Raw genomic sequence first — 123,818 nt, 5'->3', positions numbered from 1 at the left:
CCCTCCGCAGCAGACTGGCGTGTGAAGGTGGGGAGGGAAGGTCTCGCACTCGGTACAGGCAGGTGGCCTTACCTGTGAGCCATGCCGTGGGCGAGGGGCTGCTCGGCTCCCATGCCAGCTGCCTGCTGCTTCACCGCGCCCGGGGGAGCGAGGCTGCGGCGGGGGGGGGTCTGTGAGGGAGGGGTGAGGCTGCAAGCGCAGTGCTGTTTTGGGGGGATACCGCTGCTTCCTCCTCATGGCCCTTCCCAGCCAGAGCTCCGGGAGTCTCCCTGTGGAGACGGAGGCTCCCCCCGGTTTCCCCAAGCGCTAGGGGTGCCAGGTGGTCGGTTTGGAGCCGCACAGTCCGGGATTTGAGGGGTCTGTCCAGGAAACCAATAGACACCACCAGGCATAGAAATGTCTGGAATTTTCTAGTTACGTTTTTATATCCGCAGTATCCGCGCGAGGGTGCAAACTGCCCGGCCGGCCGACACGGTCATGCTGCGGGAGTCACACTGGGATCTGCATGCGCCCAGGCCAGCCCCACTCCCTGCCGGCCGGTCCCCCCCCCCCCTCCCCTCTGGCCGGCTCTGCTTCCTGCCGGCCGGTCCCCCCCCGCCCCACTCCCCTCTGGCCGGCTCTGCCTCCTGCCGGCCGGTCCCCCCCCCCCCCCCTCCCCTCTGGCCGGCTCTGCTTCCTGCCGGCCGGTCCCCCCCCGCCCCACTCCCCTCTGGCCGGCTCTGCTTCCTGCCGGCCGGTCCCCCCCCCCCCCGCTCCCCTCTGGCCGGCTCTGCTTCTTGCCGGCCGGTCCCCCCCCCCCCCCCCGCTCCCCTCTGGCCGGCTCTGCTTCTTGCCGGCCGGTCCCCCCCCCCGCTCCCCCGCTCTGCAGGACGAGGTCTGTTCTTCGGGATAGCGGGATTCCCGCCCCCGTCCCTGGCTAGCCCTGTGGGAAGCCTCCCTCGCGCCGGGGCTGGGCGTCCCCTGGTCTTTCACCCCTTCTGCCCCAGCGTGCGAGACCCAGCCTGGCACCAGCGGGCACCAGGCCCCGCCTGCCCCTACTGTGACTGGTTTTTACCCAGTTCTCTCCGAGCTGGGCCCAGCCGGAAGGGCCAAGGTCTGTACCGTGCCCCAGGCTGCTGAGCCCCCCCCCCCCCCAGGATGCTGGAGTCCACGTGCACCAGGGCGTTGTGGGCACGAGCCAGGCCCGCTAAGCGCCAGGAGGCCCGGGCTGCACAGCAAAGGGAGGGGGTAGCCTGGTCCCAGCCTGCAGCCCCCTCGGCCTCTGGTGGGGGGAGCCGCAGACACAGCAGCTGGACGCTGAGCAGGTGGCCTGGGAGCAGCTGCTGAGGGGTCCCTGCCCACCACTAGCGGGGCTCGGGGGCAAGGCGCGCAACGTTTATAAGTGCAGCGGGCTAGCAGTACGGTCGCCTGGGCAGCTGTGGGGGGGGGGGCCCGGAGGTCGATGCGTCGCGTCTAAGCAGTACGGTCGCCTGGGCAGCTGTGGGGGGGGGCCCGGAGGTCGATGCGTCGCGTCTAAGCAGTACGGTCGCCTGGGCAGCTGTGGGGGGGGGGGCCCGGAGGTCGATGCGTCGCGTCTAAGCAGTACGGTCGCCTGGGCAGCTGTGGGGGGGGGCCGGAGGTCGATGCGTCGCGTCTAAGCAGTACGGTCGCCTGGGCAGCTGTGGGGGGGGGGGCCGGAGGTCGATGCCTCGCGTCTAAGCAGTACGGTCGCCTGGGCAGCTGTGGGGGGGGGGCCCAGAGGTCGATGCGTCGCGTCTAAGCAGTACGGTCGCCTGGGCAGCTGGGGGGGGGGGGCCGGAGGTCGATGCGTCGCGTCTAAGCAGTACGGTCACCTGGGCAGCTGTGGGGGGGGGGGCCCGGAGGTCGATGCGTCGCGTCTAAGCAGTACGGTCGCCTGGGCAGCTGTGGGGGGGGGGGCCCGGAGGTCGATGCGTCGCGTCTAAGCAGTACGGTCGCCTGGGCAGCTGTGGGGGGGGGGGGGGCCCGGAGGTCGATGCGTCGCGTCTAAGCAGTACGGTCGCCTGGGCAGCTGTGGGGGGGGGCGGCCCGGAGGTCGATGCGTCGCGTCTAAGCAGTACGGTCGCCTGGGCAGCTGTGGGGGGGGGGCCCGGAGGTCGATGCGTCGCGTCTAAGCAGTACGGTCGCCTGGGCAGCTGTCGGGGGGGGGGGGGCCCGGAGGTCGATGCGTCGCGTCTAAGCAGTACGGTCGCCTGGGCAGCTGTGGGGGGGGGGCCCGGAGGTCGATGCGTCGCGTCTAAGCAGTACGGTCGCCTGGGCAGCTGTGGGGGGGGGGCCCGGAGGTCGATGCGTCGCGTCTAAGCAGTACGGTCGCCTGGGCAGCTGTGGGGGGGGGGGCCCGGAGGTCGATGCGTCGCGTCTAAGCAGTACGGTCGCCTGGGCAGCTGTGGGGGGGGGGGGCCCGGAGGTCGATGCGTCGCGTCTAAGCAGTACGGTCGCCTGGGCAGCTGTCGGGGGGGGGGGCCCGGAGGTCGATGCGTCGCGTCTAAGCAGTACGGTCGCCTGGGCAGCTGTGGGGGGGGGCCCGGAGGTCGATGCGTCGCGTCTAAGCAGTACGGTCGCCTGGGCAGCTGTGGGGGGGGGGGCCCGGAGGTCGATGCGTCGCGTCTAAGCAGTACGGTCGCCTGGGCAGCTGTGGGGGGGGGGGGCCCGGAGGTCGATGCGTCGCGTCTAAGCAGTACGGTCGCCTGGGCAGCTGTGGGGGGGGGCCCGGAGGTCGATGCGTCGCGTCTAAGCAGTACGGTCGCCTGGGCAGCTGTGGGGGGGGGGGGCCCGGAGGTCGATGCGTCGCGTCTAAGCAGTACGGTCGCCTGGGCAGCTGTGGGGGGGGGCCCGGAGGTCGATGCGTCGCGTCTAAGCAGCCTGAGCAAGCGACCGGCGCCGGCTCGAGCGCTTCGCGTGGCTCCGTGGGTGCGGACGAGCCCTTCCTGAAGCTGAGCCCAGCGCCTGGCAGCGCCCACGGGCACCGGCGCCTGGAACGAGGGTGTAGCCGGGCCGGGGCTGGCTGCGCCGGGTGATGAACTGAGCATGCCCCGGTGCTGGCACCTGCCGCCCAACGCCCCTCGGCCCCGGGCTCCGTTTCTGCTCTGGCTCCTCTGGGTGCAGGCCCTGGGTGTGTTCCCCGCAGCAGGGCCGGCGCGGCGAAGGGAAGGGCAGGTGGCTCTTGGTGGCCTCTGGAGCTGGATCAGAAACAGGGCCCGGGCTGGAGGCTGCTGCTCGCGGAGAGGAGGCGCCGGCTGCAGGAGCATCCTCCCCCGGCACAAGATGGAGCGTCCCGACCCAGCCGGGCCGGCAGAGAGAACGGGGCGAGGTGCAAGCAGGCCGGGAGAGGTCCGTGGCCGCAGGTCCCCCTGCCGTAGCAGCGTAGCCGAAAACCAGCCAGCCGCTGGGCTGCGGCCCCGGGAGGAAGCAGGTTCGCAAAGGGGCTGGCCGGTGGAGGTCCCCTGGCATCCCACGCAGCAGCAGGGCGGTGGGGCGATGACACGGGTCCCCGTGGGTTGCTGTGGAGCGTCCTCAGGGCCGGTGCCCGAGCCAGCCCTGCCTCTGGGTTCCCAGCGCGCGTCAAGGGAACGTGCAAACGCAGAAGCGGGCGAGGGGCAGGCGGTGGGGCTGGTACACGTACCGGCCGGCCTTGCACCGGCCCGAGTTCTGCAGCACCAGCACCTCCTGGAGGAAGGGCTCGCTGCGCACCGCCCGGTCCTCTCGCCGGCCCGTCAGGCAGCCCTCGCACAGGCAGTAGGCCTCCAGCAGCCTGCGGGGGAACCGCCGGGGGTCCTCGTTCACCCTGTGGGAACAAAGGGAGTAACGAGGTCACCCCGGCCAATGGAGCATGGGCCGTGCGCTCCGGCGGGGGACTGGCCGAGCTGCCCAAAAGGGTTATTAACACGGCTGCCCCCACTGGCCATCGGGTGGGGGCTGGGCAGTGTCTCACTGAGCTCTCAGGAGGGGAAACTGAGGCACTGTGTGGGGCAAGTGCCCTCTTCCCCCCCGGTCACTAACCAGCCAGAAGTACATTGGTGCCGGTGGTGTCCGGCAGCTCCCCGCTCAGAAGCCGCTGCCATACGAAGGTGCCCCCGGAGCCGCGGGAGCCGCTAAGCGGTGAGGGGGCGGTGCTGGCAGCGGGGCTGCTGCGGCTCCGGGGGGCGTCTGTCTGCGGCGCGGAGAGGCCCCGGCCTGTCTCGAAAGGGCTCCGGGAAGGGGCTCGCTCGGGAAGGGCCCGGGGCAGACCCAGCGTCTCCGGGCCCTTGCTGCGGCCTGGCGGCTTACCGGTAGGACCAGGGCGAGGCGCTCCTGTCCTGCAGGCGGGGCGAGGTCTGACTGGCATTCGCAGGGCACGGCTTCGGGGCCCGCTCAGGCCACTCCTCCTCCGGTGGAGCCAAGAAGCTGCCTGGCGCTTGGTGGCGGCTGAGCACGGCTTCCAGCGCTGCCTCGGAGGGCTCCCGGCAGGGAAGGTGGGCGCCGAGCGCCCGGCAGCAGGCGAAGCCCAGCACGATGTGGGCAGCCACTTCCACCTGCGGCACAGAGAGGGAGAAAGGGGGAGGCGCGAACCAGTCCCGGGGCCGCACACACCCCACAGGGCGGTCCCTGCTGTAGCGCCAATGGAGCCGTGGAGCAGCTGGTGCTGCGGGAGGGCTGCTCCTAAGTCCTGTGGGTGCTTGCTCCTAAGTCACTTAGGTACCTTGGAAGGTGTTTCCCTGCCGCGGAGCCCTGCTGGGCGGGAAGGAGCCGGCCGGCCAGGTCTCGGCTAAGATGGGACACGCTGGTTGCCCGGGCCGAGAGCCGGGGGCTTTCTTTGCCCCAGGCTCCGTGTGCACCTGTGGCCCCTTGGCAGTCCCGGCTGTGAATACACACAGGGACCAGTGCGGGGCCCATGCAGCCCCTGGAGGTGACCCCTGCCTGCTGGCCTGCGGCCCGGCGGGGGGCTAGGGCCCCGGGCGCACCCGCGTGGCACTTTGCTGGGTGGTTTCCAATTTCCGTCCCCTTTCCAGGCTGTTTCGTTTTCCTGCGGCCCGACGCGGGACGGAGCCGTCTGGTCCCACCGTGCCACGGCGCTGGCCGAACTGTGTCTGCGCAGCAGCAGGGGAGGGGCCCCGTTTTACTTAAATATCAAACAGCTGTTGGGGGGGAGCTCCTCGTGCGGGCCTCGCACGCCTGTGGTGACTGGCAGAGCTCGTGCGACACCCCCTTCCGGTGCGATTGCCCCGAACAGGAGCCCAGGGAGCTGCATGGCTGAGCTCTGCTAGGTGCAGGGTTTTCCTTAGCTAGACGTGGCTTTAAGGCTGCCTGGGGGGAGGGGGCAGAGGGTCCAGCGAGGCCCCTGTTCCTGAGCACACAAGGGAGGCTTCCTCCTTTCCTACGGCCCAGCGCGCCAGGCAGCCGCTGCAGGGCATTTCCTGCTGCCGGGCCGCTCCGGCACTGCCTGCAATTTGCATCTCCAGGCCAAGGTGCATTTCCTGGAGTGGAAGCTGGTCCCAGCTGGCTGGGCAGCTGCATCAGCGCCTCTAACCCTGCACTGTGGGCCCTTCCGGTCCAGCCCTCCCGTGGCGCAGCATGGGGCCCTGCGTTGTTCTGGGTGGGGCGGGGGCGCACGCGGCGGCTGGGCGTGGCGAGCGCCCGTGGGCTATGGAGGCCGTAGCGTGCAGCGGCTCAGTGGCTGCAGTAGGGGCTAGCCCTGGGCCGGAGATGGAAGGGGGGCGGGGTTGGTGCAGCCTCCTGCCCCGGGCTGGCTGCTAGTTGCCCCTGTAAGAAGCAGCGTGGTCCAGGGGCGAGGGGCCAGGGTCTCAGGAGATGTGGGTTCTAGTCCTGGCTTTGCCACTGGCCTATGGGGCAGGGCCGTCCTTGCCCATCTGCAAATATGGAGCTGCGTGCGGCACCTGAAAATTTGGGGCGCCACTGGGCCCTAATGTCCACCCCCTGCCTCTTCCTAGCCCTGGTCTGTGGCTCTGCTTCCCCCGCAGAGGATCGAGTGAACTTCACCGCGGCAAGCCGGCCCGGGCTGCGCGCAGGCCCTGACGCTGGGGAAGAGCCGTTCAGCCGTAAGGAAGTGGTTCCACGGCCATTGGCCGCCCTCAGGCTGCGCTGTCGGTGCTGGGTTCACTGGGCGTCGGCTGGACTGGACTTTCAAGTTTGCAAATCGCCTCCCCCCAGCTGCTGTCAGGCGCAGGGGCAGCAGTTAAATAGCTCTGCCTAAGGCCCCGTTCGGCCCCGTGCTGGGGGCCTGGGCAAGGCCCTTCCGTGCCCTTGCCTCCGGGGACGAGCAGTCCTGCCCCTCCCCGTGAGAGGCCGGTTGCCACGGCGCTGCAGAGCGAGCTACGCTGCAGGCGGGCGGAGGCAGCTGAGCGATGGGGAGCGGTATGCACGGGCGTGACGCTGTTGGGCTCTCGCTCACCCTGCTGCATGTGAGTTCTACTGTCCTGTGGTAACCCTGTGCGTGTGCCTCAGTTTCCCTGGGCACTGCACCGCTATCTAGATGGGGATGGGAACCCCGGGGTGACTCTCTGAGGGAGGCTGCCCAGGCTCACTGTAACCGTGACCAGGTGACCACTCTTGCCCGAGAAACGGGACAAAAGGCTGGAGGCGGGGCTAACTACGGAGCTGCTGGTCGTGTGAGTGAGTCTCGCTGGCTTGGGGGACAGAGTCGGGGGGCAGGGTCCCCCGATGGATGGGACTAGCCTGCTCCTGGTTCCTGCGCGGTGTCCCTGGAGGTGAATAAACCTGTTCTCCCTGCGGGCTGGGTGCCGCCTGGCTGCGGATGGGGTGCAGGGCCGCTGGCTGCCTGCCCCTTGGGGTCAAGGTGCAAAAGCCTCCGACAAAGCCACACGTCTGCTCGTCCTTCCTAGCACGAGAATGAGCCGAGCACCAGTGCACAGCCCAGGCCCCCGGGGACCAGCAACCTGCCCTCCCCAGCCGGGCGCGCGGGACTGGGCCGAAGCGACGCAGGGCGGCGCTAACCCCGCAATGCACGGGCGCTCTCTCCCATGGAGGGGCGAGCAGGCGCCGCAGCTCTGCGCAGGGCTCGTGGGCACCTCCCCTCGGGTGCAACGCAGCAGCATCGCTGGCAGGGGGTCGGGACCAATGACATCCCGGTCGAGGAAGGAGCGTGAAGCAAGAGAAGTCCCAGGGAAAGGCCGGGGGTGCCTGTAGCTACCCCGGTGCTAACTGACCTAACGAGGCCCAGTCACCCGGAGGAGCGCCTGATCTCCTGACGCCCGCTAGGCTGCTGCGCCTCACGGCGGCCGGGTCAAACCTGGGCTGTAGGAACTGCCTGGGGGGTTGCACCTACCCCTGAAACAGACACACTCCAGGGGCCCCGACCTCCGCTGCCAGGGATTCCCCGGGGCTGGAGGGAACGCGCTGGCCTGCACAGGCGGGAACTTACCCCGGCGCTCAGCTTCCCCGGGGTGGGTTCGCTGGCCAGTGCACACGGCTAAGGGGGGGTGAGTAACAGGCTGCCACGCGCAAGCCCCCAGCCTGGGGGAGAGAGGGGAGGACCCAGGAATGGGTGGAAGAGGAAATGGGGGGCACGAGGGGGGCTGGGGTAAGAGTAAATGGGGGGCACGAGGGGGGCTGGGGAAAGGAAATGGGGGCACGAGGGGGGCTGGGGTAAGAGGAAATGGGGGCACTAGGGGGGCTGGGGTAAGAGCTCCTGGCCCCGTGGGCCGGGGTGCACTAGGGGATCCTGGCCTGGGGGAAGGGGCAGTGGGCGCAGGTGAAATACGGGCAGGCGGAAGGGGGACCCCTAAGCCGGTCCCGTGGGGCCGGGGTTGGCGGGGTAAGTGACGGCGCAGCCCGGCGACTCACCCGTAGCTGCATGGCTGCCCCGGGGTGCACTGCGCGGGATGAGCAGGGGAGGGTGCCGGTCCCCCGGCAGACGGGAGGCAGCAAGCAGGCCTTGGGGAAGGTGACCCTGCCGGGCCGGGCGGGAGCAGGAGCTGCAGCAGGCCGGGAAGCAAAGCTCTTTGCGTCCTCCCCTTCGGGAACCTGCCCTCCAACAGGTTCGGGCTGCGCCGGCCCGTCAGGCCCGCCCCCGGCTCCGCAGGTACCTGGCACTGCAACCCGGAGCCAGCCGCTCGCAGTGACTCACTGCAGGGGAATGTGTGTGGCTGCCACAGGGCAAGGGTTGGCTCCGGCTCAGCCGGGGGGGGACCCAAGGGCTGGGTGCTGGGTGGGCCTCACCGCTTGCCTGGATCTGGGCCCTGAGGGCTCTCCCTCCCCCCAGCACTGGGGAGCCTACACTGGTGCCCCAGCCCCCCTGCTGTGCCCCATAGGGCTGGAGCACACGGAGTCTACGAGCCTGCCCCCGCCCCGCCCCGCCCCGCTGTGTGAGGGGAATGCAGGGAGCGTCTCTCTCCTCCGTGGGGGGGCCATGGCAGGGAGGCTTGGGGGGTTTTCCCTCTTCTCACTTGTGGGCAACCCCGACGGATTTTTCTTTGGGTTCGTGGCCCCCACCCAAAAGAGCCCCCCCCCCCGGGCTACGCAGGTGTGGTCCCGGTAGAACCGTGCAGGTCGGAGGCAGGTCTGTGGGTGTGGTGCCAAAGCAGCGTGAGCAGGGCAGCCCCAGTGGGACGCCTCCCAAGGGTACCGGTGTCAGACACGCCAGCCCAGCGTGGGCCCCTCCGCCACTGCGACCTGACAACACGCGGGAGGTCACTCTGGGCGCTCTCCAAAGGGCGGCCCCGTCGGCTGCCCAGGACGGGCCTGGGAACAAGCCAGCCACAAAGAGACTGCCCGGCCGGACCAGCCAAGTGGCTGTCTGGCGATTCCCCAGCCCGTCCGGCAGCACCCCCGGGAGGTACCGGGGAGAACCGAGGCCACGTCTACCCTGCAAACGAGTCTGCAGCAGCACGGCTCAAAGGCTGGGCCAAGGCTGCTGGGGCGCGTTGCCACGGGGCCCAGTTTTGACGGGAACAGCCGGTCTAAAAGGGACCCCACGCAGCTTCGGTCAGCACCACCGGTCAGGCCATTGAAAGGCCACTCGGTGGGGCTGGCAGGCTCCTTGCCCTGCTCCGCGTGACTGCCGGATGTGGCAACATCTCCCGCCGGCGCCTAAGGGGAGGGAGAGCCAATGGGCTCCTCGCACAGCCTGTCCCCTGTGCTGGCTGCACAGCTCCCATTGGCTGGGAACCAGGGCCAATGGGAGCTGCAGGGGCAGCGCATGCAGCAGGGACCGTGTGCCAAGACCCCCTCCCCCTGCTGCCCCTATGCCTCGGAGCTGAAGGACGTGTTGCAGCTTCCAGGGAGCACCCTGAGATAAGCACTGTCCGGAGCACCCCCCCCCACACACACACACACAGTCTAACCCGCGGCCCAGTGAAAATAAGTGAGTGAATGGGGGTGGGGAAGCGATGGAGTGAGCAGGGGCAGGGCCGAGGGGGAAGGGGCTTTGGTTTTGTGTGACTAGAAAGTTGGCGACTGCCCTCCTAGGGCTCAGGCTGAAATAGGGGTGCAGCCAGTTCTGCTCGGCCTGGTGCCGAGGGCCCGGGGGGCCCCTGGGCCTTCTGTCAAGGGCTGGTCCTTGGCCCAGTGAAGCTGATGGTAATTACCTGGATGCTAGGGGGCAGCAGACATGTGCATGTGAGAGAAAACCACGTCTTGTGCTAAGGGAAACCTTTCCCGTCAATCGGCCCCTATTTTGCTTTTGGTTTTCCCTTGTCATCCTTGGTCCACCCCCTCGCCAGGCCTCAGAGCCTGGGCTGCTGCCTGAGCAGCCCCATCTACACTAGGGATGCTAAAGTAAACACGTAACCACTGGAGGAGTTGGTGCTTCCGCCTCCCTTCCCCCACCCTCCACTGCTGCCTCTGTATCAGAGGGGGCAGCGTAGGGAGCAGGCACCGGCACACACAGGCAGAGGCACTGGGTTCCCTCCGGCCCCTCCGTGCTGCTGCCGCTGGCTTGAGTAGCGGATGCTATGAGGGCCCAGTGGATGGCAGGAAGAGGGGCTGGCGCGTTCGAACTGGGCCTTCGTTCCACATCAGAAGCAGTGAGCATCTCGAAGAGAAATCCAGGGAGAGAGAATTGCATCGGCTCACGCAAAATATTTCATTTTGATAAAATGTGAATGGTTTTGTGTCACCTTTATTTTTGTCTTGTTCAAAACGTCCTGTTGTCTCTCAGGGTATAATGATTGAGAAACATTTTTAACAAGGCAAAGTCAGTTCTAAACAAACCAGTGGAACCATTTTGTGCAGGCAGCATGAAGACGGGACAGTCTGATGGTGTTTGAACTTTGAAAAAACCCAAATTGCAATTCCAGAAAAATCAACCCAATTTCAAGAAGTGTTCCGATGAGCGAGGATCTGAGGGAGTTTTTCCAGCAGGTTTAGTTCTCTGGGAACCTTGGGGACATTTTCAAACAATGGGACTCAAGCTATGCCCTTAAATGATACTGCATGAGCAGACCCCCTAGAGCCCCAGTCCTACGGTGCCTTGTGCCCCCGCTGGAGGGGTTTGTGTGTGTTGGGACCTGGGGAGACACTGGCCTGCAGAACAGGTGGGAAGTACAGTGATAGAAATGTAGCCGTGTTAGTCTGGGGTAGCTGAAGCAAAAAACAGGACAATGTAGCACTTTAAATACTAACAAGATGGTTTATTAGGTGATGAGCTTTCGTGGGCCAGACCCACTTCCTCAGATCAAATAGTGGAAGAAAATAGTCACAACCATATATACCAAAGGATACAGTTAAAAAAATGAACACATATGAAAAGGACAAATCACATTTCAGATCAGAAGGGGGATGCAGGGGGGGGGGGAAGGTAAATGTTTGTGAGCTAATGGTATTAGAGGTGATAATTGGGGAAGCTCTCTTGGTAACGGGTAAGATAGTTAGTGTCTTTGTTGAGATCGATGCATAGAGTGTCAAATTTTAGCATGAATGACGGTTCAGAGGATTCCCTTTCAAGTGCAGGTTTAAAAGGCTGCTGAAGCAGGATGCAGGTAATTAAGTCGTTGAGACAGTGTCCTTCCTGGTTGAAATGGCAAGAAACTGTTTTTTCTTTGTGGTCCTGTCTAATATCTGTTTTGTGGGCATTGATCCTTTGGCAAAGTGTCTGAGATGCCGAAAGTGTCCGTCTGCTTTGTACATTGGACAAACGTCTCAGACACTTCGCCAAAGGATCAACGCCCACAAAACAGACATTAGACAGGATCACAAAGAAAAAACAGTTTCTTGCCATTTCAACCAGGAAGGACACTGTCTCAACGACTTAATTACCTGCATCCTGCTTCAGCAGCCTTTTAAACCTGCACTTGAAAGGGAATCCTCTGAACCGTCATTCATGCTAAAATTTGACACTCTGTGCGTCGATCTCACCAAAGTCACTAACTATCTTACCCGTTACAAAGAGAGCTTCCCAGTTATCACCTCTAATACCATAAGCTCACAGACATTTACCTTCTCCCTCCCCTCCCCCCCTGCATGTCCCTCCTGTTCTGAAATGTGATTTGTCCTTTTCATATGTGTTCACTTTTTTTTTTAACTGTATCCTTTGGTATCTATGGTTGTGACAATTTTCTTCCACTATTTGATCTGAGGAAGTGGGTCTGGCCCACGAAAGCTCATCATCTAATAAACCATCTTGTTAGTCTGTAAAGTGCTACATTGTCCTGTTTTTTGCTTCAGATGGGAAGTACTGGTGAGTTTGTGTGTTCATTGTGAATAAAAAGCGCAGCTCTGCCCTCTAGCGGATGGATCCAGAACTGCCCAGCCCTTCAGGCTTTCTAGGGCAGCGCCAGCCTCCTGTCCCCCTTTCCAGAGTCCGATTTGGCGTGCGTCCCAAGTCACACGCTCCCTTTCCAAGGGCTGGCTTACAGAATCAGACCTGAAAAGACAAAGGTGGCCCAGCCGCACTGGCCCTGCCACGTGGCTGCCTGCTCCATTGTTACCGTGCCATTCCAAAATAAACCAGCTGTCCGTGTGCACTGGGCAGGGCCTCACAACCGAGTCATTGGCTGCAGGAAACAGCCGTTTGCACTGACTGTACCAGAGCCCTGCGTGGAGCCTGCTGGACATTGAGATGCCCCTTGAAGAGCTGTGTACCCCCACCCCCAGCGTCATGCACCCCGGGTTGATCTAGGGCTCATGTCCTTGCAGGCTGCATTTAGCTCACACAATAGGCCCAGGGCTTGTCCAGCAGGGGCGGCATGTGAGTGGTAGCCAGGGGAGTTGGCTGCAGTGTATGTGCTACCGGCAGGGTGGGGCGAAGGGCCCTGCCGAAGCAGAGTGATCTGTCGTAGATTCACAACCGACAGCTGCTCCTTGGGAGGCAGACGGGTTTGCTGCAGCGATGACACACCCCCACCCCCCCCCCCCACCCCCCCCCCCCAGCCCCCCCCACACCCACACCCCCCACACCCCACCCCCCACACACCCCCCCACACCCACCCCCCCCCCCCCCCACACACTCTCTCTCGCTCTCTCTCGCAAAGTTCCCCTGGAGCTTTGGTTATGGCTGACCCCCTCCCCCCCCAGCCAGCTGCCCTATCTGCTGCTGAGGCAGTCTAGGGTGTCTGCGCTCCACCCTCCCCTCAGAGCTCCAGCAGCAGGCTTGGGCGGCGCTCCCCTGCTCCCTCCCAGAGCACCAGCGACACCACCAGGCCATGTGTCACCCCCTCCCGGCACCAGCAGCGCCCCAGACCCCCCTCTGCCCAGAGCACCCTAGAGCCCTGCTGAACAGAACACCCACGATTAGTCAGCGCATACAGCGCAAGGCAAGGGCTGAATGTTTGTTTATTGCCCTTGCCCTTTACTAAAGTACCCAGGATTAAGCCCTACCCTTACAGGCAGCAGGTGCTCCGGCCTTCGAGAACAGTTTCTTAAACTTTTTAAGATTGAGGACCACCAAACAATATCTTTTTTTAATGGGGAACACCAAGGATTTTTTTTTGTTCTGAAAAAAAGGAGGCTTGCCCCTTTAAGGGAAAAGTTGTTGACCAAAAAAAAAAAAAAAAAAAACCAAACCCCAGGGAAAAGTTGTTCTCACACACACACACAAAAGGGCAGCCATTTTGAATTCTGTTCTCTCTGCAGCACACCTTCGACTGCCTCGCGGCACACACTTTAGGAAACGCTGTTCTAGACAGCCCTCCCGCCCCCCCCCCGGGATGCTCTGGGTCAGTAGGAACAAGCTGTAGGATTTACCCGGCGTCTTAGCCAACTCCATGGCCTGCAGCTGCGACCATGTGACCACCCAAGGCACACGACTGGCTTTAACAGAGCCGTTGCGTCTTCTAGCTGCCCGATATTGTCGCCCAAGGGCTGGGGCCAAGCGGGGCTCATTACAAACACGGTGCTTAAGGAGTTGCACAACCAGCAATAAGCCACGGCAGGAGACACTTTGCCTGTGAGTCAGGGGAAGAATATTCACGTTAGCCACGGGACGCCTGTCTTGCCAGCCAGTACAGCCTGGCGTGCGCCCCCCCCACGCTAGTACCAGACCCACAGGCTGGGAACAACCCTGGGTTGGAAGGGGGGGGCGTAGGGGGTGGGCGGGTGTCTATGCCCTAACAAGGCTTAATCTGCACAATTGAAAAAATCCCCCCGTTCCTGCTGGGATGCTCAATGCTGCAGCTTGAATTGAACTTTCTCCGCCAGCCCCAGCACATCCCCTTGGGCAGCCGACCAGCTGTGCGGAGCTTGGCTTGTCTCGCGGGAAGGAGCTGGCACCCTGGGCCTGTGGCCTGGGTCTCACGTCATAACAGCCCCGGGCCTCATGCAGCCAACGCCCCGCGCAGCCCTAGGCCAGCTGCCACTGGGGTGTCTTTCTCCGCTAAAGGGGCTTGTGGGGCATTGCTAAGGGCACTGGATGGCAGCAAGCCCCAGCCCCACCCCTTCTGCCTGAGGCCCGCCCCTGGAGCCAAGCCCCGCCCACCTGAAGGCTCAGGGCTGCGGCCGGGTGTGCAGGCGGTTTTGTGCCTCCCCTTGCCTACGTTACCCACCGCCTGGGATGTGACCCTTTGTCACTGGCAACGGGGCCAAGTCAGCCCAGAGCAACAGGCCTTTCGCCATGCACGGCTCAGCGCTCGCTGGAACCGAACACGATGCCTCAGCTCATAGCCTGACAGCAACTCGAGCGTCACCCTGGAGCAGTCTGGGCCCAGCCACTGCAGCTCCGGGGGAAGACGGGTCTTTGGACTGCATGCGCGTGCTCACCAAGGGGGAATGTGAATTACATTTCCTGCCATGGTTGGGCACTAAGAGCTGCTGCTCTGGCCGGGGAGCGTCAGTGTGCGAGGACGGCAGGGTCACGGCGCTGCCTGGCTTTCTGCCTTTGGGTGCTGACGATGGTCCCAGTGCGGTGGCCTGGATGGCAGCCTCGCCCCGGGTGCCGGGAGCCGGGAGATGCTCTGTTTGCTGCAGGTGGTGTTTTCTCAAGAGCTGCTCGTTCACAGCCCTGCTGGGTGTTACGTCCTGGCTGGAGGACGGCTGTGTGAGGCGTCGCAGTGCGGCAGGGGCGGGGCGGGAGGGATGCTAGAAGACCCTGGCCTAGCTAGACTGAGCAGTGCTTGGAGAACTGGCTGTAGGACATGGAGGAGAAAATGAGCCACTCTCGGGATTTCTCTCCGCCCCTGCAGTTTGGGGATCCCTGGTCTCAGGTGCTTTGGCCAGGAGGCTGAGGGGCAGGGGCTGCCTCTGGCCAAGCATTGCCCATGCTCACGGTTTTGTCCTGAGTCTCATACAGATGCTAGTTTGCCTCACAGTGCCAGCTCGGAGCCGCGTGGCTCTGGGATGCGTCTCGCCTCTCTGTGTTTCGGGACCTTGCAGTTGTGACCCAGGGCACCCGCCGGGCCCCAAGAGTAGAAGGCAAATAAAACGCGAAGCAATTCTATTATGATTACACAATCTCGTGATTTGACAGCCAGCTCCTTCCCCCAGTGCCCAGCACGGTCCTACCCAGCCCACCCTGCTCCGTTAGTTTCCACCTAGTGTCCTAGCCACACACCCCAAATCCTCCACATCCCTCCCAGCCACAACATGTTCCTTAGCACGTGCTGCCCAGGGCCCCTGGACCACCCGAGAAGGCCTGCAGAGCACACGGAAAAGGGTCCTTCGAGGACACTCCTTTTGTGGCTGTTTGAACAAGGAACTTGGAAAACTTACTCCGAAGAGCCAGCCTCAGGTGGACCCACACCCAAGAAATCACCAGCACCAGGCGTCCGTGTGGAACGCTTTATTAACAGACAAGATAACGGGTGTACACAGCTACAGGGCCAGTCCGACTGATACAGGGAGAGGCTGGGATTTACAGTTCTCACCAAGCAGCCAGGTGCAGCTGCCGAGAAGGCTGCTAGTCTGGCTCAGGGCGGCAGCAGCACTTTTTGAAATAACACTGCGCGTCCTTGGTGTTGGACACCTGGCTTCGCACTACAGCACGGCAGCGACACTGGCGCCAGGGCAGCCCAGACTCAGCGAGGCCAGGCAGGGCCTGGCAGCCCATCCCTTGGGCCTGTAGAATGCAAGGCGACAGAGCAGCCCTGAGCACAACGCTGAGCCCCAGCCGCATCGTCTCCACGCGCTGGGGTCGGTTCCGGCAGACGAGGCGCCGAGTGCGCAGCACAGACGCTGTTGGCCGATGGCGCCAAATGTGGACGGAAGCACAGGGGTTGCTGGGATGTGGAGCGAGGGACCACGGGGCACTGGGACAGGACCCAGATGCCCCATGTCCCGTCCTCCCCACAAACCTCAGTGGCCGATGAGGGAGCAGTGCACTGTGGGATAGCTGCCCAGAATGCACCACACTGTGCGGTGCGGCAAGTCTGTGGACACCCAGGGGTGTTTTCCCCACGGTGCTGTGACTGCCAGTGCCGGCTTGCCACCTGCCAGCGGAGATATGGCCCAACACCAGGACGGGAGGGAGGCCACGAGGCACAAACGGGCCCACGGACAGCGGCCGTAGTTACCGAATGCTCGGTGGGGTACAGCTGGGTAAGTGGTGGAACACGGCAGGGAAATGACGTGTAGCTGCCGCTCGGCCAGCTGTGAACAAGCGATGTGAACACTTGGGGACACAAAAAGGAAGAACTCGGGGGACACGTTAACCCCTCTCAAGTCCCCCTGTGCCAAGGTGATCAAAGCAACGACCAGGGAGAGTCACCTCCGGTGCCATGTGCTTTATGGAAGAAAAGAGCCTGACCCTGCCTCCTCGATAGCAAGTTTTGTCAGCGTGACGCTGGCGTGGGCCGGATAAAATCAGGCAGAACTCCCCGTGAGGGCTGGAGGCCCAGAGTGCATTGTACACCCCGCCGGGTGCACCGCACTAGCCGCCGTCCAGCTGTGTCAGCGTTGTGGCTGCTGTTACGGGCTGGGTTGCTCACACGCCGACGGGGCGTGGGGCGGATGGGGTGTCTCAGGCAGGCTAGATACACCTAGCACACTAGGTACAGCTTCCAGCATAAACCAGAAACACTGGGGGGCGGGGGGCGTTCCTCTTAGTCGGGCCACCCGCCTCCACGGTGTCTCACCAGCTGGACATGTGTGCCCTGCCACACCTTGGCTGGAGGCCCCACTGCTACGCGATGGCCCCAGCGTGAAGCCCTGAACCTGGACCTGCAGGGCTGAGCGCCGTTGGCTGGAGCCCGAAGCCCAGGTGCTGCTAGCGGAGGCTGGCACAACTCAGCGTTGCTGGCCCGTGGCTCCCTGATCCCTGCTGCTGGGGGGAGGCACAGCGGGGAGCCCAGAGCCAGGGGAGGGAGGCGCGCACACTCTGGGCTGTCCCGTGCACTGTGGGTGCAGCGTGCCACCTCGGGCGGGAGTGCGCGGGGCAGGGCTGGGCTGGCAGCGTTTGGCAAGCGCTGTCTGTGCTGTGTCTGCACCGCGGTGGCCTGACCTCCCGTGGAGGGGACTGGGAGCGCAGGAAAGCCCTTCCTAGCTCGCAGACAGCGCGCCGGGGGGGCCGGTGTCCTCCATGCAGCCCTGCTGCGGTTTAACGTGGGCTGGGCTGTGCAAGCTGCCCCCCCCAGGCCCTCTTGCCCATGAGCGTGGAGTTCACCTCCGGCCCCACTGCTGGAAGCCAGAAGGGAGGTCAGCCTCTCGGGCCGGCCCGTGTTGGCTGCTGCCCGGGGCAGCCAATGGGGACTGGACCGGTGCCCACACGCTGGGTGGTTTGGAGCCATGGACACGTAGCGTGGGCGGCCTGGCAGGGAGGCCCCCAAGGCCAGGCCGCAGTGCTAAGGCGGGGCTGGCGGTCAGGGTAACGGCCGTCAGACCCAGAGGAGACCACAGCCGGCTACAGCCCTAAGGGTCCCTGCGGCGTCCCCCGATCCCGCTCAGCGCCTTTCCCCACACTGCCCCCCCGCAGGGCGGTGCCGGCGCAGCTCAGTCCATGAGCTCCCCACCAGCTGAGAACAATGCACGGCCCCTCCAGTCCCCATCCCCCATGCAGCTCAGGCCCCCCATCGCCGTCTCTGCAGCCCCCCCACGGCACCACGCGACCCCGGGCTGCAGGCCAGCCCAACAGCAAGTCTCTCAGCTGCCACTTACGGGCGTGGTCCTGCCCCCCATCGTTCTTCAAGAATGGTACGCCCCGGGGAGAGGCTGATTGGCTGGCAGCACCGTGGGAGGGGGTGGGACGTCGCATTGCGCGGGGAGAGGCGGAGCTGGCCGGGGGGATCAGCTGGGGGCGTACTAGCGCAAGGGGGGGAGACCGCTGACACGGGGGGGCAGAGCCGGGGGCGAGGAGGGAGGGTCTCTTGTCCGTCGAGAGGGCAGCAGAGCATCAGTTGTTGTTCATGATCCACCAGGAGGCTGGGAAAGCAAAGCGGGAAGGCGCATGAGCCACGCGGAGCCAGGGGGCACCTGGCTGCTGTCCAGGAAAGACGGGCAGAGCTGGGTTCCACCCCGAGACTCCCCCACGGCCCGGGGAGGCGCCCGACCCGTCTGGGCCTCAGTTCCCCTTCGGTGCAGGGCCTGAGGCACGAGGAGCGGGGCAAGGCAGCGGTGGGGGAGGTGGGAGCTTCGGCAGCATTTCCACCCCGGCATCTTTCCCCTCCCCCACTACCCAAGGCAGAAATCCCTGACCCCTCATGCCGCAGCCCAGCGCCGCCCTGCCCGGTTCAGTCCCGCTTGCCCAGCCGCGCCAGCAGGGCCCCTCGGCCCGGCGCCGGCCCCTCCCCGCCAGGAACAGGGGATGTGCAAAAGGCAACCGGTCCCGGCTGGGCCCCCAGGACAGGCCCCTGCTGCCCTCCGCTCCCGAGTGGCCTGGCGGCCGTTCGCGATCCAGCCGCAAGCCCGGGCGAGGACAGCGCCTCGTCACTGCTCCCGCCGGGCCTTCCCACAGGCTGGGGGGCGCACAGAGTCTGGGGCAGCTGTTACCTGGGGCAACGCCATCCCCCACCGAACCCCAGTCCTCTCTCAGGCACACGGCTGGGGCTGAGGCTGGGGGGGAACGTGCCAAACGGGTGGGGAAATAATCCAGATTAGCCAGACCCGGAGCTCAGGTTCGGGTGAGGCGCAGGGTGGACCTGGGCTGGGTTTTGTGGTACTGGCCACTGCTAAGGCTGGCGGCCCCTCTCCCTCAGGGCCACTGCTGTCGGGGAACACACGGCCCCACAGGCCGGGCTCCCTGCTAAGCCTTGCCCCTCGGCCTCGCGCCCCTCACGCAGACGGGGACAGGGATATGGGAGCCTGGCCCCAAGTGGCCAGGAGCTGCCCACGAGCGCCACGCCTCAGCCCAGCGCGCCGGGGAGCTCAGGCTGCAACAAAAGGCGGCTGCAGTGTAAGCCAAGAGCCAAGCTGCTGCCAGGAGGGGTTGGCGCCCACTGAGCTTTGTGAGCCAGGAGTGCAATGGGGCCAGGGAACGCGCCCCACATGCACCGGCCTGCCTGGGAGGTAAAGGCAACGCACGGCCGCAGCCTGTGGCAGCTCTCTACACATTCACGGCTCTGTGCACTCATTAACCCTGCTCCCTTCATGCCTTACTGAATCAATGGTGCCCGAGCCGAGGTGGTGGCCTCAGTGTTTGGCCAAGTTCAGATGTGAATCGCTCCCTTTGTCTCTCTAAACTGCCCCCGCGCTTGCTGTGTTAACGGCTGGGCAGTGTTGCTCTGTGCTGTTAAACAGCTACTGCGCTCTGCCCCAGAGCTGGCTGCATGCGTGGGGGTGACTGGACATTCTGCAGGACGCAGCAAGGGCAGCCGGAGGGAGGCCGTGGGTTGCAGGCCCTGCTAGCTGCTCAGCTCAGTGCATTTGGGCTGGAGAAGACCCCACCTGGCAAGATCATGGTGGTCACAAGCTCAGGGGACTCCAGCAAGTTGGCGAGGGCCCCCTGGAACGTCTTGCTGGTGCCGGACTGCAGGTGACTGCAAAGCAACGTGGAGAGTTAGGGCCAAGCCAGCAGGACTGTGCCCCACGCCCTGACCCAGGGGCCCTGTAAGCTGTGCGACGGCGCGGCCACGCGGCTGCTTAATGAGCCCCACCCAGGGCCACCGTGCATGGAGCTGCCTGGCGGGGGGAGGGGCCCTTCTCTGTCAGCTGCAACAGCCCCTGCTGGAGACCGAGCACCTCTCCCAGCCGGCAGGGAGGGGACAGACGGGGGGGCAGAGTTGGAGGGGAAGAGAGTTTGGGGGGGTCCTGTTTCCTGGCTGGGCAGCCGGGAGAGGAGAGGACTAATCTAATTACAGCAGCTGGGTTGGCTGCAGCTTCCTGTGAGAAAGCCAGCACCCTCCTTCAGTCCCCCGGGCTGGGGGGGGGGGGCGGGGGGAGGGCAGATGGCATGGGGTAGGTGTGGGAAATAGGGAGTGGGTGCTGGCCTTGGTGAGGCGGGGGTGGGGAATTCCTGTGGGGCATGTCCTGCCCTGACACCCAGCTGGGCTGCAGCTGAGAGGCAGGATTCTAGCCCGGCTGGCCTGGGGGCCGATGGAGCAGATTGCAGGGGGGGGGTGAGGTGGAGGAGGGGTTTGTTTGGGGGTGTCCTGACTCACTCCCGCATGGGCTGCAGTCACTGGTTCGGGGGGGGGTGCCAGGAGGGGGATGGTGGCATGCTGGGCCAAGGGGGGCATGTGGCTACACGGGAGATGGGGTGGTGCTGGCAAGCCCCTGGTCTCCTTAAGGCACAGAGGGAGCTAAGTCCCAGTGCATCTCCCCACCGCTGGCGGAGGCTGGCGGAGGCTGCGGGGGGCTCTGGTGCGTACCCTTAACGGCCATGCCCTTGATTTAGTTTAGTGCTAGTTTCCGTCTGCCCCGCTCTGGCGCGGCGAGCAGCCTGAGCTTCAGAGAGGAGGATGAAATACACGCAGCCCAAGGGCCGTGCTGCTTTTCTTTTTCCTTGCTACTAACTAAATCTCTCAGGCGCTGTTGCCTGTTCGCTAGCGCCCAGTGTGATACGTTTGCACCGTCCGTGCCTGGGAGCCCTTGGCGTTCTCTCTGGCGAGCTCGGTTCTGGTTTGTACGGTGGTGCACGGCCACACACGGCCTCCTGGGGTCGCGCAGAATTCAACCCTCCCAAGGATGGAAAATGCTAGAGGGAACCCACCCCTCATTCTGGCCCCACCGTCGCCTGCACTCCAACCCCCTACCCCAGCCTGGGGGAAATGAGTGAGGGTGGCGGGTGGGGGAGAGTGAGCCACAGCGGGAGGGGGGATGCTGTGGGGGGGGGGGCAGTGGCAGGGGCTCAGAGGAGGGGCAGGGCAGCACAGGGGGAGGGGCGAGGGTATTTATTTTTCTGAGACTCCTGCTGTCCCGTGCAGATGGGCGTAAAGCCAGGGAGGCAGGTGCAGGCAGGGGGGACGGGCGAGCATCCTGAACAGAAATCGCGCCTGGTGCCTTGCGCCTGGACACGGCCTTCCTCCGCCCCGGCCCCCGCAGCAACAATGGCAAACAGCCTCAGACCTTCGCCAGGAAGCCGTGTCCTGCCAGAACTCAGAGAGGACGAAGTGGGCCTTGCTCGTCGGCTGGTGGGCAGACACGCTGCAGAGAGAATAGCGGCCGCTCTCAGCACTCCGGCTGCTGGGACCAACGGGGCCTTGGGGATTCATGTGCCGCGACTCACCGACGGGTTTTCGTCTCATATGGAAAACTCGTGTTCGTGTGAGCCTGTCAGCACGCCCGGCTTTGCTGCAGCCCCGCGACAGGCCCTCGGCATGGACTGCGGCGCCTCGCGGCCCCCTGGGGCAGGGGGTTACCGGGCCGCTGGGCTCCTAGCCCCTGCCGCTGCCGCAGTGGGTGTACTTGGCTGTGCAAAGCAGCAGCTCCTTTCAGGCCTTCCCCACTGTGCCAGCCCGATGCACCGGGGCAGCCAGAGCAGGGCAGGAGCTGAATCCTCCCCCCCCCCAGGCACTCCCGCCATGGAGCACCCCAGGGTCACTGCTCGGAGGCGTCAGCCAGGGCAGAGCAGTGTGGAAAGGCTGAGCCCGCTGGCTGGCACCAAGCTCCCCCTCTGCCATGGCCACGGACGGTCCTGCCGGCTCTGGCGCCCAGGGCCAGACTGTCCATCACCGAGGGGCCTACTTGGCAATTTCACGGGCGCGTCAGCAGTTCTGTGCTCAGGCCCAGGCCTGCCAGGTCCCGAAGCTGCCTGACTGCTATTGGCGCCAATGGGCGCGCAGCGCCTGCCCCCCGCGGGCGGTTCGGTTAACCCCCCGGTGCTCACAGAGCCTGTGCAGGGCTGGCCCTCGTCCCCGTGGGAGTCGCTGCGCGGGCGCCTGGCCTCAGGGAAGAGTCGCCCCGTTTCGTCTCTGCGGGGAGCAGGGAATGGCAACACCGGCGGGGGGGGGGCTGGGCCAGGCTGCTCAGCGTCTCTGCTGCCCATTAGCAGGACCACCCCGCCGCGCAGCCACTGGACACGGGTACCTCGCATGGCAGCGTCCCCCCGCCTCTCAGGGGCTGCATGGCGCCCCCGCGGAGCTAGACTCCCCGTGTCCCAGCCCAGCGCCCCCTCCACTCACTGCAAGCAGCGGCTCCGGCTGGCGGTCAGCTCCGCGTAGGCCTGGAGCGCCTGCTGGAATCCCTCGAGGCCGCTCTCCGCCACGCACAGCTGTCTCTGGGCCACCAGGATGTGCTGCAGGGAGAGAGCAGGGTCAGGACGCCGGCCAGCCTGACGGCCTGGCTAGAGGCAAAGATGCTGGCTGACGGGACGGTCAGGAGCTCGCTGGGCTGCCCGCTGTACCCAGACTCGCCGTCCCTTCCCCCGCTTTGCTCTGCCCATCCCCCGGCTCAGGGCTGCTCAGGTGGGGTGAGGAACACGAGGCCCCGGCTCCTGTTCCCCAGCCGGTGATGAACTCCTGGCCAGGCTGCAGCTGCAGAACCGCGCGGGAGCCCGGCAGCGTCAGGCCTGCCCTGCTCTGCCTGCGGGGAGCCGCAGGGCGCGGGTCTCTGGGGAATTAGTGCTCTCTGTGGCCACCTGCTCACGGCCCCGCCGGTCAGCAAGGAGGTCCCTGGTGCAAGGCAGCACGTGGCTGCTGTCCACGGGGATCAGCGTGGACTGTTCTCCGCCGGGGTTACACTGGTGTGCTCCTGCCGTGTCAGGGGACCCTCGTGCGGAGTGGCACGCTCCCTGTGAGCCTGCAGGCTCCCTCTGCACTCATTCCAGTCAGGCCCTTTCCCCACCCGCAGCCCCTGGGCGGAAGCGCGCTCTCCTCCGAGGAAGCAGAGGGAAACTTCCGGCCCATCTGGGGGGTGAGACCCTGGGCCAGTGAGTCCAGCCTCAGAGCAGAGCCAGGGGCCTCACGGCGTGTGCATGCGGGTCTGCGCCCGGGCAGGCCTGCACACCCGTGTGTCAGTGCAGGGACAGGATGCCTGTGCCCGTCGGCCCACGCGTGGGGGTGTGAGAGCTGCTCTGTGTCTCCGCATAGCTAGCCATGGAGAGCAGCAGGACTAGAACTCACCGCGGTTCTCCCTTTGCAAACAGCGTCGTCTCGCAGCGGCTCTAGCCGTGGGCTCTGCGCTCGGAGAAAAGCAAAACCAGCACTAATGCGCGAATTTGGGGCTGGGGCTGGGGCTGGCCTGGGAGCCCGGCGGCTGGGGCGGCAGGCCCAAAGGGGGCAGGGCACAGGGTTTGCCTGGGTCCAGCCTCACCTGGCAAGAGCCAGCGGGGCAGAGGGGCAGGAGAGGCAGCGTCTGGAGAGGGCAGAGGACGAGAGCTGCAGGGGGCCGCTGGATGACCAGTCAGGGGCCTACACGAGAGTCCCCGCTGGCCATTAGCCCACTGGCCGAACCGACGTGGGACTCCAGCTCCGGAGAGGCTGGGACAGGACTAGCAAGGGGGGGAGGGGACGACACCGGTGCTCAGGGCTGCAGGTCAGGCCTGAGGCGAGTCAGCCAAGCCCCGCAGGGGCAGAGGAGGGTCCAGACCCCCGCTCGGGGGGGGCGGGGAGGCTGAGCTGCGTTGCCGTGGGTGGAACAGGCCTGGCCCCGCCCGCTCACCTGGCGCTCCAGCGTGTCCAGGAGCTGCTGGAGCCTGTTTATCGGCGCGGCCCACTGGCTGCCGGCTGCCACGCAAACGCCTAGAGAGACGCCGTTGTTAGCGGCATGCACGGGCCACGGAAGGCAGGCCCCACGGACCCCCCCACGGCAGGCCCCACGGACCCCCCCACGGCAGGCCCCACGGACCCCCCTACGGCAGGCGCCACGGACCCCCCCACGGCAGGCCCCACGGACCCCCCCACGGCAGGCGCCACGGACCCCCCCACGGCAGGCTCCACGGACCCCCCCACGGCAGGCCCCACGGACCCCCCCACGGCAGGCCCCACGGACCCCCCCACGGCAGGCCCCACGGACCCCCTACGGCAGGCCCCACGGACCCCCCCACGGCAGGCCCCACGGACCCCCCCACGGCAGGCCCCACGGACCCCCCCACGGCAGGCCCCACGGACCCCCCCACGGCAGGCGCCACGGACCCCCCCACGGCAGGCCCCACGGACCCCCCCACGGCAGGCCCCACGGACCCCCCTACGGCAGGCCCCACGGACCCCCCCACGGCAGGCCCCACGGACCCCCCCTACGGCAGGCGCCACGGACCCCCCTACGGCAGGCCCCACGGACCCCCCTACGGCAGGCCCCACGGACTCCCCCCACGGCACGGACCCCCCTACGGCAGGCCCCACGGACCCCCCCACGGCAGGCCCCACGGACCCCCACGGCACGGACCCCCCTACGGCAGGCCCCACGGACTCCCCCACGGCACGGACCCCCCTACGGCAGGCCCCACGGACCCCCCCACGGCAGGCCCCACGGACCCCCTACGGCAGGCCCCACGGACCCCCCCACGGCAGGCCCCACGGACTCCCCCACGGCAGGCCCCACGGACCCCCCTACGGCAGGCGCCACGGACCCCCCCACGGCAGGCCCCACGGACCCCCCCACGGCAGGCCCCACGGACCCCCCACGGCAGGCCCCACGGACCCCCCTACGGCAGGCGCCACGGACCCCCCCACGGCAGGCCCCACGGACCCCCCTACGGCAGGCGCCACGGACCCCCCCACGGCAGGCCCCACGGACCCCCCCACGGCAGGCCCCACGGACCCCCCCACGGCAGGCAGGTCTGGCCCTGGCCCCCCCGAGGCTGCTGCGGGTTCAGCTGAGTGCCCCTTTTGCGCAAGGGCCTGTGAACCTCTTTTTTTGAGGAATAAGGGCTCTTGCGCAAAACGGTTTTTTCCCGACAAATGGCCCCGTTTACACAGGGCTTTTTAACGACAAACCTCTTCGGCAAAAAGCATCAGAAGAGGTTATGCAAATGAGAGCACACGATATGCAAATTAATGCTTCATTTGCATATCTTCTGCCAGGAAAAAAAGCCTCCGGCAGGAACTCAAGGCAGCAAGGTTGGCTCATGGAAAGCAGCCCCGAGAGCCGGGCTGCCAGCGGCCTGGGCGTCTCCCGCTCTGCCCGGCCCTGCCCGTACCTGTCGTGAGCATCCCGGAAGAGGGGTCTGTTGGAGCCAAGCAGACGGGCCTCCGAGCTCTGCGGCCGCGTCTCCGTGCAGACCGGGGGCCGGGGCAGGCGGCGGGCGTCTTCAGGCCTTTCCTAAACACAACAAGGGTGCACTCGGCCCGGCCCCTGGCTGCACCTGCCCTGGGGCTTCCCCGCCGGGGCGGAGGGTGGAGGGGGGGAGCCAGCAGGATCATCCTCCTTCCCCCCAGAGAGAGATGCTGGAGGCCAGAAGAGCCCAGGCCCTACCCGTCGGCACCAGCTCTGCCCGACTCTCGGGCACGGGGGCTGGCACGCTCCGCCCCCGCTGGCTCTGCACACACTGCCGGCAGGCGACAGGAAACCAGCCACTGCTGCCCAGCCGAGGCACAGGGAGCATCCGCAACCGGATCCGGAGCGGTGCTGAGCCCCCAGCCCCAGTCACGCTCAAACAAACATCATGGCAGCCAGGGGAGCCGGCAGGCTGGGCACGCCCTAGCAGGGACCGGCTGGCCCAGAGGGTGCGGGCTGGGCAGCGCCCGTGCTGGGGACCCTTGGACTGAAGCAGTTGCAGAAGGCAGCCTGGCAGCGCCCTGCACAACCCTCAGGGGCAGGGAGAGGCTCTGGCGGCTCCCTGGGGCGGGGAGAGGCTCCGGGCGGCTCCCTGGGGCTCCGGGCGGCTCCCTGGGGCGGGGAGAGGCTCCGGGCGGCTCCCTGGGGCAGGGAGAGGCTCTGGGCAGCTCCCTGGGGCTCCGGGCGGCTCCCTGGGGTGGGGAGAGGCTCTGGGCAGCTCCCTGGGGCGGGGAGAGGCTCTGGGTGGCTCCCTGGGGCGGGGAGAGGCTCCAGGCGGCTCCCTGGGGCGAGGAGAGGCTCCGGGCGGCTCCCTGGGGCGGGGAGAGGCTCCGGGCGGCTCCCTGGAGCGGGGAGAGGCTCCGGGCGGCTCCCTGGAGCGGGGAGAGGCTCCGGGCGGCTCCCTGGAGCAGGGAGAGGCTCCGGGCGGCTCCCTGGGGTGGGGAGAGGCTCCGGGCGGCTCCCTAGGGCAGGGAGAGGCTCTGGGCGGCTCCCTGGGGCTCCGGGCGGCTCCCTGGGGTGGGGAGAGGCTCTGGGCGGCTCCCTGGGGCGGGGAGAGGCTCCGGGCGGCTCCCTGGGGCGGGGAGAGGCTCCGGGCGGCTCCCTGGGGTGGGGAGAGGCTCTGGGCGGCTCCCTGGGGCAGGGACAGGCTCCGGGCGGCTCCCTGGGGTGGGGAGGGGCTCTGGGTGGCTCCCTGGGGCTCCGGGCGGCTCCCTGGGGCAGGGAGAGGCTCCGGGCGGCTCCCTGGGGCAGGGAGAGGCTCTGGGCGGCTCCCTGGGGCTCTGGGCGGCTCCCTGGGGTGGGGAGAGGCTCTGGGCTGCTCCCTGGGGCTCCGGGCGGCTCCCTGGGGCTCTGGGTGGCTCCCTGGGGCGGGGAGAGGCTCCGGGCGGCTCCCTGGGGCTCCAGGTGGCTCCCTGGGGCTCCGGGCGGCTCCCTGGGGCGGGGAGAGGCTCTGGGCTGCTCCCTGGGGCTCCGGGCGGCTCCCTGGGGTGGGGAGAGGCTCTGGGCGGCTCCCTGGGGCTCCAGCGGCTCCCTGGGGAGGGGAGAGGCTCTGGCCCCAGGGAAGAGGCAATGGGGAAAGCAGCTCGCCCCTGCCTCCCCAGCCAGGGCCTTGGCTGGCCGTGTGCAGCTGTGTGGACTCAGCCGGGCCTGCGCGTACCCTGATGCCACCCAGGGGCGTGCAGTGCAGACACAGCCTGAGGCACAGGGCTCCGGCCCAGCAAGAGCATGGAGCCCGCCTTGCCCGTGTCCCAGCCCTGGGCCTGTGTGCGGGTACCGGAGGGGGAGAGCGGGTCACAGGGCGCAGGACCGACGGGCTGCGGAGCACTCACCCTGCGGCAGGGCGGGCTCTCAGGAGGCCACTAGCCAACACCCCACGGGGCACAAGCAGAGGGGCAGCTCCCAAGGCACAGCTCGCCCTGGGCCATGCCCTCTGCCAAGCATTCCCGAGGGTCCCCCAGCCCCTCAGCGTTACCTCTCCCGCCCGGCCTGCTGGTCCAGCGTGTCCGCGGCGCACTCCAGCGAGGCCTGCAGGCCCTGCAGCTGGCTCCTGGTCTCTCGCAGCAGGAAGCGGGTCACGAACTGCTCCACCTCGGAGGAGCTCTCATAGGCCTGCAGAGGAGAGGGGGCCCGTGAGGCGCCAGCAGAGCTCTCGCCTGGGTGCAGCCTGCTCCGGGCCCAGCACCTCGCCAGGCCTTGGCCGGAGCAGCTGCTGCGGAATCCGTCCCGGATTTGATACGCAACCCGGAGCAGCGTGGGGAGATCAGCTGGCTCCACACTGCCCCTGCCCAAAGCCCTCCCGGCCCTGGATGCGTATTCAGAGTGAAGCCCCAGGCAGGGAGGTTAATGTCTCGCTTACCAGGGAAACTGAGGCACGAGCGGAGACTGCTCCTGCTTGGGCAGGTGCATAAATACATAGGAACATTACTGACTTTAAAACAGGCTTGGCCTTTCTGCGGAGGCCTGGAGTTAAGTGCTAGGTACATCAGCACCTATAAATGCCTTGCCCAAGGTGACAGAGAAAGTCAGTAGCAGAGTTTGGGCGAGACGGTAGGAATCTCAGCGGCTGATCAGCTGCCCTGTCACTGCTCCTTCGGCACAGCAGGGCTGGGTGTGGGGAAGGCAGCTGGTAGCCCCCCCCCTGCAGCCAGCCGTGGTGTGTGAAAGGCTTGGCAGTCTCTAGAAACGCTCCCAGGGCTGGGGGCAGGGGGGTCGGTTCACACAGCAATCAGAGTAAAGGGAGCCCACAGCCGGCCTGCTCTTGCCGAAGCAGCCGCTCTCCTCCAGCTCCCCGCCGCCCGGGCCGGTCCAGGCGGTGCCCTGGGCAGCAGCAAGCGCGGGGCAAAGCGCTGGGACCGGCAGCCCAACGTGGCCCTGTGACACCGAGCGCATCCCAGCGAGCAGCCATGGGCCTCCGCATCCGCCGCTCCGGGGCGGCCCAGGCGTTGGGTGGGACGGGCCAGAGACCCGATGCCCCTCTCGCTGGGGGCAGGGAGGGCAGCCTGGCCGACAGGCCCCTTGCTAGCCCAGTGCACTTGTTGGGCGAGTCCTCAGGCCGGCCATCGGCACCGCTCCCCACTGCCCAGTCGCCCCCATCGCCCCTCAGGGCCACACTTGCCTGGGCCTCCCCTCGGCAGGGCTGCTCACAGCTTTGCTTTGTGCGGCTCTTCCTCGGGGCGTGACCTCAGCGCACAAATGCAGCTAGCGAGCAGGGTCACGCTTATCCCGGGTCAACTCTACGGACTCCCACGGAGGGGCAGCGGGACAGTACCGGGGCCTGCGCGCTGTGCCACCTCAGCACGGCTACAGCCAGCGGCGGGGAGACCGGACATCTCTCGGCCTCGCCACGCATTGACTCTGGCTCGACGGAGCCCAGCCTGGACTCAGAGCCAAGCTCAGACGTTCAGCGGTGACCAGGAGAAGCTGACGCCTCATTAGCGCTGCAGTTTCCAGTGGCAGTTCAAAGTGACCCAAGGCCAAGTTTGAGACGAGGCTTTTCTGGTAAATCCACGTAACAATGCTCTGCCGTTCCCCTTCTAGCAGGGACGGGGGGACAGGGCCAGAAAGGGTTAAGCAGCTTGCCGGTCAATTGACCCAGAGCAGAGACATGGACATAGTAGAGTCTCGCTGGAGTAGCCATGTCAATGTGTCTCCACGCACAACGAGGATCCTGTGGCACCACAGGGCACGTCTGCGCCAGGAAATTATTTCGAAATAACGAAATCTGAACTAAGCTCCTGAAGTGACTATCTCCAAAGAAGCGTTAATCTCTGCAGAGAGCGGAAGCGTGGATTTCAAAATAACGAGCTTGGTAGTATGGACCCTCGGCTTGTTAATTCGAAATAAGGGGGGTTATTCTGAAATAACGCCCCAGTGGAGAGCAAGGCTAAGAGACTAACAGCTTGATCTGTTACAGTCAGGCTGTGTCTAGACTGGCAAGTTTTTCCGCAAAAGCAGCCACTTTTGCAGAAAAACTTGCCAGCTGTCTAACCTGGCCACTTGAATTTGCGCAAGAACACTGCCGATCTGATGTAAGGTTGTCACTGTTCTTGCGCAAATACTATGCTGCTCCCGCTCGGGAAAAAGCCCTCTTGCACAAATGTACTTGCTAGACAGCTAAAAACTGTTTTGCGCAAAAAAGCCCCGATGGGGAAAATGGCGATTGGGGTTTTCTTGCGCAAAACCGCGTCTAGATCGGCAGGGACGCTTTTCTGCAAAAAGTGCTTTTGTGCAAAAGCGTCGGTGCCAATCTAGACGCTCTTTTCCGCGAACGCTTTTAACGGAAAAACTTTTCCGTTTAAAGCATTTGCGGAAAATCCTGCCAGTCTAGACGTAGCCTCAGCGTTACTAAAGCTAACCCCTTGAACTCTCACGGTGTACTGCTGCGAGAGGGCTCCTCTAGCCAAGGCCTGATGGCCAGCGCCAGAGAGAATTCAAGGGTTCTCAGCTCCGTATTCATTTTTACTCCTAAAGCCCCAGACAAAATGGGCCCAACATTAACAGTGAGAAGCAGAAACTGGCAACGCCCGGTAACTCCAACCCCAGACCTGCTCCTGCTCAGGGCCTTAAGCAGTGGCCCCGCCCTGCTCGGCCAGATCCCCAGGCACATGCTTAACTCTGGGCATTGGCTTACGTCCTCTCCCGCATCCGGCCGGCCCCGGCCACGTTTTCACACGTGAAATCTCTGTCCAGCCGGCTTTTTAAAACGGCAACAAATGTCCGGGGCTTTGCCCTGCAAAGGGGATGGGGGGGGGGCGGCACGTGCCTGTGAAATGGAAAGTTCGGAGCCGCACGCCTGACTGTTCACAGCCGCCCTGCGCACGCCCCAGCGCCTGGAGGGACACGCGCGTGGCTGTGGTGGCTCCAGTGAGACGCAGGGTGTTACCCTCCACCCCGCTAGATTTATGTCCCTGGCTCTGCGACAGGGGAGGGGAGGGCTGGGTTAGAGTGGGGGGGGGGGGGCTGAGGAGGTGTCTGGCTTTGGGGGAGGGCAGGGGCATTGGGTTAGAGTGGGGGGGTTGGGGAGGTGTCTGGCTCTGGGGGAGGGGTGGGTGCATTGGGTTAGAGTGGGGGGGCTGGGGAGGTGTCTGGCTCTGGGGGAGGGGTGGGTGCATTGGGTTAGAGTGGGGGGGGCTGAGGAGGTGTCTGGCTTTGGGGGAGGGCAGGGGCATTGGGTTAGAGTGGGGGGGCTGGGGAGGTGTCTGGCTTTGGGGGAGGGGTGGGTGCATTGAGTTAGAGTGGGGGGGCTGGGGAGGTGTCTGGCTTTGGGGGAGGGGTGGGTGCATTGGGTTAGAGTGGGGGGGCTGGGGAGGTGTATGGCTTTGGGGGAGGGCAGGGGCATTGGGTTAGAGTGGGGGGGCTGGGGAGGTGTCTGGCTTTGGGGGAGGGGTGGGTGTATTGGGTTAGAGTGGGGGGGCTGGGGAGGTGTCTGGCTCTGGGGGAGGGGTGGGTGCATTGGGTTAGAGTGGGGGGGCTGGGGAGGTGTCTGGCTTTGGGGGAGGGGTGGGTGTATTGGGTTAGAGTGGGGGGGCTGGGGAGGTGTCTGGCTCTGGGGGAGGGGTGGGTGCATTGGGTTAGAGTGGGGGGGCTGGGGAGGTGTCTGGCTTTGGGGGAGGGGTGGGTGCATTGGGTTAGAGTGGGGGGGCTGGGGAGGTGTCTGGCTTTGGGGGAGGGGTGGGTGCATTGGGTTAGAGAGGGGAACTGGGAGTGAGAATTTCTGGCCTCTTCCCTTTCCTGTAGGTGGGCGGTGGGGCTGTGGGTGAGACTTGGGGGTCCCGTCTCAGCTGTGTGAAGCCTGTGGGAGCTGGTGCTGGGTGGGGCGGGCAGGGGAAGGGAAGGGATTCTGGGAAGCAGGATTCCTGGGTTCCTTTTCTAGCCAGGCCACTTCCTTTAACTTCATGCCCCAGGACGCCCCCCCCCCCCCGCCCTCCTGGTCCCGCAGCAGCCTCGGCGCTGGCTGGTTGGCGGCCCCTGTGCATCTCAGGGCAGTGGGGTGGGCAAGTGGGAGCCCAGCATGCAGCGTCCTCGCACCACGAGAGCCAGCGGGGGCAGCGGCAGCCCCTGCAGCGGGCGGTGGTGGTCGGGGACTCCCTCCTAAGAGGGACTGAGCCATCCCTCTGCCATCCGGACCTGGAATCTCGAGAGGTGTGCTGCTTACCGGGAGCTCGCATTCAGGATGTCACTGAGAGGCTTAGCAAGCTGATCAAACCTTCGGATCGCTACCCCTTCCTGCTTCTCCACGTGGGAACTAATGATACGGCCAAGAATGATCTTGAGCATCTTACTGCGGATTACGTAGCGCTGGGAAAAAGGATCCAAGAATTCGGAGCACAAGTGGTATTCTCCTCCATCTTCCCTGTTGAAGGGAAAGGACTGGGCAGGGATCGTCGAATTGAGGACGTAAATGCGTGGTTGCGCAGGTGGTGTCGCAGAGAGGGCTTGGTTTTTTCGACCATGGGACTCTGTTCCGGGCACAAGGATTGTTAGGAAGAGATGGGATCCACCTAACGAAGAGAGGAAGGAGCATCTTCGCGGGCAGGCTTGCAAATCTAGTGAGAAGGGCTTTAAACTAGGTTTGTCGGGGGACGGTGACCAAAACCCTGAGGGGAGTGGGAAAGTCGGATACCGGGAAGAAATGCAGAGAGGAAGGGGCAAGAAAGGAGGACCCCTGTTTCGAATGGAGAAGATAGGACGATCAACTGGTTACCTGAAGTGTTTGTACACTAATGCGAGAAGCCTGGGCAACAAACAGGAAGAGCTGGAGGCCCTGGCCCAGACCAAGAAATATGATTTAATTGGGATAACAGAGACTTGGTGGGATGACTCGCATGCCTGGAGCGCTGTCATGGAAGGGTATAGACTGTTCAGGAACAACAGGCAGGGGAGAAAAGGAGGAGGAGTTGCACTATATGTAAGAGAGCACTACGATTGCTCTGAACTCCAGTATAAAGAGGGAGAAAAACCTGTTGAGAGTCTATGGGTTAAGTTTAAAGGAGCAAACAACAGCATTGATGTTGTGGTTGGTGTTTGCTACAGGCCACCGAATCAGGTGGATGAGGTAGATGAGGCTTTCTTCGGACAACTGAGCGAAGCTTCCAGATCGCAGGCCCTGGTTCTCATGGGGGACTTTAATCACCCCGACATCTGCTGGGAAACCAATACGGCAGGACACAGGCAATCCAGGAAGTTTTTGGAGAATGTTGGGGATAACTTCTTGGTACAAGTGCTGAAGGATCCGACCAGGGGCCGTGTGCAGCTTGATCTTCTGCTCACAAACAAGGAGGAACTAATAGGGGAAGCGGAGCTGGGTGACAACCTGGGAAGCAGTGATCATGAGATGGTAGATTTCAGGATCCTGACCAAAGGAAGAAAAGAGAGTAGTAAAATACACACCTTGGACTTCAGAAGAGCAGATTTTGACTCCCTCAGAGATCTGATGGGCAGAATCCCCTGGGATGTTAACATGAAGGGGAAAGGAGTCCAGGACAGCTGGCAGTATTTTAAAGAAGCCTTATTGAAGGCACAGAAAGAAACCATCCCGACGCATAGCAAGAGAGGCAAACATGGTAGGAGACCGGACTGGCTTACAGGGGAAATCCTTGGTGAACTTAAGCACAAAAAGGAAGCTTACAAAGAGTGGAAACGTGGACAAATGACCAGGGAGGAGTTTAAAGGTCTAGCTTGAGAATGCCGGGGGGTTATCAGGAAGGCGAAAGCGCAAATGGAATTGCGACTGGCTAAGGATGTAAAGGATAACAAGAAAGGTTTCTACAGGCATGTTAACAAGAAGAAGGTGATCAGAGAGGGTGTGCGGCCCCTACTGGATGAAGGAGGTAACCTAGTGACAGATGATGTGGGGAAAGCTGAAGTACTCAATGCTTTCTTTGCCTCTGTATTCACGGACAAGGTCGGCTCCTGGACTTCTGCGCCAAGTGACGCAAGATGGGATGAAGATGGACAGCCCGTGGTGGGTAAGGAACAGGTTAGGAACTATTTAGAAAAGCTAAACGTACATAAATCCATGGGTCAGGACTTAGTGCATCCGAGGGTACTGAGGGAATTGGCAAATGTCATTGTGGAGCCTTTGGCTATTATCTTTGAAAAGTCGTGGAGATCGGGAGAAATCCCGGATGACTGGAAAAAGGCAAATGTAGTGCCCATCTTCAAAAAAGGGAAGAAGGACGATCCAGGGAACTATAGGCCGGTCAGTCTTACCTTGGTTCCTGGAAAAATCATGGAAGGGATCCTTAAGGAATCCATTTTGAGGCACTTGGATGAGAGGAAAGTGATTAGGAATAGTCAGCATGGATTCACAAAGGGCAAGTCGTGCCTGACCAATCTGATTAGCTTCTATGATGAGGTAACTGTCTCTGTGGATATGGGAAAGTCAGTGGATGTGATAGACCTTGACTTTAGCAAAGCTTTTGATACGGTCTCCCACAATATTCTTGCCAGCAAGTTAAGGGAATGTGGATTGGATAAATGGACGGTAAGGTGGATAGAAAGATGGCTAGAAGGCCGGACCCAGCGGGTAGTGATCAATGGCTCGATGTCAGGATGGCGGTCGGTGTCTAGCGGAATGCCCCAAGGTTCGGTTCTAGGACCGGTTTTGTTCAATATCTTTATTAATGACCTGGCTGAGGGGATGGATTGCACCCTCAGCAAGTTTGCGGATGACACTAAGATAGGGGGAGAGGTAGATACGCTTAAGGGCAGAGATAGGGTCCAGAATGACTTAGACAAATTGGAGGATTGGGCCACAAGAAATCTGATGAGGTTCAACAAGGACAAGTGTAGAGTCCTGCACTTGGGACGGAAGAATCCCAAGCATAGTTACAAGCTGGGGACCAACCGGTTAAGTAGTAGTTCTGCAGAAAAGGACCTGGGGGTTACAGTGGATGAGAAGCTAGATATGAGTCAACAGTGTGCCCTTGTAGCCAAGAAGGCTAATGGCATATTAGGTTGCATTAAGAGGAGCATTGCCAGCAGATCCAGAGATGTCATCATTCCCCTTTATTTGGCTTTGGTGAGGCCGCATCTGGAGCATTGTGTCCAGTTCTGGGCCCCCCACTACAAAAAGGATGTGGATGCATTGGAGAGGGTCCAGCGGAGGGCAACCAAAATGATTAGGGGGCTGGAGCATATGACTTATGAGGAGAGGCTGAGGGACTTGGGTCTGTTTAGTCTGCAGAAGCGAAGAGTGAGGGGGAATTTGAGAGCAGCCTTCAACTTCCTGAAGGGAGGTTCCAAAGAGGATGGAGAGAGGCTGTTCTCAGTAGTGACAGGTGGCAGAACAAGGAGCAATGGTCTCAAGTTGTGGTGGGAGAGGTCCAGGTTGGATATTAGGAAAAACTATTTCCCTAGGAGGGTGGTGAAGCACTGGAATGGGTTAACTAGGGAAGTAGTGGAGTCTCCATCCCTAGAGGTGTTTAAGTCTCGGCTTGACAAAGCCCTGGCCGGGTTGATTTAGTTGGGATTGGTCCTGGCTAGAGCAGGGGGCTGGACTTGACCTTCTGAGGTCTCTTCCAGCTCTATGGTTCTAAGGCGGCGGCCAGAGCCCTGAGCTTGGCATGCACAGGGACGAGTTTGCAGGCTCCCGAGCCCGGCCGCCTGTGCGAGTGGAGCAGCCGCCGCTGCAGCGGCACCAGGTGTCGTCCTGTTTAAGAATTCCAAGGTGGTCACCCTCCTCCACTCCAGGCGCTGCTAAGCGTGCTGCTCCCTGAGGCCAGAGACCGAGCACAAGGGTGGCGGGGGACACGCTCCTGTGCAAAGCCTGGGGCTTTGCTTATTGCAAGCAGAGGAGCCACAAGAGCGGGGCGTGCTGCTGCCTCTCTGGCTGCGGAGAACAAGGCTGAAACTGGAAAGCCAGAGCCGCCGTCATAATATTTCTTACTTCCCCCGCACGGTCCCCCAGGACCCCCGAGCATTGTGCCTTGCACCAGCCCATGTCATGGCCGCTACGCTACGCGGAGTCGTCACGGCAATGTCTACAGCTCCACTCACAGGCCAACAGGTTTCAAAGTCTCAGAGGGGAACCGGGGTAGCCTGGAACTTAAAACCCGAGTGTTCCTGCAGCACCTGGAGACTAGCAACACGAGTCGAGGGCTCACGAGCAGCCGTGGGCACAACCCACTTCTGATGACAACTACGGCGCAAAAGGCCCACTCAGAGGCTTTGGGGTTTTTATGCCTGACAGGTCGAGTTGCAGCTTTCTTTCCTGCTTACCCCAGACGGCGGCATGTCCTCTACACACCACGCAGGGACGCCCTGCAGCTGAACGAGAGGCTGCAAATAAAGGCGCCATTCCAAGCAAATGGAGGGGCCGAGTGACAGAAAGTGACTTGCTGAGGGTCCCACAGCAAGTCAGTGGCAAGGCTGGGAAGGAATCCGAGGCAGCCTGGGTCTGGCGCCTGCTCCATCAGAGTTCCTGATACCATTCAGACATTTTCGTTCGTCTCTAAAGTGCTACTGGACCCCTCAGAGCTCCTGTGTAGATACCGTAAGAAGTGCTCAGCCCAGCCGCTCCCGCTGGGGCCTTAATAAATACGTGAATCCTCCATTTCGTCCCTGTTCCCCTTCTTGCAAAACGCCATTGGCCTGAGGTGCAAGGAACTCGCCCCGCCCCGGGCCAGTGAAGTTGTCCTCAGAGGTGGCTGCTACCAGTGGCCCTGCCTTGCCAAAGTAGCACCGCTGATTTGGTGGGCTCCTTTCCTGCAGCGACACAGAGACGGGGGGGAGCCAGAAGCCACAGGGCCGGTGGGGCTCGCAGTCTGCAGACCCTGCACTCGGCTCCTGCACACCTTCCCTTTGCAGGGAACGCAGGGAGAGAGACCGTGGAGCGCCTGGGAGCAGATGAGATCAGAGGAGCGCAGCTAGAAGGAGGTAGAGCAGGGCTGGGAACCTATCTTGGGCTGGGGTCGCTGACCCACAGAAACATCTCACTGCCGTGGCCTCCGACCGAGAAGGAGAAAGGCTCCTCGCCCTCCCCTCCCACACCGGAGCCCGAGGGGGCCCAGGCTAGGAGATTGTGTGGGGGGGGGAGGCTGGAGTGCCAGGGCGGGCTCCCCAATGCTGGGGGGCACTGGGCCTCGGGGGCCGAATCCTGGCAAGCCGGGGGCCACGTCTGTATTGAGAGTTTGCAGCGATGAGTCCCACTCACGACGCGCCTGGAGCCCGCTGCTCACCCCCACGGGGGAAGCGGCAGAGAACCACTGGCCAGTCCTAGCCCACGGCCGTTCCCGGCTGAGCGTGGGCACAAGAGGGGCCCACGGGTACCCGGCATCTATGGATACGGCCCGGGGGCAGCGAGTTGTGGGAGGAGACAGACACAGAAGTAAAGAGCAGCCGCTAGCACAAGGAGCAGGCAGGGAGTTCCTGGGGGTCACACTGCTCAGCCTCCCCCTCAGTGGAGAATCACCCGTGGATGGGGCATTTGTGGCTGGATTGGGCGATGCACTGTTAAAACGTTGGGGGAGACCGACCCCGAGCCGGCCAAGCCCGGGGGAGACCGACCCTGAGCCGGCCAAGCCCGGGGGAGACCGACCCCGAGCCGGCCAAGCCCGGGGGAGACCGACCCCGAACCGGCCAAGCCCGGGGGAGACCGACCCCGAGCCGGCCAAGCCCGGGGGAGACCGACCCCGAGCCGGCCAAGCCCGGGCGAGACCGACCCCGAGCCGGCCAAGCCCGGGGGAGACCGACCCCGAGCCGGCCAAGCCCGGGGGAGACCGACCCCGAGCCGGCCAAGCCCGGGGGAGACCGACCCCGAGCCGGCCAAGCCCGGGGGAGACCGACCCCGAGCCGGCCAAGCCCGGGGGAGACCGACCCCGAGCCGGCCAAGCCCGGGGGAGACCGACCCCGAGCCGGCCAAGCCCGGGGGAGACCGACCCCGAGCCGGCCAAGCCCGGGGGAGACCGACCCCGAGCCGGCCAAGCCCGGGGGAGACCGACCCCGAGCCGGCCAAGCCCGGGGGAGACCGACCCCGAGCCGGCCAAGCCCGGGGGAGACCGACCCCGAGCCGGCCAAGCCCGGGGGAGACCGACCCTGAGCCGGCCAAGCCCGGCCGAGACCGACCCCGAGCCGGCCAAGCCCGGGGGAGACCGACCCCGAGCCGGCCAAGCCCGGGGGAGACCGACCCTGAGCCGGCCAAGCCCGGCCGAGACCGACCCCGAGCCGGCCAAGCCCGGGGGAGACCGACCCTGAGCCGGCCAAGCCCGGCCGAGACCGACCCCGAGCCGGCCAAGCCCGGGGGAGACCGACCCCGAGCCGGCCAAGCCCCTGAGCCGGCCAAGCTGATGGCTGAGGTGAGTCACAGCCAGTCTTCGGCACACGCTGTGTCCCTCACTGACGCCGCGCCAGGAGGCTCCAAGGTTCTTTTGCAGCCTTAGCTCCAGCTGAAAGAGCAGCGGGTGTGTCGCTTCCTCCTCAGGCACACGGCCCTGCTCAGGGTGGTCGGCCACCTTGGTTTCCCATGAAAAGCAGGCACCGCCAGCGAAGCCACGGAGAACGGCCTTACGAAACAGACGCTGGCCTGCTCTTCTGCACCCCGCTTTGGGGGTGTCCAGTGACCCGGGGGGCCGGGCCGCTCCCTCGCAATGTGCGGATTCAGCTGCGGTCACTCAGAGGTCACTCACTACCCGTGGCCGACAGCTACAGAATATTAGACTCTGGGCTGGGGCGTCGGCACAAAAGCAGCGTTTCCCCCCTGCGGCGTAGGAGCCTTTTTGCATCATCGCATCGGCGGACAGAGCAAAGCCGAAATCAAGGCCCATGGCAGAAGTGACAGGTTACTCTGCCTGCAGCCGACCCTTCGCCGGACTGGGCGCCTGTCTCTCCTCTCGGTCCCGTAGCGCCAGGCCGGGTGTTGCACGCTGTGCTCTGCCGCGTTACAGCCGGAGGCAGTGGGTGATCCCTGCGTAGATACAACCCACCTCCACAATAAAGGGCCTGAGCCACTTCACTTCTGCCTACTACACAATATTTTCTCCCAAGCGGTTTGGGGGAGACCCCTCCCACGGCCTGCACCCGGCTCGCGGCTCGCACTAGCTCAGCAGACGGAGATGAGGCAGGAACAAGCAGCGAGTGGCACAGACTGATGTGGGGGTCGTCTCAGCATCATGCAGATCCAGCCAGTGCAGCCTGCTCCCGGCGCTCCACGCCTCGAGGAGTTCACACAGAGCCTGGACTCTCCAGGGAACAGCCCCCAACGGGCCGGTTAGCCTCAGGGACACCTCACCCATTGTAATGTCACACCCTGGCCACGGCTGACATCACAGACGTCCCTTGGCTTCTGACACAGCCGGCTCAGGAGGGGCAGTGCCAGCCAGCGCTGAAGGAGGGGCCATTACGTGACAGAGGCGCAAGATGGGCAATTACAACTCCAGAAAAAAGGTGAAAAAAGCAAAGCAGGAGAGGAAGGAGAAGTGCCCAGATCTGGAGAAGGAAAAGGAGAAAGGGCGCCTGGTGATCTACCTGAAAAAGAACAAGTCCATTGTAAGTGCCTGCAGGTGACTTACCCCCGGCTCCGGGGTCAGCCGCACGTCACCCGCAAATGCGCTTCAACGTCTTCACCCCCACGTGGCCACGCCCCCTGCACAGCCACTCCTCCCTGCACTGACAGACTCGCGCCAGGCTCCACCCCCAGCTTGGCTTCCAGCTCTCCTCTAGCCTCGGGTGGCAGACCAGCCACTGCTGTACGGACGTGGCCCAGCCAGCCCTGTGCCAAGCCCCGGCTCTAGGTTTCTGCTGGCCCAGGGAGGACGTTCTTAGGGGGAGGAATGGGGCAAGGAGTCCGTGTGTTTTCATACCGTTCACCGCTCTGTCCAGTGCCCTGCAACGCCAGGGGTGAGAACCATTGTGAGCGTTGTAATGCCACCTGGAACAATCGCAGTGCCAACCCCTCGACCAGCCACTGTGACGGCGCGTTGGGGTCCCCCGTCTCCTGCACCCCCGTAATGGCACGGACAGACTCCCCCAGCCAGTAGAACAGGGGAGTTTATTGCTTCTCCAGGATACAGCCCAGCACAGATAGAATCTGGTTCCAGGGCAGGTCTAGGATGCCTCAGCCCCCCTTGAGATGGGGGAGACTGGGCCCCTAAACTCCAGCCCCTTTCCCTAGGCTGTCTCCTCCATGCTCCCAGACAGAAACTAACTAACCCTCTTCCAGCCCTGCCCCCCAGCCAGGGGCGGCATCCACCCTCCTTTGTTTCTCTCCCTGGGGGTAGCTGGTCAGACAGGCTGAGAGACCCTGGCCTAGTGACTCACCCCCTGTCCTGCTGGGCTGTGCTACAGACAGCAGCCAGTGGGGGTCACCCACAGCCCCAGCATAGCAACCAGCAAGGTACCCCCACTACGTCACAGCCGCTCTCAGGGAATAGGAAACAGAAACCCAGGGCAGCAGGCCTGGGGAAGGGTCTCCTAGAGCACAGCAACAGCCCAGGGCAATCACCCCCTTTGCCTAACGAGGAGCCTTGGGACTGCCCCCCAGCCAGCGGGCCCACAGCCGCCCCAGGAGGCAGCTCGAGCACAGCTCCGCTCTACAGCCTACCTGACCACGTCTGCTTGGGAGGGGCCGCAGGGCTGGGCCCCCCGAGAGCCGCACGAGCCAACGGGACAGAGAGCTTTGTTTGTTGAATTTCTTCTACAGATCAAAGTGGAGCTGCTGCCTCCTCTGGGGAAGCTGCCCCACAGCCCAAAGACCCTCTCTCTGCTCACTGGCCCTCCCGGAAGATGGGAGCCCGGCAGCAAGAGGGGAGAGGTTCCCCGGCCACCCCAGCCGTTCCCCTCATCAGCACGCCTGGGAGCCGGAGACGGGAATGTCCAGAAGATGAGGAGAGTCCTGACCCTTTTTTTTCTGGTGGAGCCTGACAAGGCTGAGGAAGGGGATTCCTCAGGTGCCGAGAATGGGGTGAGGGGCTGGTACACCGTACACCCCGGCGCTGCGAGCAGGTGGCCCAGGCTGTGAGCAGCCCCAGGCGTGTTCCTGTCTCCGGCCATGCTGCAGCGCAGCCGGGAACCCACGGGCGGGGCGAATAAAACCACTCAAGCATGACGAGGACTGTCTGTGTGGGGGCGGGGCTGCGGGGGCAGGAGGAAGTCAGGAAACGTTAGAGTCTGACACCGGGGCAACGTCTACACTACGAGTTTTCTTGGCCAAAAATATGTGACTCATGCAAACGCAATCTCATTTGCGCTGGGGTTTCTATGCCAAAACAAGCGGCGTGGACGCTTTCTTTTTGTGCAAAAACCTCTTTTTCCGCAAGACCGGTAAACCTCTCTTTGGGGGCACAAGGATCTTGCAGAAAAAGGGGGTTTTGTGCAAAAAGAAAACGTCCACACTGCTTGTGTTTGTGCAAAAACGGAGCGGCAGAAAATATGCAAATGAGATTGTGACTCATGCAAATGAGTCCCTCACGAGCATATTTTTTGCAGAGAACACTCGTAGAGTAGACGTAGCCCGAGGGTACGGCAGCACCCTGAAGCCCTTGGCTGGAGAGAGGGCCTACAGGGGACTTAGCCCTGTCCAGGAGACGGTGCGGGAGATGGGGCTGGGTGTGAGGGAAGAAGATATTGGCTCTGAAGAGTGTTTGCTCCCTAGCTAGCCCTAGAGACCAACCTCCCTTCACAGCCTTTGGAGGGGGTTCAGAGAGGCAAACTGACCAGCGAGAAAGATGGCCGCTGAAAAAGATAAAAAAGACGGGGACTTTTCAGCTTAGAAAAGAGGTGACAAAGGGGGGATAGGACAGAGGTCTATAAACTCATGTCTGGTGTGGAGAAAGTGAATAAGGAAAAGTTATTGACTTATTCCCACAATATAAGAACTAGGGGTCAGTAAATGAAATGAAGAGGCAGCAGGTTTAAAACTAACACAAGGAAGTTTTTCTTCACACAACACACCGTCAACTGTGGAACTCCTTGCCAGAGGATGTTGTGCAGACCAGGACTTTAACAGCGTTCAGAACAGAACTAGATACATCCATGGAAGCTGGGTCCATCAGTGGCTGTTAGCCAGGCAGGGCAGGGAGGGTGTCCCTGGCCTCTGCTTGTCAGGGGCTGGGAATGGGCGACGGGAGGGATCACCCTGTTTTGTTCCCTCCCTCTGGGGCACCCGGCATTGGCCACTGTGGGCCGACAGGACCCTGGGCTGGGTGGGCCTTTGGGCTGACCCAGTGTGGGTGCTCTTATGTTCTTAAAAGGCAAATCTCGCAAAACTCCCATTGCACACAGAGGAGACTGGAGCCCGCACACTGGCAGCAGTGCAGGGCAGTGCAGGGCCAACGGGTTGCATGAGCGAATCTTCTTGAGTTCCAGGGACGGCCATGCTGCACCCAGGGGTGCAACCGAGTGTTGCTACCAAGAGATGCTGGGGCTAAGGGAATGCTGGCACCGGGAGCAGGCAGGAGCTGAGGAGTCCTGTGTGCAGCGAGGCGGGAGGCTTTGGGTTCCTGCAATGTCCCTTTGTTGTGCCTCAAGAAAGCCACATGAGCACGGCGAGCCATTAAGCACTGGCTTTTATCAGACACTGGCACTACCGCGCCTGGGAACAAGCCAGCCGGTGCCCTCTTGTCCAGCTGTGCTGCTCGCCACGCTCTGGAGTGGGGCAGTTAATGGGGCAGCGCCTGCCACGGCGTGAACCAGGAGTCGGCCCCTGCAGAAAGGGGTTTTTGCAAAGAGTAAGTGAAATCTAGACGTTGCCCCCTGGCTCCGAGTCAGAGAGCTTTCACCGCAGAGAGCCACAGAGCCGGTTTTCTGGTGAATCAGAAGCCACATCCCAGAGCAGGGCTTAGGTGGGGAGAATCGCAGACCAACAGAAATATAGGGTGGAGAGGGACCTCAGGAAGTCAAATTCGGCTTCCTGCACAGTGTGTGCGAGGGGGGAGGGGCTAAGTAACCCCAGACCATCTCTGCCAGCTGTTTGTCCAACCTGCTCTGAGAAAAGCTCCAGTGAGGGGGGGTCCACACCCTCCCTCCAAAGCCTTCACTAGCCCAGGAGCGCCAAAGCTTTTCCCAATATCTCACCTCAAACGGATGGAAGCCCAGTGCTTCTGGTCCTACCATGTGTGGAACCGGAGAGCCGCTGATCACAGTTGTCTTTATAACAGCCCTTAAGAGAGCGGAGGAGTCTCAGAACCCTCCCGTCTTTTCTTAAGACTAAACACGGCCAGGGGTTTTAACCTTGCCTCAACTTTGCATTTTTATCATTGTCTTGCTCTCCTCTGGAACCGCCCCTGTTTGTCCCAGGCCTCTGAACGTGCGGTGCTCAGAACCGGCCATAAAACTCCAACTGCGGCCTCACCCGTGCCAAGCAAGCGTGGCAATTACGAGTGACTGACACGAGACACGCTTGTGAACACAGCCCAGAACCATTTTGCCTTTTCGCAGCTGAATCGCATTGTTGACTCAGATGCCGTTTGTGACCTACTCTAAGCCCCAGGCCCTCTTCAGCAGTCCGAGCGCCATGGCAGCTATTTCCCATTCTGCAGCTGCACATTTGGAGTTTTTCTTCCCAAGTGAAATGCATCACCCGTCTCGTCAGTGAATTTCATCTTCTTGAGCTCCTCTTGAATTCTAACCCTGTCCCCAAAAGGCTTGCATCCCCTCCAGCCTTGGTGTCCTCCATAAGCACACGCACCGCTCCATGTCATTAATGAAAATATCGAAGAGTACCAGCCTCAGGCTTGGCTGCTGAAGGCCCCACTAGACACAACCTCCCAGTCAGCCGGTGAACCACTGATAACTAACCTTTCAGTGCAGTCCTTCAACCAGTTGTGCACCCCCCTTAGAGTAATTTCATCTCAACCACATTTCCCTAATTTGCATACGAGAGTGTCGAGGGGACTGTGTGAAAAGCCTGACTACAATCAAGTCAGTGGGTGAAAGTGAACATCTCCTGATCCTACGGAAAGGGAGGAGTGAGAGCAGCAGACCAAAGACAAGGGAACTTTGGAAAAGCAGATCCACAAACTCAGAGAGTGGGGAGGGGAGTTAGGTCTGGAAGAAGATCTCAGGGGAAAAGGAGCTCACAGGAGTTCAAGATCTATCACTCTACTTCTCCTCTATCCAGCCACACCCTGTCAAAGAAGAAAATGTAGTCGGCTTGGCATGGTTTGTTTTTAACAAATCCACGTTTGCTATTCCTCATTACCCTGTAGTGTTTAATCATTTGTTCCAATATTTTTCTAGGTACCTAAATTAGTTTGAGCAGCCTATAATTTCCCATGGTCCTTTTTGTTTCCTTTTTAACGTTAGGTGCTATTTTTGCCTCTCTCTAGTCTTCTGGGGCCTCAGCTATTTTCCAATTATTTTCTCAAAAATAATTGCTAATGATTCTGAGGTTGCTTTAGCTTAAACACCAAAGATGGGAAAGCAGGACTAAGGAGAAAAACTACTGAAGAGAGCTGGCAGTTTTTCAAAGGGACATTATTAAGGACTATAAAGCAAGCTAATCCGCTGTGTAGGGAAGATAGAAAGTCTGGCAAAAGACCACCCTGGGTGCACCAGGAGATGTTGCATGATCTAAAAATCAAAAAGGAATCATATAAAAAATGGAAACTAGTGCAACTTATAAAGGATGAATATAAGCAAACAATATAGGCAGGCAGGGGTAAGATTAGAAAGACAAAGGCACAAAACGAGCTCAAACTAGCTACAGACATAAAGGGAAACAAGACGACACTCTATAAATATATTAGAAGCAAGAGGAAGACCAAGGACAGGGTAGGCCCACTGCTCAGTGTGCACAAGAATGGCCGTACTGGGTCAGACCAAAGGTCCATCTAGCCCAGTATCCTGTCTACCGACAGTGGCCAACACCAGGTGCCCCAGAGGGGGTGGACCGAAGACAATGATCAAGCGATTTGTCTCCTGCCATCCTTCTCCAGCCTCTGACAAACAGAGGCCAAGGACACCAATTCTATCCCCTGGCTAATAGCCTTTTATGGACCTAACCTCCATGAAATTATCTAGCTTCTCTTTAAACTCTATTATAGTCCTAGCCTTCACAGCCTCCTCTGGCAAGGAGTTCCACAGGTTGACTGTGCACTGTGTGAAGAAGAACTTTCTTTTATTAGTTTTTAACCTGCTACCCATTAATTTCATTTGGTGTCCTCTAGTTCTTCTATTATGGGAACTAATAAATAACTTTTTTTTATCGGCCCTCTCCCCACCACTCATGATTGTATAGACCTCTATCATATCCCCCCTCAGTCTCCTCTTTTCTAAACTGAAAAGTCCCAGTCGCTTTAACCTCTCCTCATATGGGACCCATTCCAAACCCCTAATCATTTTAGTTGCCCTTTTCTGAATCCTTTCCAAGGCCAAAATATCTTTTTTTGAGGTGAGGAGACCACATCTGTACACAGTATTCAAGATGTGGGCGTACCATAGTTTTATACAGGGGCAGTAAGATATTCTGGGTCTTATTTTCTATCCCTTTCTTAATAATTCCTAGCATCCTATTTGCCTTTTTGACCGCCGCTGCACACTGCGTGGAAGTTTTCAGAGAACTGTCCATGATAACTCCTAGATCTCTTTCCTGATTTGTTGTAGCCAAATTAGCCCCCATCATACTGTACGTATAGTTGGGGTTATTTTTCCCAATGTGCATTACTTTACACTTATAGACTCATAGATTCATAGACTTTAAGGTCAGAAGGGACCATTCTGATCATCTAGTCTGACCCCCTGCACAGTGCAGGCCACAGAATCTCGCCCACCCCTCTTAGAATAATCCTCTCACCTATGTCTCAGATATTGAAGCCTTCAAATACTTTGAAGGCCCCAACATGCAGAGAGGGTCCATTTCATTTGTTATTTTGTAACCGTCAGTGAGGAGGGAGAAACTAACAGGAAACTTGGAAATGGCGGAGGTGCTTAATGACTTCTTCGTTTCAATCTTAACCAAGAAGTCTGATGATGAAGGGATGCCTAACATACTGAATGCTAGAGGGAATGGGGTGGATTTAGAAGATACAATAAAAAAAGAACAAGCTAAAAATCACTTAGAAAAGTGAGATGTCTGCAAGTCACCAGGGCCTGAGGAAATGCATCCTAGAATACTCAAGGAGCTGATAGAGGTGTCTGAGCCTTTATCTATAACAGTGGTCCCCAACATGGCGCCCGCGGGGCCATTTGTGTGCACCCGCCAAGTACTCGGGGCTGGCCTGGCCCTGGGCACGTGGTGCATGCACTGTGCTGGAGCCGGCCCGGGCGCATGGTAAGCGCCGGCCCCGGGAGCGCTGCGAATTGGCTCCTCGTGCCCCGGGCGTGCGGCGCTTGGAGGGTGAGGGGGGGGCGCCGGCCCCGGGCGCGCGGTGCTTAGGAGGAGCACCGGCCCAGGGCGCGCGGCACTTGGTGGAGGAGGGGCCGCCGGTCCCGGGCACACGGCATTTGGAGGGGGCGCTGGCCCCCGGCGCGTGGCACTTGCAGGGGGGGCCCAGCCCCGGGAGGGCGGTACTTGCGGGGGGCCCCCACCCCCGAGCATGCAGCTATGGGGGGGCCGCCCGCCCCCAGGCGTGCATGTGTCCCCGCCCTCTGGCGCCCGGCAGGCGAACGGCCACGCCCCCTGGCGCCCGGCAGCCTCTGAAGGTTGGGGACCACGGATCTATCATCTTTGAAAAATCATGGGAGACAGGAGAGATTCCAGAAGACTGGAAAAGGGCAAATCTAGTGCCCATCTATATAAAGGGAAATAACAACCCAGGAGACTACAGACCAGTCAGTTTAAGCACCAAAGATGGGGGGAAAAGGAGCTCAGAGGAGTTCAAGATCTATCACTCTACTTCTCCTCTATCCAGCCACACCCTGTCAAAGAAGAAAATGTAGTCGGCTTGGCATGGTTTGTTTTTAACAAATCCACGTTTGCTATTCCTCATTACCCTGTAGTGTTTAATCATTTGTTCCAATATTTTTCTAGGTACCTAAATTAGTTTGAGCAGCCTATAATTTCCCATGGTCCTTTTTGTTTCCTCTTTAACATTAGATGCTAGGAAAGATAATGGAGCAAGTAATTAAGGAATTTATCTGCAAACACTTGGAAGATAATAGGGTGATAGGTAACAGCCAGCAGGGATTTGTAAAGAACAAATCATGTGAAACCAATCTGACAGTTTTCTTTGATAGGATAACGAGTCTTGTGGATAAGGGAGAAGCGGAGGATGTGGTATACCTAGACTTTAGTAAGGCATTTTTACATGGTCTCACATGAACTTCTTATGATCTAGGAAGGAGTCCTGCAGAAAAGGATCTAGGGGTCATAGTAGACCACAAGCTAAATATGAGTCAATAGTGTGAGGCTGTTGCAAAAAAAAGCAAACGTGATTCTGGGCTGCATTAACAGGAGTGTTGTGAGCAAGACACGAGAAGTCATTCTTCCGCTCTACTCTGCGCTGATTAGACCTCAATTGGAGGATTGTGTCCTGTTCTGGACACCACGTTTCAAGAAAGATGTGGAGAAATTGGAGAAGGTCCAGAGAAGAGCAACAAGAATGAGGAAAGGTCTAGCGAACATGAGCTATGAGGGAAGGCTGAAAGAACTGGGCTTGTTTAGTTTGGAAAAGAGAAGACTGAGAGGCAACACGACAGCAGCTTTCAGGTACCTAAAAGGGTGTCACAAGGAGGAAGGAGAAACATTGTTCTCCTTGGCCTCTGAGGACAGCACAAGAAGCAATGGGCTTAAATTGCAGCAAGGGAGGGTTAGGTTGGTGTGGCGTAGTATTGGTACCTTGCTGGTTCCTGGGCTTGGGCTGTGGGTGACCCCCACTGGTTACTGTCTCTACCACGGCCCAGCAGAGTAGCTGATGGGACAGGGAGGTACCTGTTCGACCGGTTACCTCCCAGGGAGAGGAACAAAGGAAGGTGGAGGAGAGTGGTAGTTTCTGTCTGGGAAGCAGGAGAGATGGAGCTAGGGAGGAGGCTGGGATTGTAGGGTCCAGCCACCCCCCATCTCCGGGGGGGGGGGCACTGAGGCCTCCTAGCCCCAGTTCCTGTAACCAAATTACATCTGTGCTGTGCTGTATCCTGGGGAAGCAATAAACTTCTATTCTACTGGCTGGTGGAATCTGTCTGTGCCACTACGGGGGTGCAGGAGGCGGGGGACCCCGAGGCGCCGTCACACTAAGCAATGGGCTTAAATTGCAGCAACGGAGGTTTAGGTTGGACATTAAGAAAAACTTTCTGCCTGTCAGGGGGGTTAAACACTGGAAGAAGTTGCCCAGGGCGGTTGTGGAATCTCCACGTCTGGAGATATTTAAGAGCAGGTTAGATAAATGTCTATCGGGGTGGTTTACGGTACTGGGTCCTGCCATGAGGGCGGGGACTGGACTCGATGACCTCTCGAGGTCCCTTCCAGTTCTACTGTTCTAGGATTCTGTGAATTCGTAGACATCTAACATCTAAATATTCTTTAACCTGATCGTTTCCTATTTTTCCTTCCTCTTGTTGTTAATATTAATTGTGTTGAGTACCCTCACCATTAACCATTTTAAGTGTAGACTGGTGTAGAATAGGCATTAAATACCTCAGCTTTTTGAAGTCATAAGTTATTAGCTCCCCCTCCCCACTAAGTAGAGGGCTTACACTTTCCTTCATCTTGTTCTTGTTTCTAATGTATTAAAAGAGCCTCTTCTCATTCCCTTTCACGTCCCCCACTACGTGAAACTCATTTCATGCCTCAGCTTCCTGGTTTTATTCTCATATGCTTGTGCTGTTCTTTTCTACTTCTCCTTAGCAAGTGGCACCAAACCCCCACGGCACCAACGCTGCCCTCTGGGGTGGACTAGCCCTTCCTTTCTAGTCAGCTTCACAGACAGGCTGATGGGAGCAGGGCACAAACCAGGCAGGTTTGGTTGCCGCAGACACGTTTGCTCCATGGGCTGAGTCCTGAGCTCCTACTCGAGGCGTGACGCTGCCAGGTACTGTGCTTGTCAGGGGTGCTAAGCACCCCCCAACTCCTCCTGAAGTCAACAGGAGCCGAGAGCACACAGCACCTTGCAGGGTATGTCTCCAAACTGACACACACACAGAGGAAAGAGCACAGATTAGCCCATCGGCCCTCTCCATTTCTCCACCGCTAGGGGACGGACTTTGCACCGGATTCTAACTGGGGCTCAGCAACACCATTGCGCTACTGGCCTGCTCTTCCCGCCCTGAGCTGCCTGAGGTGCTTAGCAGGAGACCTGGAACAGAGCCAGAAAGAAAGAAGCCATGGGAGCGAGAGTAGGGGCGTGAAAGCTTGGGGGGCAAATCTTACGTCCCGACAATTCCCCCTGCAGTTTCCTGTCCGTCCTCTCTTCCTGTGCGCTTGCTGCTACACTCCACCTCAGAGGCGGCTGCATTTCAGCCTGTGCCCCTCTGAAGAGCTTCCGGTTAATAACCAGGGTAAAGAGCTTCTCTCGCCCCAAAGGATTACGCAGGGTTTTCCAAGCGAAAAGCGGAGGACTCAATTCGTCCCCCCTTTGGCCGCAACACAAGGGCTGCTGGACAGCACGCAGCAGCGCTACAGAATGCAGGGCAGTGGGTAGGGCTCTCAGCCACGTCCCCCCGGTCTGACGCCCATGAGGGGCCGGGCTTTCCTAGGACACCACATCTGACTAGCACCACCCACGCTCCAGCCACGTCTGTGAGGTCATGGGCGCGAACAATCCCTGGCTAGGAACAGACGCCACGGGGGTGGGGGAAGATTCCAGAATTCCTGGCATAGCAGCCCACCCCATGGGAGCCAGTCCCACCCGCACCAGCAGGTCAGGGAGCCCTGGCGCCAACCCCAGGCCAGCTCCAAGAGGATCTGGGGGTCAGCAGAAGGGGCAATCCGGTGAGAGGGCTGTACCTACGTGCCTCCATCCTGGCCGGGGGTATTAGAATCTGGGTTTGGGTGGGGCTGAGGAAAGGATGTGCCTGTGGGGAGGGCTGCCCCACACCCAACATAAGGCCCTTTGGGAACTCTACAACGCACCCAGCGGCCGCCCTGAGACAAAACTGCTCTGCCGGGTTTTACGGCTGGAGAATCTGAGCTCCAGGAGGAGCCCAGGGCCGGTCCGCCTGGCTGCACACAGCTGGCTTGGACGTCAGCAACACACGAGCAAGTCTTTGCCAATCGGCACTGCTCCTGAGCCGTGGCTGCTGAGGCCACCACTGCTACCGACCCCTCCCAGGGGGGCAGCCCGGGGGGGGGAGAGAACAGGAGGCGCACGCGGCAGAACATCGACTTTGGCGAGATGAGCGCATTAGATCAGGTTACCCCAATGGTGCCCAAGTCAAGGGCTTCCGGCGCAGAAAGGACGTCCCATCTCTACGAGGGATTCCATTGAAATCTTCTGGTCTCGGGGTGCATGAAAATGCCAAAGCTTCCAAGTGGGGATGGAAAGTCCCGTGGAATTGGCTAACCGGTTAAAGGGGGGGTGTCTCCAGGCCAGCCAGAGCAGCCTGCTCCGGTGGGGTACCCGGGCCCATCACAGGCAGGGGCTGCACTAGAGCACTGCAGGCCGACAGCTGCTCCAGCCCCACCAATTACCCTTAACCAGCAAGCCTCTCCCGTTACGGTGGACTGGTTAACCTGTTAAACCTTCACATCCCTACTTCCAAGTGCTCTGAAGAGACCTGAGTGTGGGGTGTGAGGCAGGCCACCGTCCACCTGGCAGGTGGTCCACGCCCTGGAAGCCCTGGATCCCCCGGCAGCCTGTCCCCCTCGCTGTCCTAGAGCCACGGACCCCGGTGCCTTTGGCTTCCAGGTATTGAACACCTGCCAGGTGGGCTGCGGGGGGGGCGGAAGAAGGGGGCTGTGGAGGGGCTGGGCTGCCGGGAGAGTTTCTGGTGGCTCTAGCCAGGTTTCCAGAGGAATTTTGCCAACGTTAACCTGTTTCCGCACAACATTTTGCTCTCACTGATCTGAAACGACGTCGGGGGCCTTTCCCCAACCAGCTCTGCGCCCCACATCGCCAGAATCCCCACTGCCCAGCCCACAGCCCCCCTGCTGAACACGGCCGCCTGCGGGGGCAGGCGCTGGGAGGAGCGTGCGTGGCAGGGGCAGGCCGAGCGCGGGGAAGGAGCTATAGTCACTTACCAGAAGGCTGCACCGAGCGACGGTCGCTCCGTTCCAAGCCCGCGGCTCACGAGTCTCCTTGCACATTTACTTTGGAACGAAATTTCACACCCTTGCCCCGGGGGGGGGGGGGCTCTGCGGTTTTGCTTGAGCTCAGCCCAGGCGGTCCTTTCTGAGGCGCAGGCAGGCGGCTGGGGTGGGGAGGCTCTGACCACTGGCCAGGCTGAGGTCAGCGAGAGAGGCCCGACGGCGGCGCCCGCTCCTGGATCCACAGCCAGGCTTGCTCAGCGCTGCTTGCCAAAGAACGTAGGAAACGGCACACGGCGCACACGCTGCCACATCTAGCACCTGCTGAGGTCGCTCTTCCCGTATGCTCGCAGGCAGGGTTGCCAGATGGTCTCCCAAAAAATACCGGACTCCCAGGCTGGGAGGCGGGGCCACGATCGGCGCTGGGAGCTCCCAGCCACTCCCCCCACCCCCGCCCGGCTTCTGACACGACAAGAGGCTCCCAGCGCCGATGGCGGCCCCGCCTCCAGCTAGGACGGCCAGGCAGGGAGGCGGGGCCGCCATCGGCGCTGGGAGCCTGTGATTGCACAGAAGCCAGGCGGGGGCGGAGCCACTCATGCCAGGCTTCCGTCTGGTGCCCAGCCGGTAAAATCAGAGAATACCGGACACTGCACACTGCACACTGCACGTATCCGGAATTGTCTGGTTTGTTTTTTACCGGGCAGAGGGCTCAAATACCGGACTGTCCGGTAGGATACCAGACACCTGGACACCCAACAGTCGCAGGGGGCGGGAAACACGGGGTCCTCGGAGACAGTCGGCCCAAGGCCTGAGCACGAGTGAAGTCTTCAGTGGGAGTGGGGGCGAGGCACAGCACAGACCAGCCTGGGGCAGGAAAGCCAGGCCCAGGCCTCCCATGGCACACGGTCGTCAAGGTTTCAAGTGAATGGGGCTGGGCCTCTAACTCCCCCCGGTAGCTTTGAAAAGTCCCAGCCCAGGAGCAGCCACCTGGATCGCTGTCCTCCCGGAAAGCCCTCGGGCACCCGGAGCCCCCGTTGTGGCCGGTGGCCGGTCCCATGCAGCGGGCTGACGATCGGAAGTAACAGCAGCCTTGCCACGCAAGCACAGCCAGGCTGAGACGGGCCGATGTGCCCAGCCAGAGCAAGTCCTGAGGGGGGCAGCTCACAGCCAGGCTGAGACGGGCCGATGTGCCCAGCCAGAGCAAGTCCTGAGGGGGCAGCTCACAGCCAGCCCCGGCCTCGGGGCAAGGTGAGCCAGGCGGTTGCCTCAGGCCCTGCAATTCAGGGCCCCGCGCGGCCCAGCTCTGCCCCTCACTCGCGGCCTTGGGCCCCGCGCACTCTGCGGCCAGGCCTGCCCACAGCATGGCCGAGCTGTTGCTGCTGAGGGACGCCCTGGTGGGGGGGCATTTCTCGGCTACCTCAGGCAGGAAGAAGGGATTGGCTCTGGCCGCGGCCGGGCACTGGCTCTCGAGAACCCTTCTGTTTCCTTGCAGGACGAGGCAGGCGCCACTTCCCTCTGACCCCGGACGGCGCGTCGGCCTCGCCTTGCCTCGGAGGGGACAGAGCTCAGGGGCTGCGGGGCTGCAGCTCACGCCATGGCGAAGGGGGCGGTTGTCATCGACAACGGCAGCTGCTTCACGCGGGCCGGCTTGGCTGGAGAGGACAAGCCCAGGTCGGTGCTGAAGACGGCGTCCATGCCGCCCACCTGCCCGGCGGTGATGCGGGAGACCCAGTGCCCTCTCACCGCCACGTGCTGTGGGGTGGGCAGCGCCAGGGCCCCCAAAACCCACCCCCTCAGGCACGGCGTCATCACGGACTGGGAAGCCATGGAAAACGTGTGGAGCCACCTTTTCTTCTGCGGGCTCAGGCTGTCCCCTGAGGAGCGCCCGCTGCTCATGACCGACTCCCCCTCCTGCCCCACAACCAACCGGGAGAAGGTGGCCGAGGTCTTCTTCGAGGCCTTCGGCGTCCCGGCCTTGCACGTGGCGAACACGGGGCTTCTCTCCCTCTGCTCCTGGGGCAGGGTCACCGGCCTGGCTGTGGAGGCCGGGGCTGGGGTGTCGCACGTCACATCCATCTGCGCCGGGCAGATCTGCAAGGAGGCCACCTATCGCCTAGATGTGGCTGGCTTTTCCCTCTCCAAGCACATGCACAACCTGCTGCTGAGCCGCGCCCAGGACCCGCCGCTGCCGAGCGCCTTGCCCAAGGCAACGGTGACCCAGCTGAAGAAGCAGTGCTGCTACGTGTCCATGGACTACGAGAGAGACCTCTGCGACAAAGCTCACCAGGTCCCGGTGGGCATCCAGACTCCAGACGGGCAGTGGATAACTCTGGACAAGGAGCGGTTCTGCTGCCCAGAGCCCCTCTTCCAGCCCAAACTGCTGGACCAGGACTCCCCCGGCCTCCACCTTTTAGCTTTCCAAAGCTTCCAGAAGGTGCCGGATGAGTGCAAGGGGGACGTTCTCGGTAACACGGTGCTGTCCGGGGGCTCCTCGCTGTTTCCTTGCTTCCCCGAGAGGGTGTGCGCAGAGCTAGACGCCCTGCTACACGGCAAAGGCTACCGCATCAAAGTCCTGGCTGCTCCCAAGAGGAGTCTGGCAGTCTGGGCTGGCGGCTCCATTGCAGCCTCTCTCAAATCCTTCCGGCACATGTGGCTGAGAAAGAGAGAGTACCAGGAGTGCGGGGCAGCGCACGTGCACAAGAAGTTCAACTAGTTTCTAATAAATGACCAGTGTGTTGGCTGCCCAAAGGGCACAATTCTCTCTATCCGATGAAAGGTGAGGTCGGAATACAAAGGTTTCAGGAATAAAGAAAAGCAACGCACCTGGCATCCCAGTGTCCTGTCATCTCTGCAGGGGCAGAGTTAAGGTGATCACTATCTGAGTGCGAGTCCCTTGCTTGAGGAATGCCACTTTATTCCTGAGCTTTCTACTTCTGGGCCTGTCTGCACACGCACTGGAACTAAAGTCATTAAACTGCTTTTAATTATTTCACTGGAAATCTGCGTGTGACCCCTGTTAATCTGAGACAGGCACCTCCACAGGCTCACGTTTTAGAAATGCGCATCTGCCTGCCTGTCTGCCCATCCGTTAAGAACTCCTCCTAACCAGTAAGAGCTAGGACCAGCACATTTGGCCTGCAGCCTCCTCTTGCCCTGCCAAGCAGCCCATCCCTCCCAGCTCTGCCAAGCCACCCAGCGCGCCCACTCCCTGGCCAGGCCTGGGGAGTGCCACTGGGGCTGGTCTGCATGCCCCCCCTCAGTCCCTGCACGGGGCCTGGGGAGCACTAGCCTGCACCCTTCCCCATCCCCTGGACTGGGCCCAGAGAGCACCCGCAGGGCTGGCCTGTGTCCTCCCTGCCCTGACCCCAGCTGGCAGGCAGGGTGTGCAGCCTCCTCCCTTCCCCCGCCTCGGGGACAAGCCAGCGGGCAGGGTGTGCTGTCACCCCGGACTGGAGAAGCTGGCGGCCCCCCCCAACCTGCTGCCCTGAGACCCCTCCCCTGAGCTCCCCCTCCCAACCCTCTGCCCTGACTCCTGCACCTCAGCCTCTGCCGTAAGCCCCTCCTCAGCCCCGGCCCTGACTCCTGCGCCCCCCACCTCCCATAGCCCCTCCTCACATTCCCCCCACATCCCCAGGCCCCTCCCCCCTGACTCCTGCGCCCCCCACCTCCCATAGCCCCTCCTCACATTCCCCCCACATCCCCAGGCCCCTCCCCCCTGACTCCTGCACCCCCCACCTCTCATAGCCCCTCCTCACATTCCCCCCACATCCCCAGGCCCCTCCCCCCTGACTCCTGCAACCCCCAACTCCCATAGCCCCTCCTCACATTCCCCCCACATCCCCAGGCCCCTCCCCCCTGACTCCTGCGCCCCCCCCCCCACCTCCCATAGCCCCTCCTCACATTCCCCCCACATCCCCAGGCCCCTCCCCCCTGACTCCTGCACCCCCCAACTCCCATAGCCCCTCCTCACATTCCACTCACATCCCCAGGCCCCTCCCCCCTGACTCCTGCACCCCCCACCTCTCATAGCCCCTCCCACATTCCCCCCACATCCCCAGGCCCCTCCCCCCTGACTCCTGCACCCCCCAACTCCCATAGCCCCTCCTCACATTCCCCCCACATCCCCAGGCCCCTCCCCCCTGACTCCTGCACCCCCCACCTCTCATAGCCCCTCCTCACATTCCCCCCACATCCCCAGGCCCCTCCCCCCTGACTCCTGCGCCCCCCACCTCCCATAGCCCCTCCTCACATTCCCCCCACATCCCCAGGCCCCCCCCGACTCCTGCACCCCCCACAGCTCCTCCTCACATTCCCCCCACATCCCCAGGCCCCTCCCCCCTGACTCCTGCGCCCCCCCCACCTCCCATAGCCCCTCTTCACATTCCCTCCACATCCCCAGGTCCCTCCCCCCTGACTCCTGCGCCCCCCACCTCCCATAGCCCCTCCTCACATTCCCCCCACATCCCCAGGTCCCTCCCCCCGACTCCTGCACCCCCCAACTCCCATAGCCCCTCCTCACATCCCCCCCACATCCCCAGGCCTCTGCCCCGAGCTGTTCCTCAACCCTCCACCCTGACTCCTGCGCCCCCTTTCCCCCCAAACCCCTCTTCACCCCACAACCCCCACTCCTGTCCTGAGGGACCTGGGCAATACCAGGTAAGTCTTCTAGTACCAGAACAGCCGAAGCTGGCAGAAATGTGTAATTATCTGGTCCCGGTTTGCGTCTAGACAGCACTAACACGCTAAGCCGCGCCTTGCAGGGATCGACACCACCCAGCCTGGTGCGTGGCTACAACTTGAGCTTCACCTGCCGGCTGTGTTGGAGAACAGCCTTACAGACTTTAAAAGGTCCCTACACGTCACTAGGAAGGCTCTCGGCTCGTCAGCATGCAGATGGAATCCCCAGTGGAGCCAGGCTTCCGAATGGCAGCCAGAGATGCTCCATGGGTCTGCCGGGCCCGTTCCCGCAGGGTGCAGGAGAGCGACAGGGCGGGGGCGCGGGAGCAGACGGGTGTGGCTGACACCAGCAGGCACCGGAAGTGTCCTTGCCCCATGTCGCCCTAGCGCAGTTACCAATCCCAAACTAACGAGTCTGGTTTTGACGTTCCAGCTCAATCAGCAGCTCTCAGCTAACGGAGGCTAACGAGCTCCATTTCCTGCTCTCGTAGTTTGCTCCACAGGGACAAAAATGAAGAGGCCTTTTCAATTCGAGCTACCGCTAGTCTTAGGATGCCGTAGCTCAGGGACCCCTTCCGCATTTCCCTTCACATCAAGCAAAACGTTCCGCCTCCGCCCCAGCCCCCAGTTCTGCGGCTCTGGCAATTTCTGGTCTTGGATTTTAGCGACTTGGGTGAATCCCTGGGCTAATTGTGGGCCCAGTTCTCAGAAGCCAATGGGGTTAGGCAGCGCTTTTCACAGGCCCTGCGTTTTTAACGTTAGGTGTAGAGAGGCTGCTGCCTCACAAGATGCCGAGAAAGAGAAATAGCACTGACCCCAAAGAGGGGTTTGCTTTGCTGGCCCTTCTCGCTGCAGGAGGGGGGGACACTGCAAAGGGGGGTGCATTTCAGAACTGGTTTAGGGATCATCCACAAAACCCACACCTTGCCGTGTGCCTAATTTGCATGCAAAACGACTCCGCTGGCCACGCACGTCCGTAAGGGCACCCTCCTGTGGCCAGTCGGAAGTATTCGCCCTGCGGGGACACCTGTCAATCACCGCTCTGGGCAGGCACTGGCCTGGGCCAGTCACGGCTACGGTCCCCGCGCTGGGCCCGGTGCAGGTACCATACGTTGCAGGTTTTCTTCGGCCCATGTTACGTAACCGTACAATTCTCGTTCTCCACCATCCCTCCAGAGGAGCAGAGCCATGCTCCCCACGGCCGCCTTAGCCAGCCTGTTCCCCTCCAGCGGCCGCTGCGCCCTGCGCAATGCAACCCTTCCACTGACCAGAGGGACTCTCTCCCTGGCTTCTCCCTTCCCCATGGCCCCTGCATTTCCTCCGCTGCCTCGGTGGCTCCTCTGCCCATTTCCCATCGCCCCCTGCTGCAGGAAGGGGTCTCCCCTCAGCTCTCCTCACTCAAGGCGGCAGTTTTCTACCCCACGGACCATCCCGCCCTATCAGCTGCAAGGCCGGTTCTGTGGCACTGGTATTGGGCAGCATGAGGCTGCTAATTACGCGCTGGGTCTCCGCTTAAAACGTACACGGCACAGCCCGTCAGACAGGTGTGTATACACCACACTCCAGCAGGTACAGCTGTGCCAACAAACCCCGCTAGTCGATGGAATAGCGCTGTGAGCGTAGCGAATATCCTTCAGGGAGGGCGTGTTCCTACACCGTCCAAAAAGCTGCTTTCATCAGCGTACAAGGTGTGCACATGGAGCATACAGTGTACATACATGGAGCATACAGTGCACATACATGGAGCGTTCAGTGCACATACATGGAGCGTTCAGTGCACATACATGGAGCGTGCATGAAGTGTGCATGGAACATACATGGAGCGTTCAGTGCGCGTACATGGAGCATTCAGTGCACATACATGGAGCATTCAGTGCACATACATGGAGCGTGCATGAAGTGTGCATGGAACATACATGGAGCATTCAGTGCGCGTACATGGAGCATTCAGTGCACATACATGGAGCGTGCATGAAGTGTGCATGGAACATACATAGAGCGTTCAGTGCACATACATGGAGCGTGCATGAAGTGTGCATGGAACATACATGGAGCATTCAGTGCGCGTACATGGAGCATTCAGTGCACATACATGGAGCGTGCATGAAGTGTGCATGGAACATACATGGAGCATTCAGTGCGCGTACATGGAGCATTCAGTGCACATACATGGAGCGTGCATGAAGTGTGCATGGAACATACATGGAGCGTTCAGTGCATGTACATGGAGCATTCAGTGCACATACATGGAGCGTGCATGAAGTGTGCATGGAACATACATGGAGCGTACAGTGTGTGTACATGGAGCGTTCAGTGCACGTACATAGAGCGTGCATGGAGCATACAGTGCGCGTACATGGAGCATGCATGAAGTGTGCATGGAACATACATGGAGCGTTCAGTGCGCGTACATGGAGTGTGCATGGAGCATACAGTGCGCGTACATGGAGCATGCATGAAGTGTGCATGGAGTGTACAGTGCGCGTACATGGTCTTCCTTACATCAGGTACGCTGGAGTACTTGAGCGGTGACAACAGCGAGAGGCGGAGTCCCCCCACGCTGCAGATAATCCACCTTCCCAACAGGCAGTAGCGAGATCAACAAGAATTCTTCAGGGTGCCAATCCCAGGGCTTGAGTGAGTTAAATTACAGGGCAGAGTGTGAATCTTGTCACACCCCTGCGCTGTGTGGTGCAGCTGACCTACATTCGTAGCGCAGACCGTGGCTCCGCAGGGCAGGTATAGCCCGAGGAAGTGCAGCTCCAGCAGAGACAAGGAGGAGTCCTGTGGCACCCGAAAGATGAACTAGAACAGCAGCGTTCGTGGGTGACCCCGCTCCGCCAGATGCAAGCTGGGGAAGGCACAGTGATGGGGTGTCTGCATGGACTGGCATACCAGAAGGAGGGAGTAATTTATCAAGGGCAGGACCAGTGTTCACGAGGCAAATGCAGTGGGGGTGGGGCACGTGGCTCTCTCCCAACTCCGAGAGGGGAAAGTGCCGTTGTAGGGAGATGAGTCTAAATTTTATGCCAAATCAAGCTGTGAGTTTTAAGGTGCCACAGGACTCCCTGTTGTTTTTGCAGATTCAGACTGAACACAGCGCCCCCTCTGCGACTTCATTCGAGCAGAGGGAGGGTTACAGACCTGCGCCCACAAACTCCGGCAGGTAGAACGAGCCCCTGTCCCGGGGCAGGTGGAGCGCCTGCATGCGAGAACGGAGCGTACGAGTTTGTCTTTTCCTTAGAATCCCTCAGCGGTGAGTCTAATTTCCAGTCCAGTCCAGTCCAACTTTCGAGTCTCAAATCAAGTTAGAGCCAGAGCTGCGGTGGTCCCGGACTGCACAGCCGGAACACGCAGGGGAGAGGAACGATCCCAAACGGGTAACTCGCAGGCTGGATGGGAACGCCGCATCGTGCAGCCCGGAGGAGAAACGCGTCGCCCGACATAGCGGAGGCCGGTCAGACTGCTCCTGGCTGGGTGATGGGAATGTGCTCTCCAGAGCCTGGGTGTCCAAGACAGGTTCCCATGAGATTAACCAGGTCGCATGTTTCCCATTCTTATTGCAGCTCACGCTAGCCCAGGGAAAAGCTGAGGGCTGCAAGCCCGGAAGGAAAGCATTTGTAGGGAGCCAGCTCACTGCCAGAAGTTCCAGGCTCACTCGCACTTAGCACGTGAGCCGGGTGCAGTTCTGCGCACCAGGGGCGGTAGCCTTGGGAGAACCAACGCTGGGACTCTATAGACATCCTCATGCTTGTGCACTACTCACGCGCCACACAAGCCTGCGCAGGAACGTCACCACAGACTAATGGCCTCTCGAGTCTAGGAGGCAATGCAGTCCAATGGGCAGAGTTCTAGCCTCAGTCCTGCCCTGACTTGTTGCAAGACCTTGGACAAGTTACTGCCCCTTTCCTATACCTCAGTTTCCCCCAATTAAATCGAGTAAATGTCCTCGGCGTGAATACAGGCTGCAAAATGAACGGTGCTTCATTCTGCGATACCTGGATTCTTCTGGCTACCAGCCCCCGGCCAGCTGGCGTGGAATTCGTCTTTCCGCCTCCCCACTGCGCCTGGTACCTCACAGCGAGGAGGTGGGGGATGATTATCTAGTCTCCTGCCATTGCTACAGCTGCTCTTCCCTGGGCGTGAACAGATGGCCTTCCGGAGCCCCCTGCCGTCCCGCGCTCCCTGCCAGGGCCTGCTACCACAGGCTGCAGCAGAAAGGAGAGGCTCTTTGGCCGGCCAAACTCTTAGCAATGCTCCGTACGGAGGCTGAATCCCCCCCAGCACCAGGCTCACCCCCCATTTTAGAGCAAGGTGAGCCCGGGGTGGCTCTCACTGGTAAGGGGCCAGGGCAAGGGGGGCGTAAAGCCAGCGGCACCCCCTTGACACTGGGATTCTGAGCTCAGCTCCACTGATTGCTCCCAACAGCAAGGGAGAGGAAGTAGAGCCCAGTGGTTAGGGTGCTGGCTTAGCACCTAGGAAACCCAGATCCAATTCCCTTTCTGACCTTGGGCAAGTCACTCAGCCTCACTGGACAGAAGGGGAAACTGAGGCACAAAGGGAGTAATAGCCCCATGGGAACGTCTACACAGCAGCTGGGAGTGAGGCTCCCAGCCTTGCTCCACGGACTCGTGTAGGTGGGGCTCACTCTACCAGCTACCAACCACCAGCAATAGGCAGCGTTTGTTTCCAGAGCCGCTGGCAGACGCGGCTCCGGGAGCTGGATACGAGACGCGAGGGGAGGGTTACGGTTTAAGGGCGTCGTGGCGGAGTGCACGGAGTGGGAAGCGTTTCTGTCAGACGCCCGGAGGACACGGCCGCTAACTGGCTAGTTCGTGACGGTGCTTAGTCAGGCGTGTCAGGCCGGAGCCGGCTCCTGTCAGAGCTGGGGGGCGGGACAGCAGCCGTTAACGTGGCTGAGGTGAGGCTATGGCAGCTGCCCTTTCCTCTGTGCTTAAGTGACCCTCCTTGTTCACCTGCCAGGCCAGGAATAAGCCCCTCTAGAGAAGCAACAACGGGCCCTGGCCACCATTCGGTGGCGCTGGGAGCTCGGTGGGGCTAGCCCCGAATTCCCCCGGGGCTGGAGGAGGGGCAGGCCGAGCTCTCCCAGCGCGCAGGGCGTCACTCAGAGTCCTGACTTAAGGGCTTGTTACTGCCCAGCCCCCCAGCAGCTGGCTTGGCCCAGGCTGGCTGAGCCAGGAGCAAGGCAGCAGAGCGACAGAGACACGCAAAGGGGCTGAGGCTATTCACGTCACTCAAGCCATCGGGAAGTCCAGGTCCCATTCAAACGCAGCCAGCCCTCAGGCTGCTCTGAAACCCTCTGGCACAGGCCCTGAGTCAATACTGGAGGGAGCCGATGACGGGGGATGGGCTGGAAGTGGGGGCAGCGTCCCAGCCTCTGACGAAATCACAGCTAACCATTGCATTAGTAGCAGCGTTGCCTGTGGATCTAGGGAGGTGACTGTCCCCGCTGGTCGGCCCTGGAGAGGCCACGCCCGGAGCATTGCAGCCAGGTCCGGCCCTCCCACTGCAGAAAGGATGCGGACGCATTGGAGAGGGTCCAGCGGAGGCAACCAAAATGATGAGGGGCTGGAGCACATGGCCTACGAGGAGAGGCTGAGGGATTTGGGCTTCTTTAGTCGGCAGGGGTGCGTCTAGACTACACGGCTCCCTCGACGGAGCCATGTAAACTAGTTTACCCGGCATAGGCAAAGAAGCGGGGATTTAAATAATCCCGCTTCATTAAAATAAACATGGCCGCCGCGCCGTGCCCACGATCAGCTGATCCGGCACAGCGCGGCAGTCTAGACGCGGATCGGTTGGCTGGGGAAGCCTTTGCCGACTGATCCCTTATGCCTCATGAAACCCCCGCTTCTTTGCCTATGCCGGGTAAACTAGTGTACATGGCTCCGTCGAGGGAGATGTAGTCTAGACAGACCCCAGAAGAGCAGAGTGAGGGGGATTTGAGAGCAGCCTTCGACTTCCTCAAGGGGGTTGCAAAGCGGCTGGAGAGAGGCTGTTCTCAGGGGGGGCAGATGGTAGAACGAGGAGCAATGGGCTCAAGGTGCAGGGGGGAGGTCTAGGGTGGAGATTAGGAAAAGCTATTTCCCTAGAGGGGCGGTGAAGCACTGGGCTGGGTTCCCTAGGGAGGGGGTGGAGTTTTAAGGGGGGAGGGGGATAGAGCTGTGTCAGTCTGGCTACATCTAGACTTCAAGCCTCTTTCGTAAAATCCTCTTTTGAAAGAGCGTCTAGACTACAAGCAGATTTTTCAAAAAAGTGAGTCGCTTTTTCGAAAGAGAGAGTCTAGACGCTCTTTCAAAAAAGCAGTTTGCATTCAACAGCGTCTTTTTTCGAAGGAGTGCTTTAGGAAAAAGGCGTGATTCCTGATAAAACGAGGTTTACCGCGATCGAAAAAACTGCCGCCTTCTTTTGATTTACTTTGCAAAGAACGCGGCTGCAGTCTAGACGCAGGGGACGTTTTTTTTTAAAAAAACCCTAGTCTGGACACACCCTCTGGCAGTACAGAGATCAACTGGGATGGATAGGTGTGACGTAGTGAGGGTACCTGGCTGGTTTCTCTGGAGCACAGACGACCTGTTCCTTGGTCTCGCCCCGTAGTTGACTCCCTCCGTCGCTCAGCCGAGATCCGGTCTCTGCGCGGTTCCCTTTCTCTCCGGGACTCCCGTTCACACCCGGACCGGCTCTCCGTGAACTCGTCCGCCAGCCTCCCGGCCTCCTGGGGGTTCTCTGGTCTCCGGTCCTTGAGCCACAGCCTCAGTTTGGGTGGGCACGCTTCATAGAACTGCTCCATCAGGACCAGCTTGAGCAGCTCCTCTGCGGTCTGGGCTCCGACTCCAGACACCCACTTGCGGCCGTATTGCGATAGGCGGGAGGCCAGATCCACATAGGTCTCCCGTGGCCCTTTCTGTACCCCCTGGAACTTCTTCCTGTACATCTCAGGGGTCAGCCCGAACTTGTGCAGCAGGGCCTCCTTGACTCGGTTGTAATCCCCTGGCTGTAGGCCCTCCAGCTGACTGAGCACTCCGGCCGCCTCCTGGTTCAGTGCGGGGATGAGCTCCTGCAGCCAGTCAGCTGGGGGAACCCGTTGCAGTCCACAGGCCCTCTCAAAGGAGCTGAGGAACCCGTCTATGTCGCCCATGTCCTTCAATTGGGCCACCACGAGCCTCTCCAAGCGCCTGGCAGTCCCGGGACCCTGGGGCCCATCCACTCTTGGCGCAGCCGGTGCCCCGCCGGTTCTCCGCTCTGCCATGGCCAGCTCATGCTGTCGCTGCCTCTCTCGGTCCTGGCGGTCCCTTTCTCGATCTTGGCGCTCCTTCTCTCGGTCCTGGCGGTCCCTCTCTCGGTCCTCTACTTCCAATTCCATCATCCGCAGCTGGATCTCCAGCCGCCGCAGCTCCGCTGGGCTAGCTCCTGCCCTAGATGGGCTACGGCTTGCAGGCCTCCCGGGAGACGCTGTCTCATCTCTCCGGTGGGTTCCAGCGCTCCTCTCCCTCTCTGAGCCTGACACACTCGCAGGGGGGGTCTGGCTGCTTCCCCGGGGGACAAGATCCTGGCCCTGTGGCTGGTCATTCTCTTCCAGCTGGGCAATCAGCTGGGCCTTGGCTGCTTTCCGCACAGGCAAGCTCCTCTCTCTGCACAGCCCCACCAGCTCTGCCTTCAAGAGTCGGGCGTAGGCCATCTGCCCGCTGGGCCCCTCGGTGCAGACTCACCAGTCTAGTGCTGCAGCGCCCCACGATTCCCAGGAACCGCTTCGCTCTGTCTCCAGCACGCCTGGCTCCAGGGCTCTTGCTTCTACTGCGCCTTGTCGCTCGCCGCTGGAAGCTCCATCCACGGGGTGCAATGCATCCCACTTCTGACACCAGTGTGACGGCGCGTTGGGGGTTCCCCGTCTCCTGCACCCCGAAATGGCACAAACAGACTGCACCAGCCGGTGGAATAGAGGAAGTTTATTGCCTCTCCAGGATACAGCACAGCACAGATGTAATCTGGTCACAGAGCTGGGCTAGGATGCCTCAGGCCCCCTTGAGATGGGGAAGACTGGGCCCCTAAACTCCAGTCCCTTTCCCTAGGCTGTCTCCTCCATGCTTCCAGCCAGCCACTAACTAACCAACCCTCTTCCAGCCCTGCCCCCCAGCCAGGGCAGCATCCACCTTCCTTTGTTCCTCTCCATGGGGGGTGGCTGGCCATACTCGTTTGCGTAGTGACTCATCCTGTTTTGCTGGGTCGTGGTACCCACGGCAGCCAGTGGTGGTTACCCCAGAGCCAGCTGTATAGAAACCAGCCAGGTACCCCCACTACGTCACAATAGGCACCTTCTAGGTGACCAATGGGGCACCCCACTGTTCATTTTGGGCGGTGAGATGCCCCCTCCACAGCAGGAGAGGTAGGTGCTGATCAGGATGGGGCTGACACACAGATTCCCATCCCAGACAGATTAGCACAGCTCCAACTGCTTCAGGGACACACTCCTGTTTGCCTCCTGGCAGACTGACGTAGTGGGGGGTACCTTGCTGGTTGCTATGCTGGGTTGTGAGTGACCTCTACTGGCTGCTGGCTGCAGCACGGCCCAGCAGGGCAGGGGATGAGTCATTATGCAAGGGGGCTTTGAACCTCTCTGACCAGTGATCTCCCAGAGAGTGGGACAATGGGAAGAAGGGGAGTGGAGCCCTGGCTGGGGGCAGGGCTGGAAGTGGGTGAGTTAGGTTTCTGGCTGGTTTCATGGAGGAAGCAGCCTAGGCAAGGGGCTGGGATTTAGGGGCCCAGGCTCCCCCATCTCAAGGAGGGCTGAGGCATCCTAGGCCTGCCCTGTAACCAGATGACATCTGTGCTGTGCTGTATCTGGAGAAGCAGTAAACTCCCTCTAGTCTACCGGCTGGGGGAGTCTGTCCGTGCCACTACGGGGGTGCAGGAGACGGGAAACCCCAACGCGCCGTCACACAGACGCATGCTAACAACTGAGTATTCAAAATCCCTAAGAACGATCAAGTCGTGTCGTTGCTTTCAATGAGGAGCTGCCCGGTGCACTTCTCTTTGGGACCCCCGCCTGGTACCAGCCAGTCCTCAGTGCAGAGTCTCTCTTCAAGGCCGAGGGCCTGGGCCAGACTCTGCTCTGTGCTGCGCTGCAGTAAATCAGGAGTCAGGCCAAATAAGCCTGCGGCGTTAACTCTGAACTCGCCTGTGTGGCGGGGAGCAGAACGTGTCGGTGGCTGGCGCTGGGCACGGTGAAGTATCCGGCCGCCGCGAGTGCTCAACTATTCGGCATCAACAACAGCGGAAGATGCCGCATTTCCCCAGGACAAGCCGGGAGCCGCCTGCGGGCTCCACCTCCGCCAACAGCAACCGGCCAGACGAACGTAGAGCAGGGTCGGCAACCGCGCCAAGACTGAACCCGCCCGGCCTGGGCCACGCCGCTCTCCCGGGAAGGGGGGGGGCTCTCCACCGCGCGCCGCTTCACTCTCCCATTCGCCCTTCACGCACGGGGGAGGGAGGCTGGGGCAGCGCCCCGCTCTTGCCTCCCCCCGCCAGCCGGAGCACGGGGGAGGGAGGTTCGGGCAGCGCCCCGCTCTTGCCTCCCCCCGCCAGCCGGAGCACGGGGGAGGGAGGTTCGGGCGGCGCCCCGCTCTTGCCTCCCCCCGCCAGCCGGAGCACGGGGGAGGGAGGTTCGGGCGGCGCCCCGCTCTTGCCTCCCCCCGCCAGCCGGAGCACGGGGGAGGGAGGTTCGGGCAGCGCCCCGCTCTTGCCTCCCCCCGCCAGCCGGAGCACGGGGGAGGGAGGTTCGGGCGGCGCCCCGCTCTTGCCTCCCCCCGCCAGCCGGAGCACGGGGGAGGGAGGTTCGGGCGGCGCCCCGCTCTTGCCTCCCCCCACCCAGCCGGAGCACGGGGGAGGGAGGTTCGGGCGGCGCCCCGCTCTTGCCTTTCCCCGCCAGCCGGAGCACGGGGGAGGGAGGTTCGGGCAGCGCCCCGCTCTTGCCTCCCCCCACCCAGCTGGAGCACGGGGGAGGGAGGTTCGGGCGGCGCCCCACTCTTGCCTCCCCCCGCCAGCCGGAGCACGGGGGAGGGAGGTTCGGGCGGCGCCCCGCTCTTGCCTCCCCCCGCCCAGCCGGAGCACGGGGGAGGGAGGTTCGGGCAGCGCCCCGCTCTTGCCTCCCCCCGCCCAGCCGGAGCACGGGGGAGGGAGGTTCGGGCGGCGCCCCGCTCTTGCCTCCCCCCACCCAGCCGGAGCACGGGGGAGGGAGGTTCGGGCAGCGCCCCACTCTTGCCTCCCCCCGCCAGCCGGAGCACGGGGGAGGGAGGTTCGGGCGGCGCCCCGCTCTTGCCTCCCCCCGCCCAGCCGGAGCACGGGGGAGGGAGGTTCGGGCAGCGCCCCGCTCTTGCCTCCCCCCACCCAGCCGGAGCACGGGGGAGGGAGGTTCGGGCAGCGCCCCGCTCTTGCCTCCCCCCGCCCAGCCGGAGCACGGGGGAGGGAGGTTCGGGCGGCGCCCCGCTCTTGCCTTCCCCCGCCAGCCGGAGCACGGGGGAGGGAGGTTCGGGCGGCGCCCCGCTCTTGCCTCCCCCCACCCAGCCGGAGCACGGGGGAGGGAGGTTCGGGCGGCGCCCCGCTCTTGCCTTTCCCCGCCAGCCGGAGCACGGGGGAGGGAGGTTCGGGCGGCGCCCCGCTCTTGCCTCCCCCCACCCAGCCGGAGCACGGGGGAGGGAGGTTCGGGCGGCGCCCCGCTCTTGCCTCCCCCCGCCCAGCCGGAGCACGGGGGAGGGAGGTTCGGGCGGCGCCCCGCTCTTGCCTCCCCCCACCCAGCCGGAGCACGGGGGAGGGAGGTTCGGGCGGCGCCCCGCTCTTGCCTCCCCCCACCCAGCCGGAGCACGGGGGAGGGAGGTTCGGGCAGCGCCCCGCTCTTGCCTCCCCCCGCCAGCCGGAGCACGGGGGAGGGAGGTTCGGGCAGCGCCCCGCTCTTGCCTCCCCCCGCCAGCCGGAGCACGGGGGAGGGAGGTTCGGGCAGCGCCCCGCTCTTGCCTCCCCCCGCCCAGCCGGAGCACGGGGGAGGGAGGTTCGGGCGGTGCCCCGCTCTTGCCTTTCCCCGCCAGCCGGAGCACGGGGGAGGGAGGCTGGGGCAGCGCCCCGCTCTTGCCTCCCCCCGCCAGCCGGAGCACGGGGGAGGGAGGTTCGGGCGGCGCCCCGCTCTTGCCTCCCCCCACCCAGCCGGAGCACGGGGGAGGGAGGTTCGGGCGGTGCCCCGCTCTTGCCTTCCCCCGCCCAGAACTGGCCACCCAAAGGATCACGAGGGGGGTGTTCGCTGGTGCCATGTGGGGGGCCAGTGCTGGATCGCCAGCGCGGGCTCCCCGCTGCGGGTGGGGGGCGAGGGGGAGTCTGTTCATTGCGTGTGCCGTGCAATGCCATCTTGCGTGCCCCTTTTGGCACGTGCCAGGCGCTGCCGAGAGCATCTCCACACTACCCCTGCCAGCGCTCCCCTTACTGCCGGCCCAGCCCAGCCGACCGCTCCCGTCCAGTGCAAGGGCTCCCGCTCCATGGCTAAGGATGCTGCCTGGGTGATGCAGGAGGGTCTCGGGTTTTCATAACACCAGCCGGCCGTTTGAACGAAGACCAGCTACAGTGACGGGCGACAAGCAAGCCCGGGAAAAGCAGGTGTTCCCACGTTCTGTTCAAACAGGGCGGTGCAAGGCAGGCCTGATGTGTCGGTCTTAACCTGTCGGTCCCACAGCACCTTTCCAAGAGCATCAGCAGCTTTGTCCCCCGTTTACAAATGGGGAAACAGGCACAGACGCGCAAAGGGACTGGCCCAGAAAGGCAGTGGCAGGAAGAGGAGCAGCTGGGCTTTGGGAGTCAGGTCCAGAGGTGCTAGGTAACAAGGCTGCACTCTCTAAGCCGCTTTTCAGCGGTGGATGGGCCTGAACCCCAAGTCTGCTCACGCCGAGGCGCTGCCGTGGCAGGGAGAGAGGAAAACACGATTTCTGCTTCTATGAACATTTCAAGGTTTTGAATTTTGTTTCCATCCCAAAATAGACCAAAACCTTCCAGGCTTGCCATGAAAAACCAGGAAGCTCCCCTCCCAGAACAGCAAAAAGGCCAGGGCTGGGCACTTACCTGCTGCGTGCGAGACCCAAATGAACCTGGGTCCCCACATCCCAGGAGCGTGCCCTGACCACCAGTTCCGTGGCTGGAGCTGATCCCCTTGGCATAAGCAATTAAGAGATTGAGCCCACAGCCCAGTGGTTAGTACGTGCCCCGGGTCCGACACAGCGCATCGCTGCCATGCCACACACAAGCAGGCAGGCCTGCCTGGCCTAGACAATAGCCACAGATTTTTCTTCCAGCCATGCCCGCAGAGCCGGGGGAATGCCCAGCCAGCTGGAGCAGGGTGAGTGATCGGTGGTCAGGAATGCATCCAATCAATAGAGCTGCTTCTCGCGCGTGGCATCGTCCCAACCCACCGCGCTGTGTCTGGATACTTCCTGGGAACCTGCTGGATCTGCCCTTCGTTCCGTGGGCTGGGCAGTTCTCAAGCTGTGCTGGTTAGTTCTGAACGGACACCTACCTCGGGTCACACGGTGTTGTCCCTGCTCTGCCTGGACCAGGCATTTAACCCCCGAGACAGATTGCAAGGGTGGCGATTTACAAGTTTAAGAACAACCAGTAGCCCCGTGGTGACATGTGGGCAAGGCCTGCTCCCCTCGGCTTTCCAAACCCATCCACGGCCCGGGGCACGCTGCTGTGACTTCGGAAAACACTGATTTTACTCACCGGCCTGGCTGCACACTGGCACCGGGCAGCAGGGAGCATGTTTGCACTGGGCCCACCCAGCCCACATTTTACAACCAGTTCAGTGCTGCAACAGCCAGTTCTAACCTGGACCTCCCGCTTGTTCCTGTGCTGTACATCCTCCCCCCGCCTCTCAGGACGCTGTGGGACAGCCGGGTGGGAACGCAGATCTCTCAGCTCCAAGGACACATTGCTACTGCTTGGGCTCAGTTAGAACTGGCACGGGCTGCTAGCAGTATAGGGCCTATGACCAGTGTTCCCTGTAAGCCGGGCACTTGTGCAGCCACTCAGGAGAGTCCAGTGCCACCCAGCTGATTTGCATAGCGCCCACAGCTAGGGTTTATGTTTCTACTGGTGGTGCACATCCGCACATGCCTCTGTGGACATAAAAATTATTCTGCACATGGATGGGAAAAATCCACATGTGGATAAAAGATTAGAGGCAACATTGCCTCTGACACGCAGCTGAAGAGTTTCTGTTTCGTCCACTACAGGCTAAACCTCTCTAATCCGGCACTCTCTGGTCCAGCAACATCGCTGGTCTGCCATCGGGTTAGCAGCAAGTCCACTTAGCGGGGCCAGGTTTCCCGTGGTCCCATGTAGTTTGTTTCCAGCCATCAGTCCTGGCTCTCAGTGTTCTGTGCTGTTCTTTAGCTCGAATTTACCCCCAAATGTCTTCTAAGAGCCCAGGGAGCAGGGGAAGTGTTGGGGATGCTGCTAGACAATATTGACCTCTTGTGGTTCAGCACATTCCCTGGTTCAGCACCGGTCAGGTCCCGAGGGTGCCGGACTGGAGAGGCCCAGCCTGTCACAGGCAGTGCTGCACATACACACGGGCCGGTTAATCACATTGTCAGTAACACGCACGCGCATGAACTGACTTTCCCAGCAAGGGCTATTAAGTAAGCGTCTGAGGGCCTGACGCCCGTGTTACAGAGACACGGCACTGCAGCCCGAGCTCCCTCCTCCCCGCGCTCTCAGACCTGGACGCCACACGGCCCCATCCTCACCAGCTTGGCTCTGTCCATGGCAGCCAGCACAGCAGTGTTGAGGGCTTCCAAAGCCGAGAGCACGTGGCTGTATTCCCCCAGGTGCGCCGAGAAATAATCTGGAGTGGGACAGAAGAGCAACAGCAGCTCCCAACGCGATTCCCTCAAGGCCTGGCTCCTTCCTGCCCTTCCCTGGGACCCCTGTGGCTGGGAGACTGGTTTATGCTGAGCCCTCCTCCCCCCCGGGACCAGCAGCCGCAGCTCATCTCCTCCACCGCAGGCAGCGGCAGCGCCAGACCTCCTGAAATACGGCCAAAGCCTGCTCTCCGCTATGCCCTGTTACTCCCACTGTCTTTAGGGCAACGCGTCCGGCTTGCCAGCCCGCGGCTGGAGAGCAGAACGCCCTTTCCCTCCTGGGGTCGCAATGTCCCGCCAGGGCCGTGCAGAGCCCCTGTAACCTCCGCCTATCCCCACTGGCAGAGACGCTGGCATTGCACTGGCTGCATCCAGCCCAGCACTAGGGATGGTAAATATCGGTTAAGCCAATAGCCGAGTAACCTCCTGAATTCTTAGTGGTTACTTGACTATTCTACAGCCCCGGGGGTGGGGCCGGAAGCCAGGGTGCTCCTGCCCCACTCCTGGGGAGTCCCCTGCCACCCCGCACTGTTGCCTCTGTATCAGATGCAGCAGTGTGGGGCGCCAGGCAGGAGCTGGCCCACGAGGGGAGCCAGTTTAAAAACCAGCTCCCCTCACGCACCAGCTGCCTGTCGCCCTGGGCTGCAGCCTCTGAGAAAGCAGCAGCAGCACAGGATGGCAGAAGCTCCTGTCCGGGGGGCGGGGGGCTGAGCTCCCAGACCCGGGTCGAGCCGGGCTGCCTGCCCACTTAACTCCTAATACTCTTTAAATGCAGAGCCACAGCGGGGACAGGCCCCAGAACTGGCGCAAACCAGGACTGAGCCGGGCTGCTGGCCAGCCTGCTAAAAAATGGGGTTTTGTTTTTTGTTTTGGGGGGGGGGGAATGTGTGTAGTCTATAGCATTGACCAATAAGCCTTTGTTTATTAGTTGGGGGGGGGGGGGAATGTGTGTAGTCTATAGCATTGACCGATAAGCCTTTGTTTATTAGTTGGGGGGGGGGATGTGTGTAGTCTATAGCATTGACCGATAAGCCTTTGTTTATTAGTTGGGGGGGGGGGGAATGTGTGTAGTCTATAGCATTGACCGATAAGCCTTTGTTTATTAGTTGGGGGGGGAATGTGTGTAGTCTATAGCATTGACCGATAAGCCTTTGTTTATCAGTTGGGGGGGGAATGTGTGTAGTCTATAGCATTGACCGATAAGCCTTTGTTTATTAGTTGGGGGGGGGGGATGTGTGTAGTCTATAGCATTGACCGATAAGCCTTTGTTTATCAGTTGGGGGGGGAATGTGTGTAGTCTATAGCATTGACCGATAAGCCTTTGTTTATTAGTTGGGGGGGATGTGTGTAGTCTATAGCATTGACCGATAAGCCTTTGTTTATTAGTTGGGGGGGGGGGATGTGTGTAGTCTATAGCATTGACCGATAAGCCTTTGTTTATTAGTTGGGGGGGGGGGGGGAATGTGTGTAGTCTATAGCATTGACCGATAAGCCTTTGTTTATTAGTTGGGGGGGGGGGGAATGTGTGTAGTCTATAGCATTGACCGATAAGCCTTTGTTTATTAGTTGGGGGGGGGGGGGGAATGTGTGTAGTCTATAGCATTGACCGATAAGCCTTTGTTTATTAGTTGGGGAGGGGGAATGTGTGTAGTCTATAGCATTGACCGATAAGCCTTTGTTTATTAGTTGGGGAGGGGGAATGTGTGTAGTCTATAGCATTGACTGATAAGCCTTTGTTTATTAGTTGGGGGGGGGGGGGAAATGTGTGTAGTCTATAGCATTGACCGATAAGCCTTTGTTTATTAGTTGGGGGGGGGGGAAATGTGTGTAGTCTATAGCATTGACCGATAAGCCTTTGTTTATTAGTTGGGGGGGGAATGTGTGTAGTCTATAGCATTGACCGATAAGCCTTTGTTTATTAGTTGGGGGGGGAATGTGTGTAGTCTATAGCATTGACCGATAAGCCTTTGTTTATTAGTTGGGGGGGGGGGGGGGAATGTGTGTAGTCTATAGCATTGACCGATAAGCCTTTGTTTATTAGTTGGGGGGGATGTGTGTAGTCTATAGCATTGACCGATAAGCCTTTGTTTATTAGTGGGGGGGGGGGGGAGAATGTGTGTAGTCTATAGCATTGACCGATAAGCCTTTGTTTATTAGTGGGGGGGGGGGGAGAATGTGTGTAGTCTATAGCATTGACCGATAAGCCTTTGTTTATTAGTTGGGGGGGGGGGGAATGTGTGTAGTCTATAGCATTGACCGATAAGCCTTTGTTTATTAGTTGGGGGGGGGGGATGTGTGTAGTCTATAGCATTGACCGACAAGCCTTTGTTTATTAGTTGGGGGGGGGGGGGATGTGTGTAGTCTATAGCATTGACCGATAAGCCTTTGTTTATTAGTTGGGGGGGGGGGGGAATGTGTGTAGTCTATAGCATTGACCGATAAGCCTTTGTTTATTAGTTGGGGGGGGGGGGGGGATGTGTGTAGTCTATAGCATTGACCGATAAGCCTTTGTTTATTAGTTGGGGGGGGATGTGTGTAGTCTATAGCATTGACCGATAAGCCTTTGTTTATTAGTTAATCGACTACCCTGTTACCTCCCTAGCACCCCAGCTCCGCCAGTGACTAGCGCCTGATGCTGCAAAGCGAGAAACCGGGGCAATTCTGAGACACTCTGTCCGGGCTAATTCATGCAGAGCACCGAGCCGGCGGCCCTACTTACCGCACAACTTCTCCGTCTCTACGTTGCTGCAAAAGACAGAAAACAACCTCTCGTTAGAGGATGGGGCTGGTCTCGAGAGACGGCAGCTGCCAATAGCCGAGCGCAGCAGACGCGAGGCCCTGACGAAATCCCTAGTCCCCACGCCGCCCGGCAGCATGCTCTTAAAAGCTTGATTTAAAAAATAGATGAGTTATACAGGTGTGCTGCAGGGCCTGACTGGGGGGAGGTTTGGCATCTGCTGCTCCCAGCTGCTTCCAAGGCAGCAGCGGGGGGTCGGCCGGGCGCAGTGGATTCCTTTGGCCCCGTTTTTCTACGCGAGCCAACAGTGCTGGCTCTCCAAGTGGCGTTTTTGGCAGTAACCGGGGGGGGGGGGGGGGGGGGTTCGAAGGGCCACGTTCTAACCTCTCCCACGGCAACGGGGAGGCCCAGCAAGCCCCGGGCAGTCGCAAGCTTTGGTCCCGCAGGGCGGGGGCTGCTCAGAGGGTACCTTTAAAGCAAGATCACGCCGGAGCCGGGTCCACGAGCCCTGCCAATGAGCTCGGCCCTTCCGGCAAGCTGGAGGCAACATTCATCTCGACTAGTCGCTAGTGGAAAACCAGGCTTTTGCAGTAGCCACCAGGCTAGGAACCTTGGTCCTGGCACTGGGGGGGCACAGTGGGAGAAGCTGGTGCCAGGCACATGGACTCACAGAAACCTGAGGGCAGCCCACGGACCAGAGCTGCAGGAGGGGGGCACCGCTGCGGAGCGTCAGGCATGCAGGACGAGCTGTGCGTCTGAGCACGGCATCACCTACGCAGCCTCCTGCACCTCTCTCTCGCCGAAGCCCTGATCCGGCTGCCCCGGGACCGGCTTGCTGGGCTGCAGCCCCACGTCCCCATCACGTTACCATGACCGGCCCGCCTGGGCGTGGCCTCCGTGGGCCTGTCTCCTCCCGGCACCGGTGACCAGCAAGCCAACTGGAGCGACGCCGGCACAGGTTCTTCAAAACAAAGGCGCATGGATGCGCTGGCACATGGCGCTTGCAGCAAAGGCCTAGGCACCTACGGCCCCTTGCCTAGCCTGCCTGCAGCCCTTCCTGTCAAGGCCAGCCGCCCCGGTCAGCCCAGCCGCCCCCATGGGTGGGATGCGAGACGCAGCCGGCACAGCTGCACCGTGTCTCTCTAGCTACACCTCCACCTCCCACTAGCAGAGGGATTCCCCCACTCGGGTGCACGCCCTGGAGCGAGCTTCGGCAGAGCCGCGGGCGTGTGACGCCGCAGGACGCAGACCGAAAACCAAGAGAGAGCTTGTGGGCACCGGGCTGGTTGCAGAGAGGCCTGGAACAACGAACAAAGGAACCTCTCCCCCCCGTTGGAGTCCCCCCATCCCGGGACATAGCACTCGGAGCATGTTCTTTGTAAACAAACCCCACGGTACCGAACACGGGACTCCACCCTCCCCACAGAGCTCCTGGAGCCTGCGGGCCAGTCGCTAACCCAGCAAGGCTCCCCCGTGCGCGCCCGCATGGCTGTGGGGCCGAACGGCGGAGGAAGGAGGGCCCCGCTTCCCCCTGCCACTCATAAATCTGCTTGTGACTCCAAGTCACTCTGCGGGAAGAGGCCTCTCCGCACCCAAGCCACAGAGGTGCCCCGCTGGGTGAAACGCGCCCTCGAAAATTAGACGAGTGGAAGTAACGAGCCAGACGCAGCCTCGTGACGTTTCCTGAGACTCGGTTTCCTGCCAGAATTCCTCGGCCGGCGGCTGACTGGAGGGGTCTGTTTCCGTTTTGCTTCCAGGAGCTGCTGTTGCGAGCGGACCAAACAGGACAATCCCGCGCTGACTTGCCCATCTTTGCTGCCGTTGAGCGATGCCCCGTGGAACGAGCTGGCGGGTGTCGGTCCAGGCTGATGGGCAGAAGTTGCCATCCCAAAGAGCCACCGCCACACCGTAAGTGCTGGGACTGGGGGGCCTGCCAGCTCCCCCCCCCCACTTGAAGTGGTTTCCATCAGGTCCAGGGTCACAGCCGCGTTCAGTGGCTCTCAGCACCCCCACTGCGGACACAGCTCCGATGCCACTGGTACCGATATCAACTGGGCCCCGGTTTTGGCTTCTCAGCAGCAGCCCAGGGTTATTCCTAACGCTGGCACCTTCCAAATGCTTAGCAAGCATCAATTCATCATTGGCTGAACACCGAGCCAGGCTCAGAGGCGGGTCCTGCCACTCAATCAGCACGCTGCGGGATTCAAACGGGAGGCAAGTTTCATTCCAGGGTGCACCCGGATGCCCCGGCCTGCCCCTCCCTGCCTGGCGGACCACCAGCGAAAGCTGGCTGCCCACACGTGCCTCGTCGGTGGTGTGCACCCGGGCTTAGCTAGTCCGCGCTCGCTGGCTGGGGGGCAGCGCCATTGCAAGGCCATCGCAAGAGCGGGCTGCCGGCGGGTGAATTCAGGACAGTTCAGCGGGTGGGAGGGGGAAGAGAGCGTGTGTATGTGTGCGGGGGGGGGGGGGGGGGATGAGTTCCTGAGCAGAGACGAGCAGGGCTCTCCTAACAACCCTCACATGCGCTAAAAGCAGGTGCCGCTCCGTCGCGCTCCACGCCCACAGAGGCCCTGCAAGAAGCAGCGGGCTGCACCCGACGCGAGGGGGGTTAGGTCAGACGCTGGGGCAAACAGCCGAGGGGAGGCTGCAGAAACCCCGCAGCGGGGGGCCTAGCTTTGCGGGTCCTGCCTCAGTGCGAGGGCTGGAGGAGATGCGCTCCTGGGCCCCTCCCAGTCATAATCCCTACGAGTCTAGGGGACTTGGGAAACGCTCCCGCAGCACAAGGCAGGAGGCAGCCGTTGGAAGGCACTGGGGGCTCCTGGCCGGGAATCCGGCCCTGCTGTTCCTCCGGAGGGCTGCCTGGGATCAGGACAGACGGGAGCGTGAGCTTTGGGATTCTCTTTCCCGCCCAGCCCCCGGCCTGACTCGTGCAGGGCTCATTAGCCAGGGTCTCCACACTGCCGCGGGGCTCTCCTCGGACGAGCCACGAATGACCAATTAACCCATTAGCCCAGCGCCGGATTCTTGGGGTTTTGCTCAGAAAACACCTGGGCTGTGTCTAGACTGGCCAGTTTTTCCAGAAAATCAGCCACTTTTCCAGAAAAACTTGCCAGCTGTCTACACTGGCCGCTTGAATTTCCACAAAAGCACTGACGATCTCCTGTAAAATTGTCAGTGTTCTTGCGCAAATACGATGCTGCTCCCATTCGGGCAAAACTTTTGTGCCAAAGGGCCCGTGTAGACAGCCCAGATTTGTTTTCCGCAAAAAAGCCCCGATCATGAAAACGGCGATCGGGGGTTTTTTTGCGGAAAAGCGCATCTAGATTGGCCACGGACGCTTTTCCACAAAAAGTGCTTTTGCAGAAAAGCGTCCGTGCCAATCTAGACGCTCTTTTCCGAAAATGCTTTTAACGGAAAACTTTTCGGTTAAAAGCATTTCCGGAAAATCATGCCAGTCTAGACACAGCCCTGGACATCAGCCACAGCAGAGTGGGGAGATGGTTTTCATGGCTTCCCTTGGAAGTTGGAGACCCATCCTCTCTTCAGAGAAATCGTCTAGGCCCTTACTATTCTCTGGCCTCCTTGCTTCTTGTGGGCGTGCGAGAGAGAGAAAATGTCCAGCATTGTGTGTCTCCCTGTGACCAGGAACTCAGGGTCGTTTCCTACCGGCTTCTCCAGACAACACACGACCATGCTCAGCTTCAGCCTCTCCTCCCTAACCTCCCTCAATACACCCACGTTCAGCCTCTGCCCTGTCGCCGCAGTCTGCCAGCGGTCCCTTGCAGAAGGGAGAATTGGATGGACCTTGGTTTTCACAGCACCCTGGCTGGCCCAGGCTAGAAAGACACGTGGCCGTTATTAATTCCCTGGGTGGGCAGCGTTATTCAATCCATCGCAAACCAATCCCAGCAAAGCCACGTCGCGCTGGGCGGTCCAAAGGGCTTGGGGAAACGAATGCCAGGTAGCTAGACCCAGAATTCCATGTGTGGAATAAACTGTACGTGCAGATGTGCACCACCAGTAGAAACACACGCTGCCAATGCGGGGTGCTCTGCTAAGCAGCTGGGTGGAACCCGCCTCTCCCCTGGACAGCGGGATGCATGTGTGGGGTGGGGGAGTGCATGGGATGGCAGGTGGGGCTGGGGGACGCATGGGACGGGCACATGGAGAGCAGCAGCTGAGCTCTACTAGAGCCTGGACCCGGGTCAGGAATATTCCTGGTCCCAGAGGCCCATACAACCCGCTGCCTCTGGCCTCGGAGGCATTAGATCCGGCCCCATGGATCTGTGTGTGTCCAGCTTCTCTAAACAGTCCTTACCCTGGTCTTTCAGCACCGAGGGCTGCCCGCCTCTGCCCCATGCTGCCCAGTGCAGCAGGCTGGGACTGGCCTCGCCTCCGAAGACAGAGGCAAAAAAGCTTTGAGTACGTCAGCTTTTCCCACCTCACCTGTCAGCCGTTTGCCTCCCTCACCCAGCAAGGGCCCCACCCTCCCTGACCCCTCTTATTGCTGACGTGCCTGTAGCACCCGTCTTGCCCCCCCCTGCATCCCGCACGAGCTGCAACTGCGCTTTGGCCTCCCTGAGTAACCCCTGCGTGCGCGAGCGGCGTATTTACCCCCCCCCCCGGCATCCGTTCAGGCTCCACTGCTTGTGAGCTTCCTTTCCTCCCGCCACATTGGCTATTCCTTCTGCACGGCGGGACGGCTCGGTTCTGTGCCCGCCCACAGCCGGCCCCATGGACGCCTTCCCCGCCGCTTAGCCTCTCAAGGGATCCCGAGGGAGGCCGTGGGCTGGCCTGCACTGCAGGGTCCATACCCTGCTGCTCTCCTTTCGCCAGGGCCCGCTCATCGCCCAGGTAGCCACCTACTCCCTCTTCTCTTCCGACTTCCCGGTGCGGGAGCAGCAGGTCCAGGAGGAGCACGACCCCTAGTGGGTCCCTCCAGCACTTGCACCAGGAAATCGTCCTCATCCCTCTCCGAAAGCTTCCTGGATGGTCTGTGCTGCTGCGGCGCTCTGCCAGCAGATGCCAGTCCCCCATGAGAAGCAGGGCCAGGGATCTGGAAACCTCACTTAGTTGTCCAAAGAAATCCTCGTCTCCCTCATCCTGGTCCGGGGCCCAAATGACATCAGCCGGGTTAGCCTGGATGCGAGAAACCAGGAGCCCCGTGGCGCCCTGGAGACTAGCAGACGTGCTAGGGCAGCAGCTTTCGTCATCGGCCTGGCTGCTCTCGCCGCTACCCTTAACCCAGCGACTCTCCGCAGGCTCACCTCAGTTTCTACCGGAGCTCTGGGCAATCCCCCGGCTCGTACCCACACGGCAACTCCTCCGCCCCTGCCCCGAACGCGGTCTTCCCTTCCCCACAGCGCTCCAGCCACGGGAGCCACCCCCACCTCGGCTGTTCCAGTCACCTCACGGTTTCTCGACCTTGCCAGGACTTCCCATTCTTCCTGCTTGTTCCCAGGCTTCTGTGTTTGTGGGCGGGCACCTATGAGAATGAGCCGACTGCCCTGCTCTCTCAGTAGGGATCCGGCAGCGTCCCCATCGCACCTTCCCCTTCTGTCCCCTCCTGGTACCCCAGCGACCTCAGGGATTAGGCCACCATCCCCCACGAGCCTGGGTTAAAGCCTCCCAGTAGGTCTGCAAGCTCTTCCCTCTCTGGGAGGTGGCTCCCAGGGCTCCCTACCAATCCTTGTGCCAAGGAACCCAGAGCCCTCTCTCCGACATCACCCACACAACCACGCACGGCCTCCATCACCCGCACAACCACGCACGGCCTCCATCACCCGCACAACCACGCACGACCTCCATCACCCGCACAACCACGCACGGCCTCCATCACCCGCACAACCACGCACGGCCTCCATCACCCGCACAACCACGCACGACCTCCATCACCCGCACAACCACGCACGGCCTCCATCACCCGCACAACCACGCACGACCTCCATCACCCGCACAACCACGCACGGCCTCCATCACCCGCACAACCACGCACGGCCTCCATCACCCGCACAACCACGCACGGCCTCCATCACCCGCACAACCACGCACGGCCTCCATCACCCGCACAACCACGCACGGCCTCCATCACCCGCACAACCACGCACGGCCTCCATCACCCGCACAACCACGCACGGCCTCCATCACCCGCCGGGCCCTGCCAGGGCCGCCTTCTGCCACAGGGAGGGGGAAGAGAACACGGCTTGCGCCTCAAACTCCTTTACCCTTCCTTCCCAGAGCCCCGGCGGCAGCGGCGACCTGCTCAGGGCCATTCTTGGCCGTGCCCGTGTGGAGAAGCAGGACGGGGCAGCGGTCTGATGGCTTGATCAGTCTTAGCAGAGCTCCGGCATTTCCCAAATTCTTGCTCCCGGCAAGCAGCGCTTCTCGAGGTTCCCAGTCTGGGCGGCAGATGGATGGCTCCGTCCCCCGTCGGAGGGGGCCCCGGACTCCTCCCTTGGGAGTGGTGGTCATGGAGTCCCCAGTCCTAGGACAATACACCTCCTGTCGTTTGTTCAGAGGGGTCTTCTTCTGACCCCGGCCCACAGGCAACCCTTCCAGTCCAAACAACGAGAAGGAGTTTGAGGCACAATCTGTGGCACCTCAGACTGACTAAGATGTGTTGGAGCATGAGCTTTCGTGGGCAAAGACCCACTTCGTCAGACACATGGAGTGGAAATTCCAGAGGCAGGTATAAATATACAGGCATGTGAAAAGAACCAATCAAGAGGAAGGCCAGAGATAACGAGGTCAGTTCAGTCAGGGAGGATGAGGCCCACTTCCTGCAGCTGATGTGGAGGTGTGAACACCAAGAGAGGAGAAACTGCCTTTGTAGTTGGCCAGCCATTCACGGTCTTTGTTCAATCCTAAATTGCTCTTTTCTCTCTGTTGGTTTTCGCTCTCCCATCTCTCTGGCCCATTCCTGTCTGCATGTCCCGTTTGGTATTTTCTCTTGGCTCCTGTTCTGCGCAGCTTCAAGGGGCCAGCTGGGAAACCCGGGCTCAACAAGTCAAACGTACAAGATCCCGTGGGTTCGAATCCAGGCAAGCGAAGCTGGCTGCCCCGGGCAGCAGGGTAAAAAGCGACGCTGCGAGACCAGGTAGAGGGTGGGGAAAGACAATTTCATTCCGGTGGCTCAGCTTTTGCACCGTCCCCCAGCACTTGACCCCAGCTGATGTAGCCCGTTCTCTCGGCTAAGGAGATGGTGCAGTGTCCACCCCTGTTCACGCGTCAGGGCATGAGCTGAGCCGAGCCGAGCGCCGGGCAGCAGTGACCTAGATAGGATCCTACTTTTGATAGACAGGCCCTTATTAAAAGGGCTGTTTTGCAGGCCTCGCAAATCCCTCCCCGGGGCTTGCAGAAGTTCCAAATCAGAGCCCAGAGTATCACCCGCCACAGGCAGCGCTCGCTGTGCGCGAGTCGATCAGCACGTGGGGCGGAACTTGCCGGGACCCATCAGCTGCTCTCGCAGCCTGGAGCGCGGCCGATGGGTCGTCATACGCCTGCCCTGGTGGGAGCCCCGGGGGGGGGGGGGGTTCCCATCACAGAACCTCCCGTCAGCCTGCTGCGGATCGGAGCCGACTGCTGGAGGCGGCAGGGAGCTGCCAAGGGCGAATGGTGCCAGTGACGATGTTTCCCGTAATGGGGCTACTGCGCTGAATGCAAATCAGCCGATTACTCCCCTGCCAGCTAGTCCCCACGCGGTGCAAGGCAGACAGGGACGTGGTCTGCAGAGAAGCAGGCTCCCGGGCCCACGGCCATCCTTGGAAAAGCGATCCAAGTGCCTCTAGCTTCCCCGGGGAAATGGGCGCCCGCTCGGCGGGGAGACCGCGCCACGGGCCTGCGCAGTCCAGCCTCCGCCTGCCTCCTCGCAAGGCCTGTGAGCCGTTCAGCAAGGCCCAGGAGGCAGCGTGGGTGGGCTCTGCTCTCCGCCCCCTGGGGCAATGGCTCGCCCCTCGCCCCCCAGCACCGAGCGGATGCGCAGACACGTTCCGATTCAACAACTCTCCTGAGCCCCTTGCTTCCCGAAAGGCCCTGCCAGGGACCCTTGGGGACGAACGTGCTGGACTCCTCCCCGCTGCCTCTGGGATTCACGCCCCTCGCGCTCGTCCTCCTGCCGCGTTCGCTCCGGCGTCTCTGGCCCCGCCCCTCCCTCCACCGCTCGCCCGTCCCCCGTGGATCGCACAGCCCGTCTCCTTTCCCAGCAGGCGCTGAGCAGCGAGGGGAGAGCGAGGCCCCAGCTCGCCCAGCGGCATGAGTGAAAGCAACAGGCCTCCCCCCCAGTGCTAAGTGACAGTCCCAGCTCACGGCGGCTTCGAGCCACGAGCTGGTGCAGAGGATGAGCAGTTCTCAGCCGGGGGATGTGCGCCACGGGCACCGACTCAATGGGGCTCTCGGGCAGGAGTGGCCCCAGCAGCCCCCCCCCCGCCAGTGCCCCTTCAAATAATCTGGGCGCTCTCTGGTGGGCCACCTCGTGGCCTGGGCTCATGCAACAGGCAGCCTGCCTCAGTTTCCCCTCCTGGACTGTTTAGATAAACATCATTTCAGGTTTTTTCTTGGTCAAACTGGGCCAGCTATTCACTTTCTTCGCACCAGCCAAGGCCCGTTGGTCCCCACTTAGCTGTCTCTTTCGCAAGCTGGAAAGTCCCCGTCAGTTGAATCTCTCCTCCGGTCTCGTACCCCTGATCATTTTAATAGCCCTTCCCTGTACCTCTCCAGCTGTCCCTGACGGGCTGATCATACCACTGGGCCTGCCCCGTGGGGCGCCCCTCGCCCTGTCCTGCTGCGCCAGAGGCTCTGGTCTCGGCAGCCAGGGCCCAGAGCCAGGGTCACGGTGCACAGCAGAGCGACACCGAAGCCGCGAGGGCAGCAGGGTACTTACTCGGAATGACGGCCGTCGACTCCACTAAACAGCTCCCACAGCTCCTCGGCGCTCAGAATCCCATCAGCAAAATAGTTCTTAAACTCCCCAAAGGACAGCCTGCCATCGTCTGCACAGAAGCACAAGGGGGGCAGAATTATGTGGCTGCAAAGAGAGGTGGATCGGCCACGTAAAGTCAGTACAAGACGCGTGGGCTGCCCAGGATCAGAACCCGGGTGCCCTGACACCAGACTCCTCTGCCCGCTGGTGGACACACCGCGAGGGAGCCAGCCCCGACCCGGCCAAACGGGCGTTTCAGGGGACGCCGGGGCGGCGCCCAGCTCGAGGGAGCAGTGCCGGGGGATGCGCCGGGCACGCGGGGGGAGGGTCCCGGTCCTCAGTGCGTGACCGTTCGCCTGTCTCACTGCGCCACGGCGGAAAAGGGCAAAATACGGTTCTGCCCCAACGTGCCAACACGCTCAGCGACCAGACGCAGCCGGGCAAGTGACCGGAGGAAGGAAACAGCCCGCATCCAGCTGGGGCGAGGGGATCGGAGCCCGCAGCTGCCCTGGGAATAGAGCCCTGGCCCAGGCACGAGGCCAGCCCTTCCCCTGCCCGGCCAGGGCCCATCGGCAGAGCGATTCCCAGGAGGACCCCTGACCTTACACAGACAAGTTCCCAGCCGGGTGCCCCGGGCTGAGTGGTGCCTGTGGCCCTCTGCTCTGGGGCAGGCGCTCCGCAGTGCGCAGCTGGCAGAACGGGGGCTGTGGGGCGGGGCTGTCCGATCCCCCCATGGCGGCTGGCGGTGACCGGGGGGCAGGACACATGCCAGGACTAGCTGGGTAGCTCTTGCTCACCCCTGCGGCCACCAGGGCACGGGCACTGGTGCACCCCTGCCTGGGCACAGAACAGCCCAGCTCCCGTGGGCAGCACGGACGTTGGGCTCAGGCAGTTGCTGAGATTAGCGCTGGCTGCTCCTGGCGACCTGCGGGGAACCGGAGGGCTGGCTGGGTGATCTGCGGGGCCCCTCTGGCCTCGAACTCCATGGCTCTGCCCTTCGCCTCCCCGCTCACAGGCGTGGGGAGCCATTAGCTCTGGCAGGAGCGAGCTGAGAACGAGGCTCATCACGTGCCCATGCAGAAGGGGGCTTGGCTTTCACGCTGCTCGCCCGGCCAGCGGGCGGCCAGAGGCGGGCTGCAGGGGGGAGTTCTTGCTTTCGGACAGGCTGGGAGTTGGCTGTCGGTGTGGGCCAGGAGGCCACCGCAACAGCCAAAGGCAGAAACAGAAACAGCAGCAGCATCGGAACCTCGCTGGGTTGCAGGGAAATTGCAAAGCCCAGGCCTGGCTAGGGTAGCAAGGCCAGGTGCGGGGCTGCAGGCAGGGCCAGTGCTGATGGTCAGGCCCCAGGCAGGGGCTGGCCGTTTCGCCTCTTCTTCCACTGCCACACCATACGGCAGGGACAATGCTCACGCGGGCCTGCTCGCAATCCCGTGTCAGACGTGCACAACACCAGGAGAACCAGGAAAATGCGTCTGCACTGGTGTGCACCTGCCAGGAGGGAACCGCACGGGTTTTGCTCTATGAACTGTGAGCCCAAGAGCAGCTTATTTCATTTGAAACCTGCAGAAGGAAACCTGTTTGGGCTGGCGGTTGATTATTTCTGCATCTCTGGAGATATTTACGAGCAGGTTACACCTGCCAGGGAGGGTCTGGATGGTGCTGGGTCCTGTGTGAGGGCAGGGGACTGGACTCGATGGCCTCTCGAGGTCCCTTCCACTTCTAGAATGCTTGGGTTTTAGGACTCTATGATTTGCTGGGCTCACACTAAGAAAACAGAGTTGCCCCGTGTGGTTCTGGAGAAGCCGTGGACATACGTTGCTGTGCCCACACATGGCTTGTGGCTTCATAGCGCTGGGGTGCAAACCAACCACAAAAAGAGAAAGAAAAGAACGACATCGACTGTCCCGCCGGCAGCGCGGCTAGGACACGACGCCCTGACTACTCACCGTTCTTGTTGGCTCGCCGGAAAACCTGCAGAGAAAAAACACAGCGTGTGTAACGCTGGGGGCAGGGGTCAGCGTTCCGTTCCCGGGGGAGACAGGGAAAATCCCAGCCCTCGGTTCACCCGCCACCCATGCTGGCCAGGACTGTCCTTGGGTGGCTTTGCAAGCGCCAGCGTCTGCCTAGCCGAGCCGGATAGCAGCCCCCAGCCGCCGAGCGGACGCACCCTTGGAGTGTCCATTACGCTACTGGCCGGGCTTCCCGGGAGGAGATTCTCCGGGGCAAACTATTCCAGCTGCTTGTCCCCTCCAGTCCCCAGGGATGCCGGTGTATGGCCCAGCAAACCCCAGCACATGCACAGCGCCTCTCTCTGCTCCTCCGCGCGCGTCAGAGCGTCCCGCACGGGGGCCAAACTGGAAGAAAGCGGATTGCAGCCGGTGGCCTGCCACGCACATGCGGCCATGACTGCGGCTTCAAAGTCCTCCGTGTTTCAGCTCCTTTAAACGAGAACTGTGATGACCCCTGGCCACGCAGAGGGCTTTCCCCCAGGACAGCCGTGTCCCCATTTTGCCGAGGGGGAAACTGAGGCGCAGAGCTGTGCTTCACCCACGGTCACGCAGCCAGTGGTGGAAGCAAGGACTATGGAGGCCCATTCTGGTCTGATGCATTCCACCGAGTTCCTGACAGCACTAAGGAAACGGGCCTCCCCCCCCTCCCCTCTGGGGGCAGCGTGGCAGCCGGGTCTGTGCCCCCACCACGCGCATTTCGAACGCCCCAGGCTGCGATGGAGCTGGCTACCCAGGGTGCTGGCTGGCTCTCCTGTGGCTGGGTCGTGCCGGGCGCCGCTGCGGCGGATTTCTTTGGGGTCTGGCGAATGGCGGCTGACACCAGGCAGGCGGCGGGAAGGAATCCCCCTCTCGCTTCCACCGGCCACCACCCGCGCTGACGCTCGAGGGGCCCAGCGTCACTGGCCTGGCGCCCGTCTTGGCGCTGGGCGCTGACCCCAGGGAGCTCCAGCCTGTCCTGTTCACAGGCGAGTGGCGCCCACGGCCGGATCACCGCTGCAGGGCCAGAGCAGCCTCCCGCCTGCCGCTCGCTCCCTGCGGCCCCCGGCGGGTCTCTGGGTGCTGCGCCCCGCACTGGAGCGGCACGGGAGAACTCGCCCCTGCAGGGCCGCAGGGACTCACCCGCCAGCAGCCGCTCCAGCCCCACTGTGCTGCCCGGAGCATTTGCAGTCACCCGGGTTTTCTGCGGAACGGCAGAGGCTTGGGGCAGGGGGGCAGCACGAGGGGCCAGGGGATGGTCAAGGAGGAGCAGTGTGCGGAGACACCCCCCCCACTGAGTTGCTGCCAGAGGGGGTGCCCCAGGTAAGTGACACCCTCCGCTCCCTCCCCCTGCACTCCCTCCAGAACCTCCTCCCCCCTCCTGCTGCCAAACTCCTGCACCCCTCCAGCCCTCAGACTTCATCCAGCGCCTGCCCCTGCTCCAGGCCATGGCCTGCCACGCTCACCCCCTCCTGCACCCACAGGCCCTCCCCAAGCCTGCATCCTGCACCCAGCCCCCCTTCGAGAGCCTGGACCCCTCCTACACCCCAACCTCCTCCCCCAGCCCAGAGCCTGCGCCCGGCACCCAACCTCCCGCCCCGAGCCTCAGGCAGGTAGGGGCAGGGAGTCGGAGGCAGAGGGGTGTGGGCTCTGGCCCGTCTGGGCACCGACGTTTCTGCCCCCGCCCCTCTGGTGACAGCAGCACAGTGCTCCTGGCACTGCTAGGCAGCTCGGCAGGGCTTGCAGGAGAGGAGCCTGGAGGCCCTTCTGCGCGGTGATGCCGGGTGCTGCCGAGGGACTGGCCAGAGCAGGCAGCGGCAATGGGCTGACGGGCGGCAGAGAGGCATACGGGTCGGACGCACTTTGCCGGGCTGCCAGACACTTCAGTCACCTGCAGCTCCTCACGGCCCCCGCGGGCCGCTCCCAGACATCGGGACTGTGGGGAGCGATGGCCTGTGCCCGGCCTGGCGCGTGGGGGTCGCTCGGGTCCCAGGCGGGGAGCGATGGCCTGTGCCCAGCCCGGCGCGCGGGGGTCCCTCGGGTCCCAGGCGGGGAGCGATGGCCTGTGCCCAGCCCGGTGCGTGGGGGGTTACTCGGGTCCCAGGCGGGGAGCGATGGCCTGTGCCCGGCCCGTGGGGGGTCACTCGGGTCCCAGGCGGGGAGCGATGGCCTGTGCCCGGCCCGTGGGGGGTCGCTCGGGTGCCAGGCGGGGAGCGATGGCCTGTGCCCGGCGCGTGGGGGGTCGCTCGGGTGCCAGGCGGGGAGCGATGGCCTGTGCCCGGCCCGTGGGGGGTCACTCGGGTCCCAGGCGGGGAGCGATGGCCTGTGCCCGGCCCGTGGGGGGTCACTCGGGTCCCAGGCGGGGAGCGATGGCCTGTGCCCGGCCCGTGGGGGGTCGCTCAGGTCTCAGGCGGGGAGCGATGGCCTGTGCCCGGCCCGTGGGGGGTCGCTCAGGTCTCAGGCGGGGAGCGATGGCCTGTGCCCGGCCCGTGGGGGGTCGCTCAGGTCTCAGGCGGGGAGCGATGGCCTGTGCCCGGCCCGTGGGGGTCACTCAGGTCCCAGGCAGGGAGCGATGGCCTGTGCCCAGCCCGTGGGGGGTCACTCGGGTCCCAGGCGGGGAGCGATGGCCTGTGCCCAGCCCGTGGGGGGTCACTCGGGTCCCAGGCAGGGAGCGATGGCCTGTGCCCGGCCCGTGGGGGGTCACTCGGGTCCCAGGCGGGGAGCGATGGCCTGTGCCCGGCCCGTGGGGGGTCACTCGGGTCCCAGGCGGGGAGCGATGGCCTGTGCCCGGCCCGTGGGGGGTCACTCAGGTCCCAGGCGGGGAGCGATGGCCTGTGCCCGGCCCGTGGGGGGTCGCTCAGGTCCCAGGCAGGGAGCGATGGCCTGTGCCCGGCCCGTGGGGGGTCACTCAGGTCCCAGGCGGGGAGCGATGGCCTGTGCCCGGCCCGTGGGGGGTCACTCAGGTCCCAGGCGGGGAGCGATGGCCTGTGCCCGGCCCGTGGGGGGTCACTCAGGTCCCAGGCAGGGAGCGATGGCCTGTGCCCGGCCCGTGGGGGGTCACTCGGGTCCCAGGCGGGGAGCGATGGCCTGTGCCCGGCCCGTGGGGGGTCACTCGGGTCCCAGGCGGGGAGCGATGGCCTGTGCCCGGCCCGGCCCGTGGGGGGTCGCTCGGGTCTCAGGCAAAGTGCTCTGGAGTCAAAATGGAGCCGTTTGCGCCGTTTCCCCTCCTCTCAAGTCCCCTCCTTCTGGGCAAAGGCGGAGCGGCTGGGAACCCCCTGCCCGCCCCACGAGTGCCCTGCGGGACCCGCTGCTGCCCTTTGCCCCGGGGCTGGCCGAGGGATTTCGTTGGGCCGGTCACGCCCCTCGCTGTCACCCGCCCGGGCCAGTGGCAGAGCAGCTACTGCCTCGGCAGAACCGGCACGTCCCCCGCCCGCCCCTTGCCCCCCGCTGCCCTCCCCCCATCGGGAGAGTGACCACAAGTCTCCAGGGGAGCCCTCGGCTCTCCCTTTGCAGGGGCCCCGTGGTTCCCCTCGCCCACTGTCCCGCGCGCCCCTCACTGGGGAGCCGAGGCGTGGGGAAGCCTGGCTGGACCCCCTGCTCTGGGTTCTGGCAATTTCCTGAACAAATTCTGAAGGGGACTGGCCCCCAGCCGAGCCTGGCTTCACAAAACGGCCGAAGAACCAGCGACGGGCCCAGCGGCAGTGATGCTGTTTGGGGCGTGGGGGCTGGCACACTCCTGGGGAGCGCCCACCTGCCATCCCTTGGCCCGTCCGCCCTGCAGCCTTGGCAGCACCTCCCCCGTCAGGGGGCTTTGCCCCTCGTTTCCCTCTCGGCTTCTCGCTGATTTTTGTAACGCTCAACTCCCTCCCTCCACCTCTGTCCCAGGCTGCCCCAGAGCAACCGCGAGGGCTGGTCGGCGAGGCTCAGTGCCCCAGGCCCAGAGAACAGGCGCTCCATCGAGCCCACGGGGGTAAGACAGCACAGCTCCCCTAGAGTCAATGGAGCAGCACCGATCTACACCAGCTGCAAACAGCCCTTCCCACTGGTGCTGATCTGGGACCGGCCCACAAACCTCTGTGCCCGCATCCCCTTTCGCATGCCCCAAAACCAACATCGAGCGACAGCTGTACAAGCCTCAGGAGGCAGCGATCTCGAGGCCTTTCGAGAAGTGACATGGGGCCCCTCGGCACTCGACCCACGGATTGGTCAACGCAACCCCTCCGACGCCGTCTCCTCCTTACCCGACTGACCTGCTCATCGCCTTAGAACACAGGCCGAGCGAGTGCACCAGCCCAGCCCCCGTGCAACGCACCAGGCCTTCCTCGCTGTGCACCACTGCCAGGCCGAGATCTGACAGGTGCAATGATAACCTGCCATCCTGCCGCAGCTACGTTCCCTGGGAACAAAGCGTCCTAATAATAGGAACCCTGATTAGTGCTGCCTTGATGGCTTCAGAATGGCCCAGCGAATGACAAGCGCGACCCTCTCCGCACAGCCCCGCGCTAGGCACTTAGCGAGTGGGTTTTCCCATCGGTACCGTGCTATTTTAAGCGCCGTGGGAGGGACTGCGCTGCTCATGGAAGCTACATCTGAGGCAGGGATATTGCTCCCCAACGGGCTCTTGACCCTGAGTCTCCTGCAGCCCAGCTGGGTACCCCGTTATCCGAGCCACTGGCTCTTCTAGGGCGAGGGGCTCTCGGTCTGCAAACAGCGTCACCAGGTTTCCTTCCGACGGGGAATGAAAACTCTGAGGCCCCCAATGTTCCAGGAATGGGAATTCTTGGGTTCCAGCCAGCCTAGAGGGGAGCAGCCAGCCCGGGGCAGCTGCTCTGGGCAGCTCAGCAGAGCTCAGAAGAGGATCAGATGCTCGTGGGGACCGTGGGATGGGGCTGTCCCGAGGGGCTCCTGGGAGGACACAAGGAACTCTCCTTCCCTCAATCCCCCTGGGGTGAGTGGCCCTCCCACTGGGAAGAGCAGTCCCTGCTCCGGCCTCCACCTAGAGCTGTCTCAGGGCGTCTCTGTGCTGTGCCTGGTTCCCAGCTCAGGTGGACACAGACGGGCCAGCTCTGCTGGAGCTAGTGCGCTAAGCTTGGCCGCGTAACTGGGGCAGCTGCCTGCGTACGAGCCCGCCTGGCCTCCGGGTTCCGTGCCGTCTCCCCAAGCTGGGATCCTGCTCCCTCCTGCAGAGCGGGCACACCGAAAGGAGGAGCATTAGCAGGGATTCTCCAAGTCTCTGGGGCTGCACCTGCTCTAGGAGGTGTCGGTCAGACACGCCTACCTGAGCAAGCGGTGCTGACTTCCACGGGCTCCTGACACGCTTCGTACAGGGAGCGTACCTCCCGCAGCTAAGAGAGGCCGCAAGCCAGCGTCTGAGCAGCCAGATCAGACAGGCACGATGGGTGTCATTTCAAACCACTGCACGTCCCACCTCTCAGCGTTTTACCAGGAATTTCATGCTATTTGGTGCTTTCCTAAAAGCCCAGCTCCTGGGTCATGAGACTCTCAGCTCTTTTTTAAGTGAGATTTTGCCCAGCTGGCTGCAGAGGAAAGCTTGAGAGCATGATCCCTGAAGGCTCGGCAACCTGAATACCTACGAAGAATGACCCGAGATTTATCATCAGTATTTACATATATTATTGGAGGCCTGACTCAGGATTATTGTTAAGCACTTGGAACTGGCAGAATTGCTGTTTACTGCTCTGCCACTCCACGTTAGCATGGACAGCTACATGCATGCACTAACTTCTGTGATTCTGGCCTACAGGCTCTCACACTGCTCCCTCTCCAGGGTGTCTGAGCACCTGTGTTCAGCGCGTGATCACCTGACATGAGAAGTTAAATGTCTGCAGCTGCAAGCACTTAACGCTGCAAATCGACTCCACAGGCGGGAATTTGCAAAGAAGCCTTGGGAATCGGGCACTCCGAGCCTGCCGGCCAGAGTCTCGAGCACCTAGCCCTCTTATGGTCCATTGCAAATCCCAGCTCCAATGTCTATGCTGGTCTTAGCTAGAAGCTCAGCTCCCCCCTCCACAGACCAGCGGACATTGCTCCCAGCGGGCTACCACATCCTCTGCCCTGGGCATCCTGCACTTACAGTTTTCAGAGCAGATTTATTCATTGGTGCGAAGAGGAAGTTTCTCTGGTCAGACGCCACTGACTGGCAGAACCGCACTGACTCACTGACCCCAGCCCCAGCTCCCAGGACCTGAGCAAGTCAGGCTGGGCCTGTCGGCTCCTGTCCCTGGGGGTCAGCATCAGACCCTGCCCCTCCCTCCTGCTCCCACCCCCTGCTTGATCTCAATCCCGCCCGGACACCTGCTCTGCTGGGAAAGGGGAGGAGGCGGGAGGGTGCCTCTGCTGGAAGCACTTTGACAGCCAGGCCAGAGGCCAAGACGCTGCTTGTTACTGGCACATGAAGAATCACGTCACACCCGTAACCGGGGCCTCAGCTGCTTCCAGACATCTCCTGTTGGGGACGCAGTCGCGCAAAGCCCAGCGGGTGACCGGAGCTGGGAGAGGGCAGCAGGCGGCCACGTCCTAGGAGTCAGCTGGGCACATTTGACTCCGGGGGGGCTGTATCAGGCCCCCAGGAGGAGACGGTGCCTTGGGGGGTTCCACGGCTTCATGCTGCTGTCTAACAGGGAGCAATCGTGCAGCGTACGCAATGCACGAGAAAGGACTGAAGACTAATCCACGAGCCAAAAGAAACAATTGGCTGTTTGAAGGGCCATCGGGGGGAGGAAGAGAAAGGCCAGGGCAACCCCCCGCAGTGCCCAAGCACAGGGCCTGGGGCAACCTCCCCCTGCCGCAGGCCCTGCCTCCACGCCACCCATCCATAGGCCCCACCTCTTCCCCCCTCCCCGAACAATGCAGCCCAGGGGAAAGAGGGTCCTGGCACAGGGCGACAGCAGGGGTCATCCACCCCCACTCACCATGGGGACAGCAGGAGCCGGGGGCCAGAGCTCTGCTACCCGCTGCCACAGAGGAGCCGAGCGCAGCGAGCCGGGAGAGGGTGGTGCAGCGGCTCCCAGGCCATGCCAGCTCCTGCCGCCTGTGTGGGGAGAGGGACACTCCCACAGCTGCCCTGTGCCAGGCCCCAGTAACACGCTGGGTCCCTGAGGGGCTGCTGCGGCCCGGCTGTTCCTAAAGTCCTTCACTCTGGGGGCAACAGTGAACTGACAAGGCCTGGGCATGAGGGTGGGAAAACCTCCCACGCTGGGCCTGAGAGAAACACCGGCCTCTGGCTTCCCACCTTTCCCTTTGCACAGGTAGCCCCGGGCTCCCCGCAGGGCCACCGAGACACTCCGGGAGCGGCAGCACCGCGGGCTGTTTGCTTCGAAATCAGCAGAAAGTTCCTCCCGGCCCTCGAGCCGCGGGAAGTCCAGGCCCCGTGCTCAGCCGCCCCGGGCGGATCCTTCGTCCTCCTGCTTTCTAAGCCAGGCAGCGGCCACAGGGCCCGGCAGCGCCCGCCCGTCGGCAGGAAACCCAGCGCCGGACGCGCAGACCCGTCGGCTCCCCGGCAGGGAGGCCGGTCGCCCCGGAGCCGGAGGGAGCCGGAGGGAGCCCTCCGTTACCTGCCGGCTCCCGCCCCGCTCGGCTCCCGGCCCGCCCCGGCCGCGCTTCCCACCCGCGCTCCGGCCACGTGCGGGGGCGCAGCTGCGGGTTCGGCAGATTCCATCACCTCGGAGAAGGGAGCAGACCCCGACCCAAAGCCCCCCCCGCCGGGCTCCCGGCCCCGCCGCCCCCTTCTCCCGGCGCGGCCCCGGCCCCCAGACGGGCACAGCCGGGGCGCGGGGCGGGCGGGGCGGGGCGGAGCCGCACCCGCCCTGTGTCCCGGCGCGGAGCCTTTCCCCGCAGGGCCCCCGCCCGCTACTCACGTCGTGGAGCAGCGCTTGGCCCGGGGCGCGCGGGGGCGGCGCGGGGCGCGGGGCGGGCAGGAGGCAGCTCGCCAGCAGCCCGGCGCAGGCCAGCATCGCTCCGGGGCCGCGCTCCGGCTGCCGCGCGCCCGGCGGCTCCCGCAGCGGGCAGCCCGCCCCGCGCCGCCCCGCCCCGCGCCCCCCCGCGCCCGCCTGATTGGCCGCCCGCCCGCCCGCCCGGGGGGCTCCGAGCCAGCGCCGGGCACAGAGCACAGCGGGGCAGCGAGCTGCCAGCGCCCCCCCGGGCAAGCGGAGACGCCTCTTGCGGACACGGCGCGGGGCGCTCACAACCTCCGGGCAGCGCGGCTGGGGACGGGGGCGGGCAGGGGAATGCAGCCGGGTGGGCGATGCAGCTGCTGGGAGGGGGGGGGCGTGCAGCCCCCACATCGTGTATTAAATCGGCCAGCTGCAGCCCTGTCCTGTAGCATCTGCAATGCAAAGCCTGCCCCTTGGGCCGCCCTCCCCGCCCTCCCTCCTTGGGCCCCTTTGCCAGAGTGATCGTGGGGCACAGCACAGGAACAGCCACACGCCAGCCCAAAGGTCCATCCAGCCCAGAGTCCTGTCGCCCAGTGGCCAATGCCCCAGAGGGAGGGCACCGAACAAGTGATCCCTCCCCTGTGGCCCATTCCCAGCCCCTGACCGAGGCCAGGGACCCTCCCTGCCCTGCCTGGCTAACGGCCATTGACGGACCTACCCTCCGTGAATGTATCTAGGTTTGGTTTTTTAAATCCTGTTATTGTCTTGGACTTCACCACACCCTCTGGCGTAACAGACCCCAGGATATTGCAGGTGAACTGTGACCTCTAGGATTCCTCCGGTACCATCTTCCCTTGGGTGCAGTTCCCAGAGGAAAAAGAAACTGACCATGGATTGAAGTTCTTGGTGACACTGACGCACAGCAGAAGGTGCTGTCTATACAGCAGTGAGATTGCTCATGACACTCTCCTGCCCCCATCCTAGTGCTCCTCAAGCAGCAGGGGGTGGAGAGCGGTTTGGCCTTCCAGCCCCACCTTGGTATTGCTCTTTAGCCTCTCAAGCCCACTGAGGAAACGGCCTAATTCCTGGGACTCCGGGAGTTTGTACGTCTGCGGCGGGGTCATTTCACACACGCAGCGGTCAGGCCAGCGCGCCATTGGAAGCAGGTGCTGCCTGCACAGCTGTGTGCCGGAGCAAGCCTTCGCAAACGGCCAGGGCACACCGTGGAGCTCCATAATTCCTCACGAGAATAAAGCGCAAGGCATCACTGCTGGGACGTGAGCGGGTAACCAGGGCAGGCCCCTGCCTGTGGCCAGCTGGGGCTGAAAACGGATGCAAACGCACTTTCCTCCCCTCCCCCCATTTTCCAACACGATCCATCGATGGAAGCACAAACTCGCTGCAAACATTTCCATTTAGTCAAAGCCCCGTTGTCCTGCCTTTTCACCCATTCTCAGTGGGGCCACGGCCAGGGCCATGCCCAAGTATCACAGGTACCCAAGCCTGCTCCTGTGGGATGCACAGCGGGGAAGGCACCAGCAGCCAGGTCCTCACCGTGGCAGTCCTAGGCCCCTCTGCACCCACCAGTGGCATTGGCTGGCGGGAGGTCACACGCTGGATCCTGCCACCACCAGTAGTCCCAAGGCGGGCGGGAGGGGAGAGCACTGAACCTTCCTAAAACAAAACTCTGTCCTGCCCCTCCTGCTGTGCCAGGCAGCTCCTCCACCAGCTCCAGGGCGGGCCCGAGAGCTGATCCCCCCACCCCCTGTAGAACTGCAGGGACAACAGATATTTTGGCAGTTCTGAAAAGCCGGGTGGGGGGGCGTTTGTTGGGGGTCAGAGGGCACAATTCCTTGCGATCTTTTCAAACACCTCTGATCTGTAAAATAAAACAAAAGGAATGTTTGGAAGGAAAAGTCATTCGGAGCCCAAGGAATCAAGCCCAATGAAAAAACATTTTGATTTGGTTTTGGGACTAAAACAATGCCGTGAATTTGATGATGAGGCAAAATGGTGAGGTGTTGCCAAGTCTGCCCCCCCCCCCAAAAAAAAGTTTTGAGTGGATTTTTTCTCCAGCTCTGCCTTAGCTGGGCTAAGAGGAAACGTGAACAGCAGCGGGAGTGACACAAGCACCGAAGCTTCGTGTACGGGCACCAGGCACGGAAGGGTGGGCCACTGAGTGCTGTGCCGAGGCCACGGCAGGGAAGAGGGGCAGATGAGGGTTAGGAGACTGTGATGGAGCCAAATGAGCTTCTGCAGCAAGCAGCTCCCCACAGTGCCACAGCCCAGCCAGTGGGAGGAAAAGCCACCTCCTCCTCCGCTTGTCTCCTCAGCTCTTGTAGCCTCAGTCCAGCTCAGCTGGATTCACCTCTGAGCTTCATAACACAGGGCTGGTTAACTCGACTCTGGGCTCTTAGTGTCTGCCCGGACCAGGGGAGGCTGGAGAGAGCTGCCCCCGCGCTCTGGTTCCCAAGGCGAGCATGAGGAAGGATTAAAGAAGAGCGTCACTGATTTCATTCGAATGCAGCGCGAGTTAGCTGTGGAGTCCGGGCTGCGATGTGACGCAATTACTCAGCACAGTTTTACAAGAGGCCTAGGAGCTTGCAAAGCAGAAACTCCTCTGAACAGCAAGTGCCATTAGCCAGGATGAGACCCACGACTCTCGTCCTTCACTCCGCAGGGCAGCGGTCACCAGCCAGGCCATCGGGATCGACTGGGAGATTTGGGAGCCTCTGACGGGATCCCGGGAGGCTGTTGTCAAGCGCAGCACTTCAGCGGCCCCTCTCAGCACCGCCATGTTGCTCCTGCCCTTGGCCTTGGAGCTGCCTTCCACACTGGGAGCCTCCTGCTTGCTGTGCAAGGCATGGGAAGAAGAGGCGGGGGTGCTGGTATCTGGGTGCCCTTCTCCCCCCTGGACCCCTTCTCCACAGAGCAGAAGGGGACAGGGATGAAGACAGTTTGCTGGCTGCTTTTGAGAGTGGTGCAGGGCCAGGGTAGAGATGAGCCTGTCTTAGCCCCACTGCACCCCCACCCAGAAACCACTCGTGGTAAACAGTGTCCAGCTGGAGCCTGCATTCCAAACCCCAGCCCCGCCCCTGAACCCCTCCTGCACCTCACACCCCATCCTAGCCCTGAGTCCCCCTGCACCCAAACCCCGTCCCACAGCCTGCACCCTGAACTCCCCTCCTGCACCTCAAACCCCATCCTAGCCCTGAGTCCCCCTGCACCCAAACCCCGTCCCACAGCCTGCACCCTGAACTCCCCTCCTGCACCTCAAACCCCATCCTAGCCCTGAGTCCCCCCGCACCCAAACCCCGTCCCACAGCCTGCACCCTGAACTCCCCTCCTGCACCTCAAACCCCATCCTAGCCCTGAGTCCCCCTGCACCCAAACCCCGTCCCACAGCCTGCACCCTGAACTCCCCTCCTGCACCTCAAACCCCATCCTAGCCCTGAGTCCCCCTGCACCCAAACCCCGTCCCACAGCCTGCACACTGAACTCCCCTCCTGCACCTCAAACCCCATCCTAGCCCTGAGTCCCCCTGCACCCAAACCCCGTCCCACAGCCTGCACCCTGAACTCCCCTCCTGCACCTCAAACCCCATCCTAGCCCTGAGTCCCCACGCACCCAAACCCCGTCCCACAGCCTGCACCCTGAACTCCCCTCCTGCACCTCAAACCCCATCCTAGCCCTGAGTCCCCCCGCACCCAAACCCCGTCCCACAGCCTGCACCCTGAACTCCCCTCCTGCACCTCACACCCCATCCTAGCCCTGAGTCCCCCCGCACCCAAACCCCGTCCCACAGCCTGCACCCTGAACTCCCCTCCTGCACCTCAAACCCCATCCTAGCCCTGAGTCCCCCTGCACCCAAACCCCGTCCCACAGCCTGCACCCTGAACTCCCCTCTGCACCTCAAACCCCATCCTAGCCCTGAGTCCCCCTGCACCCAAACCCCGTCCCACAGCCTGCACCCTGAACTCCCCTCCTGCACCTCAAACCCCATCCTAGCCCTGAGTCCCCCTGCACCCAAACCCCGTCCCACAGCCTGCACCCTGAACTCCCCTCCTGCACCTCAAACCCCATCCTAGCCCTGAGTCCCCCTGCACCCAAACCCCGTCCCACAGCCTGCACCCTGAACCCCCCTGCACCTCAAACCCCATCCTAGCCCTGAGTCCCCCTGCACCCAAACCCCGTCCCACAGCCTGCACCCTGAACCCCTCCTGCACCCCAAACCCCATCCTAGCCCTGAGTCCCCCCGCACCCAAACCCCGTCCCACAGCCTGCACCCTGAACTCCCCTCCTGCACCTCAAACCCCATCCTAGCCCTGAGTCCCCCCGCACCCAAACCCCGTCCCACAGCCTGCACCCTGAACTCCCCTCCTGCACCTCAAACCCCATCCTAGCCCTGAGTCCCCCTGCACCCAAACCCCGTCCCACAGCCTGCACCCTGAACTCCCCTCCTGCACCTCAAACCCCATCCTAGCCCTGAGTCCCCCCGCACCCAAACCCCGTCCCACAGCCTGCACCCTGAACTCCCCTCCTGCACCTCAAACCCCATCCTAGCCCTGAGTCCCCCCGCACCCAACCCCCGTCCCACAGCCTGCACCCTGAACTCCCCTCCTGCACCTCAAACCCCATCCTAGCCCTGAGTCCCCCCGCACCCAAACCCCGTCCCACAGCCTGCACCCTGAACCCCCCTGCACCTCAAACCCCATCCTAGCCCTGAGTCCCCCTGCACCCAAACCCCGTCCCACAGCCTGCACCCTGAACTCCCCTCCTGCACCTCAAACCCCATCCTAGCCCTGAGTCCCCCTGCACCCAAACCCCGTCCCACAGCCTGCACCCTGAACTCCCCTCCTGCACCCCAAACCCCATCCTAGCCCTGAGTCCCCCCGCACCCAAACCCCGTCCCACAGCCTGCACCCTGAACTCCCCTCCTGCACCTCAAACCCCATCCTAGCCCTGAGTCCCCCTGCACCCAAACCCCGTCCCACAACCTGCACCCTGAACTCCCCTCCTGCACCTCAAACCCCATCCTAGCCCTGAGTCCCCCTGCACCCAAACCCCGTCCCACAGCCTGCACCCTGAACTCCCCTCCTGCACCCCAAACCCCATCCTAGCCCTGAGTCCCCCCGCACCCAAACCCCATCCCACAGCCTGCACCCTGAACTCCCCTCCTGCACCTCAAACCCCATCCTAGCCCTGAGTCCCCCCGCACCCAAACCCCGTCCCACAGCCTGCACCCTGAACTCCCCTCCTGCACCTCAAACCCCATCCTAGCCCTGAGTCCCCCTGCACCCAAACCCCATCCCACAGCCTGCACCCTGAACTCCCCTCCTGCACCTCAAACCCCATCCTAGCCCTGAGTCCCCCCGCACCCAAACCCCGTCCCACAGCCTGCACCCTGAACTCCCCTCCTGCACCTCAAACCCCATCCTAGCCCTGAGTCCCCCTGCACCCAAACCCCGTCCCACAGCCTGCACCCTGAACCCCCTCCTGCACCTCAAACCCCATCCTAGCCCTGAGTCCCCCCGCACCCAAACCCCGTCCCACAGCCTGCACCCTGAACTCCCCTCCTGCACCTCAAACCCCATCCTAGCCCTGAGTCCCCCCGCACCCAAACCCCGTCCCACAGCCTGCACCCTGAACTCCCCTCCTGCACCCCAAACCCCATCCTAGCCCTGAGTCCCCCTCCACCCAAACCCCATCCCACAGCCTGCACCCTGAACCCCCCTGCACCTCAAACCCCATCCTAGCCCTGAGTCCCCCTGCACCCAAACCCCGTCCCACAGCCTGCACCCTGAACTCCCCTCCTGCACCTCAAACCCCATCCTAGCCCTGACTCCCCCCGCACCCAAACCCCGTCCCATAGCCTGCACCCTGAACTCCCCTCCTGCACCTCAAACCCCATCCTAGCCCTGAGTCCCCCCGCACCCAAACCCCGTCCCACAGCCTGCACCCTGAACTCCCCTCCTGCACCTCAAACCCCATCCTAGCCCTGAGTCCCCCTGCACCCAAACCCCGTCCCACAGCCTGCACCCTGAACTCCCCTCCTGCACCTCAAACCCCATCCTAGCCCTGAGTCCCCCCGCACCCAAACCCCGTCCCACAGCCTGCACCCTGAACTCCCCTCCTGCACCTCAAACCCCATCCTAGCCCTGAGTCCCCCCGCACCCAAACCCCGTCCCACAGCCTGCACCCTGAACTCCCCTCCTGCACCTCAAACCCCATCCTAGCCCTGAGTCCCCCTGCACCCAAACCCCGTCCCACAGCCTGCACCCTGAACTCCCCTCCTGCACCTCAAACCCCATCCTAGCCCTGAGTCCCCCTGCACCCAAACCCCGTCCCACAGCCTGCACCCTGAACTCCCCTCCTGCACCTCAAACCCCATCCTAGCCCTGAGTCCCCCCGCACCCAAACCCCATCCCACAGCCTGCACCCTGAACTCCCCTCCTGCACCTCAAACCCCATCCTAGCCCTGAGTCCCCCTGCACCCAAACCCCGTCCCACAGCCTGCACCCTGAACTCCCCTCCTGCACCTCAAACCCCATCCTAGCCCTGAGTCCCCACGCACCCAAACCCCGTCCCACAACCTGCACCCTGAACTCCCCTCCTGCACCTCAAACCCCATCCTAGCCCTGAGTCCCCCTGCACCCAAACCCCATCCCACAGCCTGCACCCTGAACTCCCCTCCTGCACCTCAAACCCCATCCTAGCCCTGAGTCCCCCTGCACCCAAACCCCGTCCCACAGCCTGCACCCTGAACTCCCCTCCTGCACCCCAAACCCCATCCTAGCCCAGAGTCCCCACGCACCCAAACCCCGTCCCACAGCCTGCACCCTGAACTCCCCTCCTGCACCTCAAACCCCATCCTAGCCCTGAGTCCCCACGCACCCAAACCCCGTCCCACAGCCTGCACCCTGAACTCCCCTCCTGCACCCCAAACCCCATCCTAGCCCTGAGTCCCCCCGCACCCAAACCCCGTCCCACAGCCTGCACCCTGAACTCCCCTCCTGCACCTCAAACCCCATCCTAGCCCTGAGTCCCCACGCACCCAAACCCCGTCCCACAACCTGCACCCTGAACTCCCCTCCTGCACCTCAAACCCCATCCTAGCCCTGAGTCCCCCTGCACCCAAACCCCGTCCCACAGCCTGCACCCTGAACTCCCCTCCTGCACCTCAAACCCCATCCTAGCCCTGAGTCCCCCTGCACCCAAACCCCGTCCCACAGCCTGCACCCTGAACTCCCCTCCTGCACCTCAAACCCCATCCTAGCCCTGAGTCCCCCCGCACCCAAACCCCGTCCCACAGCCTGCACCCTGAACTCCCCTCCTGCACCTCAAACCCCATCCTAGCCCTGAGTCCCCCTGCACCCAAACCCCGTCCCACAGCCTGCACCCTGAACTCCCCTCCTGCACCTCAAACCCCATCCTAGCCCTGAGTCCCCCCGCACCCAAACCCCATCCCACAGCCTGCACCCTGAACTCCCCTCCTGCACCTCAAACCCCATCCTAGCCCTGAGTCCCCCCGCACCCAAACCCCGTCCCACAGCCTGCACCCTGAACTCCCCTCCTGCACCTCAAACCCCATCCTAGCCCTGAGTCCCCCCGCACCCAAACCCCATCCCACAGCCTGCACCCTGAACTCCCCTCCTGCACCTCAAACCCCATCCTAGCCCTGAGTCCCCCTGCACCCAAACCCCGTCCCACAGCCTGCACCCTGAACTCCCCTCCTGCACCTCAAACCCCATCCTAGCCCTGAGTCCCCACGCACCCAAACCCCGTCCCACAACCTGCACCCTGAACTCCCCTCCTGCACCTCAAACCCCATCCTAGCCCTGAGTCCCCCTGCACCCAAACCCCATCCCACAGCCTGCACCCTGAACTCCCCTCCTGCACCTCAAACCCCATCCTAGCCCTGAGTCCCCCTGCACCCAAACCCCGTCCCACAGCCTGCACCCTGAACTCCCCTCCTGCACCCCAAACCCCATCCTAGCCCAGAGTCCCCACGCACCCAAACCCCGTCCCACAGCCTGCACCCTGAACTCCCCTCCTGCACCTCAAACCCCATCCTAGCCCTGAGTCCCCACGCACCCAAACCCCGTCCCACAGCCTGCACCCTGAACTCCCCTCCTGCACCCCAAACCCCATCCTAGCCCTGAGTCCCCCCGCACCCAAACCCCGTCCCACAGCCTGCACCCTGAACTCCCCTCCTGCACCTCAAACCCCATCCTAGCCCTGAGTCCCCCCGCACCCAAACCCCGTCCCACAGCCTGCACCCTGAACTCCCCTCCTGCACCTCAAACCCCATCCTAGCCCTGAGTCCCCCCGCACCCAAACCCCATCCCACAGCCTGCACCCTGAACTCCCCTCCTGCACCTCAAACCCCATCCTAGCCCTGAGTCCCCCTGCACCCAAACCCCGTCCCACAGCCTGCACCCTGAACTCCCCTCCTGCACCTCAAACCCCATCCTAGCCCTGAGTCCCCACGCACCCAAACCCCGTCCCACAACCTGCACCCTGAACTCCCCTCCTGCACCTCAAACCCCATCCTAGCCCTGAGTCCCCCTGCACCCAAACCCCATCCCACAGCCTGCACCCTGAACTCCCCTCCTGCACCTCAAACCCCATCCTAGCCCTGAGTCCCCCTGCACCCAAACCCCGTCCCACAGCCTGCACCCTGAACTCCCCTCCTGCACCCCAAACCCCATCCTAGCCCAGAGTCCCCACGCACCCAAACCCCGTCCCACAGCCTGCACCCTGAACTCCCCTCCTGCACCTCAAACCCCATCCTAGCCCTGAGTCCCCACGCACCCAAACCCCGTCCCACAGCCTGCACCCTGAACTCCCCTCCTGCACCCCAAACCCCATCCTAGCCCTGAGTCCCCCCGCACCCAAACCCCGTCCCACAGCCTGCACCCTGAACTCCCCTCCTGCACCTCAAACCCCATCCTAGCCCTGAGTCCCCACGCACCCAAACCCCGTCCCACAACCTGCACCCTGAACTCCCCTCCTGCACCTCAAACCCCATCCTAGCCCTGAGTCCCCCTGCACCCAAACCCCGTCCCACAGCCTGCACCCTGAACTCCCCTCCTGCACCTCAAACCCCATCCTAGCCCTGAGTCCCCCTGCACCCAAACCCCGTCCCACAGCCTGCACCCTGAACTCCCCTCCTGCACCTCAAACCCCATCCTAGCCCTGAGTCCCCCCGCACCCAAACCCCGTCCCACAGCCTGCACCCTGAACTCCCCTCCTGCACCTCAAACCCCATCCTAGCCCTGAGTCCCCCTGCACCCAAACCCCGTCCCACAGCCTGCACCCTGAACTCCCCTCCTGCACCTCAAACCCCATCCTAGCCCTGAGTCCCCCCGCACCCAAACCCCATCCCACAGCCTGCACCCTGAACTCCCCTCCTGCACCTCAAACCCCATCCTAGCCCTGAGTCCCCCCGCACCCAAACCCCGTCCCACAGCCTGCACCCTGAACTCCCCTCCTGCACCTCAAACCCCATCCTAGCCCTGAGTCCCCCCGCACCCAAACCCCATCCCACAGCCTGCACCCTGAACTCCCCTCCTGCACCTCAAACCCCATCCTAGCCCTGAGTCCCCCTGCACCCAAACCCCGTCCCACAGCCTGCACCCTGAACCCCCCTGCACCTCAAACCCCATCCTAGCCCTGAGTCCCCCTGCACCCAAACCCCGTCCCACAGCCTGCACCCTGAACTCCCCTCCTGCACCTCAAACCCCATCCTAGCCCTGAGTCCCCCTGCACCCAAACCCCGTCCCACAGCCTGCACCCTGAACTCCCCTCCTGCACCTCAAACCCCATCCTAGCCCTGAGTCCCCCTGCACCCAAACCCCGTCCCACAGCCTGCACCCTGAACTCCCCTCCTGCACCTCAAACCCCATCCTAGCCCTGAGTCCCCCCGCACCCAAACCCCGTCCCACAGCCTGCACCCTGAACTCCCGTCCTGCACCTCAAACCCCATCCTAGCCCTGAGTCCCCCCGCACCCAAACCCCGTCCCACAGCCTGCACCCTGAACTCCCCTCCTGCACCTCAAACCCCATCCTAGCCCTGAGTCCCCCCGCACCCAAACCCCGTCCCACAGCCTGCACCCTGAACTCCCCTCCTGCACCTCAAACCCCATCCTAGCCCTGAGTCCCCCCGCACCCAAACCCCGTCCCACAGCCTGCACCCTGAACTCCCCTCATACACCCTGTGACGTAGTGGGGGTACCTGGCTGGTTTCTATGCTGCTGGCTCTGGGGGAACCCCCACTGGCTGCCGTGGGTACCACGACCCAGCAAAACAGGATGAGTCACTATGCAAACCAGTGGCCAGACACCCCCCATGGAGAGGAACAAAGGAAGGTGGAATGCTGCCTTGGCTGGGGGGCAGGGCTGGAAGTTAGTGAGTTGGTTGCTGGCTGTTGGAGGGCATGGAGGAGAGCCTAGGGGAAGGGGCTGGAGTTTAGGGGCCCAGTCTCCCCCATCTCAAGGGGGCCTGAGGCATCCTAGCCCAGTTCCTGCAACCAGATTACAACTGTGCTGTGCTGTGCTGGAGGAGCAATAAACCACCCTCAATTCCACTGGCTGGTGCAGTCTGTTTGTGCCATTTCGGGGTGCAGGAGACGGGGAACCCCCAACGCGCCGTCACACTGGTGTCAGAAGTGGGATGCACTGCACCCCGTGGATGGAGCTTCCAGCGGCGAGCGACAAGGCGCAGTAGAATCAAGAGCCATGGAGCCAGGTGTGCTGGAGACAGAGCGAAGCGGTTCCTGGGAATCGTGGGGCGCTGCAGCACTAGACTGGTGAGTCTGCACCGAGGGGCCCAGCGGGCAGATGGCCTACGCCCGACTCTTGAAGGCAGAGCTGGTGGGGCTGTGCAGAGAGAGGGGCTTGCCTGTGCAGAAAGCAACCAAGGCCCAGCTGATTGCCCAGCTGGAAGAGAATGACCAGCCACAGGGCCAGGATCTTGTCCCCAGGGGAAGCAGCCAGACCCCCCCTGAGAGTGTGTCAGGCTCAGAGAGGGGGAGGAGCGCTGGAACCCACCGGAGAGATGAGACAGCGTCTCCCGGGAGGCCTGCAAGCCGTAGCCCATCTAGGGCAGGGGCCAGCCCAGCGGAGCTGCGGCGGCTGGAGATCCAGCTGCGGATCAGGGAATTGGAAGTAGAGGACCGAGAGAAGGAACGCCAGGACCGAGAGAGGGAGCGCCAAGATCGAGAGAGGCAGCGACAGCATGAGCTGGCCATGGCAGAGCGGAGAACCGGCGGGGCACCGGCTGCGCCAAGTGCGGATGGGCCCCAAGGTCCCAAGGCTGCCAGCCACTTGGAGAGGCTCGTGGTGGCCCAATTGAAGGACATGGGTGACATAGACGGGTTCCTCAGTGCCTTTGAGAGGGCCTGTGGACTGCAACGGGTCCCCCCAGCTGACTGGCTGCAGGAGCTCATCCCCGCACTGAGCCAGGAGGCGGCTGGAGTGCTCAGTCAGCTGGAGGACCTACAGCCAGGGGATTACAACCGAGTCAAGGAGGCCCTGCTGCACAAGTTCGGGCTGACCCCCGAGATGTACAGGAAGAAGTTCCGGGGGGTACAGAAAGGGCCACGGGAGACCTATGTGGACCTGGCCTCCCGCCTGGTGCAATACTGCCGCAAGTGGGTGTCTGGAGTCGGAGCCCAGACCGCAGAGGAGCTGCTCAAGCTGGTCATGATGGAGCAGTTCTATGCAGCGTGCCCACCCAAACTGAGGCTGTGGCTCAAGGACCGGAGACCAGAGAACCCCCAGGAGGCCGGGAGACTGGCGGATGAGTTCACGGAGAGCCGGTCCGGGTGTGAACGGGAGTCCCGGAGAGAGAGGGAACCGCGCAGAGACCGGATCTCGGCTGAGCGACGGAGGGAGTCAACTACGGGGCGAGACCAAGGAACAGGTCGTCTGCGCCCCAGAGAACCAGCCAGGGCCTGGACAGAGACAGCCCAAAGCCTAACTTGCCAGCGCTGTGGGCAAAAAGGCCACAAGAGGGCTCAGTGCACCAGGTCCCAGGACCGGGGACTTTCCGGGGTTAACTGGCTGGGGCGGGAGGAAGGGCAGGCTGCCCCAGAGGCAGGGGCTGGCAGGCAAACCTCAGCTCAGAGAGAGGGGAAGGATGCTCAGTGCACCTCCCCTGGGAGGTCTGATTCTCAGGAGGCGGATTTCTCCGTGTACCGGGTGGGGGCAGGACGGCCCCTGCGGAGCGAGTGCCTCATACCCCTGGAGGTGGATGGTAGGAAGGTGACGGGCTTCTGGGACACGGGGGCGGAGGTGACTCTGGCCTGATCCGACATAGTGGCCCCGGAGCGGATACTACCCCACGCGCAGCTGACCCTGAAGGGCATAGACGGGTCCCCGTTTAAGGTGCCTGTAGCCAGGGTGCATCTGAAATGGGGGGCCAAGAAGGGCCTCAAGGAAGTGGGGGTGCACCCGCACTTGCCCACCGAGGTGCTGATGGGGAATGACCTAGAGGAGTGGCCCCATGAATCCCAGCGGGCTCTAGTCACTACCCGGAGCCAGAGCCAGCGGGGGGCTGACAACGTGGGTCCAGGGAAGGACTCCTGGCAGCATCCTCAGGGTCCCATCCCAGGGGACACGGGGTCCAGCCAGGCTGGGACTCCGGACCTAGGCAGAGGTGGGGGACAGGTCCCGATCCCTGCCTCAGCAGCTGAATTCCAGGCTGAGGTGCAGGCAGACCCCTCCTTGCAGAGGCTGAGGGACCAGGCTGGCCTCCATGCAGCTCAGCCCCGGGGGAGAGGTGGCCAGGAGAGATTCCTGCGGGAGCGTGGGCTCCTGTTCCGTGAGTGGCTCCCCCCCAGGAAGGCGAGGGCATGGAGGGTAGAGCGGCAGCTGGTCGTCCCCCGAAAGTATCGCCTCAAGCTGCTGTATTTGGCCCACGATTCCCCCGTTGGGGGCCACCGGGGGATCCGGAGCACCCGGCTGAGGCTGCTCCAGCACTTCTATTGGCCGGGAATCTTTACAGCCGTGCAGCGGTACTGCCGGTCCTGTGACTCCTGCCAGAGGGGCGGGAAGGCCCAAGACAGGAGGAAAGCGGCTTGGGGGTCTCTACCCCAGATAGACCCTCTGGGCTTGCTGAGAGAGTTATGGGAGGGGAAGTCCTCCCTGGATGGAGCTTCGGGGGTGGAAGCCGCCCTGGCTGTCCAGAGAAGGCTCGCTGGGCTCATGGCCCCGGCCCGAGAGACCCTGGCCAGAGATCAAGGCCAGCGGAAGGGTGGGTGTGACCCCCGAGGACAGGCCTGCGCCAGTCACCCTGGAGCGGGGCGGCGAGTGGACAGAGGGAAGCCAATTCATGTGGGGCCTCGCCACGGCCGGCCCGAGTCAAGGGGAGCACCCATGTCCCCAGGGCGGGTTCCCACGCAGAGGACCCGAACTTCCCTAGGTCACGAGCGGAGTGACCCTGCTCAGTTCGCTCTCGGAGGGGGGAGAACTGTGACGTAGTGGGGGTACCTGGCTGGTTTCTATGCTGCTGGCTCTGGGGTAACCCCCACTGGCTGCCGTGGGGACCACGACCCAGCAAAACAGGATGAGTCACTATGCAAACCAGTGGCCAGACACCCCCCATGGAGAGGAACAAAGGAAGGTGGAATGCTGCCTTGGCTGGGGGGCAGGGCTGGAAGTTAGTGAGTTGGTTGCTGGCTGTTGGAGGGCATGGAGGAGAGCCTAGGGGAAGGGGCTGGAGTTTAGGGGCCCAGTCTCCCCCATCTCAAGGGGGCCTGAGGCATCCTAGCCCAGTTCCTGCAACCAGATTACAACTGTGCTGTGCTGTGCTGGAGGAGCAATAAACCACCCTCAATTCCACTGGCTGGTGCAGTCTGTTTGTGCCATTTCGGGGTGCAGGAGACGGGGAACCCCCAACGCGCCGTCACACACCCCAAACCCCATCCTAGCCCTGAGTCCCCCTGCACCCAAACCCCGTCCCACAGCCTGCACCCTGAACTCCCCTCCTGCACCTCAAACCCCATCCTAGCCCTGAGTCCCCCTGCACCCAAACCCCGTCCCACAGCCTGCACCCTGAACTCCCCTCCTGCACATCAAACCCCATCCTAGCCCTGAGTCCCCCTGCACCCAAACCCCGTCCCACAGCCTGCACCCTGAACTCCCCTCCTGCACCTCAAACCCCATCCTAGCCCTGAGTCCCCCTGCACCCAAACCCCGTCCCACAGCCTGCACCCTGAACTCCCCTCCTGCACCTCAAACCCCATCCTAGCCCTGAGTCCCCCCGCACCCAAACCCCATCCCACAGCCTGCACCCTGAACTCCCCTCCTGCACCTCAAACCCCATCCTAGCCCTGAGTCCCCCCGCACCCAAACCCCGTCCCACAGCCTGCACCCTGAACTCCCCTCCTGCACCTCAAACCCCATCCTAGCCCTGAGTCCCCCTGCACCCAAACCCCATCCCACAGCCTGCACCCTGAACTCCCCTCCTGCACCTCAAACCCCATCCTAGCCCTGAGTCCCCCCGCACCCAAACCCCATCCCACAGCCTGCACCCTGAACTCCCCTCCTGCACCTCAAACCCCATCCTAGCCCTGAGTCCCCCCGCACCCAAACCCCGTCCCACAGCCTGCACCCTGAACTCCCCTCCTGCACCTCAAACCCCATCCTAGCCCTGAGTCCCCACGCACCCAAACCCCATCCCACAGCCTGCACCCTGAACTCCCCTCCTGCACCTCAAACCCCATCCTAGCCCTGAGTCCCCCTGCACCCAAACCCCGTCCCACAGCCTGCACCCTGAACTCCCCTCCTGCACCTCAAACCCCATCCTAGCCCTGAGTCCCCCCGCACCCAAACCCCGTCCCACAGCCTGCACCCTGAACTCCCCTCCTGCACCTCAAACCCCATCCTAGCCCTGAGTCCCCCCGCACCCAAACCCCGTCCCACAGCCTGCACCCTGAACTCCCCTCCTGCACCTCAAACCCCATCCTAGCCCTGAGTCCCCCTGCACCCAAACCCCGTCCCACAGCCTGCACCCTGAACTCCCCTCCTGCACCTCAAACCCCATCCTAGCCCTGAGTCCCCCTGCACCCAAACCCCGTCCCACAGCCTGCACCCTGAACTCCCCTCCTGCACCTCAAACCCCATCCTAGCCCTGAGTCCCCCTGCACCCAAACCCCATCCCACAGCCTGCACCCTGAACTCCCCTCCTGCACCTCAAACCCCATCCTAGCCCTGAGTCCCCCTGCACCCAAACCCCGTCCCACAGCCTGCACCCTGAACTCCCCTCCTGCACCTCAAACCCCATCCTAGCCCTGAGTCCCCACGCACCCAAACCCCGTCCCACAACCTGCACCCTGAACTCCCCTCCTGCACCTCAAACCCCATCCTAGCCCTGAGTCCCCCTGCACCCAAACCCCGTCCCACAGCCTGCACCCTGAACTCCCCTCCTGCACCCCAAACCCCATCCTAGCCCTGAGTCCCCCCGCACCCAAACCCCGTCCCACAGCCTGCACCCTGAACTCCCCTCCTGCACCTCAAAAACCATCCTAGCCCTGAGTCCCCACGCACCCAAACCCCGTCCCACAACCTGCACCCTGAACTCCCCTCCTGCACCTCAAACCCCATCCTAGCCCTGAGTCCCCCTGCACCCAAACCCCGTCCCACAGCCTGCACCCTGAACTCCCCTCCTGCACCTCAAACCCCATCCTAGCCCTGAGTCCCCCCGCACCCAAACCCCGTCCCACAACCTGCACCCTGAACTCCCCTCATGCACCTCAAACCCCATCCTAGCCCTGAGTCCCCCTGCACCCTGAACCCCTCCTGCACCTCAAAAACCATCCTAGCCCTGAGTCCCCACGCACCCAAACCCCGTCCCACAACCTGCACCCTGAACTCCCCTCCTGCACCTCAAAAACCATCCTAGCCCTGAGTCCCCACGCACCCAAACCCCGTCCCACAACCTGCACCCTGAACTCCCCTCCTGCACCTCAAACCCCATCCTAGCCCTGAGTCCCCCTGCACCCAAACCCCGTCCCACAGCCTGCACCCTGAACTCCCCTCCTGCACCTCAAACCCCATCCTAGCCCTGAGTCCCCCTGCACCCAAACCCCGTCCCACAGCCTGCACCCTGAACTCCCCTCCTGCACCTCAAACCCCATCCTAGCCCTGAGTCCCCCCGCACCCAAACCCCGTCCCACAGCCTGCACCCTGAACTCCCCTCCTGCACCTCAAACCCCATCCTAGCCCTGAGTCCCCCTGCACCCAAACCCCGTCCCACAGCCTGCACCCTGAACTCCCCTCCTGCACCTCAAACCCCATCCTAGCCCTGAGTCCCCCGCACCCAAACCCCATCCCACAGCCTGCACCCTGAACTCCCCTCCTGCACCTCAAACCCCATCCTAGCCCTGAGTCCCCCCGCACCCAAACCCCGTCCCACAGCTTGCACCCTGAACTCCCCTCCTGCACCTCAAACCCCATCCTAGCCCTGAGTCCCCCTGCACCCAAACCGTCCCACATCCTGCACCCTGAACTCCCCTCCTGCACCTCAAACCCCATCCTAGCCCTGAGTCCCCCCGCACCCAAACCCCGTCCCACAGCCTGCACCCTGAACTCCCCTCCTGCACCTCAAACCCCATCCTAGCCCTGAGTCCCCCTGCACCCAAACCCCATCCCACAGCCTGCACCCTGAACTCCCCTCCTGCACCTCAAACCCCATCCTAGCCCTGAGTCCCCCCGCACCCAAACCCCGTCCCACAGCCTGCACCCTGAACTCCCCTCCTGCACCTCAAACCCCATCCTAGCCCTGAGTCCCCCTGCACCCAAACCCCATCCCACAGCCTGCACCCTGAACTCCCCTCCTGCACCTCAAACCCCATCCTAGCCCTGAGTCCCCCCGCACCCAAACCCCATCCCACAGCCTGCACCCTGAACTCCCCTCCTGCACCTCAAACCCCATCCTAGCCCTGAGTCCCCCTGCACCCAAACCCCGTCCCACAGCCTGCACCCTGAGCTCCCCTCCTGCACCTCAAACCCCATCCTAGCCCTGAGTCCCCCTGCACCCAAACCCCATCCCACAGCCTGCACCCTGAATCCCCCTGCACCTCAAACCCCATCCTAGCCCTGAGTCCCCCTGCACCCAAACCCCGTCCCACAGCCTGCACCCTGAACCCCCCTGCACCTCAAACCCCATCCTAGCCCTGAGTCCCCCTGCACCCAAACCCCGTCCCACAGCCTGCACCCTGAACTCCCCTCCTGCACCTCAAACCCCATCCTAGCCCTGAGTCCCCCTGCACCCAAACCCCGTCCCACAGCCTGCACCCTGAACTCCCCTCCTGCACCTCAAACCCCATCCTAGCCCTGAGTCCCCCTGCACCCAAACCCCGTCCCACAGCCTGCACCCTGAACTCCCCTCCTGCACCTCAAACCCCATCCTAGCCCTGAGTCCCCCTGCACCCAAACCCCGTCCCACAGCCTGCACCCTGAACTCCCCTCCTGCACCTCAAACCCCATCCTAGCCCTGAGTCCCCCCGCACCCAAACCCCGTCCCACAGCCTGCACCCTGAACCCCCCTGCACCTCAAACCCCATCCTAGCCCTGAGTCCCCCTGCACCCAAACCCCGTCCCACAGCCTGCACCCTGAACTCCCCTCCTGCACCTCAAACCCCATCCTAGCCCTGAGTCCCCCCGCACCCAAACCCCGTCCCACAGCCTGCACCCTGAACTCCCCTCCTGCACCCCAAACCCCATCCTAGCCCTGAGTCCCCCTGCACCCAAACCCCGTCCCACAGCCTGCACCCTGAACTCCCCTCCTGCACCTCAAACCCCATCCTAGCCCTGAGTCCCCCCGCACCCAAACCCCGTCCCACAGCCTGCACCCTGAACTCCCCTCCTGCACCTCAAACCCCATCCTAGCCCTGAGTCCCCCTGCACCCAAACCCCGTCCCACAGCCTGCACCCTGAACTCCCCTCCTGCACCTCAAACCCCATCCTAGCCCTGAGTCCCCCAGCACCCAAACCCCGTCCCACAGCCTGCACCCTGAACTCCCCTCCTGCACCTCAAACCCCATCCTAGCCCTGAGTCCCCCCGCACCCAAACCCCGTCCCACAGCCTGCACCCTGAACTCCCCTCCTGCACCTCAAACCCCATCCTAGCCCTGAGTCCCCCCGCACCCAAACCCCGTTCCACAGCCTGCACCCTGAACTCCCCTCCTGCACCTCAAACCCCATCCTAGCCCTGAGTCCCCCTGCACCCAAACCGTCCCACAGCCTGCACCCTGAACTCCCCTCCTGCACCTCAAACCCCATCCTAGCCCTGAGTCCCCCCGCACCCAAACCCCGTCCCACAGCCTGCACCCTGAACTCCCCTCCTGCACCTCAAACCCCATCCTAGTCCTGAGTCCCCCTGCACCCAAACCCCATCCCACAGCCTGCACCCTGAACTCCCCTCCTGCACCTCAAACCCCATCCTAGCCCTGAGTCCCCCCGCACCCAAACCCCGTCCCACAGCCTGCACCCTGAACTCCCCTCCTGCACCTCAAACCCCATCCTAGCCCTGAGTCCCCCTGCACCCAAACCCCGTCCCACAGCCTGCACCCTGAACTCCCCTCCTGCACCTCAAACCCCATCCTAGCCCTGAGTCCTCCTGCACCCAAACCCCGTCCCACAGCCTGCACCCTGAACTCCCCTCCTGCACCTCAAACCCCATCCTAGCCCTGAGTGCCCCCGCACTCAAACCCCGTCCCACAGCCTGCACCCTGAACTCCCCTCCTGCACCTCAAACCCCATCCTAGCCCTGAGTCCCCCTGCACCCAAACCCCGTCCCACAGCCTGCACCCTGAACTCCCCTCCTGCACCTCAAACCCCATCCTAGCCCTGAGTCCCCCTGCACCCAAACCCCATCCCACAGCCTGCACCCTGAACTCCCCTCCTGCACCTCAAACCCCATCCTAGCCCTGAGTCCCCCTGCACCCAAACCCCGTCCCACAGCCTGCACCCTGAACTCCCCTCCTGCACCTCAAACCCCATCCTAGCCCTGAGTCCCCCCGCACCCAAACCCCGTCCCACAGCCTGCACCCTGAACTCCCCTCCTGCACCTCAAACCCCATCCTAGCCCTGAGTCCCCCCGCACCCAAACCCCGTCCCACAGCCTGCACCCTGAACTCCCCTCCTGCACCTCAAACCCCATCCTAGCCCTGAGTCCCCCTGCACCCAAACCCCGTCCCACAGCCTGCACCCTGAACTCCCCTCCTGCACCCCAAACCCCATCCTAGCCCTGAGTCCCCCTGCACCCAAACCCCTTTCCCACAGCCTGCACCCTGAACTCCCCTCCTGCACCTCAAACCCCATCCTAGCCCTGAGTCCCCCTGCACCCAAACCCCATCCCACAGCCTGCACCCTGAACTCCCCTCCTGCACCTCAAACCCCATCCTAGCCCTGAGTCCCCCTGCACCCAAACCCCGTCCCACAGCCTGCACCCTGAACTCCCCTCCTGCACCTCAAACCCCATCCTAGCCCTGAGTCACCCCGCACCCAAACCCCGTCCCACAACCTGCACCCTGAACTCCCCTCCTGCACCTCAAACCCCATCCTAGCCCTGAGTCCCCCTGCACCCAAACCCCATCCCACAGCCTGCACCCTGAACTCCCCTTCTGCACCTCAAACCCCATCCTAGCCCTGAGTCCCCCTGCACCCAAACCCCGTCCCACAGCCTGCACCCTGAACTCCCCTACTGCACCTCAAACCCCATCCTAGCCCTGAGTCCCCCTGCACCCAAACCCCGTCCCACAGCCTGCACCCTGAACTCCCCTCCTGCACCTCAAACCCCATCCTAGCCCTGAGTCCCCCTGCACCCAAACCCCGTCCCACAGCCTGCACCCTGAACTCCCCTCCTGCACCTCAAACCCCATCCTAGCCCTGAGTCCCCCTGCACCCAAACCCCGTCCCACAACCTGCACCCTGAACTCCCCTCCTGCACCTCAAACCCCATCCTAGCCCTGAGTCCCCCTGCACCCAAACCCCGTCCCACAGCCTGCACCCTGAACTCCCCTCCTGCACCTCAAACCCCATCCTAGCCCTGAGTCCCCCCGCACCCAAACCCCGTCCCACAGCCTGCACCCTGAACTCCCCTCCTGCACCTCAAACCCCATCCTAGCCCTGAGTCCCCCTGCACCCAAACCCCATCCCACAGCCTGCACCCTGAACCCCCCTGCACCTCAAACCCCATCCTAGCCCTGAGTCCCCCTGCACCCAAACCCCGTCCCACAGCCTGCACCCTGAACTCCCCTCCTGCACCTCAAACCCCATCCTAGCCCTGAGTCCCCCTGCACCCAAACCCAGTCCCACAGCCTGCACCCTGAACTCCCCTCCTGCACCTCAAACCCCATCCTAGCCCTGAGTCCCCCCGCACCCAAACCCCGTCCCACAGCCTGCACCCTGAACTCCCCTCCTGCACCTCAAACCCCATCCTAGCCCTGAGTCCCCCCGCACCCAAACCCCGTCCCACAGCCTGCACCCTGAACTCCCCTCCTGCACCTCAAACCCCATCCTAGCCCTGAGTCCCCCTGCACCCAAACCCCGTCCCACAGCCTGCACCCTGAACTCCCCTCCTGCACCTCAAACCCCATCATAGCCCTGAGTCCCCCTGCACCCAAACCCCATCCCACAGCCTGCACCCTGAACTCCCCTCCTGCACCTCAAACCCCATCCTAGCCCTGAGTCCCCCTGCACCCAAACCCCATCCCACAGCCTGCACCCTGAACTCCCCTCCTGCACCTCAAACCCCATCCTAGCCCTGAGTCCCCCTGCACCCAAACCCCGTCCCACAGCCTGCACCCTGAACTCCCCTCCTGCACCTCAAACCCCATCCTAGCCCTGAGTCCCCCCGCACCCAAACCCCGTCCCACAGCCTGCACCCTGAACTCCCCTCCTGCACCTCAAACCCCATCCTAGCCCTGAGTCCCCCTGCACCCAAACCCCGTCCCACAGCCTGCACCCTGAACTCCCCTCCTGCACTTCAAACCCCATCCTAGCCCTGAGTCCCCCTGCACCCAAACCCCGTCCCACAGCCTGCACCCTGAACTCCCCTCCTGCACCTCAAACCCCATCCTAGCCCTGAGTCCCCCTGCACCCAAACCCCGTCCCACAGCCTGCTCCCTGAACTCCCCTCCTGCACCCCAAACCCCATCCTAGCCCTGAGTCCCCCCGCACCCAAACCCCGTCCCACAGCCTGCTCCCTGAACTCCCCTCCTGCACCCCAAACCCCATCCTAGCCCTGCGTCCCTCTGCACCCAAACCCCATCCCACAGCCTGCACCCTGAACTCCCCTCCTGCACCTCAAACCCCATCCTAGCCCTGAGTCCCCCTGCACCCAAACCCCGTCCCACAGCCTGCACCCTGAACTCCCCTCCTGCACCTCAAACCCCATCCTAGCCCTGAGTCCCCCCGCACCCAAACCCCGTCCCACAGCCTGCACCCTGAACTCCCCTCCTGCACCTCAAACCCCATCCTAGCCCTGAGTCCCCCTGCACCCAAACGCCGTCCCACAGCCTGCACCCTGAACTCCCCTCCTGCACCTCAAACCCCATCCTAGCCCTGAGTCCCCCCGCACCCAAACCCCATCCCACAGCCTGCACCCTGAACTCCCCTCCTGCACCTCAAACCCCATCCTAGCCCTGAGTCCCCCTGCACCCAAACCCCGTCCCACAACCTGCACCCTGAACTCCCCTCCTGCACCTCAAACCCCATCCTAGCCCTGAGTCCCCCTGCACCCAAACCCCGTCCCACAGCCTGCACCCTGAACTCCCCTCCTGCACCTCAAACCCCATCCTAGCCCTGAGTCCCCCCGCACCCAAACCCCGTCCCACAGCCTGCACCCTGAACTCCCCTCCTGCACCTCAAACCCCATCCTAGCCCTGAGTCCCCCCGCACCCAAACCCCGTCCCACAGCCTGCACCCTGAACTCCCCTCCTGCACCTCAAACCCCATCCTAGCCCTGAGTCCCCCCGCACCCAAACCCCGTCCCACAGCCTGCACCCTGAACTCCCCTCCTGCACCTCAAACCCCATCCTAGCCCTGAGTCCCCCTGCACCCAAACCCCGTCCCACAGCCTGCACCCTGAACTCCCCTCCTGCACCTCAAACCCCATCCTAGCCCTGAGTCCCCCTGCACCCAAACCCCATCCCACAGCCTGCACCCTGAACTCCCCTCCTGCACCTCAAACCCCATCCTAGCCCTGAGTCCCCCCGCACCCAAACCCCGTCCCACAGCCTGCACCCTGAACTCCCCTCCTGCACCTCAAACCCCATCCTAGCCCTGAGTCCCCCTGCACCCAAACCCCGTCCCACAGCCTGCACCCTGAACTCCCCTCCTGCACCTCAAACCCCATCCTAGCCCTGAGTCCCCCTGCACCCAAACCCCGTCCCACAGCCTGCACCTTGAACTCCCCTCCTGCACCTCAAACCCCATCCTAGCCCTGAGTCCCCCCGCACCCAAACCCCGTCCCACAGCCTGCACCCTGAACTCCCCTCCTGCACCTCAAACCCCATCCTAGCCCTGAGTCCCCCTGCACCCAAACCCCGTCCCACAGCCTGCACCCTGAACTCCCCTCCTGCACCTCAAACCCCATCCTAGCCCTGAGTCCCCCTGCACCCAAACCCCATCCCACAGCCTGCACCCTGAACTCCCCTCCTGCACCTCAAACCCCATCCTAGCCCTGAGTCCCCCTGCACCCAAACCCCGTCCCACAGCCTGCACCCTGAACTCCCCTCCTGCACCTCAAACCCCATCCTAGCCCTGAGTCCCCCCGCACCCAAACCCCGTCCCACAGCCTGCACCCTGAACTCCCCTCCTGCACCTCAAACCCCATCCTAGCCCTGAGTCCCCCTGCACCCAAACCCCGTCCCACAGCCTGCACCCTGAACTCCCCTCCTGCACTTCAAACCCCATCCTAGCCCTGAGTCCCCCTGCACCCAAACCCCGTCCCACAGCCTGCACCCTGAACTCCCCTCCTGCACCTCAAACCCCATCCTAGCCCTGAGTCCCCCTGCACCCAAACCCCGTCCCACAGCCTGCTCCCTGAACTCCCCTCCTGCACCCCAAACCCCATCCTAGCCCTGAGTCCCCCCGCACCCAAACCCCGTCCCACAGCCTGCTCCCTGAACTCCCCTCATACACCCCAAACCCCATCCTAGCCCTGCGTCCCCCTGCACCCAAACCCCATCCCACAGCCTGCACCCTGAACTCCCCTCCTGCACCTCAAACCCCATCCTAGCCCTGAGTCCCCCTGCACCCAAACCCCGTCCCACAGCCTGCACCCTGAACTCCCCTCCTGCACCTCAAACCCCATCCTAGCCCTGAGTCCCCCCGCACCCAAACCCCGTCCCACAGCCTGCACCCTGAACTCCCCTCCTGCACCTCAAACCCCATCCTAGCCCTGAGTCCCCCTGCACCCAAACCCCGTCCCACAGCCTGCACCCTGAACTCCCCTCCTGCACCTCAAACCCCATCCTAGCCCTGAGTCCCCCTGCACCCAAACCCCATCCCACAGCCTGCACCCTGAACTCCCCTCCTGCACCTCAAACCCCATCCTAGCCCTGAGTCCCCCTGCACCCAAACCCCGTCCCACAGCCTGCACCCTGAACTCCCCTCCTGCACCTCAAACCCCATCCTAGCCCTGAGTCCCCCCGCACCCAAACCCCATCCCACAGCCTGCACCCTGAACTCCCCTCCTGCACCTCAAACCCCATCCTAGCCCTGAGTCCCCCCGCACCCAAACCCCGTCCCACAGCCTGCACCCTGAACTCCCCTCCTGCACCTCAAACCCCATCCTAGCCCTGAGTCCCCCCGCACCCAAACCCCATCCCACAGCCTGCACCCTGAACTCCCCTCCTGCACCTCAAACCCCATCCTAGCCCTGAGTCCCCCTGCACCCAAACCCCGTCCCACAGCCTGCACCCTGAACTCCCCTCCTGCACCTCAAACCCCATCCTAGCCCTGAGTCCCCCCGCACCCAAACCCCGTCCCACAGCCTGCACCCTGAACTCCCCTCCTGCACCTCAAACCCCATCCTAGCCCTGAGTCCCCCCGCACCCAAACCCCGTCCCACAGCCTGCACCCTGAACTCCCCTCCTGCACCTCAAACCCCATCCTAGCCCTGAGTCCCCCTGCACCCAAACCCCGTCCCACAGCCTGCACCCTGAACTCCCCTCCTGCACCTCAAACCCCATCCTAGCCCTGAGTCCCCCTGCACCCAAACCGTCCCACAGCCTGCACCCTGAACTCCCCTCCTGCACCTCAAACCCCATCCTAGCCCTGAGTCCCCCCGCACCCAAACCCCGTCCCACAGCCTGCACCCTGAACTCCCCTCCTGCACCTCAAACCCCATCCTAGCCCTGAGTCCCCCCGCACCCAAACCCCATCCCACAGCCTGCACCCTGAACTCCCCTCCTGCACCTCAAACCCCATCCTAGCCCTGAGTCCCCCTGCACCCAAACCCCATCCCACAGCCTGCACCCTGAACTCCCCTCCTGCACCTCAAACCCCATCCTAGCCCTGAGTCCCCCTGCACCCAAACCCCGTCCCACAGCCTGCACCCTGAACTCCCCTCCTGCACCTCAAACCCCATCCTAGCCCTGAGTCCCCCCACACCCAAACCCCGTCCCACAGCCTGCACCCTGAACTCCCCTCCTGCACCTCAAACCCCATCCTAGCCCTGAGTCCCCCTGCACCCAAACCCCGTCCCACAGCCTGCACCCTGAACTCCCCTCCTGCACTTCAAACCCCATCCTAGCCCTGAGTCCCCCTGCACCCAAACCCCGTCCCACAGCCTGCACCCTGAACTCCCCTCCTGCACCTCAAACCCCATCCTAGCCCTGAGTCCCCCTGCACCCAAACCCCGTCCCACAGCCTGCTCCCTGAACTCCCCTCCTGCACCCCAAACCCCATCCTAGCCCTGAGTCCCCCCGCACCCAAACCCCGTCCCACAGCCTGCTCCCTGAACTCCCCTCCTGCACCCCAAACCCCATCCTAGCCCTGCGTCCCCCTGCACCCAAACCCCATCCCACAGCCTGCACCCTGAACTCCCCTCCTGCACCTCAAACCCCATCCTAGCCCTGAGTCCCCCTGCACCCAAACCCCGTCCCACAGCCTGCACCCTGAACTCCCCTCCTGCACCTCAAACCCCATCCTAGCCCTGAGTCCCCCCGCACCCAAACCCCGTCCCACAGCCTGCACCCTGAACTCCCCTCCTGCACCTCAAACCCCATCCTAGCCCTGAGTCCCCCTGCACCCAAACCCCGTCCCACAGCCTGCACCCTGAACTCCCCTCCTGCACCTCAAACCCCATCCTAGCCCTGAGTCCCCCCGCACCCAAACCCCATCCCACAGCCTGCACCCTGAACTCCCCTCCTGCACCTCAAACCCCATCCTAGCCCTGAGTCCCCCCGCACCCAAACCCCGTCCCACAGCCTGCACCCTGAACTCCCCTCCTGCACCTCAAACCCCATCCTAGCCCTGAGTCCCCCCGCACCCAAACCCCATCCCACAGCCTGCACCCTGAACTCCCCTCCTGCACCTCAAACCCCATCCTAGCCCTGAGTCCCCCTGCACCCAAACCCCGTCCCACAGCCTGCACCCTGAACTCCCCTCCTGCACCTCAAACCCCATCCTAGCCCTGAGTCCCCCCGCACCCAAACCCCGTCCCACAGCCTGCACCCTGAACTCCCCTCCTGCACCTCAAACCCCATCCTAGCCCTGAGTCCCCCCGCACCCAAACCCCGTCCCACAGCCTGCACCCTGAACTCCCCTCCTGCACCTCAAACCCCATCCTAGCCCTGAGTCCCCCTGCACCCAAACCCCGTCCCACAGCCTGCACCCTGAACTCCCCTCCTGCACCTCAAACCCCATCCTAGCCCTGAGTCCCCCTGCACCCAAACCGTCCCACAGCCTGCACCCTGAACTCCCCTCCTGCACCTCAAACCCCATCCTAGCCCTGAGTCCCCCTGCACCCAAACCCCGTCCCACAGCCTGCACCCTGAACTCCCCTCATGCACCTCAAACCCCATCCTAGCCCTGAGTCCCCCCGCACCCAAACCCCGTCCCACAGCCTGCACCCTGAACTCCCCTCCTGCACCTCAAACCCCATCCTAGCCCTGAGTCCCCCTGCACCCAAACCCCGTCCCACAGCCTGCACCCTGAACTCCCCTCCTGCACCTCAAACCCCATCCTAGCCCTGAGTCCCCCCGCACCCAAACCCCATCCCACAGCCTGCACCCTGAACTCCCCTCCTGCACCTCAAACCCCATCCTAGCCCTGAGTCCCCCCGCACCCAAACCCCGTCCCACAGCCTGCACCCTGAACTCCCCTCCTGCACCTCAAACCCCATCCTAGCCCTGAGTCCCCCCGCACCCAAACCCCATCCCACAGCCTGCACCCTGAACTCCCCTCCTGCACCTCAAACCCCATCCTAGCCCTGAGTCCCCCTGCACCCAAACCCCGTCCCACAGCCTGCACCCTGAACTCCCCTCCTGCACCTCAAACCCCATCCTAGCCCTGAGTCCCCCCGCACCCAAACCCCGTCCCACAGCCTGCACCCTGAACTCCCCTCCTGCACCTCAAACCCCATCCTAGCCCTGAGTCCCCCTGCACCCAAACCCCGTCCCACAGCCTGCACCCTGAACTCCCCTCCTGCACCTCAAACCCCATCCTAGCCCTGAGTCCCCCTGCACCCAAACCGTCCCACAGCCTGCACCCTGAACTCCCCTCCTGCACCTCAAACCCCATCCTAGCCCTGAGTCCCCCCGCACCCAAACCCCGTCCCACAGCCTGCACCCTGAACTCCCCTCCTGCACCTCAAACCCCATCCTAGCCCTGAGTCCCCCTGCACCCAAACCCCATCCCACAGCCTGCACCCTGAACTCCCCTCCTGCACCTCAAACCCCATCCTAGCCCTGAGTCCCCCCGCACCCAAACCCCGTCCCACAGCCTGCACCCTGAACTCCCCTCCTGCACCTCAAACCCCATCCTAGCCCTGAGTCCCCCTGCACCCAAACCCCATCCCACAGCCTGCACCCTGAACTCCCCTCCTGCACCTCAAACCCCATCCTAGCCCTGAGTCCCCCCGCACCCAAACCCCATCCCACAGCCTGCACCCTGAACTCCCCTCCTGCACCTCAAACCCCATCCTAGCCCTGAGTCCCCCTGCACCCAAACCCCGTCCCACAGCCTGCACCCTGAGCTCCCCTCCTGCACCTCAAACCCCATCCTAGCCCTGAGTCCCCCTGCACCCAAACCCCATCCCACAGCCTGCACCCTGAACTCCCCTCCTGCACCTCAAACCCCATCCTAGCCCTGAGTCCCCCTGCACCCAAACCCCGTCCCACAGCCTGCACCCTGAACCCCCCTGCACCTCAAACCCCATCCTAGCCCTGAGTCCCCCTGCACCCAAACCCCGTCCCACAGCCTGCACCCTGAACTCCCCTCCTGCACCTCAAACCCCATCCTAGCCCTGAGTCCCCCTGCACCCAAACCCCGTCCCACAGCCTGCACCCTGAACTCCCCTCCTGCACCTCAAACCCCATCCTAGCCCTGAGTCCCCCTGCACCCAAACCCCGTCCCACAGCCTGCACCCTGAACTCCCCTCCTGCACCTCAAACCCCATCCTAGCCCTGAGTCCCCCTGCACCCAAACCCCGTCCCACAGCCTGCACCCTGAGCTCCCCTCCTGCACCTCAAACCCCATCCTAGCCCTGAGTCCCCCTGCACCCAAACCCCGTCCCACAGCCTGCACCCTGAACTCCCCTCCTGCACCTCAAACCCCATCCTAGCCCTGAGTCCCCGTGCACCCAAACCCCGTCCCACAGCCTGCACCCTGAACTCCCCTCCTGCACCTCAAACCCCATCCTAGCCCTGAGTCCCCCTGCACCCAAACCCCATCCCACAGCCTGCACCCTGAGCTCCCCTCCTGCACCTCAAACCCCATCCTAGCCCTGAGTCCCCCTGCACCCAAACCCCGTCCCACAGCCTGCACCCTGAACTCCCCTCCTGCACCTCAAACCCCATCCTAGCCCTGAGTCCCCCCGCACCCAAACCCCGTCCCACAGCCTGCACCCTGAACTCCCCTCCTGCACCTCAAACCCCATCCTAGCCCTGAGTCCCCCCGCACCCAAACCCCATCCCACAGCCTGCACCCTGAACTCCCCTCCTGCACCTCAAACCCCATCCTAGCCCTGAGTCCCCCCGCACCCAAACCCCGTCCCACAGCCTGCACCCTGAACTCCCCTCATACACCCCAAACCCCATCCTAGCCCTGAGTCCCCCTGCACCCAAACCCCGTCCCACAGCCTGCACCCTGAACTCCCCTCCTGCACCTCAAACCCCATCCTAGCCCTGAGTCCCCCTGCACCCAAACCCCGTCCCACAGCATGCACCCTGAACTCCCCTCCTGCACCTCAAACCCCATCCTAGCCCTGAGTCCCCCCGCACCCAAACCCCGTCCCACAGCCTGCACCCTGAACTCCCCTCCTGCACCTCAAACCCCATCCTAGCCCTGAGTCCCCCTGCACCCAAACCCCGTCCCACAGCCTGCACCCTGAACTCCCCTCCTGCACCTCAAACCCCATCCTAGCCCTGAGTCCCCACGCACCCAAACCCCGTCCCACAACCTGCACCCTGAACTCCCCTCCTGCACCTCAAACCCCATCCTAGCCCTGAGTCCCCCTGCACCCAAACCCCGTCCCACAGCCTGCACCCTGAACTCCCCTCCTGCACCCCAAACCCCATCCTAGCCCTGAGTCCCCCCGCACCCAAACCCCGTCCCACAGCCTGCACCCTGAACTCCCCTCCTGCACCTCAAACCCCATCCTAGCCCTGAGTCCCCCTGCACCCAAACCCCGTCCCACAGCCTGCACCCTGAACTCCCCTCCTGCACCTCAAACCCCATCCTAGCCCTGAGTCCCCCCGCACCCAAACCCCGTCCCACAACCTGCACCCTGAACTCCCCTCCTGCACCTCAAACCCCATCCTAGCCCTGAGTCCCCCCGCACCCAAACCCCGTCCCACAGCCTGCACCCTGAACTCCCCTCCTGCACCTCAAACCCCATCCTAGCCCTGAGTCCCCCTGCACCCAAACCCCGTCCCACAGCCTGCACCCTGAACTCCCCTCCTGCACCTCAAACCCCATCCTAGCCCTGAGTCCCCCCGCACCCAAACCCCGTCCCACAACCTGCACCCTGAACTCCCCTCCTGCACCTCAAACCCCATCCTAGCCCTGAGTCCCCCTGCACCCAAACCCCGTCCCACAGCCTGCACCCTGAACTCCCCTCCTGCACCTCAAACCCCATCCTAGCCCTGAGTCCCCCTGCACCCAAACCCCGTCCCACAGCCTGCACCCTGAACTCCCCTCCTGCACCTCAAACCCCATCCTAGCCCTGAGTCCCCCCGCACCCAAACCCCGTCCCACAGCCTGCACCCTGAACTCCCCTCCTGCACCTCAAACCCCATCCTAGCCCTGAGTCCCCCTGCACCCAAACCCCGTCCCACAGCCTGCACCCTGAACTCCCCTCCTGCACCTCAAATCCCATCCTAGCCCTGAGTCCCCCTGCACCCAAACCCCGTCCCACAGCCTGCACCCTGAACTCCCCTCCTGCACCTCAAACCCCATCCTAGCCCTGAGTCCCCCTGCACCCAAACCCCATCCCACAGCCTGCACCCTGAACTCCCCTCCTGCACCTCAAACCCCATCCTAGCCCTGAGTCCCCCCGCACCCAAACCCCGTCCCACAGCCTGCTCCCTGAACCCCTCCTGCACCCCAAACCCCATCCTAGCCCTGAGTCCCCCCGCACCCAAACCCCGTCCCACAGCCTGCACCCTGAACCCCTCCTGCACCCCAAACCCCATCCTAGCCCTGAGTCCCCCTGCACCCAAACCCCGTCCCACAGCCTGCACCCTGAACTCCCCTCCTGCACCTCAAACCCCATCCTAGCCCTGAGTCCCCCCGCACCCAAACCCCATCCCACAGCCTGCACCCTGAACTCCCCTCCTGCACCTCAAACCCCATCCTAGCCCTGAGTCCCCCCGCACCCAAACCCCGTCCCACAGCCTGCACCCTGAACTCCCCTCCTGCACCTCAAACCCCATCCTAGCCCTGAGTCCCCCTGCACCCAAACCGTCCCACAGCCTGCACCCTGAACTCCCCTCCTGCACCTCAAACCCCATCCTAGCCCTGAGTCCCCCCGCACCCAAACCCCGTCCCACAGCCTGCACCCTGAACTCCCCTCCTGCACCTCAAACCCCATCCTAGCCCTGAGTCCCCCTGCACCCAAACCCCATCCCACAGCCTGCACCCTGAACTCCCCTCCTGCACCTCAAACCCCATCCTAGCCCTGAGTCCCCCCGCACCCAAACCCCGTCCCACAGCCTGCACCCTGAACTCCCCTCCTGCACCTCAAACCCCATCCTAGCCCTGAGTCCCCCCGCAACCAAACCCCATCCCACAGCCTGCACCCTGAACTCCCCTCCTGCACCTCAAACCCCATCCTAGCGCTGAGTCCCCCTGCACCCAAACCCCGTCCCACAGCCTGCACCCTGAACTCCCCTCCTGCACCTCAAACCCCATCCTAGCCCTGAGTCCCCCTGCACCCAAACCCCGTCCCACAGCCTGCACCCTGAACTCCCCTCCTGCACCTCAAACCCCATCCTAGCCCTGAGTCCCCCTGCACCCAAACCCCGTCCCACAGCCTGCACCCTGAACTCCCCTCCTGCACCTCAAACCCCATCCTAGCCCTGAGTCCCCCCGCACCCAAACCCCGTCCCACAGCCTGCACCCTGAACCCCCCTGCACCTCAAACCCCATCCTAGCCCTGAGTCCCCCTACACCCAAACCCCGTCCCACAGCCTGCACCCTGAACTCCCCTCCTGCACCTCAAACCCCATCCTAGCCCTGAGTCCCCCCGCACCCAAACCCCGTCCCACAGCCTGCACCCTGAACTCCCCTCCTGCACCCCAAACCCCATCCTAGCCCTGAGTCCCCCTGCACCCAAACCCCGTCCCACAGCCTGCACCCTGAACTCCCCTCCTGCACCTCAAACCCCATCCTAGCCCTGAGTCCCCCTGCACCCAAACCCCGTCCCACAGCCTGCACCCTGAACTCCCCTCCTGCACCTCAAACCCCATCCTAGCCCTGAGTCCCCCCGCACCCAAACCCCGTCCCACAGCCTGCACCCTGAACTCCCCTCCTGCACCTCAAACCCCATCCTAGCCCTGAGTCCCCCCGCACCCAAACCCCGTCCCACAGCCTGCACCCTGAACTCCCCTCCTGCACCTCAAACCCCATCCTAGCCCTGAGTCCCCCCGCACCCAAACCCCGTCCCACAGCCTGCACCCTGAACTCCCCTCCTGCACCTCAAACCCCATCCTAGCCCTGAGTCCCCCTGCACCCAAACCCCGTCCCACAGCCTGCACCCTGAACTCCCCTCCTGCACCTCAAACCCCATCCTAGCCCTGAGTCCCCCTGCACCCAAACCCCGTCCCACAGCCTGCACCCTGAACTCCCCTCCTGCACCTCAAACCCCATCCTAGCCCTGAGTCCCCCTGCACCCAAACCCCGTCCCACAGCCTGCACCCTGAACTCCCCTCCTGCAACTCAAACCCCATCCTAGCCCTGAGTCCCCCCGCACCCAAACCCCGTCCCACAGCCTGCACCCTGAACTCCCCTCCTGCACCTCAAACCCCATCCTAGCCCTGAGTCCCCCCGCACCCAAACCCCGTCCCACAGCCTGCACCCTGAACTCCCCTCCTGCACCTCAAACCCCATCCTAGCCCTGAGTCCCCCGCACCCAAACCGTCCCACAGCCTGGACCCTGAACTCCCCTCCTGCACCTCAAACCCCATCCTAGCCCTGAGTCCCCACGCACCCAAACCCCGTCCCACAGCCTGCACCCTGAACTCCCCTCCTGCACCTCAAACCCCATCCTAGTCCTGAGTCCCCCTGCACCCAAACCCCATCCCACAGCCTGCACCCTGAACTCCCCTCCTGCACCTCAAACCCCATCCTAGCCCTGAGTCCCCCTGCACCCAAACCCCGTCCCACAGCCTGCACCCTGAACTCCCCTCCTGCACCTCAAACCCCATCCTAGCCCTGAGTCCCCCCGCACCCAAACCCCATCCCACAGCCTGCACCCTGAACTCCCCTCCTGCACCTCAAACCCCATCCTAGCCCTGAGTCCCCCCGCACCCAAACCCCGTCCCACAGCCTGCACCCTGAACTCCCCTCCTGCACCTCAAACCCCATCCTAGCCCTGAGTCCCCCTGCACCCAAACCCCGTCCCACAGCCTGCACCCTGAACTCCCCTCCTGCACCTCAAACCCCATCCTAGCCCTGAGTCCCCCTGCACCCAAACCCCGTCCCACAGCCTGCACCCTGAACTCCCCTCCTGCACCTCAAACCCCATCCTAGCCCTGAGTCCCCCCGCACCCAAACCCCGTCCCACAGCCTGCACCCTGAACTCCCCTCCTGCACCTCAAACCCCATCCTAGCCCTGAGTCCCCCCGCACCCAAACCCCGTCCCACAGCCTGCACCCTGAACTCCCCTCCTGCACCTCAAACCCCATCCTAGCCCTGAGTCCCCCTGCACCCAAACCCCGTCCCACAGCCTGCACCCTGAACTCCCCTCCTGCACCCCAAACCCCATCCTAGCCCTGAGTCCCCCTGCACCCAAACCCCGTCCCACAGCCTGCACCCTGAACTCCCCTCCTGCACCTCAAACCCCATCCTAGCCCTGAGTCCCCCTGCACCCAAACCCCATCCCACAGCCTGCACCCTGAACTCCCCTCCTGCACCTCAAACCCCATCCTAGCCCTGAGTCCCCCTGCACCCAAACCCCGTCCCACAGCCTGCACCCTGAACTCCCCTCCTGCACCTCAAACCCCATCCTAGCCCTGAGTCCCCCCGCACCCAAACCCCGTCCCACAGCCTGCACCCTGAACTCCCCTCCTGCACCTCAAACCCCATCCTAGCCCTGAGTCCCCCTGCACCCAAACCCCATCCCACAGCCTGCACCCTGAACTCCCCTCCTGCACCTCAAACCCCATCCTAGCCCTGAGTCCCCCTGCACCCAAACCCCGTCCCACAGCCTGCACCCTGAACTCCCCTACTGCACCTCAAACCCCATCCTAGCCCTGAGTGCCCCTGCACCCAAACCCCGTCCCACAGCCTGCACCCTGAACTCCCCTCCTGCACTTCAAACCCCATCCTAGCCCTGAGTCCCCCTGCACCCAAACCCCGTCCCACAGCCTGCACCCTGAACTCCCCTCCTGCACCTCAAACCCCATCCTAGCCCTGAGTCCCCCTGCACCCAAACCCCGTCCCACAACCTGCACCGTGAACTCCCCTCCTGCACCTCAAACCCCATCCTAGCCCTGAGTCCCCCCGCACCCAAACCCCGTCCCACAGCCTGCACCCTGAACTCCCCTCCTGCACCTCAAACCCCATCCTAGCCCTGAGTCCCCCCGCACCCAAACCCCATCCCACAGCCTGCACCCTGAACTCCCCTCCTGCACCTCAAACCCCATCCTAGCCCTGAGTCCCCCCGCACCCAAACCCCATCCCACAGCCTGCACCCTGAACTCCCCTCCTGCACCTCAAACCCCATCCTAGCCCTGAGTCCCCCTGCACCCAAACCCCGTCCCACAGCCTGCACCCTGAACTCCCCTCCTGCACCTCAAACCCCATCCTAGCCCTGAG

The 123,818-nt window shown here is 62.7% G+C and overlaps 3 protein-coding genes and 1 long non-coding RNA gene across 4 annotated transcripts; 2 read left to right on the top strand and 2 right to left on the bottom strand.

Moving 5' to 3' along the window:
- Window positions 1-3,276: 3,276 nt before the first annotated feature.
- On the bottom strand, window positions 3,277-8,188 carry LOC142818877 (interleukin-17D-like). The gene is made up of 3 exons (XM_075901507.2): window positions 7,819-8,188; window positions 4,285-4,529; window positions 3,277-3,802 (listed from the first exon to the last, which is right to left on the bottom strand). Exons 1-3 carry the CDS (start codon window positions 7,828-7,830, stop codon window positions 3,580-3,582), a joined length of 480 nt encoding a protein of 159 aa, XP_075757622.2. The 5' UTR covers window positions 7,831-8,188; the 3' UTR covers window positions 3,277-3,579.
- A 6,981-nt stretch (window positions 8,189-15,169) lies between these two features.
- NECAB3 (N-terminal EF-hand calcium binding protein 3) lies at window positions 15,170-90,236 on the bottom strand. Its single transcript, XM_075901509.2, has 13 exons — window positions 90,088-90,236; window positions 82,172-82,196; window positions 80,187-80,295; window positions 71,291-71,316; window positions 68,458-68,555; window positions 26,897-27,033; window positions 24,848-24,969; window positions 23,371-23,450; window positions 22,833-22,886; window positions 21,894-22,006; window positions 20,839-20,916; window positions 19,219-19,310; window positions 15,170-17,757 (listed from the first exon to the last, which is right to left on the bottom strand). The coding sequence occupies exons 1-13, from the start codon at window positions 90,181-90,183 to the stop codon at window positions 17,729-17,731; spliced, it is 1,059 nt and encodes a 352-aa protein (XP_075757624.1). The 5' UTR covers window positions 90,184-90,236; the 3' UTR covers window positions 15,170-17,728.
- LOC142818879 (uncharacterized) lies at window positions 37,166-39,967 on the top strand. The gene is made up of 2 exons (XR_012896580.2): window positions 37,166-38,409; window positions 39,563-39,967. It is a non-coding gene; the product is annotated as an uncharacterized LOC142818879 (long non-coding RNA).
- On the top strand, window positions 48,578-52,977 carry ACTL10 (actin like 10). Its single transcript, XM_075901508.1, has 2 exons — window positions 48,578-48,724; window positions 51,471-52,977. Exon 2 carries the CDS (start codon window positions 51,573-51,575, stop codon window positions 52,689-52,691), a length of 1,119 nt encoding a protein of 372 aa, XP_075757623.1. The 5' UTR covers window positions 48,578-48,724; window positions 51,471-51,572; the 3' UTR covers window positions 52,692-52,977.
- Window positions 90,237-123,818: the final 33,582 nt, after the last annotated feature.

The sequence above is a fragment of the Pelodiscus sinensis genome, chromosome 17, assembly GCF_052426305.1.
Source record: "Pelodiscus sinensis isolate ZL-2025 chromosome 17, ASM5242630v1, whole genome shotgun sequence".
NCBI classification, from domain to species: domain Eukaryota; kingdom Metazoa; phylum Chordata; order Testudines; family Trionychidae; genus Pelodiscus; species Pelodiscus sinensis.
This window is presented reverse-complemented; position numbering and strand designations above follow the sequence as displayed.

Coding starts and splice junctions, on each gene's coding strand:
- ACTL10 (XM_075901508.1), top strand. CDS start 51,573: ATGGCGAAGGGGGCGGTTGTCATCGACAACGGCAGCTGCTTCACGCGG.
- LOC142818877 (XM_075901507.2), bottom strand. Junction 3,803..4,284: donor GCCTCGCCCTGGTCCTACCG/GTAAGCCGCCAG, acceptor TTGTTCCCACAG/GGTGAACGAGGACCCCCGGC.
- NECAB3 (XM_075901509.2), bottom strand. CDS start 90,183: ATGCTGGCCTGCGCCGGGCTGCTGGCGAGCTGCCTCCTGCCCGCCCCG. Junction 68,556..71,290: donor AGAGACGGAGAAGTTGTGCG/GTAAGTAGGGCC, acceptor GTCCCACTCCAG/ATTATTTCTCGGCGCACCTG. Junction 22,887..23,370: donor TGGACACGCTGGAGCGCCAG/GTGAGCGGGCGG, acceptor CTCCGAGCGCAG/AGCCCACGGCTAGAGCCGCT.